This window comes from Mustela nivalis (assembly GCF_964662115.1).
Source record: "Mustela nivalis genome assembly, chromosome: 9".
NCBI classification, from domain to species: domain Eukaryota; kingdom Metazoa; phylum Chordata; class Mammalia; order Carnivora; family Mustelidae; genus Mustela; species Mustela nivalis.
In genome coordinates this window covers 117,516,348-117,653,386 of record NC_139028.1, presented here as the reverse complement: position 1 = coordinate 117,653,386, position 137,039 = coordinate 117,516,348, and the positions used below count along the sequence as shown (strand labels likewise).

At 59.8% G+C, this 137,039-nt stretch overlaps 4 protein-coding genes across 20 annotated transcripts in view; 2 read left to right on the top strand and 2 right to left on the bottom strand.

Annotated features, from left to right (window-relative positions):
- LOC309840885 (uncharacterized protein) overlaps positions 1–8,187 on the bottom strand; it is an 8,188-nt gene extending 1 nt beyond the window's left edge. The window contains exons 1-6 of one of the 5 annotated variants that reach the window (XM_082683405.1): positions 8,122–8,187; positions 7,633–7,742; positions 6,448–6,568; positions 5,393–5,777; positions 4,530–5,066; positions 2,730–4,247 (exon numbers count right to left, since the gene is read on the bottom strand). In XM_082683405.1, the coding sequence (XP_082539531.1) occupies positions 3,736–4,247; positions 4,530–5,066; positions 5,393–5,408 (1,065 nt within the window). In that variant the 5' untranslated portion in view covers positions 5,409–5,777; positions 6,448–6,568; positions 7,633–7,742; positions 8,122–8,187 and the 3' untranslated portion in view covers positions 2,730–3,735. Of the gene's footprint in view, positions 134–2,729; positions 4,248–4,529; positions 5,778–6,447; positions 6,569–7,632; positions 7,981–8,038; positions 8,083–8,121 lie in introns of those variants that run through there. The other 4 variants (XM_082683407.1, XR_014298848.1, XR_014298849.1 and 1 more) reach the window with 4 other exon arrangements.
- Positions 8,188–38,265: 30,078 nt separating this feature from the next.
- On the bottom strand, positions 38,266–71,544 carry NADSYN1 (NAD synthetase 1). Of its 5 annotated transcripts, XM_082749172.1 has the most exons (22): positions 71,366–71,542; positions 69,427–69,487; positions 66,400–66,887; positions 66,218–66,263; positions 64,579–65,903; positions 64,005–64,195; positions 59,541–59,592; positions 56,681–56,769; positions 56,447–56,564; positions 55,664–55,795; positions 52,929–53,003; positions 52,149–52,273; positions 51,590–51,638; positions 51,115–51,217; positions 50,544–50,712; positions 50,050–50,185; positions 49,280–49,386; positions 43,621–43,752; positions 43,060–43,129; positions 40,144–40,272; positions 39,530–39,706; positions 38,266–38,512 (listed from the first exon to the last, which is right to left on the bottom strand). In XM_082749172.1, the coding sequence occupies exons 6-22, from the start codon at positions 64,055–64,057 to the stop codon at positions 38,462–38,464; spliced, it is 1,767 nt and encodes a 588-aa protein (XP_082605298.1). In that variant the 5' UTR covers positions 64,058–64,195; positions 64,579–65,903; positions 66,218–66,263; positions 66,400–66,887; positions 69,427–69,487; positions 71,366–71,542; the 3' UTR covers positions 38,266–38,461. The 5 variants fall into 5 exon arrangements, 4 of the variants coding, with proteins under 4 accessions (XP_082605298.1, XP_082605295.1, XP_082605297.1 ...); XM_082749169.1 differs by lacking the exon at positions 66,218–66,263 and having other exon boundaries at positions 64,106–64,195; positions 64,579–64,632; positions 66,771–66,887; positions 71,366–71,544; XM_082749171.1 differs by lacking the exon at positions 66,218–66,263 and having other exon boundaries at positions 64,579–64,632; positions 66,771–66,887; positions 71,366–71,537.
- Positions 71,545–71,619: 75 nt separating this feature from the next.
- Positions 71,620–89,066, top strand: DHCR7 (7-dehydrocholesterol reductase). Of its 3 annotated transcripts, none has more exons than XM_082749228.1 (9): positions 71,620–71,925; positions 77,556–77,685; positions 80,390–80,493; positions 81,033–81,255; positions 82,578–82,668; positions 83,427–83,640; positions 85,187–85,391; positions 86,012–86,143; positions 87,759–89,066. In XM_082749228.1, the coding sequence occupies exons 3-9, from the start codon at positions 80,396–80,398 to the stop codon at positions 88,221–88,223; spliced, it is 1,428 nt and encodes a 475-aa protein (XP_082605354.1). In that variant the 5' UTR covers positions 71,620–71,925; positions 77,556–77,685; positions 80,390–80,395; the 3' UTR covers positions 88,224–89,066. The 3 variants fall into 3 exon arrangements, with proteins under 3 accessions (XP_082605354.1, XP_082605353.1, XP_082605355.1); XM_082749227.1 differs by lacking the exon at positions 71,620–71,925 and adding an exon at positions 73,488–73,592; XM_082749229.1 differs by lacking the exon at positions 71,620–71,925 and adding an exon at positions 73,488–73,592 and having other exon boundaries at positions 81,033–82,086.
- A 9,694-nt stretch (positions 89,067–98,760) lies between these two features.
- On the top strand, positions 98,761–134,078 carry LOC309841386 (actin, alpha skeletal muscle 2-like). Of its 7 annotated transcripts, none has more exons than XM_082684274.1 (10): positions 98,761–98,782; positions 101,925–102,029; positions 110,176–110,314; positions 113,760–113,888; positions 117,103–117,213; positions 121,054–121,138; positions 124,601–124,762; positions 126,336–126,524; positions 128,606–128,787; positions 133,656–134,071. In XM_082684274.1, the coding sequence occupies exons 3-10, from the start codon at positions 110,201–110,203 to the stop codon at positions 133,797–133,799; spliced, it is 1,116 nt and encodes a 371-aa protein (XP_082540400.1). In that variant the 5' UTR covers positions 98,761–98,782; positions 101,925–102,029; positions 110,176–110,200; the 3' UTR covers positions 133,800–134,071. The 7 variants fall into 7 exon arrangements, with proteins under 7 accessions (XP_082540400.1, XP_082540401.1, XP_082540402.1 ...); XM_082684275.1 differs by lacking the exon at positions 98,761–98,782 and adding an exon at positions 100,680–100,719; XM_082684276.1 differs by lacking the exon at positions 98,761–98,782 and adding an exon at positions 100,879–101,122.
- The last annotated feature ends 2,961 nt before the right edge of the window (positions 134,079–137,039 follow it).

Sequence of the window (137,039 nt, the reverse complement as noted above, 5' to 3'; positions counted from 1 at the left end):
ACAAGCAGGAGGTGCGGCAGAGGGAGGAGGAGAAGCAGGTCCTGCACTGAGCAGGGAACCCTGGGATCAAGACGTGAGCTGAAGGCCGATGCTCAACCCACGTAGCCACCCAGGCACCACGCTCAAAGTCCCTCTGAAAAGCAAATGGAGTTATCTTTTAAAAACACATTCCATGTTAACATGGAATGGGCTGTGGGAGAAGGAGAGACTAAACAGAAACTAAATGAATTTGCAAACACCAAACCAGCCTTACAGGAAATATTGGAAGGGGTCCTCTGAGCAAAGACAGAGCCTAAATCTAACAGACCAGAAAGGAACAGAGACAACATACAGTAACAGTCAACATACAGGAAATCCAATGGCACAAAATTCATCTCTCTCAATAGTTAGCCTGAATGTAAATGGGCTCAGTGCCCCAATCAAAAGACACAGGGTATCAGAACAGATTAAAAAAACAAGACCCATCAAGAGGCGGTCTGCAAGAAACTCCTTTTCGACCCTAAGACACCTCCAGATTTGATGTGAGGGGGTAGGAAGCAATTCACCATGCTAATAGACATCAAAAGAAAGCTGGGGCGGCAGTCTTGATGTCAGATAAGTTAGATTTTCGACCAAAGACTATAACGAGAGATGAGGGAAGGACACTATCCTACTCAAAGGGTCTGTCCAACGAGAAGATCTCACTATTTTCAATATCTGTGCCCCTAACAGGGGGGCAGCCAATTATATACATCAATGAAAACAAAATCAAAGAAACATACCAAGAATAAACAATAATAGTAGGGGACTTTAACACCCCACTCAGGGAAAGGGATAGATCATCTAAGCCAAAGATGAACAAAGAAATAAAGGCGTTCAATGACACCCTGGACCAGATGGACATCACAGATCTATTCAGAACATTCCATCCCAAAGCAGCAGCATACACATCCTTCTCTAGTGCACGTCCTGGGTCACCAATCAGGTCTCATCCAGGACTGAGAGACTGGGGTCATCCCTTGCATATTTTTAGACACCAATGTTGTGAAGCTAGATCTCAACCACAAGAGGAACATTGGAAAGACCTCAAATACTAGAGGCTAAAGACCATCCTTTAGTAAGAATGAATGGGTCAGCCGGGAAAAAGAATTTTAAAAATGTCATGGAAACAAATGAAAATGAAAACACAAGTGTTTAAAATCTCTGGGACACAGCAAAGGCGGTCCTGAGAGGACAGTATAGAGCAATACAAGCCTTTCTCAAGTAACAGGTAAGGTCCCTGATACACAACCTAACCCTTCACCTACAGGAGTGGGAGAAAGAACAGAAAAGATAACCTCAGCCCAGCAGGAGAAGATAAATAATCAAGATCAGAGCAGAAATCAATGAAATAGAGACTAAAACAAACAAACAAACAATAGAACAAATCAAGAAAACTAGGAGCTAGTTCTTTGAAAGAATTAGTAAGATGATAAACCCCTGCTAGACTTACCCAGAAGGAGAGAGAAAGGACCCAAATTAATAAAATCATGAATGAAAGCAGAGAGATCACAACCAACACCAAAGAAATACAAACCATTCCAAGAACATATTGTGAGCAACTCTACGCCACCAAGTAGACAAGCTGGAAGAAATGGATGCGTTCCTAGAGCCGTAGAAACTACCACAACTGAGCCAGGAAGAAACAGAAAACCTGAACAGACCCATAACCAGTAAGGAGATGGAGATCTCCAAACAAACAGGAGCCCAGGGCCAGACGACTCCCCGGGGGAATTCTACCAAACATTTAAAGCAGAACTAATCCCTACTCTCCTGAAAGTGTTCCAAAAAATAGAAATGGAAGGAAAACTTCCAAACTCATTTTATGAAGCCGGCATCACCAAACTGTGCAAAGACCCCATCAAAAAAAAAAAAAAATTACGGCAGGACCAGACCTCACCTACAGCTGTGGCGTCCCCTGCATGGAGATCTTGACCAAGGTGGGCCAGGTGAGCCAGCTGTAAAGCACACTGCGAGCCAGGGACTGTCCCCGCCCCGCCCCACCCCTGCCAGCAAGCAGGGCTCCCTGCCCCCTCTCCTCCCACACAGGGCAGCCACACTGGCTCTGACTCTAGCCACAGAGCCCTCTCTGACACTCCGGGACCCCCGGGACCCAGCGGCCCCTAGCGCTGTAGGTGTCCCCGGACGGCGGAGTGGTCGAGAAGCGCGGGGCTCAGGGTCTGGGCTGACCCAGCTCCAGGGAGAGAGGAATCTCCCTGGACAGACCCGAGCAGCGACCTTGGGGCCCTGGTCCCAAGGTCCCCAGAGAGCCCCATGGGCCCTTGTTGGCCCTGATCCTTTCGTGGGCTTGTGGGGACAAGGTCGGTAGGTCGGACGGGAGTGGGACACGGGTGTTCAAGCCGGGAGCCAGACCCCGGGCCCGCCCTGTGTGTGTATGGGGGGGGGCACCTCCCGAGGAGCGAGCTGCCTGGTGGGCGCAGGCCTGAGGCTGCGGAGGGAGCAGGGCCCGGCGCCCCTTGGGTGGGAGTCTGGGCGGGCAGGGGGAAGAAGGACGAGCTCTGCACAGACTGTGGCGACCTGAGGCCAGCGGCACCCGCCTGTCACTCTGCTGCCAGCCCCATCCTGGCCCTTTGGGCACAGGCTCGGTCTCAGTCCATAATTTCAGGGTCTGGACGCTGGCGTCAGGCCGAGAGGGGAAGGGCCCCGGGTCCCTCCGCGTTGTCTGCCTGGAGGCCCCTCTGCGGGGACTGGGGAGGCGGCCTGGGCCGAGCCACCCTCTTCTGTCTGGGTGTCTGTGTGGCGCGTCTCGCAGAGAGTCTGGGCTCCACGCGTCAGGTCGGCTTTGCGTTCGACCTCGACAACACTTTAATGAATGTCAGCAGTCAACAGGGGCTCAGAACCAAGGGTGCGAGTCTTCCCCTGGGGACGGAGACCTGCTTCTCCTTCAGGGGAAGGCGGAAGTCCCACGGAGGCCTGGGCGCTAGCGTCCCCCACTTGTCGCCTCCACTTGTGCTGACTGCAGGTGTCAGCGCGTTTCCTGAGCTTGGGGTCTTGAGAGGCGGGTGCTAGGATGCTGACCTGAGCAGCACCGGGGTTCCCGGACAGGGTCCCGACATGTCTGCCTGGCCTCGGCCAGTGCCCTATGGCTGCCAGGTGATCGCTGGAGTCCTGGGCTCTGGTGGCCCTGGCCTCCTCCTGTGGGGGAGGGGAGGGCGGAGCCCACTCCTCGTCCCTGCTGTGCCTAGGCTGGGGTGACCTGTGGTCCCCAGTGCTGCCCTAGGTGGGAGTTGTGTCCCCATGGGGCACGCCCAGTCCCCAGGCGGACACAGAGAGTTCTCCGTGGACTTCACCAGCTTTGGGTCAGAACTCAGGACTTCCCGAGGCCATGGGGCCTCAGACCCCTCAGTTCTCCTTCTGGTCATTGTGGGTGTGGGGAGCCTGTGTCCTCTCTGCTCCCCCGGGCCTGAGGTCAGGCCAGCGGAGGTCCCTCTAGGTCAGTGACTTGTACCTCCTGGCGAGGGTGCCATCTTCTAAAAAGTCGAGAGTGAGGAGGCAGGGCACCGTGCTGGCTGCCCAGAGCCTCTCGGCCCCCAAGCTCTTCCCCAGAGGCCTTGGGGAATCGACGTTGTGCGTCGAGGAGACGGTCAGCGGGGCCCAGGCACGTGCAGGGCCCTGGGGCTGCGGGCTCTGCACTGGCCCACGGGTGTCTCGGCTGGGCCGGTCCAAGCGCACACAGGGGCAGGAGCTGCGGAGGCCTCAGGGCAGGAAGGGTGTCCCGGGCCCTACCGCGTCCTCCTTCCTGGGCTGGGGAGACCTCATCCCACGAGACGCAGAGACGTTTTGGGGCCTGGTCTGGGGTGTGGCCACACGGGTGGCCCTGGCAGGGGCTGAAGGGAAAGGGGCCCATGGTTGTGGCCTCGAGGCCATGTCCACAGGCCCCTGCACACCCCCCTGGTGTCCTGGGAGGTTGGGGAGGGAACTGCATCGCTGCGGGGGCAGCTGCGACAGAACCGGGGTCCCAGGTGCTCCCGGCCGCAGGGGTGCAACCAAGGACTGCATCGACCTTCCCTCCCGCAGCGGCTGCTCGGCCTTGATCACGGCCTGGCGTGGAAGGGGTCCCGGCTGCTCAGCGAGTGTGGCTGGGCCTGGGGAGGCCAGACCCTCCGCTCCGGAGAGCGTCTCCAGGGTAGGAGCAGGGAGGAGGGCCGTCGGGGCTGGGGACATCTGCTCCTGGCCCAGGGGCATCTTGGGGAGCTCCTCAGGGCCGGCTGCAAAAAGGCAGACTGGGTCAGCGTCTCCAGCAGGCTGCGCCCCCAGGCCGTGCTCCCGGCTCCCCGGGTGTCCACCCTGCCCTGCCCTCACAGCTCATCCAGGCCGCGCATGCCCCGCCCCCTCGGGGAGCACCCCGATGCCCGGGCTGGGCCTGGGTTCCCTGAGGTTGGAGCAGAAGAGCAGAGGGTCAGAGACACAGAGGAGGGCCCCCGGGGACTGGGTCCACTGTGAGCTGCCCCAGGGGGGCGAGGCGGGAGGGGACGGGGACCGGAGCCCACCTGGCGGGGGCAGGTCGCACTTCCTCCGTCGGAGATGGGCCATGGAGGCCCGAAGGTGTCTGAGGACGGCCTCATCCTCCAGGGCCCAGGGCTGGGCCAGGGTGTCTTGAAGGAAGCCCTGCAGCCCTTCCAGGGGCAGCTTCAGGAGGCGTCTGGGCAATGGGTGTGAGTCAGAGCAGAGGGGCGCCTCCCCACCGTCCCAGGATCCTGCCCGGGACAGCGGTTGGGCGTCCCGCTGTTCCCAGGAGCACCACGGGCAGAGCCGCGCAGGAGAGGCCCCGTGGCCGCTGCTCCTCTGCAGGGGCCCCCCCAAGCCACGGCCAGCCAGTGTCCCTCCACCGAGGCCTGCCTGCTCCTCGCCCCCGGGAGCAGTGGGCCATCTCCCCGGCCCCCCACACCTGCATGGGGCACCCCTGGGCTCCCGCGGGGTCCCGTACTGCGGTGCAGCCTGAGGACGGTGTAGGCCATAGCTGTGCGGACGCGCGCTCCGTCCAGCATGTAGGCGTCCCACAGCATCAGGGTGAGCACGAAGGGGGTCTGCGGGGGAGCGGGTGTGGGGGGAGCCGCCTCAGTTGGGCCCAGGGGTTCTCCGCCTGTGTGAAGGCCTCCCGTCCGCCCTGCCCCTGCTGTCCCCCTGGCTGCGTCCGACGGGGCTCTGCAGCCTGTCCCGTGGGTGTCCGCCTCCTGGGGAAGATGGGCTCCCGACGACCTTGGAGTATGCAGGACGGGTCTGGAGCGCGAGCCTCCGGCTCGGGGCCTTCGGGGTCGGGCCTGGCTGGTCTGGAGCGTGAGGCTGAGCTCGGGCTTCCCCTGGGCCCGGGGCCGGGAGCAGGTCAGGGACCAGGTCTGCCCGAGGGCCTTACCCGGCCGACGAAACATTGCAGAAACCACTTGGGGGTGTACAGCCCCGCGCTCAGCCCTTGCTCATCCTGGCAGAGGGACACAAGGTGCTCGGGGCCCAGCCGGCAGCCGCACGCCACCCGCGCAGCCAGGGGGACACACTCCCCGCGGCCACGCTCAGCCCCGAGGGTGCCCTGGGCCCAGCAGGAGACAGAGCAGGACCCCGGGCTCTGGGCAGCGTGGGCAGGGTTCTGCGGGTCCCCTACCCCTGCCCGGGCCGTGAGGGCAGGGCCTCCGGGGACCGTCTACTCGCCAGCTGTTTCCTCAGGCCTCTGAGCTCCTTCTCCATGATGCTGTCATGATGCCGCTGGAAACGGGCCAGCTTTGGGAATCCCGGAGCGAAGAACCCTGAGAAGGCCCCAGGCACCCCACCATCAGGGCCTTGCCCCCAGCAGGTGGGCGGTGGGTCTGCCGGGGGGCTCCGCTCCCATGCCCCGACCGGAGTGTGTGCCCACAGCCCGCCCAGCGCTGGCTGCGCCCGCTCGTCCGCAACCGCAGCAGAGCCGTCCAGGCCTGGGAGCCGGGCCAGGGGTCCCTCCTCCTCACAGACCCAGCTGAGTGGGTGGCCGGGCTGAGCACCAGGCCCGTCGGGCCCAGCACACTTCCGCGGTGGTCGCAGCAGGGGCAAGGGGGTCCCCAGCCCTGAGGGGCAGAACGAACCTCCCACGGGGAGGGTGATGGGGTGTGCAGGCCCAACGCCTGGGCTTGGGTGCCGGACTGAGGGTCCAGGGAGCGGGACATGCCACCGCCAGGGCTCCATCTGGCCGTGGGATGCCGGGGGGCCCGGCGGGCAAGCCGGCTGCCAGACCGGGGGCAGAAGGCCCCGTGGGAAGGCGAGAACAGTCTGCAAATGCTGGGGCCAGTGGCCATGGCTACAGACGCCCTGAGGGGGCCGCGCCCTTTGCCGGAGGGGAGGCGGGCTGGCTGGGGGTCCCGGACTGCCCCGCCGCTGCGGCCGCCCTGCAGGGACGGAGTCCTGAGTTCCAGGTCCCGCCCAGGCGCCCTGCAGGCCCCCTACCGTGCATGGCGTGGGTCTCCAAGCTCATCAGCTGGGCCAGGGCCCAGAAGGCGTCTTCCTCACGCAGGAACATCAGGAGGAGTCCCACGATGTCGCTCATCCCCTGACAGTAGCCCACCTCCTGCAAGAGCCAGACCCCATGGGACGGGGCCACCGCGCTGGGGAAAGGTCAGGACAAGGGAACCGCCCTCCCCGCCCAGTCCCGATCCTCCCACGGGCTCCTCAGGACCCAGCCCCGAGCGTCAGCACCACAGCGGTGCAGGCCAGAGCCCCCCCAGCACCCAGCCCTCAGGGACTCAGGGGCCGTCCCTCCCCGCACTGAGGTCTGCACCCCAGCCTGGCCTCAGGCCTAGGGTGCAGGGCCCCTCGCTTGCGTCTCTGGGGCCATGGGAACTGGAGTCCCAACTAGGAGTCCCGCCTGCTCAGGCGTCCTGGGGACAAAGGGCCCCCGCGGGGCAGGAGGGCCGGCGGCAGGGACACTCACGGGGTTGTAGACGGGATAGGCCAGGAGGACGTGGAACAGGCCTCGCTGCCGGGGGACGGGAGAGCGGGGTGGGGGCTCTGGTCTGCCCGAGCCGCGTGGGAGCCCCCGAGGAGCAGAGTGCAGCCCCAGGGGACCCGCGGGCTTCTGCGAGGCTCGGGGCGGGACGCGTGCGGCGGGGGATGCGGGGGGTGAGCATGGGACCGGGGCGGGGCCGGGTGGCATTTGGGGGTTCGGGGTCCTGGCCATCTTTACACACAGTGGCCACTGTGGGAAATACAATGCCAGTCCACGCAGAATCACACCCAGCGGGCAGTCCCCTGACCGTGTGCCCCTCGTCCGCCCACGTGTGTCCTCGCCCGGCCGAGTCTGTGCTGCCCGGCCCCAGCTCCCCGTAGTGGGCCCTGCCACGTCCGCCCTCTGGCTCGGCTCCCTCCTACCGGCCCCCGCCAACCTTTGGGTTCCGCGCACATGGCTGCCCGCCAGGCCCTGGCCCGATGCCCTCCCATCGCAGCAGCCCCGGGGGGGGGTAGGGACCCCTGGGTCCTCCTCCCACGTTCACCATGCAGCCGAGACCACGTTTGCTGCCGTTCCTCCCCCTCTCCTCAGAGACCCCGCGTCCCCCACCCAGAAGCCCCCTGGGTCGCGCCGGACCCCCGAGGAGCTCCCGTGCCCCCAGAGCCCTGCTTGTCCCCCAGCCTCACCCGACGCCATAGCGGTCCCGGAACATGATGTGGTTCCTGTAGGTCCGGTTCACGTCCAGGTCGATTTGTCTGATGTCTTTGCAGGACAGTTGGGCCCGCTCCTTCACTGTCTGGGGGCAGAGCCGGGGAGGAGGAGCCAGCATCAGGGCACGGAACCCCAACTGCCACCAACTGTCCCCGAAGCAGAGAGCGTCCCGAGCCGCCCTGGGCCGTGTCCTGCGGACACCTCCTTCCTTCCCTGGTCTCTGAGGCGGGGCCCCCCCCAGGAGCCCACCGTGCCCGGGATGACAGGGATCGTGTTCAGCAGGCCTGGGCGCCGAGGACACTCCCGAGGGTCAGCCCGCGGGTCTCCCCTCCCCCGCACGGAGCCCTGTCCTCCTGGATGGAGCCCCAGCCAGGCCCTGACTAGCCTCTCCCCGCGGGGTGTCCTCGACTCTTGCCCAGGCCTCCTCCAAGGGCCATCCCTCTGCTGAGGGCGCAAGGGCTTACCTCGTACAGCCCCTGGTGGGTGGACTTGACCTTTGAAATATCGAGCAGCAGGGCCCACACCTGACCCCTGACCTGCAGGGGACGAGGCCCTGAGCTGGGGAGGGACCCCTTTATAGAGGCGCCGACGCATCTGCAGGAGAGAGGGCAGTGCCGGGACCCAGAACCAGGCCCGCCCCGTCAGGCCTAGGAGCAAGAGGCATCCAGAAGCTTTTGGCTTTGGCTCCGTGGCGTCCCCGAGAGGCTGATCTCCTCGGAGCTGGGCCCCGTCTCCCACGAGGAAGAGGGCACTGGGTCCTGACCCGTCGCTTCCTCTGCTGCCGGCTTGGAACTGGGGAGGCTTGGGCTCTGCCAGCAGACTCGCCCCAGACAGGGGCACTCCCGTGGGGTTGGGGTCCGGGGGAGGCAGGGGCTTCGCCCCCACCCCCATGGGACAGATGCCGTCTGCGGGCCCCTGGCACCCACCTTCTCGCTGGGCCCGTAGTAGTCCCAGTTTCTCAGCATTTTCACCCACTTGTCGGCCCTGCGGGTCTCCTGGCGATGTTGCTGGAGCAGGAGAAGGGGGGCAGCGGATAAGCCACGCAGAGCAGGAGACCGGCCCATGGGCAGCGTCCAGAAGCCCTGGGGGCCGGGACTGTGCTGGGAACAGACTGAGAGGGGCCTGAGAGGCACAGGGCCGCTCCCGCGGACCGCGTCTCCGGGGCTCAGGCGCGTTCCTGGCCACGTGCGGATTCCTGGGACGGGGCTTTGGTAACTTAGCCCTGGGGACAGCTTTGGGGACAGGGTCTGCCATCACCGGCCCCACGCCCACCCACCGTGTCCTGCCCGTGCCCCAGGACAGGCTCGTACCTTCGCCTCTCGGGGGCTGAGGCCGGGCAGCTCCTTCTCCCTGGAAGGCAAGAGAAGCAGAGCCCTGAGGACCAGACCCCGGCCCGGAGCCCCCAAGACCCGGGAGGGGAGGCTGACCCCAGGGAGGGCCGGGGCTGCCAGCTGCCTGTGGCTCAGGGGGGGACAGCAGCGTCCCGCCTGGGGCGTGAGAAGGCGGTTGCTGCCAGGTGGGCTGGGCTGGGGTCCCTCAGCGGTCCCCCAGGAGGGACCTGCTCCTAAAGTGGGATGGGCCACTCCTAGACCTGTCAGTGCTGCCTGGGTGGCCCCTGTGACCATGAGTCTGAGGACACCACGGGCTCACGGGGCCTGCGTGCCCAGTGTCCGGCCTGCCTCTCCTCTCTGTGTCCATCACCCTGCTGTCCCCTGACTCCACCCCTCTTGCCGGTCACTTCTGCCGCTCTGGCCCCTTGTCTTGTCCGAGCCACGAGCATGGCCCCTTCCTCCCACCAACCTCCACGGCCACTGGTCACTGGGCGGCGAGCAGGGTCTGAGGACCTGGGAGCAGCGCGGCGACCGAACGTGGAGTCTCCGGCCACAGTGAGGTCTCGCGGGGCCCCTCGGCCTAACAGCCTCCATCCCTCGTAGCAAGGCAGTCCCCTTCCCTGGTGCCCCCCTCCAGGACGGCCTCCTGTCCCTCTCCGTGCCCCCCGCCCAGGTGGGTCGGCCCCTCCCTCTGCTGCCCATCACCCCTCCCTGACCTGGCCTGGTTCCTGGCCTCATCCTACCAACCCCAAAATCATTCGGAATCTATGGTGGGCTTGACGGGGCGTGTCCCCGAGGGTACCCCTCGGCCCTCCCCCGGACCTCACCGCCCTCCCACGGAAAGGACGCCACCGTCCCAGAGCCCTCCCCCTCTGTAGTCCCAGCTGGACCGACGGGACGCACAGACAGAATGCAGGAGGCCGGCCCCGGGCCTCCCCGAAGCAGGCATGGCGGCCCCTCGTTGGGGTGCCAGGGGCCTGGTCCAAGGCCCAACTCAATTCCTGCCATGTGCTCGACCTGCCTCCCGGGTCGCTCAGCTCCAGCCAGAGCAGAGTCGGGCCCTCAGAGGGCTGCCGGGGACGAGGCCCTGAGCTGGGGACATGGGTCCTGCCTCCGGAGAGAGAAGTTCCTGCCAATGCATCCCGCCCCTGGGCTGGCCGGAGGCGGCCCCGGGACTCACTGCAGGAAGCCGTGATGGTCCGTGAGCCTGCGCAGCGAGAGGTCGGCACCTTCCCGGGCGTCCCCTGGAGGCCCCGCCGGGCGTGCCTGAAACAGAGGGGGTCCGGGGTGGGGGTCCCGTCCGAGCCAGGGGCAGGGGGATGGGAGGGGGCAGACTGGCTCCTCTCGCCCCTGCATTCTCAGGGGGCCCAGGACCCTCGGCAGAGGGGCAGCATGGGAGGCAGGCCCTGTCGGCTCTGGAGCAGGCTGACTGCCACCCCTGGCTCTACCAGAGATGTCCCCTGCCTGGCTTCCCCCACTCCTAGGGCCAGCCACAGCCCCTTGGTCTCCTCTGCAGGACTGCGGCTCTGGTCCCTGCCTGGGCATTCGTGCTCTCGCTGCTGAAGTCTCCCTTGGGGCCAGACCTGCTCCTACACGCCTAGGACCCCACCTGGATCTCCTGAGCACCCGCTGTCTGGGATCCCAGCTTGGGCCTCCCGAGCTCCTGCCGCCTATGATCCTCATCTGGAACTCATCGACAATGGACACCTAGGATCCCCAATGGACCTTCAGCTGCTTCCCATGCCCAGGACCCTCCCCTGCCTCGCATTTGTTCCCGAGGACCCTGGTCTTTGTCTGGGCTGGACAGGCCCATCCTTGACTCCGGCCACACCCCGAAATGAGGGTTCATCAAGTCGGTGGGTCCCCTGTGGGCCTCACCTGGGTGTAACTGGCTAGGATGTGGGCCCGTTCCAAGGCCATCAGCGTCTGCAGGTCCTGGTTCATGGTGCTGCCAACCAAAAACACCCCGAGGGCACCCTGCATGAGAACCTCCAGGGAACCAAGGCGGGTGCTCCCAGCGGGCAGATCCCCAGTCTGTCTGAGCCCTGAGTGGAGAGAACCCTGGGGCTCCAAGGGCCGTGCTGGGTCGACGGATCCCACGCGGGCACTGCCTCCCCGGGGCACTCCCGCCTCCAGACTCCTTCCCAGCCACCGTCCCCGGCACGTGGTCACACGGAGAGCATGGTCCCCAGGAGCACACGGGGGTCCGGGTTTCTCCGGGAATTGCTGACCTGATGCTTGGGGTGGTGTCCCCGAGCCCGGGGCTGGCAGAGGCTGGACGGAACGGCCGGCCAGCGAGTGTCCCTGCGGGCTTGGGGGGCATCGAAGGGGACTCTGAGATGTGACAAGCTCACGCGACAACAGGGAAAAGCCCGTGAGCGGGACGTCCCCACATGAACACATGCCAGAGTCTGGACGGGCTCGCCAGCCTGGGGTTTGGGAATCGCCGAGGAGGGGCGGAGGGCAGCGCAGGAGGGACTCTGTGCTCCCTGGAGGGGAGGGGCGTGCGGGCTCCCTGCGCAGGAGGCTGGGCCCCGGGCGGCGGCGGGGGCAGCCCGCCCTCCAGGGGGCTGTGGAAAGGCTGCCCGCGCCGGCTCAAGGTCTGCGCTTGGGGTCCGGGAGTCTCGGCCACCGCCCTGGAGTCCCACGCCGCTCCCCCTGAGCCCGCAGGCCCCACAGCGGCCCGAAGGGAGCAGCTCACACTCACCTGTGACCTGTCGCTGTGGGAGCTGCGCCTGTGGTCTACACGGGGTTCGTGGGGGGAGCGTGTTCGTGAACGTGTGGCAGAGCCAGGAGCAGAGAGCGCGAGCGTCTCCAGGTGCCGGCGGACACAGAGCACAGTGTGCGCCAGGCAGCAGCAGAACCCTGGGGCGCCACCGTTCCGTCCACGGTGGGTCCCGTGTCATCCGTGCGGGTCAGCAGGGTTCCGTCCACGGCGGGTCCCATGTCATCCGTGCGGGTCAGCAGGGTTCCGTCCACGGCGGGTCCCGTGTCATCCGTGCGGGTCAGCAGGGTTCTGTCTGCACTGAGCCCTTCCCCCTGCAGCTCTCACTCCCCGGGAGGGTCTTGGTACCATGCGCGGTGGGAAGGGGAGGCTTGGCGCCCTCCCACCATCCTGAGGTCCTATGCGGGGACCCTCGGGGGAGCCCCCTGCTTCGTCGACAGGGTCACGAATGTCCTTCCAACCCATGGGTTGCCAGTGTGCGCTCTGTCCTCGAGCACACTGGAGGGGTGTCTGGGGGGCTTGGTCGGGTGACGGTCCGCCTGAGATGTTGGCTCAGGTCATGATCTGATGGGTGGAGAGATGGACCCCGTGTTGGGTCCTGGACGCCGCTGGGAGTCTGCGTCAGGGTCTCTCTCCCGCTCCCTCTGCCCTCCTTCCGCTTCAGCTCTCTCTCTCTCTCTCTCAAAGAACTAAGGAGTCAGTGGTTTTCAGTACCCATTGCAGACCATGGGGGGGATCGCTCTCATGTCTGCAGAGGTGCCACCTCCTTGGAACGTCTGTATCATGGCCTTTCATGGACTCAAGAGGATTTCTACCGGAAACCCCTGGTCGTTCGTGTCTACTGCGGTGTGGTCAACACGTCATGGAACATGCGTTTCTGGAGTGCCACTCAGTGATTCCACGGTTGTCCCCATTCATCAGCGCTCTGCAAGAGAAGTGTCCTACCCTCTGTCCCCGTACCAAGTTCTGATGGTCCCAGTACGAGGGACTGCATTCCCTACAGTCACTATTCGTGTTTCTGGGACCTCTCTAGCTTCGCACTGGAAGTTTAGAGCTCTCAAGAGTCTTCAGGTCTACTGCCCACCCCGCACCCACCACCCACGTTCCCTCCTGCAAATGCACCAATGCCATGCCCCCCTTTCGCCAGAGAAAGCATCTCAATAGATGCACAGAGAGCCTGGAACCAAGGACAGCCTCCGTTCTTGATTAAAAACTCTGCACAGTGGAGGGAGAGAGGGAGCATACCTCAGTGTCCGGAAAGCTGTCTAGGAGACCCCACAGCGAGGATCATTCTCAATGGGGGGAAGCTGAGAGCTTTTCCCTTCCGGCCAGGAGCACGGCAGGGCTGTCCACCCTCACCACGGCTGTCAGCAGGGCACAACAAGGCCTGCCCTCAGCAGTCAGACAACACAAAGAAATTCAAAGCAGCCGAATTGGAAAAGAAGACGTCAAACTCGTCCTCCTCACAGATGAGAACCTCTTCTTGGATCCTTTCTATGGACAACCTAGAAGTCTCCACCCCAGGATGGCTCGAGCTCATCCGGGAACTGAGAAAGTCGTAGGACAGACGTGGAAGGCACAGACGTCGGTGGCTGGTCTCTGCGCTAACAAGGAGAGGAAAGGGAAATGAAAGAATCCGTCCCACTTACGACGACACCCAAACCCAGAAGGTACGGAGGAGTCCAGCCAAGCAAGGTGGTAAAGGATCGCTCTTCCGGAAGCGACAGAACTTGTGAACGACGTCGAGGAAGACACCGAGAAGGAGAGAAATATTTCGTGCTCATGGGTAGGAAGACATAATATCATTCAAATGTCTGCACTGCCCCGAGCATTCTCCCCACTTCATGGAATCCCTCTCAGTATACCTTGGCCCGTTTTTCAGAGTCGGAACAAGCAAACCAAGTGTTTCTCGGGGATGAGGACAAACCCCGAATACCTAAAGGGAGGTGGAAAAAGAATACTGAAGCTGCCGGCGACCTTCTGGACTTCCAGAACTAGTCCACGGCTGTCATCGCCAAGCCAGTATGGGACCCGGGGTGCCTGGGGGGCTCAGTGGGTTAAAGCCTCTGCCTTTGGCTCAGGTCATGATCTCCGGGTCCTGGGATGGAGCCCCACATCGGGCTCTCTGCTCAGCAGGGAGCCTGCTTCCTCCTCTCTCTCTCTCTCTCTGCCTGTCTCTCTGCCTACTTGTGATCTCTCTCTCTGTGTCAAATAAATTAATATCTTAAAAAAAAAAAAAAGACAGTATGGGACCAGCCCAAAACAGACACAGAGTTCACTGGAACAGAAAAGAGAACCCCAAAGTGGACCCTCAACTCTATGGTCTGGTCATCGTCAACCAACAGGCAAGGATAGTCAATGGAGAAACACAGTCTCTTCAGTAACTGGTGTCGGGAACATTGGAGAGCCACATGCAGAAGAGGGAACCTGGACCGCTTTCTGGCACCACACCCAGAAATGGACTCGGTAGGGCTGAAAGACCTTCCCGTGACGCAGGCATCCAACCTCACCCCAGAGGAGCACGCAGCCGGCGACCGCTCGGACCTCAGCCCCAGCAGCCTGTCTCAGACACGTCTCCAAGGGCAACGGAAACAAAAGCAAACAGGAACTATTGGGAATTCGTCAAGACCAAAAGCTTTTGCCCAGCAAGGGAAACCGTTGATCAAGGCAAGGACAGCCTCCTGAATGAGAGAAGATATTTCTAAATGTTTTATCAGATAAAGGACTAGTGTCCATATTCTATAATGAACTTATCAACCTCACCCCCCCACCCAAAATACATTGATGAAATGGGCAGAGGCATGAACAGAAGTTTCTTTACTGGAGACGTACAAGTGGTCAACAGAGACGTGAAAATATAGTCAACATCACGTAGCATCAGGGAAATAGAAATCAGAATGTCAATGAGACACCAGCTTTCTCTGGTTAGGAGGGCTTCACTGAACAAGTCAGGAAACAAGAAAAGTTGGAGAGGATGCGGAGAAAGGGGCCCCTCCTGCTCCGTTGGTGGGAATGCTGTCGGGGCCGGACTCTGGAGGACGGGATGGCGGCTCCGCGGAAGGAGAAGAACGACCGAGCCGCGCTGGAACCCACCCACGCACTACCCCGTGTTCACCTGAAGGATAAAACCTGGTGCTGGGAGGGACATGCACACCCCAAAGTTACGGCCACTGTGTCCACAATATGCGAACAATGGAAAGAGCCCAGATGTCCGTCAAGAGGGGAATGAATAAAGAAGCCGAGGGGGAGATACATATACACACACCGTGGAATATTACTCAGCCATGAAAACAATGATTTCGTGCACCAGCTGCGGGGCTCAGTTGGGTAAACGTCTGCCTGTCGGGTCGAGTCAGGATCCCAGACTTTGTTTAAAAAATATTTGTTTAAAAAAATAATGAATTCTTGGAATTTGCAACGGAGCGGATGGAAGGGCAGAGTATGAGGCGCAGCGAGGTCAGTCCGTCAGAGCAAGACCACGGGCTCGGGCTCTCACTCACGGCGGAATTTCAGAGACCGGAGAGAGGATCCTAGCAAACCGGAGGGAAACGCAAAATAAGATAAAAACGGAGAGAGAGAGAAACCATAAGAGACTCCTGACTCTGGGAACAAACAGGGGTCCTGGAGGGAGGCGGGTGGGGGTGGAGGTGACCTCGGTGTCGTGGAGACTGACGGACACTGAATCTCCCTCTGAAATGAGGAATACGCTCTCTGGTCACTAATCGCATTGAAATAAAATAATTTTTTTTTTTTACATTTTCCATATTTTTTAAAATTTATTTTTATTTATTTTCAGCATAGCAGTATTCACTGTATTGTATCAGCATAACAGTATTCATTCACCACACCCAGTGCTCCATGCAATCCGTGCCCTCCCCAATACCCACCACCTGGTTCCCCCAACCGCCCGCTCCCCGCCTCTGCAAAACCCTCAGATTGTCTCTCAGAGTCCATAGTCTCTCATGGTTCACCTCCCCTTCCAATTTCCCCCAACTCCCGTCTCCTCTCTAACTCCCATGTCCTCCATGCTATTTGTTATGCTCCACAAATAAGTGAGACCCTATGATAACTGACTCTCTCTGCTTGACTTATTTCACTCAGCATCATCTCCTCCAGTCCCGTCCATGTTGATACAAAAGTCGGGTATTCGTCCTCTCTGATGGAGGCATCATACTCCATAGTGTATATGGTCCACATCTTCCTTATCCATTCCTCCGTTGAAGGGCATCTTGGTTCTTTCCACAGTTTGGCGACCGCGGCCATGGCTGCTATAAACATTGGGGTACAGATGGCCCTTCTTTTCACTACATCGGTGTCTCTGGGGGTAAATACTCATTAGTGCAATTGTGGGTCTTTCAGACCAATATCACTGATGACTATGGATGCTAAGATTCTCAACAAGATCCTAGCAAACAGGATCCAACAGCACATTAAAATAGTTTCTTAAAAAGGACCTTTCCAGACGTACTAAGGTTCCATGAGCTCATAGGGTAGGGTCCCGATTCAATCTGACTGGTGTCCTTATGAGACGACAAAGAGACACCAGGGGCATGTGCACTCAGAGGGACGACCAGGGAGGACACAGGGGGAGCACAGCCGTCCACACTCCAGGACACAACCTCAGGAGGACCCGCCCTGCCCACGCCTGCAACCTGGTTTTCAGCCTCCGGGACAGGGGGACCGTGAGTCTCTGCTGCGTGAGCTCCATGTGTGGGGGCTCATGTTCCTGGAGCAGGTGGCCACACGGGGTCCCCACCCGGGCGGCAGAGGCAGAAGGCCCCCTCCTGACCCCCGCACCCGTGATGTGGGTGCTTGCATCCAGGGTCATTTTGGGGTGCTGGCCCTTCCATAGGTCCCTGACGCGTGCCCGCGCTCCCGTTGGGAGGGCTCCTCCGGGGAGCAGCAGGCCAGGTGCTGGGCGCAGGGCGCGTTGGGGAGAAGGGTCTGGGCGTGGGAGCGCGGGGCCTCCAGCCACCTCCTTCTCTCCGGGATCGCGCGAGTCCTCCTGCTCCCTCCACTCAGGGGCAAACCCCGAGACAACCCTGGCCCTGGGGGGCTCGTGGCTGCAGGCGGAGCACGGGACTCCCTCTGGGGGGAAGGGCGTGGAAGCCTATACTGTCGGCGACCCCACGGTGCTGGTCGCAGGGGACGGGGTCACACACTTGCATCCTGAGCAGAGCCGCTGGCCGGAGGGGCTTCGCGAGCCCTGCGAGGGGGCGGGAGTTCACACCTTGGGCCAATTTGCAGCCGGGCGACAGCCAGCCTGGCTCAGACCCCCGGCCCCAGCCTGGAGCACACGCGCGGCCCCTCCTCAGACCCCGGCAGGGTGGCCGGCCTTCCCACGTGCAGCTCTGGACAGCCACGTCCCGGTGGCCCCTGCAGCCCTCCAGCGAACACCGTCGGCAGGCTGGCTGGAGCCGAGTCTGTGGAGGTGGTTCTGGTGCAGAGGCCCCCGAGCAACCTGCAGGTGACTGACCAGTGGAGGCCCTCAGCAGGCCCCAGACCGGTGAAGGGAGCAGACCTCTGTTTCTCTGGGAGCGCCTGGCCCTGCATGGACCAGTGAGGCACCGCCGCCTCCTGGGACCCCGTTCCCCACCATGAGGCCCAGACCCCTGTCCTCGGGGCCGCAGACGAGACAGGGATACTCCCACGCGCCAGATGACCTGCATCTATGTCTCCCTCCCCTCAGCCTCCCCTCCCCCACCCCCTTCCCTGGAAATCCAGGAAAGGTCCAGGGCAGCATCGGAAGGGAGCCGAGTGGGGCTTGGTGGCCTGAAATCCAGGCCAACGCTGGGGTTCTCCGGCCAATTCCAGCTTGTCCGGGATCCAGACTCAGGCAGCTCTGGCTCCCTCCCCCTCTGCTCCTTGGCTCTCCGTCCACCTCACCCACCGCCCCAGGTCTGTCCCAGGCTTGTCCCTCTCCCTCCGTCCTGAGCACTAGGAACAAGTCACCAGCCCCTCTGCCCTGTGGCCAGAAAGTCAGTGGAGCCCCGTGACCCTCCTTGGGCTCCGTCCCGGCTGCTCCCAACCAATGCTCTGGATCCGGCACAGCCCGACACCCCGGCCTCACCCCTGCCACAGTCCACCTGCCCAGGTTCCAAGGACACCTGCAAGCTTTGGGATGGCGTCATCGCCCTGAGCAGGGCCCCAGCAAACCCCCGCCCTGCTCGACCCTGCAGCCCCCTCCCCTGCGCCGCGGTGACTGCCGCAAACTCCACTGGGTTCACCCTTCCCTCCTTCGAGGCGCCTCCCCGAGCACCCTACCCACGTGCCCACTCCTTTCAGGCTCTGCCTGTCACCTGTTCCCTTAATACAATTGTCATCGTAATTACGTTTTGTGGATGACGTATTGTGTGTTAGGATCTGTTTATTTTAGTTCTTCCCCATGGAGGTGTGAGGCCAGAGCAGGCAGGGACCTCCCCAGTCTATAGAGCCCACCTGGGCATCTCGTCTCCCGCTAGTCAGCTCCGTATGGACTCCATCCCCGAATGCAGGCACCCTGGGGGTCAGGGCATCGACGTAGGAAGGTCCCGAGTCTGCCTTCCCATCCACAAGCTCCGTCTATGCTGGTGCTGGCTCTTGGTGCAGGGGACAGTCAGGTGCCCTCGGCGTGGAGACGTGATGCCCCACGACCTGTTCCATGTGACACAGAAGGTATTTTTACAAAGATATCTCTGTTCGGTTTTCAGAGGGAACTTAAGGGGCACCTAGGTGGGCAATGGGTTGAGCATCTGCCTTCAGCTCAGGTCATGGTCCCAGTGTTCCCCGCTCAGTGCGGAGCCTGCTTCTCCCTCTCCCTCTGCCACTCCTCCTGCTTGTTCTCTCTGTCAAAGAAATACACAACATCTGCACCTGCAGACGGTCTGTCTCTGCCACGGTCATCCGGTTCCCAGAAGCAGAAAACAAGTAGCCTGGAACTCCCTGCGGAGATGCAAACCACCTGTGTCCCTCATCTGCTCTTTTCACGAAACTCGTGTGGTTTGGGACACTCTCCCCCTGGCCTCATCATGCCAGGGCTAGGTACCAGACAACTGGGGACCAGAGATGTGACCCAGAGCTCACTGACATTATTCAGACTATCTAATCCTAAGCCAGTTTGGCTCGCATACCCTGACTCAGCTGTTCCTTCCCACAAAACCTACAGTAGATGCCTGGCCCATGCTCTCCTCTCCCTGAGCCTCCACACTCACCCCACGCTTCCCTGGGGGGCCGTGGGGCCCAGAGTGGCATGGCTCCTTCTTTCCAGAGCCCCGAGCCGTGAACTCTCCTCTCAGACATGACGTGTCTCTGTGTCTGTCACCGTAGTCTACCTGACTCAAACAAATCCTGGGGGCATCTTGAAACAGGGCTGGGGGTACGCAAGGAAAGCACAACAAATCCAGATCTGGTGGAGGAGGGGGACCCTCCCAGGTGGCAGTGGAGCAGGGAAACTGAGCCCAGGGTCTCTCATGAAGCGAGAGGCCGGCTTGGGGAATTGAGCCAGGCCGTGGTGCGTTGGCACAGGAGACAGAGTAGATGGAACCAGGCCCCTGGTATTCTCCATAGATAGCCACAATGTGAAGTTTAGAAGGAACGTTATAGATCATATGAGGAGTGAATTCTAGAATCATCCAGTACTTCAGAACAAACCTACTGGAAGACACGAAGGACCTGGACACCCAATGTACAAACATTGCCGCGGCTCCCACAGAAAGCTCTGCTCGTGGAAGAGCACACCACCTCATCAGGGATGGGAAGTCAGGATCCTCTACAGAGGCTCACGGATTCTCCCTTCCCCACCCCATGTGGTTCTACAGCCAACACAGTGGGGCTCCGGTTGGCTCAATTTGGGGAGGGGGCTGGTCCTGAGAAGCTGTGCTTAAGGGTGTGCTTAGTGTGCTTAAGGGATAATCATGTTGTGGTGGACTTTTGTTCCACTCAGGCCATGATCCCATGGTCCTAGGATTGAGCCCTGAGTAGGGCTCTGCGTTCAGGAGGGAGTGTGCGTGGGATCCTGTCTCCCTCCTTCATTCGGCCCCTCCCTGCTGTGCTCTCTTTCTCTCAAGTAATCAACAATAAATCTTTAAAAAATGAATGCGGCTTTCGTCTCCCCCACACATAAAATTCAGTTTGAAGAAGATTGTATGTCTCCATGTGACTTGCAAAGCCATATGGCTTTGAGAAGGCGGTATGGGACAATACAATGATGACACTGGGGAGAGAGTGGGCCCGGAAGCGAGACGTAGAAAGCCCCGAGAAGAGAAGAAAGTCCGGAGGGATTGGAACACGGTCCGATGACAATACTGTGTCCTTCGTCCCACCCAATGCCCAACAAAAAAACTGAAAAACCAAACAGTGAAGTTCAACAATAATTTTTAAAGTTTTTAAATTTTATTTGACTCATCTCCACACCCAACATAGGGCTTGACCTCATAATCCTGAGATCAAGAGCCACATACTCCACTGACTGAGTCACTGGAGTGCCCCAAGAATATATTATAGTGCAAAGGAGAAACATTTTTTTTTTTTTTACCCAAAGTCTATCAAGAGCACCTTTTAAATGGTCAGAAGAGTTTGCCAATTTCTGAGCGTCAGTGCTACAGAAACTGAAAATGGGTCTTTCAGTTAAATGCTGCTGTGAGCCCTAATTCTCTAAGCAGAAAATGAGGAACGTAGATACGTTATTTCCTACCATACTCGGAAATCAGCACAGGTGGTGTCTACACAGTAAGGTGCAAGGCTCAGAACGTTGGAAGATGATGTGAGAAATGGTTTTCACCTCGTTCCTATAGGAAAACATCTTCCTTAAATACGATGGAAAATCAATAAGCTTCAAGGAAGAGATGACCAGACTTGACTGTGGCGATATCAAGCATATCTGTTGATCAAAAAATACCATGAAGGGTTGGAAGGCCAAGGCACACGGCATGAGAAATACTTGCTGCAGACACAGGGGGTGAGAGATGAGCAGCTTAACATCCAGCAGGACTAGACCTCCCCCGAGGGCACAGGCACAGTGAGCTCACTGTCCCATCCTCGAGGCTGTCCTGAGAGCCCAGCGCCATGGGACAGCAGGCCGGGTGGGTCCCTGTGTGCTGTGTGTACATGTGTTGGCAGCAAGACCGGAGTCCTCAAGATCTGTTTTCTGACTTATTTTCCTTTGAGGCAGCCAAGCTTGCAAATTACTGTTGTTAGGATTTTTACATGATATCGTGGTACTTACTGCCAGAGACTTAATCAATATGGATGGATATAAGTGAGATGCCTGCACTAGAATTTAGAATAATGATTATGAAGATACTAACTGGGCTTGGGGAAAAAAAAAAAACAAAAACAAAAATAGAAGACTCTAGAGAATCCCTTTCTGGAGAAATAAAATAACTAAAATCTGATCCGGTCAAAATCCTGAAGACTATTTCTGAGATGGAACAAAAATGCTGGCTCTAACTGGCAGGATAAATGAAGAAGAAGAGGGAGTCTGTGCTCTAGAAAACAAAACAAAGAAGAACAAACCACTAAGAAAAAGAGAGAGAAACAGCTCCTGGGTCAGGAGGGGAGAGTTTGAGACCTAAGGGATACCACAGAGCCAAACAATATTAGAGAAAGTCGGATCCTAGAGGAAGAAGAAAGTGGGAGGGCAGCAGAAGGGTTATTTAATCAAATTGTAGCTGAAAACTTTCCTGATTTGGGGAAAAAATAGGCATTTGAGTCCAAGAGGCATGGAGAGTCCACCTCAAAATCAATAAAAAGAGGTGAACACCTCAACATAGCTTGTAAATTTCGGAGCAAAGAGAAAATCCTGAAGGCAACCCAGGATAAGAGGTCCTTAACCTACGAGGGTAGAAACGTAAGGCTGGCAGTGGACTTGTTCACGAAAACCTGGCCGGCTGAAAAGACTGGCATGATATATATAGAAGATAAATGAGAAAAATAGGCAGGTGAGAATCCTTTACCCAGCAAGGCCAACATTTAGAATGGAATGAAGGATAAAGAGCTTTGGGGGCCAAGAGAAACCGAAAGAAATTGTGATCAGAAAACCAACCCTGCAAGAAATAGTAAATGGAATCATCCAGTGAAGAGAGACCCGAAAAGAAACAAAGACCCAAAAGGAAATAGAGAATGTACAAAAAACAGTGACGTTACAGGTAATCCCGCGGAACGAAATTCATATGAAAACCCTTGGGGTGCAGCAAGGGCAGTCCACAGAGGAAGCACAGAGCAATTGAAGCCTTTCTGGAGAAACAAGAAAAGTCTCCAGTACACAACCTCACCTTCCACCTAAAGGAGCTGGAGAAAGAACAGCCACTAAAGCTGAAATCCAGCAGGGTAGAGAATTAATAAAGTTTAGAGCAAACATAAATAAGCCAAAACCAAAAGCACAGTACAGCAGATCCACAAAACCAAGAGATGCATCTTTGAAAGAATGCATAAAATGGATAAAACCCTAGCCAGACATATCAAAAAGAAAAGAAAAGGACCCAAAAGGATAAAATCACGAATGAAAGAGTAAAGATTACAACCGACATCAGAAAAATACCAACAATTCTAAGAACATCTTCTGAGCAACAATAGGCCAACCAATTGGGCAATCTGGAAGAAATGGAGGCATCCCTAGAAACATAGAAACGACAAAAAACTGAAACCAAGAAAGAAAGAGAAAACCTGAATAGATCCATAACCCCAAAAATGAAAAATTGAAACTAGTGATCAAAACTCTCCCAGCAAACAAGTGATCAAAACTCTCCCAGCAAACAAGAGTACAGCACTGGATGGCTTCCCAGAAGAATTCTACCCCACCTGAAAGAATTGACCCTGATCCTCCTGAAGCTGTTCCAAAAAATAGAAATGGATGGGAAACAGAAATGAAGTGTATGAGGCCCATTATTTCCAAAGATCATCAATCACGTAAGTATGCATTCTTAAGAGAACAAAGGTCTGTTCTGCATGTAGTGAACCATGGGGAAACGGTGCACTGTTTATATCCGTCCAGAAGTTGCTTCTTATCAGCACATTGATAAACGGCTAGCAAGACAGAAAGAATAAAAAAAAAGGAACACATGACTCACCAATATATGCGATCCATGAACACCTGGAAAGAGGAAGAAGGGTTATGACAAACAAGTCTACAGTCATAAATTGGACAACGCCTATGACATGGAACAATTCTTCAAAACCACACACTTGCTATCACCCTCAAGAGGCAAGATAAAGCTAGAGCAGTCCTTAGTGTGTGCGTGTGTGTGTGAGTGTGAGCGTGTGTGTGTGTGTGTGTGTTTCTGTATCGCCAAGGAATGAGCTCAGTACTCACAGACCCTGACCAGGTATCCCAGCAAATGAACTCCATTCTGACTGTACCTGTGTTAAGAGAGCACCGTAGCTGAAGGACTCAGGCCCGTAAGACAGCCTCCAGTTTAGACCCAATCTGGTTGTCTCCAATGCTTCTGACTGGCCAGCTAAGAGTCAGAGAGCCCCACAATCCCCTCCTCCTGGTCCACTCATTTGCTAGAGCGGCTCACAGAACTTGGGAGACCAGGTGACCGGTAGATTAGGGGTTTCGTACGAAGGATGCTCAAGGAACGGAATGCGTGGCCAGATACAGAGATCCATAGGGTGAGGTTGAAATGGTCTCTGGTCCCTTCAGGAGCTTGGGGCCCAGGTGCCTGGAATAGGGTTCGCCAACTTGGAAGCCCTCTGACCACCCCTCTTTTGGTTTTTATGGAGCCTCCAACCCTCTCATCACACATGGCCTTCCCCAAATTCCCCTCAAGATCATAAACCCAGCTGTGGTGGAGGGTGGCTGGTTATGTGTAACAAGACATTCCCATCACCTCCATGGCTCTGAAGGGATTTCAGGAACGGAGGTCAAGAGACCAATGCTTAAAACAAAAGATACACCTTTGGCTCTAGAAATTGCAAGGGTTTTGGGAGGTGTGAACCAGAAACCTGCACGAAGACCAAATGACATCTTTAAAGCATGGTATCAGAGCCGTAGAACAATGTTTAAAAATTGAACCTGTCGTTACCGTACTGAGACATCCCCAGGCCCAGGTGGTTTCGATGGTAAATTCTCCCAGAGACTTAAAGAAGTAAGAGCACCCATGATTTGCAGCCTCTTCCAGAAACGATAGAATGGGAGGGACTATGTCCCAAGCGTCGAGGACAGCATTATCAAGAGACCCACGACGGAGAGCACAGGGGAGAGAAAACGGGAAGACGAGAGGGTGGGAGAGTGAGTCGGAGAGAGAGAAGGGGAGGATAGAGAGGGTGGGGAGAAGGAGGGATGAAGGGATAGGGGGAGGGGTAGGAGGAAAGGGGGGAGGAAGAAGGGAAGAGAGAGAGGAAGGGAGGAAGAAGGGAAGAGAGAAAGGCATGAGAGCCAACTACAGGCCAATATCCCGATGAACCCCATGAGAACCTCAATCAATATATAGTGAATTCAAATGCTAAAATATATAAAAGAATAAGGCACTACAGCCCGGTGCCAATTCTCCTGAAAAATGCAAGATTGGTTCAGCAGGTGCCCGTGGATCATTGCAACGTGCCGTGTTAATGATCTACAGAAAAAGATCACGTGTCGCATCACTTGATACAGAAAGAACATTGGATAAATCCCGATACTCATTCGTGATGAAGACATCCGGCAAAATCGGAATAGAGGGGGACTTCCTCAACCTGTAAGGGACATCTCCAAAAACATCCAGAAGCTTCCATCAGGTGTAATGGGGAAGCACTAGATGTTCTCTCTGAAAAGCAGGAATAAGAGCAAAATCGACGATCCCGCGTCTCATTCCGCTTCATCCTGGAAGTCAAGCCACTCCAATGAAAAATTTTAAAAAGTACCCACATGCAATCAATATTGCAGTGTGCTTCGTAACAGCGAAAATACAGAAATTAATCTTATATGTCCATTGACAATATATAATGACAATATATAATGACAATATATGTGAATTGAAAAATACATGTATATCTAACAAAACAATAGCAACACGGATCCACCTGGAGGATCTAAGCTAAGTGAAAGCAGCCAGACACGGAAGCAGGTTAGAATACCATCATTCATGTCTCAAGTGCGTGAGAAATGGGAATATGTGCGTCCGTGTTGTGCCCACATATTAGGCACAATACAGCCGTTTTACATAGTTAAGAACATTGTACTGCCCCCTGCCCATCGACTCGACGGGTCCCCACGTCAGGGTGGGGACCAGAGCCAGTAGGCCCAGGGGAGGCCCCAGTGGGGTCCAGAGCCAAGGATGGGCCCGTTCAGCCCAGACAAGGACCAGAGTGCACGAAAACAAGTGTGAAGCGGGGGACGGTCCCAGACATGGGAAGCAGCTGAGGGTCCATCAGGGATCCTAGGGGTCAGTTGTTGGTGGGGTCAAGGCAGGGATCATCGGCCGCAGGAGCTCAGGAGGCCCAAGCTGGGATCCCAGACAGCAGGCGCTCGGGGGATCCAGGTGGGGTCCTAGGTGTGTAGGATCAGGTCTGGCCCCAAGGGAGACTTCAGCAGCGAGAGCACGAATGCCCAGGCAGGGACCAGAGCCACAGTCCTGCAGAGGAGACCAAGGGGCTGTGGCTGGCCCTAGGAGTGGGGGAAGCCAGGCAGGGGACATCTCTGGTAGAGCCAGGGGTGGCAGTCAGCCTGCTCCAGAGCCGACAGGGCCTGCCTCCCATGCTGCCCCTCTGCCGAGGGTCCTGGGCCCCCTGAGGATGCAGGGGCGAGAGGAGCCAGTCTGCTCCCTCCCATCCCCCTGCCCCTGGCTCGGACGGGACCCCCACCCCGGACCCCCTCTGTTTCAGGCACGCCCGGCGGGGCCTCCAGGGGACGCCCGGGAAGGTGCCGACCTCTCGCTGCGCAGGCTCACGGACCATCACGGCTTCCTGCAGTGAGTCCCGGGGCCGCCTCCGGCCAGCCCAGGGGCGGGATGCATTGGCAGGAACTTCTCTCTCTGGACGCAGGACCCATGTCCCCAGCTCAGGGCCTCGTCCCCGCAGCCCTCTGAGGGCCCGACTCTGCTCTGGCTGGAGCTGAGCGACCCGGGAGGCAGGTCGAGCACATGGCAGGAATTGAGTTGGGCCTTGGGCCAGGCCCCTGGCACCCCAACGAGGGGCCGCACGCCTGCTTCGGGGAGGCCCGGGGCCGGCCTCCTGCATTCTGTCTGTGCGTCCCGTCGGTCCAGCTGGGACTACAGAGGGGGAGGGCTCTGGGACGGTGGCGTCCTTTCCGTGGGAGGGCGGTGAGGTCTGGGGGAGGGTCGAGGGGTACCCTCGGGGACACGCCCCGTCAAGCCCACCATAGATTCCGAATGATTTTGGGGTTGGTAGGACGATGCCAGGAACCAGGCCAGGTCAGGGAGGGGTGATGGGCAGCAGAGGGAGGGGCCGACCCACCTGGGCGGGGGGCACGGAGAGGGACAGGAGGCCGTCCTGGAGGGGGGGCACCAGGGAAGGGGACCGCGCAGTGGCCTTGCTACGAGGGAAGGAGGCTGTTAGGCCGAGGGGCCCCGCGAGACCTCACTGTGGCCGGAGACTCCATGAGCGGTCATAGCGCTGCTCCCGTGTCTCCAGGCACTGCTCGCCGCCCAGTGACCAGTGGCCGTGGAGGTCGGTGGGAGGGTGGGGCCGTGCTCGTGGCTCGGACAAGACGAGGGGCCAGAGCGGCAGAAGTGACCGGCAGGAGGGGTGGAGTCAGGGGACAGCAGGGTGATGGACACAGAGAGGAGAGGCAGGCCGGACACTGGGCACGCAGGCCCCGTGAGCCCGTGGTGTCCTCAGACTCATGGTCACAGGGGCCACCCAGGCAGCAATGACAGGACTAGGAGTGGCCCATCCCACTTTAGGAGCAGGTCCCTCCTGGGGGACCGCTGAGGGACCCCAGCCCAGCCCACCTGGCAGCAACCGCCTTCTCACGCCCCAGGCGGGCTGCTGCTGTCCCCCACGAGCCACAGGCAGCTGGCAGCCCCGGCCCTCCCTGGGGTCAGGCCTCCCCTCCCCGGTCTTGGGGCTCCGGGCCGGGGTCTGGTGCTCAGGGCTCTGCTTCTCTTGCCTTCCAGGGAGAAGGAGCTGCCTGGCCTCAGCAGCCACGAGGCCAAGATATGTCCTGGGCACTGGCAGGACATGGAGGGTGAGCATGGGGCCAGGGAAGAGCAGACCTAGTCCCCAAAGCTGTCCCCAAGGCTATGTCACCTAAGCTACTGTCTCAGGAATCCTCACGAGGCCGGAACGCACCTGACCCTCGGAGACGCGGTCCGCGGGAGTGGCCCTGGGCCTCCTAGGCTCCTCTCAGTCTGTTCCCACGACGGCCCCTCCCGCAGGGCACCTGGACGCTATCCATGGGCCGGTCTCCCGCTCTGCGTGGCTTATCCGCTGCCCCCCTTCTCCTGCTCCAGCAACATCGCCAGGAGACCCGCAGGGCCGACAAGTGGGTGAAGATGCTGAGAAACTGGGAGCACTAGGGGCCCAGCGAGAAGGTGGGTGCCAGGGGCCCGCAGACGGCATCTGTCCCATGGGGGTGGGGGCAAAGCCTCTGCCTCCCCTGGACCCCAACCCCACGGGAGTGCCCCTGTCTGGGGCGAGTCTGCTGGCAGAGCCCCAGCCTCTCCAGGCCCAAGCCGGCAGCAGAGGGAGCGACGGGTCAGGGCCCAGTGCCCTCCTCCTCGTGGGAGACGAGGCCCAGCTAGAGGGAGACCCAGCCTCTTGGGGGACGCCCCAAGAGCTAAGACCAGAAGCTTCCAGATGCTTCGCGATCCCCTGGCTCGGTGGGGCGGCCCTGGTTCTGGGTCGCAGCACTGTCTTGTCTCCTGCAAATGCATCCGTGCGTGTATCAAGAGGTCCTTTGCCAGGTGAGGGGGTCAGGTGTGGGCCCGCCTGCTCCATATTGAGAAGGTGAAGTCCACCCAACAGGGACTCTACGAGGTAAGCCCTTGCGCCCTCAGCGGAGACGTGGCCCTTGGAGGAGGCCTGGGCAGGAGCCGAGGGCACCCCGTGGGGACAGGCGAGTTTGGGGCCCAGGAGGACAGGGCTCGGTTGTTGAGGAGGTGAAGACCTGTGGCTGAGCCTCGGGAGGGTCCTGGGCGTCCAGGGTTGCCGAGTGTGATCCCTGACGCAGGTGTCCCAAGCGCCGTGGACAGTGGTGCCGATCTCTGCCTCAGAGACCAGGGAAGAACGGAGGTGCCCGCAGGACACGGCCCAGGGCGGCTCGGGACGCTCCCTGCCTCGGGAGCAGTTGGTGGCAGTTGGGGTTCCGGGTGCTGATGCTGGCTCCTGCTTCCCGGTTCTGCCCCTAGAAAATGAAGGGGTGGGCCCAGCTCTTCTCCAAGGACAACAGGGAAATGGCCTGGACCTGAACTGGACCTTCCAGAACCATGTCATGTTGGGGGACCCCTGTGGTGTCAAGGTGAGGCTGGGGGACAAGCAGGGCTCTGGCGACCCGGGGCTACTCGGGGGGTCCGGCGCGACCCAGGGGGCTTCTGAGCGGGAGACGCGGGGTCTCTGAGGAGAGGGGGAGGAACGGCAGCAAACATGGTCCGGCCGCATGGTGAACGAGGGGGCAGGTCCCAGGGGTCACTACCTTCCCTCCCGGGGCTGCAGCGATTGGGAAGGCACTTGGCCAGGGCCTCTGGGGGCAGCCATGTGAGCAGAACCCATAAGGTTGGCGGGGGCTGGTAGGAGGGCGCCGAGCCAGAGGGCGGGTCGTGGCAGGGGCCACTATGGGGAGCTGGGGCTGGGCATGGACGGACGAGGGGCACACGGTCAGGGGACAGCCCGCTGGGTGTGATTCTGCGTGGACTGGCATTGTATTTTCCACAGTGGCCACTGTGTGTAAAGATGGCCAGGACCCTGAACCCCCAAATGCCACCCGGCCCCGCCCCGGGCCCCGTGCTCACCCCCGCATCCCCGCTGCACGCGTCCCGCCCCGAGCCTCGCAGAAGACCGCGGGTCCCCTGGGGCTGCACTCTGCTCCTCGGGGGCTCCCACGCGGCTCGGGCAGGCCAGAGCCCCCACCCTGCTCTCCCTGTCCCCAGGCAGTGAGGCCTGTTCCCCGTCCTCCTGGCCTATCCGGTCTACAACCCCGTGAGTGTCCCTGCCGCCGGCCCTCCTGCCCCGCGGGGGCCCTTTGTCCCCAGGACGCCTGAGCAGGCGGGACTCCTAGTTGGGACTCCAGTTCCCATGGCCCCAGAGACGCAAGCGAGGGGCCCTGCACCCTAGGCCTGAGGCCGGGCTGGGGTGCAGACCTCAGTGCGGGGAGGGACGGCCCCTGAGTCCCTGAGGGCTGGGTGCGGGGGGGCTCTGGCCTGCACCGCTGTGGTGCTGACGCTCGGGGCTGGGTCCTGAGGAGCCCGTGGGAGGATCGGGACTGGGCGGGGAGGGCGGTTCCCATTGCTCTGACCTCGACCCAGCGCGGTGGCCCCGTCCCATGGGGTCTGGCTCTTGCAGGAGGTGGGCTACTGTCAGGGGATGAGCGACATCGTGGGACTCCTCCTGATGTTCCTGCGTGAGGAAGACGCCTTCTGGGCCCTGGCCCAGCTGATGAGCTTGGAGACCCACGCCATGCACGGTAGGGGGCCTGCAGGGCGCCTGGGCGGGACCTGGAACTCAGGACTCCGTCCCTGCAGGGCGGCCGCAGCGGCGGGGCAGTCCGGGACCCCCAGCCAGCCCGCCTCCCCTCCGGCAAAGGGCGCGGCCTCCTCAGGGCGTCTGTAGCCACGGCCACTGGCCCCAGCGTTTGCAGACCGTTGTCCCATTCCCAAGGGGCCTTGAGCCTCCTGTATGGCTGCCACCTTTCGCGCTGGGTCCTCCGCCATCCCCCGGCATCCCACGGCCAGACGAAGCCCGGGTGCTGGCATCTCCCACTTCTTGCAAAAAGTGTGCTGGGTCCGACGTGCTGGTGCAGAGCCCGGGGACCGCTCAGCTGGCTGCAGGGGCTCAGCTGGCTGCAGGGCCTCAGCTGGCTGCAGGGCCTCAGCTGGCTGCAGGGGCTCAGCTGGCTGCAGGGGCTCAGCTGGCTGCAGGGCTCAGCTGGCTGCAGGGACCGCTCAGCTGGCTGCAGGGGCTCAGCTGGCTGCAGGGGCTCAGCTGGCTGCAGGGCCTCAGCTGGCTGCAGGGGCTCAGCTGGCTGCAGGGCCTCAGCTGGCTGCAGGGGCTCAGCTGGCTGCAGGGCCTCAGCTGGCTGCAGGGGCTCAGCTGGCTGCAGGGGCACATCGACGCAGTCAGGGGGCGCCAGGAGCTGGGCAGAGGGGAGGCCTTCACCCTGTAGAGTCCCCTTGGGCCACCCTGAGGCGGCTCCTCCCACACCCGCCCCCCCGCAGACCCCCTTCGTGCTCACCCTGACGCTGTGGGACGCCTTCATGCTGGACGGAGCGCGCGTCCGCACAGCTATGGCCTACACCGTCCTCAGGCTGCACCGCAGTACGGGACCCCGCAGGAGCCCAGGGGTGCCCCATGCAGGTGTGGGGGATGGGGAGGGGGCCTGCTCCCAGGAGCGAGGAGCAGGCAGGCATCGGTGGAGGGACACAGGCCAGCAGGTGGCTTCGGGCCCCACTGCCGAGGAGCAGCGGGCATGGGGCCTCCCCTGCCTGGCTCTTCCTATGGTGCTCCTGGGAACAGCGGGACACTTAACCGCTGTCTCTGGGCAGGATCCTGGGATGGTGGGGAGGCACCCTCTGCTCTGACTCACAGCATTGCCAGATCACCCCCGGAAGCAGAGACCACACGAGCCCCACCACAACCAAAAGGAAGACTGAGGGATCCGAGGCCCCGTGGCCTTGGGCAGTCCTGAGTTCTGACCCAACGCTAGTCAAGTGCTCGTAGACCCCTGTGTGTCTTCCTGCAGCCTGGGCGTGCCCCCATGGATCCACAACTCCCACCGAGGGCAGCGCTGGGGATCACAGGTCACTCCAGCCTGGGGACAGCAGGGATGGACCGGTGGGCCCTGCCCTCCCCTCCCACACCCCAGGAGGCAGGAGCCACCAGAGCTTCTGTCTCCAGGTCCCCTTGCAGCCCTGGGGCTATGGCCGAGGCCAGGCAGACGTGTGGGGACCCTGTCTGGGAACCCGGATGTGCACCCCGGCTCAGGTCCACTGGCCTCAGCACCTGCCTCTCAGGGCCCCAAACTCACGAAACGTGCCCATACCCACAGTCAGCACAGGCGCCAAGTGGGGGACGCTAGCGCCCAGGCCTCCGTGGGACTTCCGCCTTCCCCTGAAGGAGAAGCTGGTGTCTGTCCCCAAGGGAAGACTCGCACCCTTGGTTCTAAGGCCCCGTTGACTGCTGACATTCATTAAAGTGTTGTCGAGGTCAAACACAAAGCCGGCCTGACGTGTGGAGCCCAGACTCTCTGCGAGACGCGCCACACAGACACCCAGACAGAAGAGGGTGGCTCGGCCCAGGCCGCCTCCCCAGTCCCCGCAGAGGGGCCTCCAGGCAGACAACGCGGAGGGACCCGGGGCCCTTCCCCTCTCGGCCTGACGCCAGCGTCCAGACCCTGAAATAATGGACTGAGACCCAGCCTGTGCCCAAAAGGCCAGGAGAGGAGTAGGAGCAGAGTGACAGGCGGGTGCCGCTGGCCTCAGGTCGCCACAGTCTGTGCAGAGCTCATCCTTCTTCCCCCTGTCCGCCTAGGCTCCCACCCAAGGGGCGCCGGGCCCTGCTCACTCCTCAGCCCCAGGCCTGCCGGCACCAGGCAGCTCGCTCCTCGGGAGGTCCCTCTCCCCCTCCCCTACAGGGCGTACCTGGGGTCTGGCTCCTGGCTTGAACATCCAGTGTCCCACTCCATCTGAGCAAGGACCTTGTCCCCACCAGCCCATGAAAGGGGCAGGGACAACAAGGCCCATAGGAAGCTCTGGGAACCTAGGGACCAGGGCCCCAAGGTCGCCCTTAGGGCCCACCTCAGGGCAGCTCTGTCCAGGGAGCTCCCCCTCTCCCTGGAGCTGGTTCAGACTAGACCCTGAGTGCCGGGATTCTCCACCACCCCAGGGTCCAGGGACACTTAAAGCGCTAGGGGCCGCTGGGCCACAGGGCTTCCGGAGTGTTGGAGAGGGTCCTGGAGCTGGAGTGAGAGCCAGTGTGGCTGCCCTGTGTGGGAGGAGAGGGGACGGGGAACACTGTTGGCTGGCAAGGCCATGACAGGGTAGGGCAGGATGGGTTCCTGGCTCGCTGTGGGGTCAGGAGCCGGCTCACCTGGCCCGGCTTGGCCCAGGCCTCCATGGAGGGGACGCCATCTCTGCGAGCAGGGTCCTGCCCCGCCTGAACTGCACGAAGCTCAGAGCCAGAGGATGGGTTCTCTTGGCTAGGGAAAGAGACTGATGTGGGGTGCGGAGGCACTTCTCTTGGGAGGGTCTTGCTATGTTCCCAAGCGGCAGACGAGGCAATCTGAAGATCTAAGGGGCTTCGGACACCGTTCCTGACTGGGCGGCCTCCCGTCGAGCGGGTGGAGGAGGGCTCCAAAGGGCAAGGGAAGGGGAAGGTGTGTAGTGGCAGGACAAGGTCGTCATACACAGAAAAAGAGAGGATTTGGAGTGAGGTCACCTTCTGGGAAGCTGTCCAGTGCTGTATTCTTGTTTGCTGGGAGAGTTTTGATCACTCGTTTCCATTTTTTCTTTCAGTGGTTGTGGGTCTGTTCAGGTTTTCTCTTTCTTCTTAAGTTTCAATTTTGGTTGTTTCTATGTTTCTAGGGGTGCCTCCATTTCTTCCAGTTTGCCTCCTTGTTGGCCTATTGTTTTTCATCTTATGTTTTTAGGATTGCTTGTATTTCTTTGACATCGTTTGTGAACTCGCGTCTCTCCATCATGGTTTTATCGATTTGGGTCCTCTTCTTTCCTTTTTGGTACATCTGGCTATGGTTCTATTGGTCTTATGAGTCCTTCAAGGAATCATCTCTTGGCTTCGTTGTCTGTTGTTCTGTTCTTTTGGTTTCTGTTTATTGATGTTTGCTCTAACCTTTATGAATTCTCTGTCCTGCTGGAATTCAGCTTGATTTGCGGTTCTTTCTCTAGCTCCTTTAGGTGGAAGGTGAGGTTGTGTATTTGAGACTTTCCTTATTTCTTCTGAAAACCTTGTATCCCTCTGCACTTCCCTGTGAGGACTGTCCTTGCTGCATCCCAATTGTTTGAAGAAATCTGTTGTCCATTTCATTTGTTTCCAAGAATTTTTTAATGCTTCTTTCATTTCCCAGTCAGGACTGAGGTTTGGGGCACGAGCAGTAGCCCACAGACTCTCCCAGGCTAGGCTTCAGGTCTCCCGATCACTACTGTGGGGCCAAAAGAGGCACGACCCACGATGAAGCTTCCCCGAGACCATGGGCTCACTGGGGTGGGTCTCATGGGGGACACAAGGTGTGTGGACTCGAGCACCGGTCTCTCTAGTCCTGACCTTGGGCTTCGGACCTCCTGCCACCTTGGCCTTGGGCCAGATCAGCCTCTGCTGTTTGGTGCCCTCTTTATGGGAAATGGAAAATTCCCTACATATCAGAGTGGAGCAGAGCATCTCCTCTGCTAAGGGGATGCCTGACTTGGTCATCCATCTTACCCCTTCCCGTTCCAAGGCCCGTCGTGTGGTGGGTGGAAGCCTTAGCCTGTCCAGACTGATCATTTTGTTCCTGGGGCAATGTTGGAGCCCTCAGGGTTCGGGCTTGAGCTCTCTTCCCGAACCAGGCTTTTCTCTGGACAACTTCGTGGTGTCTTGCAGACGAATGTCTACGGCATCCTCGTTGAGCTCCACAGGGCAGTGTGAGTGGGGCGGGCGAGGCTCAGCCGGGGTCCCAGTGTTCAGGGTTGTCTCCATGGAGGGCAGGATCAGACCTGGGAAGTAGAGGGGCATGCCTCTCTTGAGCTGCAGGAGACTCAGGTCACATGCATATGGCCTCTGTGACCGCTGTCTACCGAACACATCGGGGGTGCCTGGGGGGCTCAGCATGGGGGGCCTCCGACTCCTGGTTTCAGCTCAGCTCATGATCTCAGGGTCGTGGAGTCCAACACCGCTTCCAGATTCACGCTCACCCTGGCGTCTGCTGACATCCTCTCTCCATCTTCCTCTGCCCCTCTCATTCATGCTCTCTCTCTCAAATAAAAATAGAGTTTGAAAATGTCGGCCGATGGCCCAGGGATAGCTGACCACGAATGACAGGGAAGCAGGAGCCGGGGACAGATGCCTTTAGGAGACCTGAAACCCTGTTGCCTGCATCTGGCCCTGGGTCTGGACTTGCCGTGTCCTGTGATCCATCTCCCTTCAGCAAAGCTTGTCCCTGGACGTTCCGATCTCTGTGCGCTTGGGAAAATGCCTGAGGTGCTCCATGGGCACCACCTGTCATGTGGACTTCTTTTGGCAGTCCACCAAATCCTGCCCTGATTTGTTTCTATAGAACCATGAGCCAAGAATGGCTTTCCCATTTTTAAATGGCTAGACATTTAAAAAAAAAAAAAAAACCCGTGACAGTGAAAATTACATGAAATTCAAATATCAGCTTTTGTGAGTGAGGTGTTCACTCAGCATGTGCATCTGTGGTCGCTTATGGCTGTAGCAGCCGAGCCGTGAGGAGCACATGTTTGGGGGGGATGTCTTCTACTTGGTGTTACCAGGAGGCATTCTGATAAGTAGGTTGGGGGCAAACGGCGTCTCATTTGTGGACAGAGGAACAGACAGGAAGCTCTGGGACCAGATGAGGTCGGAACACAGGGACATGGTTTAAAGAGAAAGAACAGAATGCCAAGGAGAGTGTCCTGGAAGACACTGGCCATGGAGGTGTCTTCCTCCAGGGAGAAGAAAGGAGAGGGGCTGAAGAAGTCCAAGTGACAAACTTAAGAAATGCTGGGAATCGAGGGAGGGAAAGCTAAGAAATATGGTGTCCAAAGGCAGAAGCCCAAGCCTTCCAGCAGCAGGACAGTCACGGCGAGGACCCCACGCCCCGTCGAGAATTCCCACCAGATTTAGCTGCCTCAAACAATTCCCATTTGTTACTTTGTTGTCACCTTGTGGTCCTGGAGGACCCCGATCTGTGCAAAGTCTCACTAGGCTACGTTCCACGGGAGGCCTGTGTTCTTTCTGGAGGCTCTAGGGGAGGACGTGTTCCCTTGCCTTATCATAGCTTCTGGAGGCCGCCAGCATCCCCGGTCTCCTGGAGGCCACCATCTTCAGAGCCAACAATACATGACTCCAACCTCAGCTGCCATGATCCCAAGCCTTCGAGGCCTCCTCCTTACAAGGACCCCGTGGTTCCATGGAGGGCCCACCTGGGTAATCCGGAACCAACTCCCTCTTTCAAGCCCAGCTGATTCGCAACCTTCATTCCCTCTTGCCAACCTAACATAGTCACAGATTCCGGGGATTAGGACACGGGCATCTCTGGCAAGAGCCGGTCTTCTGTCTACTGCAGCTCCTGGGATGCTCAAATTCACAACCCTAAGGGCCCACAAAGCACCTCTGGGGGGCCGGCTGTGTTTGGGGTCATGGTCACATGGGTGGTGCTGAAGCAGAGGCCGTGCAGGAAACCCCTCAGGGGCTGGGGCATGGCCCCCGCAGCGGCACCTTGTGCACGCAGGCTGCACTCAGCTCAGGTGGCTCAGCACAGGACCCAAGGAAGGAGGTAGACCAGATGACCCGGCCCACACTGACAGCCCGCTGTCCTTCCCTGCTGTCCCACACTGCTCTTCCTGGCCACACTCAGAGCTCATCCCTTGGGGGCGACTTGCTCCCCACACCCCAGACCCTTCTCGGGTGCATTCTGTGTTTCATGCCTCCCTTCTCCTAAGAACTTCTGTCTTTACCACATTTTTTAAAGATTTTATTTACTCATTTGACGGAGAGAGATCACAAGTAGGCAGAGAGGCAGGCAGGGTTGGGGGGAAGCAGGCTCCCCGCTGAGCAGAGAGCTCAAAGCCGGGCTCGATCCCAGGACCCCGAGACCATCACCTGAGCCGAAGCAGAAGCTTCACCCACTGAAGCACCCAGGTGCCCCATACCTCCTATGTCTTTAACGCAAGTGGTGGCCCTTTCTTTCCGCTGAGTCCCAGAGCTCGATCCTCTGATCCCATAAGCTGTGGATGCCGAGGTTGCTAGAGGGCAGAGACTGGGTCTCCCCAACTCCCACCACCTGTGCGTTCAGCTCAGAGCCTGACCCGGAGGGGGTATCCAGCAAGTCAGTTGGCAGGAGACAGGCAGGAGTGAGCCATGCGGATGCTCATGCTCACGGGCCGGCCCAGGAGGGTGGGGAGGATGAGGTCAAGTGTCCTCTTCCGTCACCCGCCGAGAACCCAGAACAGCAGGAGGCCGCTCGCTCAGGACATTGGTGGGTGGGGCTGTGGGGGGGCGTGGACTAGACGGAAGGAGCCAGGAGGAGCGAGGCACCTGGTTATCGGCCAGAGACTCTGCGTTTCTGTCTTTGCCTGACCAGGGGTGCCCAGAACCCACCGTGAGGGGAGCACGGCAGTACCCTGCTGAGCTCAGTCCTCCCCAGCACCACCTGTGCTGTAACGATTCCAGCAATGCCATCACAGGGACGGCTCCGAGAGTGGACACTGCTATCCACCTGCTCTTCCCGTCCATCAAGGCGGTCATGGTCCCTTGCGGGTTGGTGGGAAACTGAATCGTCATCTGGCTTGTCTGTTTGTCCGTCAGGAATAACTCCTTCTGTGTCTACAACCTCAGTCTCTCCACGGTGGACCCCGTGCACCCGGGCTTGCAGACTGTGTTCCGCGTGCGACGGATCCGCAGGCCTTCCCGCCAGCGCTGCTCTCGTCCCTCCAGGATCTGTAGGACGCCGAGCTTCTCCTGTTTCACTGGCTGGGTATCGTGACGGCCATCAGCTTCCGGCATTGTCTGTCTGTCCTCTTCCCTAGCTGGTACCAGTGCCCTTGTCCCAAGCACCAGCCATAGCGAGCGTCTTCCTCTGGCTCCTGACCTTTTGGATGCGTATTCTGCGAGGCTACGCCTGCTGTCCACCGTCCCTCCAGACGGCTGGTTTCTGCTCTGCAATTGTCACCATTGCCAGCGTGTGGACGGTCCCCCTCTCGGTCATGGGCATGTCCCTGCTGCTGTTCCTCCGTGTCCAGCCGCTGGACCCCATGCTCATATCTCCTGGATCTCACCTGTCATGAACCCGGCAGGCCCAAAGCTGGGGGGCTGCCAACAGGGTCAGGGCCAGCACCTCTGGCACGTCCAGAAACCATCCTTAGAGAAGGACCGCCCTGGGACCCCAGGGCCACATCAGCTCACAGAGCAGCTGGGACTGTCGGGTCTTCATCTCTGGGCCCACAGGTGGGGAATCGAATTCTCCTCCAAGAGTCAACTGCTTCTTGGCTTTAGGAAAGGGCCCTGGCAGTGTCTCAGAAGCACCGGGAATGAATCGGGGGTCTGTGGCTGGGCAGGGGAAGACCGGGGTGCTGGCGTGTTCAGGTGGGGCCCTCTGAGGCCTCTTTCATAGGCCATGAAGCCGGCTCCTGGGGGCCGCCCCCCTGAGGCCCCACCTCCTCACGCCGTCACCTTGGGGTCAGCATTTCAACCCCTGGTATTGGGGGGGACTCACACATTCAGACCACAGCAACGGGCTTCTGGGGTTCTCTGGGGCTACAGCTTTTTGGGAAAGAGCAGTAAAATGGCTTTGCTTCCTGCGGAAAAGGCCATCTTCAGTGTGGCTTGGGTCGGGAAGTAACAGGCCCCTGGGGCTGGGGGATGAGAAGTGGTTTTGCTCCTGGCCTGGGGGCGGGGGTGTCCTGGACTCCAGGGACGGACACCATCTGTGGGTCAGCCTTTGGGGAAGGAGAGAAGCGTGTCCCTCCCTCTGCTTGGGCCCACATCTCGGGCGCAACCGGATTCGTGTTGCGGGGGCCTTGCTGTCACTGTGGGAAGCTGACGGGAAGGCGGAGCACAGGCTTCGCCAGCCCAGAGCCTGTGGAGAGTCCGCCTGGGACAGGAGGGTGGAGCCCTCTCAGAGGCCAGGCCTGGACCAGGGCGTGCGGGAGGGCTGTGTGTTGCTTAGGGACTCACCATCTGCTCTTCCTGCCTCTCAAACACCTCCTGGTCCTCTCTTGCAGGCCCCTGGTCTGCAGCTCACTGGTTCAGGGATGGGCGTTAGGACCCAGCAAGAAGACACAGGCACTGATTTCTTGCTGGATTCAAACCAGGGACTTGGCAAGGCGGAGGCCATAGGGCCCTGATGTGGATCAGGAAGGGAGCCAGTAGAGGCAGAGGAGCCGAGCAAGGCAGGGGGAGGAGAGGCCCAAGTTCTAAGGACACGTGCATCCCCTGGATCCAGCCAGACCTGAAGCCAGGCAGAGCCCTGTACTTCTTCTATGTTAACCAGTAAGTTCCTCTCCTTGCTTACAAGTTTCTTTTCTTAGGGAAGGCTTCTGGGCAGGGAGAGCAGCAGAGACCCCTGACTGCCCCCTCCCCAGCACTGGGGGGGACAGCGTGTGTGGCCCCCCCCATCTCAGCTTCACTCGGCAGCAGGGAGGCTGTGATCCCCTGGGGCTTAGGGGAGCCCCAGATCCTCTCTTCCCAGAGAGAGGATTCGGGGAACCGAGGGGGACTTGGAGGGGACGGACGAGGGAGGACTCTCCGTCCTCCCCATACGCAGAGTCTGCTCCCAGAAACCACATTCTCTTTATTGGATCCTTTCTTGAAGGCACCAGAACGGACAGATCCCTCTCCCGTGAGAGAGGAAACAAGAGGCTGGTGTGGTCTTCCAGGCCGGGCGGCTGGGCCCCACCCACGGTCCCCAGTGAGGCCCGGGTAGCACACGGCAGGCTCGCGGGAGGGGCCCTCTGGGCAGGAGCCGCGTCAGTCCACCCCGTCCAGGTCCTGCTGGCCTCTGCTCTCAAGCTGGACAACCTAGAAGGAGAGGTCACGTGAGTGTCCACAGGATTATAAACCCAGTGGTTCGCCCCGAATCAGGGTGGCGGTCACGGGACTGGACAGGCAGCCAGGAGCCGTGCCCACGATCCGTGAGGACGCAGGAAGGACACGGAGCACGTGCACGGGACGAGTCTGGGTGACGGTCCCTGCCCCACGAGACCACAGTGGACTGTATCTCTGCCCACGTGTGTCTTTGGAGGGGTCGACACCTGTACGGCCTCTGAACCCCATTCCTGATTTGGGGGAACCCATCGGGGCCATCCTGGGCACTTCTGGAAGCCAGTGGCGTCCCCGCACTCTGCCCACCAGAAGCCAGCGACACAGACAACCCCGCAGCATGACCCCCGGGAACATCTCCAGACACGGCCTGCTGTCCCCTGGCGTGACCCCGCCCCCGAGAACTGCGGGCTGCACATGAGTCTGACTTGGGGTGACTCCTCTGGACCCACGTCACCTACGTGGACGCCTCCCTCGATCCCCAGGTGGACGCTGCGTCCACTGAGTCCGTTGCGATCGCGGGCGCAACACGGCCCTTGCCTCAGCATATCGTGGTCGGGGTATCGGGGCTCCCTGCAGGCCAGCCCCCCTTTCCAGCCCATGGGCTACACTACCTGTACCGGCGGTGCGGCCCACGGGCACTGGACTCCAGCACTGGGCTTGGAAAGGGCAGGCGGGCCTTGCCTCGTAGGCTGGTCTTACTAATCCCCCTTCGCCACATAATCACTAACCAGAAGAGGCGAGGCAGGGCAGCTTACAAGACGTGAGCCCGGCCGGATGCCGGCGCTGTCTGGAAGCGACAGCGAGGCCCCCTGTCCCCATGGCTGCTCCTGTGAGTAGCACGGCAGGCACAGCACACGCCCGACGCGCGTCCCGTGGTGGACCGAGGACAGTCACGACACCGCCGCCCACAGAAAGCTTCCCAGCCCTCAGTGGGAGCCGGCCGGCGTCTCCGGGACGGACGCCAGACGTGGGGAAGCACCTGCTCCAACTCACCGCATCCTCCACGCACCGGAACTGCCAGGGCCAGCTGGCGCGGTACAGGAACGGCCGCAGGTCAAACCTGTTGTCGTCAGGGCTGTAGCTCTCCGCGTGGTACGCGGGCGTCAGCGTGGTCATCTTGTGTCTGTTGGCCGCGTACTTGGAGAAGAAGCGCCTCACCCTGTCAGCCACCTGGTGGGCGAGGACAGACGGGGCCGTGGGTTGCGGGGCGCAGGGACCCAGGCCGGGACCCCCGCTCACCCCACACCGCACACACTAGTGCCCCCTGTGTGCCAGCCACCCCCCGGCAGCCGCAGACAAATGTCCCTGTCCCAGGGTGGCTCGGGGGCTGTCCCAGGTGGCCCCAGGATGCTGTGTCCGTGGAGCTGAGCAGGGCACGCGGGAAGACACGCAGCGAGAGGATTCCAGGCGATTCCGTGGGGAGCACCGCGTGAGCCAGACAGCGGGCAGTGGTCCCACGCGGAGGACCTGACACCTGGGCGCTGGCGTCCCGGGCGACAGAGCGCCACCATTTCAGGCCACGCAGGCCGACTCGCTGCCCCCAGCCAGACCATCCCCGTGGGCACCGAGTCTGTGGCTCCCTCTGCAGATGGACGTGTGCGCCGTACCTGCCGCGGGGAGCACACGTCCTTCCACGTGGTGACGAGTCTGCAGAACATGCTGTAGGGCCCGGCCTTGGCCACCTTCCGGAGGCGGCCGTAGACGGACAGCTCCGCGTACGTCATGCCCATGTCGTCCTGCCGAGGAGGGAGAGGCAGTGGGCTGGTGCTGGAGGCGAGCTTGGGGTCCCTGCGGCCGGTGGGCCTGGGGCCAGCGGGAGGCGAGGGTCCCCATGGGGCCACGAGCAGACGTGCGGTCTCACTCCCCCTCACCGCCCGGTGCCATGGAGCCGGCGTTTGGAGAAAGGGCCGGCCTGGTTCTGAGGGCTGAGGGACTGAGCTCTGTCCACGCTCCAAGCCCCAGAACCTACAAACTGTGGGTTTATCTGGGAAAATAAAGGTTTTTGTAGATGCAACAGAGTAAAGGAGCTTGAGATGAGCTGGCCCTGGGCGCGGGAGCCTTTGTACGAGATGGAGCGGGACGACGGGGAGAAGCCGCGTGAAGACGGAACGGGGGTGTGGCCGCGGCCCAGGAAGCCCCGGGGGCTGGACCAAGGACCCCCTTGGAGTGTCCCGGCAGGGAGCAGGGCCTGCGGATGATCTGATTTCGGCCTCCAGCACAATGAGAGGGTCCGTCGTTTAAGCTGCTGGCCTGGGGGTTTGGCTCCAGCAGCCCCAGGAGGCTGATGCCAGGACCAAGGTCAGGCAGGGCAGCCCAACCAGCCCTGCGCCCTGCCTCGGGGATCCTGCTGTCCCTAAGGATGGACGGCTCAGCACAGACTCCTGGGTCATGCCGGCCACGGGACGCCCCTAGCACGGTTCGAAAGAGCCAGCCTCCACGGGGGCTCACATAAACCCCTCTTGCGTTTCCGAGTATTTGCTCGAATCCCCTCCCAACTCCCACTGTGCCCCAGAATATACAACCAGAGCCGACGACAGACCGACGGTGGCACTGGCCTTTCCGGAGAACAGCAGGACAGGCCTCACCTTCATGCAGGGTCTCCAGGACCCCCAGTGACCAGCCCTCCCTGCTCCCCACCGCTCTTCCTCGGGCCCCAGCTCCAATGTCACCTCCTTCGGGAGGCCTGTCCTGCCCCCATCAGAGGGACACAGTCACCTTCGGGGCACCCAGGTCCATGTGTGGGCAATACCAAAAGACACCCGGGGCCCTCATGGTTACCTCCCACTCATCTGTCCCGGAGACTCCCACAGATGGTGGGACCAGCCAGCTCCATGCCGAGCCCCAGGGCCCAGCGGGTCCCGCCAGGGACCTCCTTCAGCGCCCACTCCTGCGTGAATGTCTTCCAGCGCGACACTTGAATTCTCTAGATTCAACTGTAACACTTGGAAGCTTTACCACCCTTTTCAGTGATGCACAGAACTGAACCAGAAAACCAACAAGGGGACGGAAAACTCAAACCCTATAAACCAACGAGCCCTAAGTGACCTGTCTAGAACATTCTGCCCACGACCGCAGAGCACACGTTCTCCTCGAAGCACACGGGACGTTCTCCAGGACAGACCAGATGCCAGGCCATAAAACCGGCCTCTCTGAACTTCAGCACGCTGGAAAAGCCTGCTTCCCAACCGCAGAGGAAAAGGGCAACAGACGTGGGGACCCGCGGAAAGCGCAGAAACCCCCGAATACGCGGGACTCCAGCGGCACACTCTCGAGTAGCCCACAGGTGGGAAGAAGCCACGAGGGAAATCAGACCTGGCCCGGAGGTGCACGAAAACGACGACGAGGCACGGCACGGCGTCTGGGACGCAGGGGCGTGGCAGTGAGGGGGATTTATTCGGAGAGAAGCCCTCACTTCGCTCCTCGTGCCCCAGAGGGAGAAGTGCGAGCTGACCGTCCAGCACACGGTAGGAGACGAGAAAGAGAAGACGGAAAAGGGCTGCAGGACGTCAGGTGCTTCCTGACTCCGGAGATGAGCCAGCGGCTCAGGAAACCCCGAAAACAATTCCGTTCACGGGAGGACAAAGGAGAAAACGTGCTTAGAAATGAATGAGACAAGTGCACGTTCACGCTCTAAACTGCGAGACACTGAGGCCGTAAGAAGCCCAGAGTGAGGAGGGAGACTGGTCACACCAGGCCTCAGACGCCGTGTTCTCCGGGGGCGACACCCGCCAAGCCCAGCTGTGCTCTCGGCACGCCTGCCGTGGAGAGCCACGCTGGCGCCGCGCGTGCGGCAGAAGACGACACTCAAACGGGCGTCCAGGGGGCCCAGAGCAGCCGGAATACATTGAAACGGGAGAACCCCCAATGCCGACTTCAGAACTTCCTACCAAGCTGCAGTGGCCCAGGGGGTGTGGCCCTGGGGGGGACAGACCCGCGGGTCAGCGGAGTCTGGAATTGGATCCACACACACACCCCTGATTTCCACCCGGATGCCGAGACGCTTGCGGGAGAAAGACCGTCCCGGCAGCAAACGGCGCCGGTGCCAGACGGTCCGGTGTGATCCCTTCCTCACGCCGCACACTAAGACAAACCAACCAGGTCACGGACTTCAAAATGCGAGTCACACGACAAACTCTCGGGCGGAGCACAGGTAAGTCTCGGTGGCCACAGGTGCTGGCAGCAGGATGGTCAGTTGTGACCGACTCTGTAATGGCCCAGGGCCATGGAAGCGGCACCCCGCTCCTGATGGCCCCGACTGCCCCTCCTGGCTCTCAGGCCAGCTTCGACTGGACAAGAACGGTTCTGAGCTCGCACCCCTCCCAGCTGCGGGAGACCTTCCCCACTCTCCCCTCCTCCAGGGCATCAGCCTCAAGAAGGCTGGACCGAAATGTCAAAGCAGCAGCGGGACAGGCACTGAGCTGGGCTCCCTGGTCGCTTGGGGTAGTAAGGAGGCCGTGGGGGAGCCCAGCTTGGACTCGAGGATGCAGGGACACGGGGAACGGGAACAGAGCCGCCAGCACTACCTCGTCCGTCTGGGACACCTGGCCGTCAGTCAAGGGCTCCAGCTCTGCGGTGGCCGGTGCTGCCAGGATGCTGCGGCCAAGACACACAGGTCAGTCATCACGGCTGCCACAGTGCTTGTGGGCACGGGGAGATGACCCCCACACCAACTGCCGCACGCTCAAGGGCCAGCCTCCTGCAACTCCCCTGTCGACCCTGAGTGGGCTGGTTGGGCTGGGCTTTCCTGGGGAGACGGACGTGGATGTCGGGGGGCTTCATGACCTGGGGCAGGAGCCGCTGGCAGAGGCTACCCCACGGGGCTTCTCCGCCCAAGCACCGTCCACATTCAGGGCAGGTCATGCGTCCTTGCAGGGCTGTCCTGGGGGCACCTTCCCACTAGGTGCCAGGGGCACTCGGCCGCCATCACCAACAAGGTCTCCAGACATGGCCCAGTGTCCCCGGGGGCCACCTGGTCATAAGACCCCACATGCCCACTGAAGGGCGGAGCTGTTTCCATCAGGCAGGAGGGAGCTGCGGCATGGGGTGATGGGGGGGCACAGCCACGTCACGCGGGAGGCACTCACCCCTGCAGGGCGGGAAGCTGGAAGCGTTCCATGCAGAACTGGACAAAGGCCTTCAGGTCTGTCTTGCTGATGCCACCGATGGGGTTGATGTCTGCACTGGAGCAGTCGTACTTGGTCAGGTAGCCGAGGAGGCTGCGGGAGTGAGCACAGGGTTTCCACGGGGCTGACCTGAGGGGCCACAGATCCTGCCTGGGCCCCGGCCGCTCGTCCACGCCCAGCGCCAGAGCTCGGCCGCTCAGAGCCATCCGCAAATGGGCAGAGCCAGCAGATGGCCACAGGGCAGTACTCAGCAGCCCCGAGAGGGCGTGGGGGCCGGAGACGGGCCTGCGAACGCCGAGCCCCCCCGCTGGGAGCAGCTTGTCTGAAGGGCGGGCGGCAGAACGGGAGGGTGTGGGGAGGTGCTGAGGGCTGAGTCCTTAGGAGCCCGTGGGGGCCTGGCTGGCTCTCCACGCCCGCCAGCAGCCCCGGCCCCCTCAGATACCTCCTGCGGGGCAGGGTAATCCCGAAACACACCCTCCTCCTCTGCCCAGAACCAGGTCTACACCCTCCTCCTCTGCCCAGAACCAGGTCTGGGGTGGGGCCGAGCCGGGAGCCGAGAGGAAGGTGGAGGTGCTGCCCTGCCAACACCCTGAGTTTAGCCCCGTGAGATCCGCAGTGAACCTGGGCCCCGTGGATCGGCGAGAGGGCACGGTGGGCTTGGCCCAGGGGCTCCTAGTCAGCCGTGCCCTCCAGCGGACGCCTCCCTCTGTAGCCACCTCTGGACGGCAGGTCTCCACCCTCTCCCCAGCGCCCCCACCGCCCCTACCCCCACCCCACAAAGTGTTTCCTAACCCGCCACACGCCCCCGAACCCCCTTGCTGGTGGCCTTCCGGGCCTGGCCTCTGCCTGTATCGCCCGAGCTCCCAGTTCGACTCCAGCACGGACACAGCAGACGGCTCCGCCTGACGGTCCCGCATCCGGGCTGGCTGCAAACACAGCTGTCCCTGAGCACGGGGTCCCTCTACCCACACATCTGACCCTCTCCTGCTGCTCAAGAGAAAGACCCAGCTCTCTCCTCCCGGAGAGCAGGGCCTCGGGCGTAAGAGCCCCAGGGCACCAAGCAGACGGGCGGGTAAAACCTGGTGCCTCCTTGAATGGGGCTCCCCCGGACCCCGAGGTGCTCCCTGTCCTGTTGAAGGGGTGGCTGAGTGGGGACAGGGTCTTCTGGCCGAAGGGACAACGGGCTCTGTTCCACCACATGCCTCTGGCCGCCCGCCCCGAGACGCACTGGGAGATGACCATGTTGGGGACAGACCCTGCGGGGGAGACCGCTCAGGGCCAGGCTCTGGGTCAGCACGAAAGCCTGGAGGTAAGTCCCGTTGGCGCACAGGCTGGACCTCAGGACGGCTTTGCTCAAGGAGGCCCTGTCCTGGACTGAATGGGGTCCCCGCAAAGTCACAGCCCCTCAGTGTGACCATCTGGACGCGGGTCCTCGGGAGGTCACGCGGCTAATGGAGGTCACGAGGGTGAGGCCTTGACCCCCGAGGCCCGGCGTCCTCACCAGGAGGGACGTCAGGCTTCTCCCAGGCTGCCGCGTGAGGGCACCGGGAGGAGGCGCATCTGCGGGCCGGGGAGGGGCCTCGCCAGGGATGGAGCGGGGCGCGCTGACGGCCGGCTGCGGCCCCGGGGGGCCGGGCTCTCACCCCAGCTCGCTGTCCCGCTGTGGCACCCGCGGGTGGGGACAGTCCACTAACAGGCGGGTTCACAGGCTCCAACGACCAACCCCTGCCGGCTCGTGAGCCTAGGTACCGCCCTACGGCCCTGCCTTCCCGCTCTCCCCGGCCCCGGGGCCACGCCTGCTGGGGCCGCACCCGCTCCCTCCGGCTCAGACTCGAGCCTTGGGGCCAGCTCCCTGCCCTGGCCTCCCCACACCCAAGCAACAGGCAGAGCAGCCCCTCCGCCCGCTCTGGACGCCCGACCTCTCGGTTCTGCGGCCCCGCGGGCTGCTCCCCCTCGTACGGGGGATCTGCCCCCCACTCTCTTCTCCATCAACACTCAGCCCCAGGGCCCAGCTGCCCCCGTACCTTAAGCAGCATTTTGCCGTCTACAGGCTTCCACTTTGGGGGTGCGGCTCGCCCCTGCACTCCAGAGTCTCCACCTTACTGCCCACCACACACGTCCACGGGGGCGTCTGGAGGTGTCAAAGCCGACACTCCCTACACAGGACCCTGACGTCCCCACCCACTTCCTGCGCCAAATGCTGGTCCAGCCTCCAGGGGCTCCGATCGGCGAGGGCGTCCCCCCCCTCCACATGTCTGGTCCACCAGCAAATCCTGTTGGGTCCCCTCTGACGCCAAAACACACCAGGAGCCCAGCCCGCCTGGCCGCCAGCCCCACCCCGCCAGGCCGCAGGAACCGGAGACAGGAGGCGCACCTACAGTGCCCGTGCATCCCTGACCCACGGCACCTCCAACAGGGCAGACCACCCTCCCGGTGAGGCCTCGGGGCTCCCCCAGCCGCTCTTGTGCACTCATCCATCACTTCCACTCGGCCGCTGGCCCACCAGGGCCCTGACCTCCCCGCAGCCTCCTGCGTGGGGGACAGAAGTCCCTAGAGACCTCAGTGCCTCCTGTGGGCCATGCTCTGTGCAGAGGAGCGTGCGCACTGCGTCCTGGAGAGGGGGGCCTGCTTGCACCATCGGACCCGGCTGGCACCCAGGTCTGGGGAGTGTCCCCACCTGTCCCCTAACAAGAAACAGGGTCTCCCTGTTTGGAACTTCTTTGCTCAAACACTGGTGTGCGCTGCCCACTGCTCTCCTGGGAGCGGAAGCTCAGTTTGTGCCAGAGAAGGTGCCCGTGGGACCAGCCCTGGGGACAAGCCCCGGGGACTGAGCCTCTGACACACCCCCCTGTCGGGTGTTGCTGGGGAAGGAGGCCCGTCAGGGACGCTGCCCGGGAGACAATCTGGAAACCCGGGCCTGGTTTTCCCCACGCGCCTTCTGCTCTGCGTCCTTGGCTGGACTCGACCACGGCATGAGTTGCACCCGAGGCTCCGTCTGTCCCCCAGCGAGCACAGGGCACGGGGCTGGCAGCTCACGGCACCAGGACCCGGAGTCTGCGGGTCACCTGTCCTCTGCCTCGTGCTCACCCCTCAGCACCTTGTGGCTCCCCGGCTCCCCCGTCCCTCTCTGCCACCGCCGCCTGGCCCCCGGCTCCACACGAGGATGCAGCTGGGCACAGCAGTGTGAGAGCGTGACCCCACCTCTGGTGCGGCCTTGGCACGGGGGCTCCCGGCCTGGCTCCCCGACCTGTCTCGCTCGCTTGTCACCACTCCCCTCCAACACCCGACGCCTGTCCTGCGCCCTCTCTCAGCTGGTGACCGCCTCCTGTCTCTCCAAGGAAGGTCATGGCCCTGACCCTATGCCACCCTGGCTGTGCCGCCTTCTCTGTGGCCTTCTGTTGCTCTGTGGACACACAAGCTGGGCTCCCGGCAAAGCCAGCTCCCACTTGGCCGCCTGCTCTCATCTCCTCGTGACACGGAACAGCTGCCCACCGTGTTCTCCTTCCTCACCAGCCACTCTGTTCCCTCCCTGCTAGACCTCTCGTCGTACATGCTAGACCTTCTCATCGTACTGCTAGACCTCTCGTCGTACATGCTAGACCTTCTCATCGTACTGCTAGACCTTCTCATTGTATCTTGAGAAAACACCCTCCCCGTCTCACTGCTCCTGCTACCACCCCATACCTCCTCTCTCTGGCAGTGTGAAACTTCTAGAAAGAGCTGACCCCCTCTCCCCTCACCTGCCACTCTCCAACCTGCCCCAACTGAGCTCCCGGTACCTCCCTCAGACAAGACGGGCTGTGCAGAGAAGTGACAACTGCTCTCTGTCCTGGTGGGCTCTCACCACAGGACATTTGCACAGGCTGTTCTCCTGACTGCATTTCCCTTCCTCCTTTATAAACCAAATTCTCAGAGAGGCCTTCCCTGGCCACCCTGCTTAGAAGCCCAAATTCCCAAACTCCGCCCGTGCCTACCCTGGTTTTCTCTATAGACTTTCCACTTCCTACACACACGGTTAGTTTTCCTATTACCTGCCTCCTTCCGCTAGAGTAAAACGGGAAATACTTTTCTGTTTTGTTCACGGCACCAAGAAGACCACCTGACACGTGACCCACGTTTTTATCAATTCCTCGAAGAGTGAGCAAATCGGAACGTAATGGAACCGAAGTTGGGATGAAAAGTCACATTTAACGGAGAACCGACACAGCAGAGACTGCAGACCGGAGGTCCCCCCAGGGTGCGAGCTACAGGGGGGTCCTAGATGGGGGCCCAGTGAGGGACAGCTGTCGGGGGATAGAGGAAGGCACTGAAACCCTTCTGCGGCTGGAGACAGACTTCTATGATCCGTAAGAGGCCTGGCAGCAAAAAGTGATGAAAACAGATAAATATGTACATAGGCCCCATGGAGAACCTTTAAGCCCCCAGAAGCCCGCTCCCCGCCAGAAAGAAATCACTATTGTTTGCTTTGATATTAAATCCCAGAAGACCACGGTAAGCGTTGTGATAGGGAACGTGCAATAATATCATTACAGCAGCGGCACCGTATCAGCGGTGACAAGTCGAAGCCACGTGCAAAGGCCAACAGAGCAGAACACGCCACCAGTCCCCACTCCGCGGGGTTCAGGACCTGCACCAGCTGTCCGCCCCTCCTGAAACATCACTTCCTGACAGGAGCACTGATGGTAACAGAAAAGCAATGAAAACTGACAAAATGTGCCTGAGAATGGTGAGAATATTTTTTACCAGCTAGAGGGTGCTAACCTCAATCTGTCGTAATTAGGGAAACAGGATCCAAGAGTCCAAAGTAGTGTTTAACAGAGAACACATCTGCGGACATCCAAGGACGTAGGAAGATTTAAGACCGTCACGCCACAGATCGGAAGATGGGCAGATGAACAGGTGAGTGGACAGACTGATGGACAGATGGGCAGATGGACGGATGGACGGACGGACGGACGGGTGGGCCGAAGGACAGATGGACTGACACACAGAGGAACAGACGAATAAGTGACAGAGGAAGCTCCTGGCATCCTCTGCTGACAAGGAGCAGTGAGAACACCCGAGCAAGGCCCCGCCGAAGAGAAGCGGAGAGACGAGGCTGGAGAGGTGCTGCCGGCCTCCGCCGCGCACACCAAGACTCAGCTGAAATTGGTGTGAAGAACAGCAGGGAGGCTCTGAGTGTTTCTGAGCAGCAAACAATACGAGGAAGTCTGTCCCGTCCCCGTCAGAGACGAGCTATCTGCTCGGGAGTGAGAACTGGACCCAGAGCAAGGACCTAGAACATGCTGGAACTGCCCAGGGAAAGAGACGGGTGAGGCCCAGCGAGGTGGGTGGGGAGACGGGTTCCAGACCCAGAGCGAAGGGCCCCAGGCCGGGGGCAGGGCCGGGCCGGGGGCAGGAGCCAGAGGGAAGCGGTGTGGACCTGTCTCCACCCGAGTCATCGGGAAGCTCTGGAGCAATGACATCCCGTGGGCACCAGACGTGGCCTGTGCCGTGGGGTGACGTGACCCCCACAGCATGCGTCTCACAGACCGTGAGAACAGGCAGGGGCCTGGAAACACCGTCTCGGGGAGCGCGCACCCTCGGAAATCCGGGGCCCTCGGGAGTCGGGCGCACGCACCTCTCGTCCACGTTGGCCGATCCGAGCACCAGCAGTCCTCCGCGAGCGCCCCGGGCCCAGAGGCTCAGCTGAGCAAACAGATATGCCACGACCATCCTCAGCCGAGCCTGGGGGACACGACGGGAAATGTCACCCTGTGCTGGACATGGCGGGGGCACACTGGCTCCCCCTGCCCCCGGACAGCTCCAGGGAAAGGGCTCCAAGTAGTGTAGACGCTTTCTAGCGTGCAGAGGAAGCAGAGTCCTCCAGGCCTGACCGCCGCCACATCACTCATGCACACGCGACGGGCGAGTCGGACGGAGCCGGAGCCCGAGCCGGGGGCCGAGAGCGCTCGGGGCAGACGGGCCCCCTGTCGCACCCCCTTCACAGCCGGCATTTCAGGCGGAGGGAAGGCCACTGTGGCCAGAAGGAAGGGACAGAGATGGGACAGAGCACAGCAGCTGGAGCCCAGGGACCCTCCACCGACCGGCCGGCCGGGCCCCCCCGAAGCAGCCCGGGAGGGACACGGGGAGCCACGCCCTGGAGATGCAGGAAACTCACACACGAGCGCGTCACGTCTCCTGCTTGTGCACTCGCACACGCGCACACGCGCACACTCGCACACGCACACGCACATACATGCGTCCATCCAGGCAGCCCTCACAGACAATGCTGCAGCCTCCTGCTCTCGCACGCACACACACGGGGGCAGGCGCGCCCTCTGCCTGGTGCCCGAGTCCCCGTGCTCCCCGTGGCTCCCGTGTGGGGACGAGCATTGGCTGGAGGCTCACCTGCACGTTCTGCAGGGCCAGGTTCTCCCTGCTGCTCCCCCCGTGAGCCGCGAACAGAGGCCTTCGACCCGTCACCAGGCTAAAGATGCCCACGACGGCCGTCACCGCGGGCTCGATGTTGAGACCGATGTGGTGGCTGCCAGGGAAAGGGCAGGTGTGCGTGGGGGGTGTGTGCGCACACGTAACACACACGCAACCCCGGATTCACTGTCCAACCACGTGAAAGGGCACAGTGGGCGAGCTCTTGGGGCTGCATCCAGTTCCAGAATGCGCCGGCGCCCGCACGCAAGGACGACGGGAAGCAGGGGTGCGATCAGACACAGCGAGGGTCTGGGGGATCTGGAATAATCTCCCTAAGCCCTGGCTCACGGGAGGCCCTAGGAACGTGCTCAAGCCCGGAGGCGCGTCTAGCCAGGAGTGAGGGCTTGGGCGAAGCTTCCAGCGGTACTGGTCCTGCCCTAGAGCCCCCACCCCAAGCCCGCCGCCTCCTGTACCTGCCGATCTGCTGGGCCAGCTCCCTGGCTCTGCCACACGTCTCCTGCGACGAGTTCTCGCTGGCCATGTAGCAGGTGGTCAGCACACGCCCGCAGAGGTCCCGGGGGTCCTGGGGGGTGTAGCTGAGCTCGTCCACGATGGCCCGGACGTCAGCCAGCACTTCCTGGTCTGAAAACCACCAGACGATGGGAAGCGGGTGGCGGCCCCCACTGCGCAGGCTCAGAGCCCAGTCCTTCCCTTCGCCCTGGCAACGTCTCCCCAGGTGGAGCTGCCCCCTCGTGTTTCCGGTATGCATGTTAAGGGGACAGTCGACGCAGGGTGCACGGGGAGGGTCTCGACCCGGGTCTGCCTGAGCCCAAGGCCCAGGCCACACGGCCAGTGCCCAGCAGCAACAGCGGGCTTGATGGCCGTGGCCACACGGGCCCGAGCCCCAGGGCGGGGCCTAATGGCCTGCTGTCCCCACCTGAGCACATCTGCAGAGCCCCCTTCACCCGCGATGGCCGGGACCGAGGTCCCCCTCAGCCCAGTCCCCACCCCGGAGCCTCTCTCGGGCCACAGGACGCTACCTACTTCCCTGCTTCACGGCCTCGCAGACCTGGCGGCACATGGAGTAGACGAGGCAGGCGGTGGCCGCGCTGTCCACCCCACCACTCAGGGGCAAGAAGAACCCGGCCTGGAACGGGCCAACCACAGGCAGGGGTGAGCAGAGCCTTGGCGGAGCAGCGCACCCTGAATTTAGCCTCATTCTACCCACAGATGCGGGGGCAGAAAGGTGCATGTTTCAGACGGATCTTCTAGAGGGAAGGGACCTCTCAGTGCGACAGGCACGTAGGACTCGTCCTCCACAGGCAGACGGCGGACACACGAACCACTGGGAGATGCTGTCCTGCCACACTTGGTGTCACCAGACAGGACCCTGAGATGGAACCAAACCTCCACAAGCCCCCTGGCCTTTGTCTCACACAGACTAAGCCGCTGACGGAGGCAGTGGGGAGCGCAGAAGTCCCAGGCTGCCGGACGCAGACAGGAACACGGGAAAGCTTACCTGTCCGCTGCGTCTCAGAAAGTCCCAGAGCCAGCACGCGGGTCCGAGGCTGCGGAGCAAGGGGGCGCGTGAGGTCGGGAGCCGCTGACCCGGTCGGCGGTTCACCTGGGCCATGTGCCAAGGTAGGAGCAGCGCCGGGAGAACTGCCGGGGGAGGGGCTCCCGGTTCACCAAGTCTCTGTGATAAGCACTTCGGGGGAATTAACACATTTTTTGTCTCCAAACCACCCTGGGAAGTAGGTGATTATCTTTTGGCCCCGTTTTCAAACAGAAAAACTGAGACACAAGAAGGAAAGGCCAGGCAGGGCATCCGTGCCCAAAGCCCCGGCACAAGGAAGCGCCCGGCTGGGCGAGGAAGCCAGGCCGCCTGGCTGTGCCCCCCACCCCTCCACCCCGTTGCCACCTGGCCTCCTCGCGGAGCAGTCCCCCGGGCACGGTCTGGGAACCAGCTGCCCATACGGCTCTGGCCCCCGCTCCCCCGCAGGGGGCAAACCACTGCAGTGGGTGAAGGGGGCGCCCCGGGACCAGCACCCCTGCCTGGGCTCGCACGGGCGGCCCACCTGATCTCCTCCTCGGGACTATGGTACGTCCACTCGATGGGCTCCGACGGCGGCTCCAGCAGGTCCTCGCGGCACGAGAGGGCGAAGTCCACCTTCACACGGGGGTAGGGGCTCACCTTGCTGGCCTGCGGAGGGACAGCCACGACCACGTGACGCCGGCGCCGGCGCCAGGGCTGCGGGAGTGCGTGTCGGATCTCGGCCGAGCCTTCGCTCCCAGCGGGACGGCTGGAGTTGGAAGCGGTCAGGACCGACCAGCGTTGGGACCCTCGTGTGTCGAGGGGCTGTTGCTGTGGACAGTCTGGAAATCCCTCAAAGACGAAGGCACAGAGTGACCGCGCGGCCCAGCAGCCCCGGCGCGCAGGCCCAAGAGAAGCCGCTCGCGCAGAAACCCGTACATGTTCGCGGAGCGTCCGTTCATCAGACAGAAGGCAACACAGGCCACGTGCCCTCCGCAGGGGCTGGCCATCACCGCGGACACATTCTCTGGACGTGCTGCTCCGCCACACAAGCCAGACGCGAGCCCATGCCCGTGCCACGCCCACGACGGGCAGACCCAGAGGCCGAAAGCAGGTGGTGGCTTTGCGGGGCAGAGGGGGCTCAGAGGGAGCCTCTCGGCTCCAGGTTTGCTCGCGCTGCTGTGCCGAGTCGAGGGCCGTGCCTCCCTGTGAACGTGCCAGAAGCCCCCGCAGCACGGTGTGGCGCGGCCACGACAGCTCGGCCACGTGCTCAGGAAGAGTCTCTGGGGCACTGCGGAGCACCCGTGGGCCTCCGTGAACTCACCGCCAGGTTTCGAGATGAAATCTCTGCCCTGTGGCTTCGGACGTCCTCCAAATCCAGCGTGGCGACGACGACCTCCTGGAGAAGGGGTCAGAGAGGAAGCGTGATCCCCGCTCCCCCGCCTCGCGGCAGACGCGGCCGCGCTCACAGCCCGCCACGCGCACACGAGAGTCACACCTTCCAAGGCAGGGATGTTCCCGGGGGCCCAGGGAGAGGGCACAGCCGGTGCTGCGGCTGACGCGACGCCCTTCCCTCTCACTGTGGCCACCAGGGAACTCAGACACGCGGCAGCGGTGCCTCCGTCCCGGCGCAGGGCCACGTCTGCCACGTCTGCCACAGACTGCTGAGATGCTCAGGAGCAAGGGTTCCTTCCCTGCTTCCCACGGGCTGCGCGGAGAGGAGACGGCTGTTGCTGCCGCCGCCCGGCGCCCACGAGAGGCAACCCCAGATCCAAGCCCACACAGAGGACGCCAGGCCAGAGGACGGCAGGTGCTGCCTGTGTGATCGTGGTGACGCGTCCCTGCCCCCAAACCCAGATGAGACAGGAGTGTTAAGAATACAAAAATACACAAAACAGAAAAAAAATAAAATTTCAAAAAACAGCAAAAAAAAAAAAGGTTTTGATTTATTTGTGTCTTTGTGAAAAACACCTCCTTGTCAGAGGGCGTCACTAGAACGTTGTCACTACAGGTGACAGGCAAGTTGGGGCGCGAGAGCCGGTCCTGTGCGCCGCACGACACGGGGGCTGTGGCCCCCACGCTCGAGCGAACGGGCCTGTGGGCAGCTGCTGCCGTCAACAGCGGGCCTGACCCCAGCTGGACACACCCACAGACAGAAATGGAGCACATGTGTCCTTCGGTCTCCCTGTCATTTCCCAAAGTGATGGGCCACCAAAGCCACCGGGCTCTCCACAGGACAAAGCCAAGGGAAGTGTGAGGCCACAGAAAACAGAGAGAGGCCAGATGATGTGAACGTGTTTGTGAGAAGAAGCCTCCACTCCACCTTCCCCAGGACGGGTCAGCGTCCACAGAAACGCCTGAGGGAGGCGTCCAAGGAGCCACCCAGCCCATGAGGTTCGGAAGAGCCCGAGAAGCACGTCCTGGGGAGGGGCAGCAGCTCTGCCGCTCTGTGCGATGGCCCTGGGTGCCACATTTCTTCTGATCATTTTGGTGGTCACGGAGGAAGTGGCAGGACGGCACGGCCTTTGGCCCGAGATGCCCTCTCTCCCTGCACGCTTGGACAGAATCAGAGAATTCCAGCCCGAGAGCCCCCATGGGGAGACAGGAGGCAACGGCCCTCGGGTTCTTGTGCGCTTACGAGTCAGCTGGGCGTGTGCTTAAAACACAGGGTCCCCAGGGTCCACCCGTGAGGGCTGGCTGAGGCCCAGAGCCTGCAGGGACACGCACACCTGGTGTTCCTGGTGCAGGTGACACCCCCCCCCCCCAAGGCCAGTCAGTCCCGGGTCGGGTCCTGCCGTGCGGCTCAGCGTCTCGGCCGCGTCGACCTAGCCAGAAGACAGCCGGGCGCTCCGGCGGGACAGAAGATGGCGCACCGCCTTCTGTAAGAACTTGACCTTTCTGTCAAACCCTCCCGTCTCCACTGTGACCGGTGCAGACACCTGCAGGCCTTGGGGGACAGTGTCACACAGCAAGCGCGGCCCGAGGGTCAGCTGGGGGGCAGGGACCGTCCTGCTGCCGAACTCCCGCCCTGCCCCCGCCAGGAGGCATCGTGGAACTCGCTGGCTCCGCTCTGAAACCCAGAGCGGTTTTATAACCACTGCCCGGCCCACAACCCCAGCAAGGCCGCGGAGGCACCAGACGTCACCTCCCCGATGTGAGCTCCGGCAGGGCTGCGGGAGTTTCTGCGGGAGTGAGCTCGCGCTGCCGCCCCTGCCTCGGAATCAGCGCCTCCCCCGTCCCCACAGGCAGGTGGCTTCCGACTGAAGATGGCAGATGCCGTGGGAGGGCCCGCCGGGAAGCCGGGGCTGACGTTCCGGGCCTGCGGCGGGACCCACACTTGTGTTCGTTTCTGGCAATAATAGCCATTTCCTTTTGTTTGGAATTTAAAAGCAAAAAACCAAAACAAAACCAAGAGGAAACAGTTTTCCACAAGGACTTTCTCTTAGCCGCCTCCACTGCAAAGGACATTCACGTCCAACGTGGCCGGATGGGCTAGCGGGACAGATGGCGCCCAGACCCACGTCCTCTGGAGGAGGGCGAGTGTCCACCAGCTCCGTACAGGCCCCCTTGGCTCGCCCCTCCCTGGTCCCTGACCCAGCCCGGACTGCGGTGACGCCCCTCTGAGTGCACCCAGGGCTCCGTGCAGACGTGCCCGCCCACCGCCCGCCCACCGCCTGCTGCTGAGTCCAGTGAGGCCACACGGCCCCTTGGTGACAGGCCCCCACGGAGGAGCACTGGGGCTCCCAGGACGTGGGGGCACGGAGACGTGGGGGCTGGGCGGCATCGGGCCTACAGCTAGCACAGACACACGCGTGCCTGGCCACGTCGGGAACAGTGAGCGGGTCTCGAGCTCCCTGCCGACTCCCCCGGCTCCAGCGGACGCAGACCCCCCACCAACGACCCCCCTCGCTGCGGGGACCAGGACTGACGCCTGCTTATTCCCGAGGAGGCTCTGGTTCCACACCCTCCCTGGGGCCCGAGGGTCCCCACTCTGCTGTCAGCACAGCCGCCCCCCGCCCCAGTGCGGTCACCCCCAGGGGCAGACACGAGCTTGCTTACCACGTCGTCCAGGGAGAACTGGGACCCCTGTGCGAAAATGCAGCCGTTCATGGCGATCAGGGCGCAGCCGTCGTAGTACAGCCGGTCCCCATCACAGCCCTTCTGGTTGGCCAGCAAGTAGATCCCACCATTCTGGAGAACACACACGGCTGCAGGACCTCACCTCCCTGTGCTCAGCCCTCCCGCCACACCAGCGAGCGCACCCCTGCAGGGAAACCGCACGCACGCTGTGGCCCTTCCAATGCCCGTCGCCACCCCTAGCCCCCAGCCCCCCAGGGCCCTCACGTGACCAGAGGAGGTGGAAGTCCAGGAAGGACAAACTCCTCACAGCAAAGCTGAGACCCCAGGCTGGCTTCGCTGACCCCAAGCCTCTCCCGTGACTGTGCCATGCTGCCCAGTGAGAGAGGCCACCTTGAGGGCACTCCCCGTGCTCTGGCTCAGCGCCAATGAGCCCGCGGCACTCCTGCAGCCAGCACCGCGACCCTCGGGACAGGTCCAGATGCTGGGGAGTGAGCCTGCGGCCGCTGGACACCATGGGCCAGGTGTCCTGCTCCAGGGAGCGGGGACAGCAGCGCCTGCCTCGCCGGTTGCCGGGGTTTAATGAGGGCAGGCGGGTGGGGCCCCAGGAGAGGAGTCCGTGCACAGTTGCTGAGCCCTGGCCATAACCACGGGCACCGGCACCTGCCACACAGGCCTTGTCCACCTGGGCTCCGGGGGCTCAGGCGTGGGGGACGCAGCACCGGCCCACAGTGCGCACACCCGGGCATCGCGGCCTATGCCTACCTTGGCGGTGGCCGTGGTCACCAGATCAACCCTGGTGTGGGCTTTGCGCAGCACGTGGTGGCTGCCCGAGGCATTGGTAAAGATCTCCACGCCGTCCAGGCCCATGTCCACGTGTGGGCTGCGGGCAGAGGCGGTTGACAGGAAGAGACGGGCTGCACACCCACTCCGCCCTCCCCAGCCCCAAGGTCCCCAGGCCACGCCGCCAGGGCTGCCGCACGCGGGGCCGGGCCTGACCTGCGGGGCGTCCAGAGCTCCTCACAGATCTCGCTCCCGATGCAGGTGTCCCGGGTGGCCAGCACCGCGTCTCCAAAGGGCACGGTCTCCTGTAGCCAGAGGACAGGGCCCATGAGACCCCTTGGCCGTGTCCCATCCGGGCTGAGTCCTGACCTCACCACCTTTTCCTCCCCATCCCAGTGTGGAGCACTCCCAGCCCACGCGCCCTGGCACCAGCGGGCATCTCACTGGCTGGGGGCTGTGCTCTGCATGGCCGCGGGGCTCACTGTGTCCCTCTGCACTTGAAGCTTCCGTCAGCACAAACTCCCACAGTCATCCTCGTTATTAAGAATAAAGGGTCTCATTTAGCAAGGGCCACTCTACGCCAGCCGTGGCACCGTGCACCTTTCTGCGTCACCCACGCTTTTGCCGGCCTGACCCGGTGGTCCCACCCCTGTGCCCAGAAGGACCCGAGGCTCATTCAAGAAACCTGAGAAAGATCACCCAGAGCCCAAGGGGCAGGGCCGGATGCCAGCGTGTCTGTCACCAAGAGCCACGTTCACTAACCACACATGGCAGAAGCTCCCCAGGAAGGCGCAGAGTCCCCCCTGGGCTACCGGGTGGGGTGTGGAGGCCCTGAGCCCCCCACATGCTGAGAGGCCATGCCAATGCCACTGCTACATGCTGGCACGGGTCCAGCTTGGCCACCACCCATAATCCCTAAGTTACAGAAGAGGTGTTACTTTGCTCAGCCAAGAAATGATCCCGAGGCCTGGAGCACATCCTAGAACACCTGGCCGAGCTCCCTGATCTGTGCGTGTGTGTGTGTGCGAGACACCCATACTGCCCACGGAAGAGTCACAGTGTAAACCTGGCCCTTCCTTCTCTGATGCCTCCTGCCACGGACGGACAAGGTTACTGTTCACTGTGGCTGTGAGGACAGCCCTCACCCAGGAGCCCCGCTGGCTGCCATGGGACCACCGTGCCCCTGCACGACGGCCACGTGGCAAATGTGAGCACGTGGGCACGGCTGCAATCCACACCCCATCGTGAGAAGGCCAGGGTCAGAGCGACAGGCTGGTGAACCACACAGCTGTAGCCAAAGCCGGGCTCACGGACTATCCCTCCTCCGGGGGCCTGAACGGTCCACGCAGAGCAGGTCCTGGGCAGTCCTCACCCTCTTCCTGGACACATCCCTCGACCTTAACCCACAGTTACTGAAGCCAACTCAGGGAACCACCGTCAAGCAGCTACCCCGCAAAACCCTTCCAGTGGCAGATCCTGGATTTCAGGATACACCAGGATCCCACGAGAATGAAATGGGAGCATCCCACAGTCAGGACTGCAGTAGACACGCCTGTTTCAGACACAGACACCCACGGAGTCTGTTCTGGGTCACAATGACTTTAGAATGTGCTCACTGCCGCAGTTCAGGGTCAGAGGAGTGTCCAGGTCACTTGGGAGGTGACCAGACCTGCCATCACCTCAGCCACGCCCGTCCCCCACTGTCCGTGCAGAAGGTACTGAGCCCAAGTGGGCCCCTGGAAGGGCCTCGCTCCCAAATCAAAGCCCGTGCCAGAGGCGTAGTCTGGCTCCCGGGTGGAGGTAACGTCCATCCGGGGGCCATGGCGGCCGCTGTCCGCTGTCCTCCAGGGACAAGGCAGAGGAAGCCGCTGATGCAAAGAGGCCAACGGGGCGGAGCCTCGTGGGAATTGGGGAGGGGCCCTGCTCTGGCTCAAGCCCGTGCCTGAGACCCCGATGAATCCCGGCCAAGCCGTCCGCTGGAGGGAGTCCGTGCATGGCCGTGAGCCACCTGGAGTGTAGCCATCGGGGGACAGAGAACTCCGTGTCACAAGCTGACCTGTGCCTGTTGGAGCGCTGCCCCCACCACCACTTCAGAACCTGACCCTGTCTGGAGCGGGGCCTTGGAGGACGTGGTTAAGGTAACATGAGGTCACCGGGGTGGCCCTGATCCAGGGTGACCAGGGTCCTCAAGGAAGAAGGAATCAAGACACAGACACGCACGAGGGATGACGCCGTGAGGACCCAGGGAGAGCACGGCCGTCCGCACACAAGGAGAGGCCTCGGGGGACCCGCCCTGCCCGCCCCTGCCTCCTGCGCATCGGCCTCCAGGGCCGAGAGGCAAGCATCTGTCATTCAGCACCGCCCCCTCGGTCTGGGAGCTGTCCTAGGGCAGCCGGAGCCCAGGGATACCCCGGCAAGCGGAACGGGCCGGCAGGCAGAGCCCCGAGAAGGCGGGGCCCCCGCAGGACCCTGTGTCCCAACTTCCGACCACCTGTGCGAAGCGGACAGAGCAGGGTTCCAGCCGTGACCCCAGCGGCTTCCCGTGGGAAGAGGGTGGACGCAGCCCCCGGATCAGACCGGACGATCCCAGCTCGGAAGGCCAGGCCAGCCACGTCCAAAAGACACGACAGATGCCAGATGCCGGGTCGTCACACACTGAGCAGGCAGCCTCGGAAAGTCTTCCTTGAGTTTTGCAATTAGAACCCTCCTTCCCCAACCCCAAAGTTGGCTGCTTGGGTGGTCCCTTGACCCAGGCAGCAGCCCCAGCAAGAAGGAGCCCACTGAGGTGGGGTGGGGACCCCTGCCCCAGCTCCCCTGGCACCCCGGCTCCCCTGGTGCCCTGGCGGGTGAGCTGGAGGAGAGGGGGAGGCCCGAACGGGCAGAGCAGCACTGACGTGGGAGAAAGGAGGCGCCCCGCACCCCCGGGGCTCCAGCCTCCCTGCTCGTACAGGAATCTCTCCCCGTGTTTGGCTTTGTTCCTCCCCCCGTCCGGGCGGGTGAGGGTCCTGCCCCACGCGGCGCGCGTTAGCCCAGAACAGGGCCATCTGGCTGGAGAATGAGATCCAGTCACACTCACCTGCTGCGTCACGTCCTGTATCATCCGGGGCAGAGAATACTCCTCTGTCTGCCTGCGGAGGGAAGCACCACAGACCTGAGGACCAGCATCTCAGAAAGCAAGAGGACAGCATCCCAGCGTGAACAAACACCGGCCGCGAGCTTCGAACCCATGGCTTGGCGGAGGGCGGTCAGCTGCGCACGCGCCTTAACCGTCCCCGTCGGGGGAAGGGAAGCACGTAGGGCGAACACAGGAAAGTCCGGTGCCTTCTCCTCGCGGACACCACGGTGCCCCGGGGGCTCCGACCGACTTGGCTTCCCCACGCCTTGCGGTCCAGCGCTCCTGAGACACATGTCACAGCCGTCTCTGCAGAGCCGTCGCGCTTCCCCCAGGAGAAACGCAGCCGGGCGTCCCGATGGGTCTCTGAGCCCAGAACAGCACACGGCATCAGCCAACACGACCGCGAACCCGCCGTCACCGAGAAGACCGGACGGTCTCCCAGCGGGACGAGACGGACAGTCTAACACAGAACTTGGGTGACAGGCCTCCCCAAGGGCTACGCGGAGAGCTGGAATGTAAAATCTAGTTCACAAATCCAACCCCAAATGGGCTGTTACAAGACGCACCACAAAGACCCGGAGTTACGTAGATTTCTTCTTTCTGAGAATTCACGAGAACCCGGGATGACGGCAGCAGCTTTTACTTAAGTCGATCATAAAGCTGGGAAATGGGAGGGTGCTGCCTTCTGTCCTGCGCTAAGGATGGGGCACGCGACCCTGCTGACCTCCGAGACACCCTGCCGTCCCACAGCGAGCGCTCTACCCACTGCGGGCAAGTCTGCTGATGGCGATGTCACTGCGTCAAAACGCTCATTAAAGGGACGAGTCCCCCCACCCCACAGTTCCCCTCCTTCCCCGCCATCCCCACCAGGACCCACTGAGGACGAGACCAAAGATAACTACCAGGAGACGGTATGTGGTCACCGCTGCGCTCAGTCTCTGCTCCAAGGCCAGCGATCACCTTGTACCTGGCCGGTGAAACTCGCCGGGCTTCACCCAGAGCAGACATCATGAGTACGGGCCCTGCACTGTAGCCCGTCATCCGGACCTTGGCTCAGGCAGGCCCGACCTCCTCCCACCGACCCCACACCTGACCCCTCTGCACAGCCTATGCCCTTCTCTGGCTGGACACCCTTCCCTGCCAGCCAACACCCTCTGGAGAAACCTAGCTGCGGACTCCTGCCAAGAAACCCGTCTTGGCGCCATGAGCCTTCTCTGCCCGGAACAGCTACAGAGCCCCAGTGACGCCTGCCTCACTGCCCTTAAATCTGGGGGCACAACCAAGAACATAACGAAAACGAGTCGATTCTCAAATTCTCTGCAGTCAAGAACTGGATCATTTTTTCTCATTTTCCCAGGCCTGAAGCGGTCACGCGGTCATCACTATGGTAGGGACACAGGGACGTGCCCCACCATCGAGGCCATTTTGGCGCGGCGCCCGTGGGTAAAAACTTTTGTCGTTTCAACGGTGCCGACGGGACAGCGGCGACTCTAGCTCAGCGTCAGCCGCGACCCCGCCACGGGCGTCACCACGCGCGCGCCCGTCTGGAGGAGCCGCCACGAGACCCACACGTCCACATGACGGGGACGTGCGACACCCGACTCCCAGGAAATCCAGAGACAACACGCCCCAGGAACAGATCTCAGAGAAGAGATGGTCCGACGGTGGGAGACAGGAGAGCCTGTGCGCGATGAAAAGGGTCTGAAAAACTGGGACCTGCACAGATCTGAAGAACAGAGTCTCCGGCCGGGCACAGCACAGAGGACGGGGTTAGAGGAATGAGGCCCCAAGAGAAAACACAGGTACGTGGCGGAGAGAGGACTGAAGACCCGGACTCGTGGCGCCCGACAGCGAACACAACAGAACGAAAGCATCCGAGAGCGGAGACAGAAAATATTCCCCAGATCACAGCCCCGACAGCAGGGGCCCCGGGGGCTCAGCGGGTGAAGCGTCTGCTTCGGCTCAAGTCATGGTCTCAGGGCCCTGGGATCGAGTCCCGCATGGGGCTCCCTGCTCAGTGGGGAGCCTGCTTGTCCCCTGCCCGTCCCCAGCTCGTGCTCTGTCGCTCTCTCTCAAATAAACAAATAAATTTAAAAAAAAATTAAAGTCCCGACGGTCATGTCAACCCTGCCGGGTGCACACGGGGCGGGCAGGAGGAGCCCGTCAGCTGGAAGCTCTGCCCGCGCGGCCCGGCCCTGCCGACAGCTGTGCGCCCTGACGGCCGCCGGCCGGTGCACCTGCTCCCGGCCTCGACGTGCCTCACGCGGTCCCCGCTGTCCCCAGCCTGCGGCTCCCTGTAGGCGTCCTGCCTCATCCCCGCGAGGTGCCCACAGGTTCACAGCACGGGGCGGGGGGGGGCAGGTGCTGCCCCCCCCCACAAGGCCATGTGCAACTGTTCTGCAAAGTCGCCCTTGGTCTGGCGCCCTCGCCGGGACCTGGTGCGTCCCAACGGTGCCGCCGGCTCACACCGGCCGCAGCTCTCACACTCTGGCATTGGCTCGCCCGTTCCTCGCTGTCAAATTTCACCATCGTTCTTTGTACCTTTAGTTGCCCGTTTGAGTTTCTCGGATTGAGAACTTTTTCTGTTTTCTATTGATTCAGGAGTCCCTTATACACCCTGAGCAGCAACCTTTGGGCATTCGGCAAACACTGCTGGGTCCCCTTCACCTGCCAGCGCCCTTCTCAGAGCTAAGGAGACCAGGAGGACAGGGACAGGCCACACTGACGCCGGCCGCTCGCTGCACGCAGCGCGTCACACACCGACTCGCGTCAGCCCCACAACCACAGCCCTGCGGGGTCACCGCCATGGTGGGCCCCAAGGTGCACAGAGGTCAGGTCGCTTTCCTGGCCCCAAGGGGCCCGGCCGGGTGGCAGAGACGGGGTACGACCTCCCACCGCCAGAGACGCCTGCTCTGTAAGAGCCGCAAACAAGCCCTCCGTGCGGCTCGTGCTTGACCTAAGCAAGCACGAGAAACGAGAAAGCGCTCTCAGAAGATGGCCACGTGCGGACTCCAGCAGAGATGGAGGGTCGGGGGATGGAATCTTCTGGAGTGTGAAAAAGCAGAGCTAAGACCACCAGAGAAGATGGCCCAGGAAATCGGATCCCCAATCAAGAGACGTTCCAGAAACAGAGCCCAGAACAGAAACTCGCCCAGAAAGGACGACCTTTCCGGAAGCCAAGGGTCACAGGGCCACAGAGGGCCTCACACAAGGGCCCAAAGACCCACACCAAGGCCTGTAGAACAAAATGTTAAAAGAGCAAAGGTAACGAGAAGCTTCTCCCCCAGCCCTGGAGAGAAGAAAACTCGGAGTAGCGGCAGGCTCCTCCCCGGTGAGGGCACAAGCCAAAGGCAATCCTTCAAGGGACACAACTAAAACCATGCAAAAAAGTTCTGTTGAACCTAGGGTTGTTTTTTAAATTCTGCAAAACTACTCATCACACATAAGAGCCCCATAAAGACATGTGCAGGCAGGCAAGGTAGCAGAACCCCCTCAGTGATCCTGCTTAGAAAGTAGCTATTGGAATTTACCATAGGAAGTGGACTTGGTCTTCCCAGCACTGAGCTGGCCCTAAAGGTGTCATGCTAATGGTGTCAGTGGGAAAGGCCCGCTGGTTGCCGGGGCCAACCCAGGAGTTGGAGCTTTCGGACCCACCTCCGGGACTGGGGAGGCACCACTGGCTGGGGGTGGAGTTCAGTGGCCAAAGGCCAATGATTCCATCAGTCACGCTTTCACGAAGCCTCCAGAACACCGTGGAGAACAAGGTTCGGGGAGCTCTCGGGTTGGCAACCGCATGGAGATCTGGGGAGAGCGGAACACCCCAGCTCCGGCCCCGTGCACCTCTCCCACCTGGCTGTCCTGATCACATCCTATTAGAGCAAACTGTGGTCCAGAAGTCAACCTCAGAAGGGGTCGTGGGAACCTCTGAACCTACTAGAAGCCATGTGCCTGCAAAGGAGCAACTCCTCAGAGACAGTGACGCGTGGGTCAGTCCAGGACAGGGAGAAGTCCCCCAGAGCTGTGCAAGGGGTTGCATGCCAAAACCACACCACTTCCTATATAAGACTATGGAGCATTCGAAGATACGTCACTGGAAGCTCGACCTGCAGCAGCAGCAGGGCCCAGCAGGCACACTGGGCGGGTCTCTCAGCCCGCGGGTGACCGTGCCCCTCAGGGCACACCTGGCAAAGTCAGGACACATCCGAGGCTGTCACAAAAGAACTGCCTGTAGGGGATGCCAGGGGTGCTGCCGGGCCGTGCGCTGTGCAGGGGATAGCCCGAAGCCTCTGGCCGAGACCCCTAGACACCAGATGCTCGAGGGGCCACAGTCGATGAGCTTCTGTCCTAAACCAGCCACTCTGTAACCAGCAGCCTCAAGAGTGTTGTGCGGGAAACGGCAGGAACGTGCCCCGGGTTCTCACGCACCTCCCCCAGGATGCGGACTGTGGCTCCGCCCAGGGAAGACAGGACACAAGCATCCAGAGTGGCCACGACCCGCGCGTCCTGCTCGGGGCAGCGGGACTCACCGGCTCCGGGACCACGGGGTGAACCAGCGCAGCTCCCGGTAGTTACCCTCATTGGCCAAGGCCATTTTGGGTCTGATGAGCAGGATCTTCCTGCGGGCAGGAGAACAGGACGGCGCCTGAGATGAACGTCTGGCAGCCAGGGGCGGCCCATGGGTTTGCCCTCCCCTGACAAGGGACGATGACCGAGTCGGCAAGACCCAGCAGGTGTGCTGTGTGGGCAGCTGAAGTCCGGTGTCTGCCGGGGAAACAGGCACACCGCCCTCCCTCAACAACTCCCAGCCAGCGGCCTCACCCACGGTCTCTCCTCATACCCGAAGGGTCTACGGCAGGCAGAGACCAGAAGCAGTGACATTAAGGACCCGGCGTTTCTGGAAGCTGCCGCCCAGAACACGGCTCCCATGGTTCCAGGGACCACCCGGTTCCCGGGGGCATGGCCAGGGCAGCAGAGCCTGGGGGAGGCGGCCGTCACTTACCCATTGAGAAATATCACCCTGCAGTTGTAGCGGACATTTTTGTGCATGACAGGCCTGCGGAGAGAGAGGACACACGCGTGTCTGTGAATAGCAAAACCCCATGTCCATTTCCGTGCGAAGCGTCCTCGGGCCTGGGAGGGAAGCACGAGGCTCCGTGGCAGCTTCCGCAGGGGGCTCCTGCCCTGGCGGGGGCTCCAAAGAGGAGAGACTCTTCTAACGGAGCAGTCATTCCGTCTCCGACTCTCCCTCTCTCCTGGAACATTCTCAGACCTTCCACGGCTGCCCCCCCACCTGCACACAGCCCTGTCACCGTGTCACCTCTCCGTCCCCTACTGGCCTCAGGCACCAGCCCCTATGCCTTCCCGGTTCTCCTTCAGCACACCTCCTGACCTGCGGCCTGTGCCCCTTCTAGGAGGCGGGCCCTCTCGGGGCCGGGGGTGCTGAGACACGTGTCCCCCACTCTGCCTGGACCCGTCCCACAGACAGTGCACTTCCCGTCCCCCCCCACGCCGGACCGTGTCCTCCCCGTCCGCAGGAAGCCATGGGCTCTGCTAGGGCAGAGCTGGGCAGGCATCAAGGGCGTCAGAATATAATCATTGTTTTGTTCAGAAGCTTATAGGCCCAGATACATGCTGGATCTGGAAAAAAATATCTTTATAAATATGATTGTTAGCATTTTAAGAGTAAAAAGTAGAAAAATAAAAAAAGGATTATAGGCGCCTGGGTGGCTGAGTCCGTTGAGTGGCTGGCACTCGATTTCGGCTTGGCTCATGACCTCAGGCCCCCCATTTACTCCCTGCTTCTCCCCACTCCCTCTGCCCCTCCCTCTCTCTCTCTCAAATAAAGAAATAAATCTTTAAAAAAATAGGATTATAGATTCCAAGCCCCCAGAAGAAAGCGGAGTACAGGAGAGCCACCAAACACAAGGGCAAACCAGAGGGAGACAACACGGCCAGAACAGGACCGAGCCCCTGTGCGGCCTGAATCAGGACACGCAGGAACGTCCAGGTCCTAATTTCTGGAGCCTGGGACCTGACCACCTGACGTAGCGAGGGGGCTTTGCAGACGCGATGACTAAGCTACAGACCCTGAGATGGGGAGACGACCCCGGATGCCGGGGGCCGCGCAATCAAGTCACCAGGTCCTTACAGGAAGGAGGAGGGGCTCAGAGCAGGAGCTGTGAGCGAGGAAGCAGAGTCGCAGGGGACCGCTACGTACCCGCGCCGTACACACCTGCGTCCCTGGACCCCGCCCCCTACGTACCCGCGCCTGTACACACCTGCGTCCCTGGACCCCGCCCCCTACGTACCCGCGCCTGTACACACCTGCGTCCCTGGACCCCGCCCCCTACGTACCCGCGCCTGTACACCTGCGTCCCTGGACCCCGCCCCCTACGTACCCGCGCCGTACACACCTGCGTCCCTGGACCCCGCCCCCTACGTACCCGCGCCTGTACACCTGCGTCCCTGGACCCCGCCCCCTACGTACCCGCGCCGTATACACCTGCGTCCCCGGACCCTGCCCCCTACGTACCCGCGCCTGTACACACCTGCGTCCCCGGACCCCGCCCCCTACGTACCCCCGCCATATACACCTGCGTCCCTGGACCCCGCCCCCTACGTACCCGCGCCGTATACACCTGCGTCCCCGGACCCCGCCCCCTACGTACCCGCGCCTGTACACACCTGCGTCCCTGGACCCCGCCCCCTATGTACCCCCGCCGTATACACCTGCGTCCCTGGACCCCGCCCCCTACGTACCCGCGCCTGTACACACCTGCGTCCCTGGACCCCGCCCCCTACGTACCCGCGGCGTATACACCTGCACCTGTGGAACCATGGGGTCCGCGCACTGATGTGGAGTGACGTGGCATCATCTCAGAACTTACCGTCAAGTAAAGAAAGTGCCACGCGTGTCCGCGTGCGGCAGGGAGAACGCTGGGCTCCCACTGCGCTCCCTGTGCTCCCACACGCCCGGGAGCTTCTGGGGGAACCTGCAAAACCGCTTTCTGGAGCTGCCTCCGAGGGGGACTTAGGGGTCTAGAGGCCGGGGAGGGAACAAAACCCACTTTTCAGCAGAAGGCCTTTTGTATCTGGAACGGGCTGGCTCCACACCCCTCCCGCAGGAGAGCTCGCACCTGAACCGTTCTTCTTTTCTGAGTCTGCCTTCCCGACGCTCGCGGTGGCACTTACATTCCCACGTCGCAGATGATATCCCGAGTGACCGGAGATTCCAGAAGGGCAGCCAGGACTTGGAGCGAATGCAAGAGGGTGTCCGACTCGTAATAATGATCCCAACACCCGTAGCCACTGCAGAGGAAGGGAGCAGGCGGGTGAGCCCCGGAGATGCCCCAGGGGAGGCGAGGAGGGGGGCAGGGGAGCCCGGGAGACACTGGGGGGCAACAGGGGCCAACGGGCCATCGGGGTCAGACGTGCGGAAGTGCAGCCCAAGACTGCGCTCTCTAACCCGAGCTAGGATCACTGCTGCAACAGAAGATGTGTTTCCCCGGAAATGAAGAAACCTGTGGCCCCCGGCTCTTCCTTCTAGCTTTAAATTACAGTGAGAAATTCTCGCTTGTGTCAACATGTCCACCGATGGGTTTGTTTTTTTTTTAGCCGTAAACATAGCCAAAATCACATGGATCTACAGAGCCGGACCCACAGGAACACGCTCCTCAGGCAAGGGGCATCGTTAACCTTCCGTGATCACTCACAGAGCGACTCGTAGCTCCGGCTGGGGGTCCCGCTGGTAGCAGGCCAGACGGCGTCCCCCAGAAGCCTGCATCCCCCTCCTACCCTCCAGAGCCCATGAACATGACCGCACTTGGGGAAGGGTCTCTACAGAGGTCACTAAGGATCTAAGGAGAAGAGGACCCTGAAGGACTTGGGCAGGTCTGAATCCGACAGGGGGACAGGACAGGGACAGGGCACGGGAAGACGGAGACGGGAGGCACGCGGCCGCAGGACCAGGGACTGGGAGTGACCGCCACACGAGACAGGACGGGCCCTCCCCTGGAGCTTCTGGAGGAAGCAGGGCCTGTCGACACCCTGATTTGGGGCTTCTGGCCTCCAGAACCAGCTGCCCGAAGTCACCCCGCCTGTGGGACTGTTTCCTGCAGCCCCAGGAAACTCAGAGCTCCAAGATGTCATGAAACGTGAAGACAGGCTTGTGGGTGGGCTCCTGGCACGGGAGTGCCGGGAAGAAAGCAGAGAGCGTCGGGAAACGACTTCCAAATCTTCAGAAACGTGGCCTTCCTCCTGTGCAGCGGCTTGGGAGCCATGACGCAGGCGCCGAGCAAAGCTTGTGCAGGCGGACGCAGACCTCCACAAGCGGGCATTTGCATGTTTAACGTCTAGAAGGCAGGCCTCTCGGCCTTGGGTTCTGAGAAGGAAAGTCCAGGTTCTCAGAGGAAAACGAGATCCCGGAGACGCCCCCGGGAGGGCTCAAGACCTGCGCTGGCCTGTCCTCTCCTGGGCACAGTCCTGTTCCGGGGGTCTCGTGCCCTGGTGGCACCCGCGCCACATGGGGGGACCGGACAGTAACGCATGCCGAACGTGCAGCCGTCAGCGGGCCCCTTGCCCCTGGGGCTGGCCGACAGCTGGAGGGGCATTTTGTAACGGGGGCTGTAAGGGCCCCCCGCCCAGTTTAGGCAGCAATTTTCTGTCCGCAAAGTCTACCAAACTGGCCCAAAGAACACAGCCTTTCTGGCAAAGGACCTCTAGGTCCGCAAGTCAGACTGTCCCAGTGGCACCGGCCCCTCACTGCCCTTCCAAGTGCCCCTTTTGGGGCAGGAGCTGAAGCCCTGACCACCAGGGTCAGGAAGTGGGCGAGCTCTGGGAACGGGCTGGGCTCCCCTCCTGCCCCGGCTTCCTCTCTGCAAACTGATGCAAATGATAAAGGGGGGCCTGAGGGGGCTAAAAATGACAGGATACCACCATACCGTCCTGGGATCCATCTTTTAAAATGACAGGTCCAGGTTTGGGGGCCAGGCGTGGGGAGAGCACAGGACTAAGAAAGGGGCAAGGACCTAACCTGGAAGCGTCTGGGCCACGATAAGTCTGGGGGACGGGGCTATTGAGGGCAGGCCTGCAGTGGGAAGAACAGACAAAATATAAAGACAGAGCCAGGACCCCGGGGGTAGAGGTCACATAGACACACCGGGACCCCAGGGCCCGAGGAGCGTCTTGAAAGCCACGTTAAGTGAGGGTACAAAAGCCCTTGGCTACTATGGGAGACACAGCCCGAGCTGAAGCCGGGTTCCAAGCACAGAAGTCCAGCTCACGACGAGGATAGGAGTGGCCTTAAGGACAGATACAAAGACACTGGCAAAGAAACACTGTTTACACGAAGCCCAGAAACCGAGGTGGGGTCATGGCCCGAGGAGGGACTTCCGATCCCACGAATGGCCAGGACTTGTGCATGTGGGAACCCAGAGGGCTGCGGACATCTGTCACAAAACCACAGTAGTTCGTAAGACACTTAAACGGGACGACCGCTTGCTTATTTCTGAATAAGGGACAAGGAGGACCCAGCTTCCCGATCGCTGCGAGAAGGCAGAGTGGAAATGACCACTCACACTCGCAGTGGAGAGATGCCGAGACCAGGAAGCGACGTGTGCTGACGGCCACACGCGAAAGGGAGGGCCTGGGAAGGGTGGTGGGCTCGGCCATCAGCCCAGCTGCCGCACTCCAGGCGACCAGCAGGCCCACTCACCAGCTTCCGACGCCCCTCGGCAGGCCCGCACAGCCGCACCTCTCTGTGCCACCCCCTCCGCTGCGTTTCTGCCGCAGGGAGCTGATGCCGGTCCCTCCACCTCCCTGCCCTGTGGGGTGCGTGTTCAGGCCTCACCATATTTCCAGTTCCGGTCCCAGCCTGTATCTTGCTCCTTTGCATTTGGCAATTTCTATACCTGAGCAAGAGAGAGAGAAGTTTCAGTGCTTACACCGTGGCCGGAGGCAGACGAGACACTGCTGCTGCTGCATCAGGTGGGATAAAAACCAGACCACGAACCGGGAACTGGAGCACTCAGCGATCTCCCGGACCCCGCCCCACGCGGTCCAGGAGCGGCTGTCCCACAGAACCTGCTTACACCGGCAGGACACAGGGCCCGCAGGACTGACCCTTAGCCTGGGGGAGGAGGAAGCCGCACCCTCGTCGCTCATTAACGGGCAGGTGTGGAAGACGGAGTGCAGTGAGAGGGCGGGATTAGAAGGACCGCGGCCTCCAGCGGCACCACCGGGTACCAGCAACCTCTGGTTTGAGACAGCAGGCCCAGTGCCCACCTGCCGGGAAAAGGCCACCGGAACTGAGACTCGGCTCTGGCCGCTGACCACCTCGCTCCAACGACTGCTCTGTGCTCAGGAGATGAAAGCAGGTTAAGGTTGAAGGTCTAGGGCACGTTGCTGAAAAGATGGCCTCGTGTGCACCTCCTGTTCTTACTGCTCTTAGGAAACCCTCTTGCAAGGAGTGGCTCTGAGCAGACGGGCTGGCGTGAGCACACCTGTGGGGCTGCCCAGGACAGCCCCGCTCCGGCTGTAGGTATGAGTAGTTGGACCTTCTCCACTCACAGATGAGCTGGTGCCAAGGCTCCCATATGGGGACCCTCGCAACAACCACACCCTAGTCTCTAAGCTCCCAGGCTCGTCCCTTACTCTGCTCTGCTCCTGGGGCCGGCTTCTCCCGCAGTCTACCCATTGGGATGGTCTCCAGGCACCTGACACAGGAACAGCACTCCTGCCTGTCTTGAAATCTGACTTGCTTCAAGCTCACGTGCTCCTCGCTTGCTGACCTAAGTCCCTGGATGTGCCGCAGAACCAACCTGCTGTCCTTGAGATCATCAGACCACTGGCCTCCCAGGGTGAGGGACCTGGCTCTCCCACATGATGCACCCCGATCGCATTCAAGAGCAGCTCAGGGGGTGTGGGGATGCCAGTGAGTCCATTCAGGGTCACGGCCGCATCCGACTGCCGCCTGGGCACCTGCTCCTCCCACATACAGCCCCCCTCCCTCTTCCAGAACCTTCCCCTTTGAAACCCTCGGGCTCCCCTGGACAGGGGTTAGATGGCCTTTGACATGTTAGTCCACCATCTTCCTCGGCTGCCTGGTTCCTGAATAAAGCAACTTTCTCCCTAACCCACCCCCCATCACTGTTGCTGAGTGTGGATGGCAAGCTGCCGGGCCTGAGTTGGGAACCAGTTCTCTGGTTACAAAACCATGTTTCCTGGGACACTTCTTCACAACATCCTCCTCGCTGGTGGTTGGCCACGCTCTCCCCTTAAAGCCTCTAAACATGGGCAACTTAGCATCTGTGGGCAGCTGGGCCCTGGCTGAGCCACACCGGACCCCAGAGGTGGGAAGACAGGTAAGCCTCAGCCTCTCATCGCCGTCCCTACCTCTGCAGCCAGACTTTCCCTACCACGAGTGTACAACAGGGGTCCCCCCAGGCCCCGTAAACCACCCCCAATTCAGGAGGGGCCCGCGAGGGGGTTGGTCATTATGCATCATCTCATCTGCCCGCAGGGGGGCTGCGACCTTCCAAAGAGCAGGGACGTGTGTGCATCGCAAGCAAGCAGGGGCCGGCCTGGACCTCGGCCCGCCCCCACCCCGTGACCCCGCCACCCTTCCCGCCCCTGCCCCACCCCGTCCCTCCGCTCCCCCAGCACCTGTGCCGCCGCACCCCGTCCCCCCTCGCACCTGTCCCGCCCCGGATCGCCGCTCCCCTACCCCGGACACACACCCCCACGCTACCCTGTCCTCCCACTCCCCCACCCCGCCGCCCCAGACTTACTCTTTAAAATCCTCTGCAAATTGCCCTCGAAGTCCAGGGCCCATTGGTTGAGCGCGCAGGTGGCCACGGTCACCTTCCGGCCCATCCTGACAGCAGCGGCTCTTCCGGGTCGCCCCGCGGGTCTGGCCGGCGGTGGACAGCCCAGCCGCGGCGACAGACCCCGCCCACGCCCCGCCCCGCGCGCGGAGCTCGCGGCCGCGCCTGCGCAGGAGGGAGGCCCGGCCCCCCGCCCCTCCGCGAGCGCCGTCCCCGGAGCCCGCCGCGCCGCCCTCTGCTGTGCGCCCCGCCTGCGCCCGAGCGGCCCCCGGGGTGCCTGGGCAGCCGGGCTGCTTCCCTCGTCGTGTGAGACACGTTCGCAGCGGCCGCCGCGCGGGGGGACGAGAGCCCCAGCTCGCCGCTCGCGCCCGGGGGCTTCTGCGCGGGGGGCGGCCCGGGCCAGCACCGCGCATGCGCTCAGCGGTCAGCGGTCAGCGGTCCGCGGCGCCCGCTCGGTGCCGCGGCTCTTGCCCGGAGCGCTGGGGACGAGCCGCTGCGCAAGTTTTCCCATGTCCTTAACCCAGGTCGGCCGTCAGCGCGTGTAGGGTGGGGTCCGGTTTCCCGTGTGGGTTCCTCTGCCCGCCGCGGGCCGGACAGTCCGTCCTGTGCTCCCGACCTGCGGTGCTGCCGCTGCCACACGCACTTCCACACCTGAGATGCAGCCCCCGTGTCTAAAGCACCGCTGTCCGTGGCGGACGCTGGGAAGGGAAGGGAGGCGGGCGGGCCCTGCTCCCGACGGAGGCTGCGGGGCCCTGGCCCGGGTGCGGCGCGGCTTCCAGACCGGGCCAGCTTGTAACGAACGGCTGTGCAGGATAGCGGGGGGAGATGCGGGAAACGGACAGCGGACGATAGGTTAGATCGTGGCGTTGCGCTGATGCAGAATGTCCACAGCGGGATGTGTTTTGTTTTGGTAACGTCAGAAGGGGCTGCCGAAGAATTTAGGAAGAAGACCTCACCCGCAGCTCACTAATGGTTCAGGGAACAACAGTGGGGGGTGGACACAGAGCGGGAGAGAAAGAAATTAAAGGTGGCAAACTTGGCAGCTGCTGACTCTAGGTGTGTGTGTGCTCTCTTAGTGCGGATCCAACTGGCTGGGATGTTTGACATTTAAAAAAATAGAAAGCTGCAGGGGGGAATGTCTGTGAGGGACACAGAGCTGTGCCAGCCAGATCCCTGTGCAAACAAGAACTTTGTCCGAACGCGGGGAGTGGGGCCAGCAGACACCTCCAGTGGCCCTCCCCTCCATGGCCTGCTCGGTTGGCACTGCCCAAGGTCAGGCCCCTGCCCGGGTGGCGCTGTCTAGCGGCTGATCTCCGTAGGTAGGAGTATGTATGCGCCTTGGGCATCCCTGGCAAGCGGGACGACTGTCGTGGGTTGTTATCACCGGATCTGGCCCACGCTTGCCTGGCAGTTCAACCTCTCCCTCTTCCAGCGCCGCTGCTCCTTTCCCTCTCATTCCGCACGGCGGGGCCCTCACCCGAAACTCCATCTCCCTCACTTCTGGGGGAAGCAGGCCTCCGTGCGGCGCGGCTTCCTGACCGGGCCCGGCTTGTAACGAACGGCTCCCAGCAGGGCCCTCCCTGACACCCCCAGGTCAAACCGCTACTCACGCGCTCACCCTCTCCCACCCTGCCCGCTTCAGTCTTCTGCGCAGCACCTTCACCATCTGAGCCTGATTGATTATTGCTTATTGATTACTGCTCCCCTCCCCCGCCCCTAACAGACCCGACCCCTGGGAGCAGGGACGTTGTCCGTTCTGGGGTTGCTGTGCACCCGGCGCCGGACACATCAGACGCTCAGCAAGGGGCTGCTGCGCGCCTCGGAAGCCGCACCTGCGGAACGAGGGAAGGGGCGCAGCGGGGGCAGCTCGCCGGCGGCCACGGGGCGGGGGCAGCAGGCGTGCGGGGTCGCTCCCGCAGCGCCCATCCGCGGGGCGGGCCCTCGCGGTCGGTCTCGCGCCCCAGCCCAGCGCAGTGGCGGGGTTGGTGGCCCGGAGTCAGCTCAGGGGGTGGGGCGAGGCGCGCGGCCAATCGCGGGGCGCAGGGGTGCCGGCCGCGCAGGGCCCGCCGCCGATTGGTCGTCTGTCGCCTCACGTCATTCTGGGGCGGGGCCTCGGGGCGGCCCCTCTAGGTGCGGGGTTGGCGGCGGGCCTGGAGTCAGAGACCCGGTGGCTGCGGCGTCGCACGCACAGGTGAGCGGGTGCGGTGCGCGCGGGGGGCGGGGGCGCCCGGGGGAGCGGGCGGGGGTGGTCTCCTCCCAGAAGCCTGGTCTGAGGGCCGCGTGCCCTCCTGGGCCCACCTGAGCCCTCCCGCAGCTCCGGGGACGGGAAGGAGCCGGGCCCCGCGGGCGCCACGCCCGGTGCCCGGACTTGAGACCCGGCCGCGAGGAACCGGGCTGCTCGGCGCCACGGGAAAGACCTTTCGTGTCCTCTGGGAGGAGCAGACGATGCCCCTTGTTGCTGAGCGCGGTTTGGCTCGTTCCTTTTGAACAAAATGTGGAGAATCGTGTGTATTTTCTCCAAAAGCATGTGTGGGTAGCTGGGGAGGGGAGCCGGGCAGGAGGTCCGCAAAGAAGGAAGAAGAGAGAAGAGCGCGGTTCTTGTCATCAGCGGACCGCTCCCGTCCTGGTTGTGATGGTGACAGCTGGGCCCTCTGGGGGCTGCGCCAAGGTCCGGTCGCTGGGAAGCATCTCTGGGAACCTGTGGGGGGCCTGGCTTGGGAATCTGGGAATCCACGGGTCACCGGGACAGAAGCACACAGATGAGCCAAATCGCAGGGGAGATGAGGAAGAGGGACATGAACACCAGAATCCGGTCCGGGTGGGCAGCTGCTCTCCTGGCTGTGAAGACGTCGGAGAAGACCTCCTGTAGGAGTTTATCCCGGGACATAGGCAGGGGCAAGAACGCTATTAAGGACTCGCTGTTTATACTTGCAAACCCCGGAAACAACCAATGACTGTCAGTGAGAAGATCGGATAAATCATGACACACGCTTTACGGCAACCGGTAAAACCAATGAGCTCGGCGTGGAAAAGGGGTCCCTGGCGTGTCCCAGCCCAAGGGGCAGGAGGGAGATAGTCCGTCGTTAAGAAGACGGCTTGAAAAGCCATCCACCCAAACCTTAGGGATGCAAATACAGGTGTTCTTTTCCTATTTTCCAGGAAACAGACTTATGTAATAAAATAATTGAGCAACAACAAGAAGAGTGTTTAAGTAGCTCTTGGAGTCCCAAGAGCCACAATTCTGGGAACGTTTGTGGCTGTAATGGGGGTCTGGGAGGTCACCTGTGCATTCCTCCTCCATTCCCAAGGCGCGGTGGGACTGATCTTCGGGCTGATTCTTGGTTGACCTGCAGGTGCTCTACAACCCAGCCCCACCCGCTGACCCTGGGCCTTCTGCAGTGGCCACTCCCTCAATTCACACATGCAGTTCACAAGCCTCATTTCCAAACGCAGGGGCTCCTTTGGAGATGTGTGGCCCTTCCAAGGTCTTGGTGCTGGGAAGCTCCGGCCTGGCTTGCCTTGAGAGGACTGAGGGCCCAGCGGGGGCCCAGGAGAGCTGCTCCTGGGACGGTTTCCGAGGGCTTCCGAAGTAGGCATGTGCCCTGGGTGGAAAGAAATACCCAGAGACGCTGAGCCCTGATTCTAAGGGTAAGCCACGGCTTCGACCATGGCTCCAGGCTTCTGCTCTCCAAAACCTACAAACATGCTCACTGTAATGCAAGTTTAGAAGTCAAAGGTAGAGGTCCTTTCCTTGTTCCTCCAGTCCACGCCCAGGAGACTTTACCCTCCATCCGCACAGGCCTGAGTGAGCAGAGAACGCCAACCTCCTCGTCTGTAAGATGCACGTCCTGATGCCAGCCCTCTGGGGTCGGTGCAAGAAACCAGTAGGATATTGGACGCTTGGAACTATGGAGATGCTTAGTGAACGTAAAGTGTCTGTAAAGGCTGAATCGTTCAGGGATGGCCCCAACAGTCCCTTGTGTTCTAATATCTTGCAATCCCCACATCAAGGTCTGGAGCCTGATTCCCTTCCCCTTGGAAGGAGGTGGACTCGGGACTCCCTGTAACAGACACAATGTGCTGGAAGTGTTGTCGGGTGTCTTCTCGGACCCTCAGAAGGGACGGTACAACTCTGCCAGAGCCCCTGCTGGTTCCCGGAGCCTCTTCCCATGGCGCCAAGCCCCCAGGCGGTGAGGGCACCCCACTGGCCACACGGGGAGACCATGTGAAGACAGGCGTTCCGGTATACCCCATCTGCCCCCAGTCTCCCCAGATCCCTGACCACAGAAGCCGTGAGAAAGGAGGAAAGAAGCCACCAGGTAGCAGCATGGTCAGGTACGAGGGTAGCCAGAATGCCCTGGGGCTGGCTTTAGGGACACGTGGCTGTTTGAGCTCTGCTGACCTGAAGCTCACGTGCCCTGATCGCCGGCATGAGCCCAGCCGAGCCCTCCTGAGGCCTGAGGGCGCTGAGAATCATTTTGGCCGGAGCTGGCTCTCTTTTAGGTGAATTCTGATGGGGTCAGGGAGGGCTCTGTGCCCTTGGTGCCATGACCTCGTGTCCTTGAGCACCCGGGTGACCTCTGCGTGTGGGTGAGGAAGCTGAGGCCTAGCACGGGGTCCCACTACTTGGGTTCCAAGTGGGCGTCAGGAATTGGCCCCGGTGAGAACTCAGAGCCTTGATGGTGACCTTGGGCCTCCAGGACGTTCCTGGTGCCAGCTCCCTGACGTCTCTGCCATGTTCCTGGACGTCTAGTGCCTCCCCAAACTTCTACACTTTCAAGTTGCCAAAAAGCAGCCATGGGGCATATGCCACCTGTTGTGGTGGTCTCAGCCTGTAGATAGCGATCCTGTGGGCTGGGAATGCCTGACGCACCCTCCTGGGCTCGTATTACGGGGGCAGGCCCCTCCCACTCCCCCAGTTTCCCTCCCAGGGTCATCATGGCTGGCCCGACCCTAGTGGGCCTCAGGATCGCAGGACACACCTCAGCAACAATCCTGGAGCTCCAACGTGCAAGGTTTATTCCTCACAGGTCCTGGGGGGCACACAGAACGCTCAGAGCCACAGTAAGGTCATGGGAGAGAGGGAGGAGGTGCGGGCCTGGGGCTCTGCCTTCGGGGGGTCAGGTGGGGGCCTGGGGTTCATGGATCCACTCTTTATTGGCCAGTTTAAAGCATGGGAGTGGGAATGAGGGCGTGAGAAGGGAGGTCCGGCCGTGGCCAGCTCTCTTGGTTACCTAGGGCTCTCTGAAAGGAGACTCGTGGGTAGGAGTGGCCTGGTTCCTTCTCTGGCTGTTTGGCTGGCGGTAGCTAGGTCCAGCAGCTGGCGGTTTGTTTATCTGGGATGGATGTCTTTGCCATGAACGCCTTGGCAATCGGAAGCTTAGGATCAGGCACTTGTACTATATAATCCTCTAACCCTCGGGGGCCATGTCCCTTTAGCTTTGCCCCATGGAACTCAGACCAGCCGAGGCTGCTGATCAGGCTGCCAGAAAGCCCCATGCCCTTACCTGGCTGGTCTTTATCCCTAGGTGTGGGACACTGACGCTCCTTCACCCAACTTTAGCCACAACTGCATGTCCTCACACATGTAGGCATTCATGACCCAAGAAACCTGGGAAGGTCACTGGGTGCCGTGAGTCTACAAAGAACCAGGCCCCAGAGCCAGACCACTCCTGTGTTCTGGCTCCTAGACTGTGCCAGTGGGATGTGCCAACTCCAGAGGGCTTGATTCGGGCTGGGGACACAAACAAGTTTCTAGAAATGTTTCAGGTGCATGCGTGGGTGCTTGGTGTATGTCTTCGAAGACAGTGCCTTTCTGTTGACTGGGGCTTGTCAGGTCTGTACCTGCCTGTGCTAAGGCTCATGGCCAAAGCGACGCCGCCATCGAGACATCCAGTCCATCCTGCCATTATCATTAAGTTCTTCCAGTTTGCCAGACGCTGTCTGTGCCAGGCAGAGAAGCCGGCTGGCAGTATGCCTTCCCTTTCCCCTCCCACATGGGACGTCTTCCACTTTGGAACCCCCAAGCACTGAGCTCGCGCGTCTCACTTGGTTCCAGCCGTGGGCCTCGAGTCAATGCCATTTAGGTCCTTATCTGCCTCAGTCCTGAAATGTCAGCTCCCTGAGTGTCTTCCTCATCTTTGTGTCCCCGCAGGACTTTGTTCAGTGGGTTGAGACGGATCAAGTGGGCCTTTGGAATCCAAGGAGACTAGAGATTGTAGAGTGGCCCATCCAAGAAGAAACACTTCCATTCGGCTGTGAAACGCTGGGACAGAACACTGGAGGTAAGCGTGTCTTATGTCTTAGCACCGTTGTTCGTGGGCACGGACAGTGACTTTTTAGCTTTGGAAAAGTAAAGACGGCTCGTACATCAATTGCCGTCTGTCAGTCTTGGGAATATATCAAAATACACCCTGAACACCTCCCTCTCCCCTGTTTCTGCCTACCTGGTTCCAAAGACAGAACTTACACATTTATTGCGAGTTTCGGTATAATGACAGAGGACACTCCTGGGTGAATGAACAATGTCCTCTCAAAATATTTATTTGGGCTTCTTTGAATCCGGAGAAGATACACTTTCCTTTTGGTGGCATTTTCTCATTGGCTTTTCCACACTTGGTTCGGAGCCTATCCGTTTCTGGCCCTTTCGCAGTGTTCTGCCGTGGTCAATGAACGTGCCTGCCACACACCAAGCTCTGTGTTCTGTTTCGGGGCTGTAGGGACGGCTGGTCCATAAGGAGCTCGTCATCCTGCCTTGGACATCATAGACAGACATTCTGTAAACTAACCTGTGAAAATTAAATCAAGCGATGTGGCTACAGTTCCCACATTGCAAATGAAAATGCCTTTTGTCCCTGAAAAATTTTTTAGTGAATGTATATTTGTATTAAAGTAAGTCATGTTCACATTTTTAAACAAGTTATTGGTTTTTAAGGCTTATATATAGAGTAAACAGTTCCCTGCTTCACCCCGTGGTCTCAGTTCCCAGAAGCAAATACTTTTCATTCTTTTAGTTACTTTGGTGTTGCTGGGTTTTGTTTTTTTTTTCCCCTTAAGATTTGTGTTGTTGTTTTACCTGCTTATTTTTTAAAAATCTGCTTTTGTCACTCTCAACTTTTACATATCCAGCAGTCAGTGTATACCCCAATATTACATTATTAGGACAAAATTGTTATTATTTACTGTTCAGCTAAGTAATGTACTACAATTACAGTTTGTTTGTTTTTTCCCTTGTATGATTTTTTATTGTTCGTGGAGTTAGTGGTTGCCTCACTTTTTCCATTCACTAAGGTTTCTTTCTTTCTTTTTTTCCCATTTACTAAGGTTTCTGTATATATTTCGCTATTTTTTTTCTGAATGCTCTAATAGAACTGTCAGACTATCAATAATTTTTCACACTCTAACGCAGTAGAATTCATCATTTCTATTCTCTCTCTTACTACAGCCATTCATTTAGTACCAGTGCGGACTGGTTATTGACCGGTGCACTGCCCAGTTCTCGTCCCCTTGTCTCTTCACTGGGCTTTCTTTCAGCAGCTCTCATGGATCCTGTGTTGTCTGGGAATAGAATGATAGTTCATCTGGGAATAGAATTCTAGGTTGCAAAACAGTTTCCCTCAGAGTTTTTAAAATTTTCCATCATTGTCTTCCAGAATCCAACTTGCTGCTAGTATGATTCTTTTTTTTTTTTTTTTAAGATTTTATTTATTTATTTGACAGAGAGATCACAAGTAGACAGAGATGCAGGCAGAGACAGGAGAGGAAGCAGGCTCCCTACAAAGCAGAGAGCCCAATGCGGGGCTCCATCCCAGGACCCTGGGATCATGACCTGAGCTGAAGGCAGAGGCTTTAACCCACTGAGCCCCCAGGCACCCCGCTGCTAGTATGATTCTTAACTCTGGATTTTTCTCTAAAAGTTTTTAAAATTGTGTTTTCTTATCCTTGATATTTTGAAAACCTCACAATTAGAACTTGTTCTGAAAGTGTAGGTGTCATTGCTTCCCCCAGAGACAAGTTCAGCTTTTCCACCCTTTCTGCTAGAGTGATGATTTTTTGATACACTGTGTCTACCACACTGTGTTTTAGGACTTGGTAGAGCAGTGACTAGGACACATGATTCCTGCCCTTGGGGAGCTTATATTCTAATGAAATATGTTCTTATATTCTGAGGACAGACAATAGACATGCACTGAAAGTTTTTAGAAAAGCATTCTACGTGGTGAGAAGAGTTACTAAGAAAATAAGGGTATCAGGGAGAGTGACTTGGCAGGGGCCGGGGGTGCAGGCCATGTAGATTAGCTGATTGGCTTGTTCAGTGGTTCGAGATGAATGGTTATAGAGGAGAAGGAAAATGAGAATGACAAACTTTATTGTGTTAGGATGACTAGAAAAAGTGCTGAAATATACGATGGCTCTGAAAAAAAAAAACAACCAGTGATAGGCATAGAAACCTTAGCACTTGAAAAAAGTTGGGCAATAATTAACTCCAGGAAAAATAAAAAGTCATACCGAGGGGGGGACATTTTGCAAAAGACCTGAATGAGACCTGCATAGCATGTTCTAAGCAGAAGTAACAGGTATCCTGAATGAAATGAACCATATTCAAGGATCATTAACGACCTCCTGCGTCGGGATTAGAAGGTATGAGAGAAAGTGGGGGGAGGGTAGGAGGCCGGAGCAGATCATAAGAGGTTTCTGAGACTCAGAAGGCCTGGTTCGCATGGTAAGGGGGCATTCTGCCTCCACCTGGAGACTGAACCAAGAGAAACAGGAGGGCCTGGTGGGAGCTTATTGCAGATTTCAGGCAGGATAGACTGAAGTACAATCCGTCGTCTCTTCCTCATCTGGAAGCTGCTGTTCGGGAGGAGGTGGTGGGCCGGTGAGTGAGAGCCAGGCCTGCCGCGTCTATGCGCGGTGGCAGATCGGGCGGGAGATGTGGTGGCTTCTCTTCAAGGGCCCATCTGAGCAGGCTACGCCTTCTTCCCTCAGGGCCCGATGGCTACAAAATCCCTCCATGATGGCCCCAAAACCAGGAGTCCGGGCGGCATCGCCCACAGCAGGGCCGCGACTCAAGGGCAGTGGGGCCGTGCCTGGTAAGGATCTTGCCAGTCTTCCCAGCTAGAAAGTAAAGTGAGGTCTTGGTGAGAGGTTGCCAGCCTCTGGGGTTTTGGGGGCCTATTAAACACAATTCTTATCATCAAGACTAATGACAGGTGAACCATTTTCCATTTTATAGAGTAAGGAATTGAAGAAGAAATGAAACACTGACTAGAGCAGGCGGGTCTTAGCTGTGTGGCTCCCCGTTGTCGCTGCTCTCCTTGGGCCAGAGAGAGTGTGGACTGGGCTGTGGGTGCCCAGAACTGGGAAGTTCTGGCCTTGTGGCTGAGAGGAGGCCTCCGGCTCTGGGCTTTCTAGGGGGGGCCCATGGGTCCGTTAGGCTCCCTGCAGCTCGCCGTAGAGCACGCGTGGAGTGGTTCTTCCAGGCGACGCGGGGGCCTCCCCGCTGACAGCGGACAGCTGGCCCTGAGCCCCGGCCGCTTTGAACAACTGGACCCGTACAGACGCACGGAGCCTCGTGTGCGAGGTCCTGGTCCAGGCGGCCCCGGTAAGCATCCGCCATCCACCGTTGCAGGGAGGCGGACTGCTTCTCGCTGGCGGGCGTTGTCTGTCTGCTGCTGTTCGCGCCCTTCCTCGTGTACTACTTCGTCCTGGCGTGTGACCAGTACAGCTGCTCTCTGACGGCCCCCGTGCTGGACGTCGCCACCGGGCACGCTCGGCTCTCGGACATCTGGGCCAGGACGCCATCCGTGACGAAGGAAGCAGCCCAGCTCTACATCCTGTGGGTCACGTTCCAGGTTAGCTCTCCCCGGCCACTGCCAGTGGGAAACGGCGGCTGCCGAGGGTCCCTCTTGCTGGGATGGCCATTCATCCGGGGACTGGAGCCTGACCTATTAGCGCTGTCCTCTCTAGAAGGCACCTGACGGCATCCTGGTGTCTGACCCACGTGCGGGGCGAGCCTCCCCGCTGTTCCACGCACAGCCCTGCAGACGCTGCCGCAGACGCTGCGGGAGGCCCGTGAGGCAGGGCCGGCCCAGGGAAGACCCGTGCACCACCCGGAGCTTTGCTGCCCCCAGAGGGATGCTCTCTGTTACAGGAGACCCCACTTGGCAAAGCCGGGGCCCGTGTTGCCAGCACGTGGCTGCACGCTCCTGGCCAAGGACGTCCTCAGCTCTGTTGTGACCCCGCTGGCGTTTGAAACCAGAACGAGTTCACGAGGACGGGGCCGTTTGCACACAGAACCCGGTGAACAGGCAGGGTCGTTCGTTATCTGAATCCAGGGAGACAGAGCCGGGAGAAGGCTCCCCCCGCACCTCAGGTTTCCTCCCTGGAAGAAGGCTCCCACCCTTAGTAGCTGTTCCTTCTCAGGGTCCCAGCTTCTGGGCTCCAGGGTCCCTCTCATTTCCTGTTCCTCAATTCCCTTGGGTGGAGAATGAGAAGGGACAGCACGAGTCACGATAGCTGAGGAGTAGAAACGTCAGGGGACGGGTGGCTAAAACAAAGCGCGCTCCGTCCCTGCGGCGGAACGTTGGGCAGCTGGGACAAGGGCTGAGGCCTCCCGTGTGCTCTGGCGGGACGGACCTTGGGAATTCGCGGAGTGAAGGAAGCCACGCCCGGAAGGCCACGTGGTACATGACGTTCATAGGAAGTGCCTGGAGTAGAAAACATAGAAAGTGGCTTAATGGTTGTCGGGGGCAGTGGGGGAGGGGAGAGGGAGTGGGGCTAATTGGGGGTGGGGCTCCCTCTGTGTGCGAGGGCTCTGTTGGGGGCTGGATGGTGGTAGCGGTGGCACAATCTTGTGAAAACGCGCAGTGACCCGGGAAGGGTCTAAAAGGGCAAAGTGCACGGCGCGTGAATCTCTCACTTTTTTAAACGGCCCCAGACACGGGAGTGGCAAGGACCCGTGGGCTCTCCCGGGGGAGCCTGCTCCTGGCCCTCAGAGTCCCACCAGGCCTGCGGCCAGGGCTCCCAGAGCCACAAGCTCCCCGGGCGGCCGACACGCGGGATTCCTGCCCCCCACGCGGTGCTGGTGCCTGAGTGATGTCCGTGAACAGAGGCAAGGTCGTGTGCAAGAGCCCGGCCCTCCCGGCGGGTCACACGCCTCCGCTCTCCGCTGCAGGTGCTTTTGTATGTGGCCCTTCCTGACTTCTGCCACAAGTTCCTGCCGGGCTACGTGGGAGGCGTCCAGGAGGGCGCCGTGACCCCCGCAGGTAACCCGAGCCCGCGCGCCTCCCTTCCCCGCTCCCTGCCTGGTCGCTTCACGGGGTCTGCCCTGCCCCGTGCTGCTTCCACCCCCGGGTGTGCGCCTGGACAGAATGAAAGTGAACTTTGCTCGGGCATCACCGCGGCCCCAGGCCCTGCTGGTGTCCGGGCAGCCCAGGGCCGAGCTGGCCTGGAGGCTGGAGATCACGTTCCCCAGTGACCAGGGGACGAGCGGCCCTTGACCCCACAGCGGCTGACATCACCGGGCTGCTGGAGCTTCTCCCCACGGAGAACGCCGCAGCAGCCGCTTGCATCCAGGCGGGAGGCCCGGGGGTGGGGGCGCTGCAGAGCTGCCCACGGTCACTAAGAAGCCAGGACGAGCCCCGCAGGTGGAACGGGCCCTGTCCCTGCCCGCAGGGGGCCCCCGGGTCAGTGGGACGGCTTCCCGACAGGTCGCTGGGGGGCGTCCTCACTCTAGCAGACGGCAGACTGGCGACCCGGCCTGTGCTTGGCCGAGGGGAGTCAGAACCAGAGGACCGGTCCGTACCCTTTGCCTCCTCCCGGGACCCCGAAAGCAGGAGCGGTTAACCTGGGGCAAACCACATCACCGTGCTATGGGCATTTTGACCTGGGGCCCAGGTTGGAGCAGGAGCGCCCAGCTTCCAGACTGCGGCCTGGGTGTCCCCAGAGAGGCCCGGAGCCGGCCGGGCCCAGGCCAGCTGTTTGGGCCAGGGGAACGATTCCTCCCTGTGCCCTCCCTCCGCAGGCGTGGTCAACAAGTATGAGATCAACGGCCTGCAGGCCTGGCTCATCACGCACCTTGTCTGGCTCGCGAACTCGCACTTCCTGTCCTGGTTCTCTCCCACCATCATCTTCGACAACTGGATACCGCTGCTGTGGTGCGCCAACGGCCTCGGCTACGCCGTGTCCACCTTCGCCATGATCAAGGGCTACTTCTTCCCCACCTGTGCCGAAGACTGGTACGCCCTTCGGCAGTGGCCAGGCCCTAAAGCGCAGCGTGGGTGCTTGTGTCCCTCGCCGGCCCTCTGCGGATCCGAGGACTGGGGATCCCGGGCGGGGGTGCCGGACGCGTCTTGTCTCATTCTGGGGAACTTCCTTTCTGGATGTCTGGGGGCTTCTCCGGCCTTAGGAAGAGTGCGGTGGAAGACACCATGTCCATCTTTGGCCGGGTCATGGCCTGTAGGGCCGCTGTGGGAGCAGGGAGGCGGGAAAGGCAGCCCACGGCCTCCATCTCTGGAATATGAGTGAGGCCTGAAATGACCTAGTGAGGGGTCCTGTTACCTCGGTGGCTTTCATGGAGGAGCTTCCCAGGGGCGGCCTGCCTGGTTGGTGCCTTCTCAGGGACGCTTTGCGGTGAATGGTCGTGCGCCCCCAGCCGGCCATGCCCTCGCGTAGCTCTCCATCCGTCGGCCTACCCGTCCTCCTGTCCACCCATCTACGGGGTCACCCCCCACCCTCAAACCCGCTCCCCCGTCCGTCCGTCTTTCCGTTCGACCCATCTCCCCCCCCCTCCCGGTCCGGTCCAGGCACCCCGCACCCCTGCACTGACCTTTCCACCCCATCTCTCCTTCCTGCCTCCCTCAGCCCCCGCAGCTGGTTGGGGTCCTCTAGAGGGGCGTGAGCCGTCCTGAATAAGGTCCTCGTGCTTGCACGCCCACGTTTTAGTGCCGGATGCGTTCAGAAGCCCGGGTCGAGACGACGTGTTTCCGTTAACGCTTGCTCTTGGGAAATATCTTTGGATGATGGTGCTTGGTGGCTTGTGTGGCAGTTGGGTAGTGGGGCGGCCTTCTGTGGCTCATGTGAGTCATTTTCCGTGCTTTATAATTAAGTCCCTGTCGTAGACTTTGTATGTTTTGCCTTTTTCGTACCTACTCTAGTTGAGGGAAGTGGACATGAAAAGGTGTTCCTCCCGAGCGCAGAAATCCGTGCGGCCACGGTTCTCCCTGAGGAAGGGCTCCACGTCCGTCATCTTGGCTGATTCTCGGGTCCCCTCTGGAGAGGGCTGTGGGGTCTGGCCCCGGGGGAAGGAGTGTCCAGCAAGGGTCCGCGGCGGCCCCTGGAGCCGGACCCCTGGCTCTGAGCACACAGCTTTCCTCACGCCTTACCCAGTCACGATTTATAATTTCACTCGTGTGTGGGGGCCGAGCCCCTCGCGAGTCACCTCCCATCTGCCCGGCCAACGACGCTCTTCGTGCTGCCGAGCCAGTCTGTGTCGCTCTCCTGGGCCATGCCTCGAGGCCACCGGGAGGAGGCTGGGAAGAGCTGGATGTTCAGGGAAGACCCCCACCCAGCCCGGGAGGCCGCAGGCAGCTCGGGTGCCTGTTTGTCTGGGTGACTGCCGAGCCGGAGCTGGGTGCCCAGGGAGAGCTGCGGCGGCCGTGGGAATCGGGGGGTCCCTGGCGTGCCGGCCACCGGCCCTCTGCCACTGAGGCCGCGGTGCCGCCCCCGCCCCCCCGGGTGAGGCGCACTCCCTGGCTGAACGGACGCACTGTTTCTGTTTTCAAGCAAATTCACAGGCAATTTCTTTTACAACTACATGATGGGCGTTGAGTTCAACCCCCGAATTGGGAAGTGGTTCGACTTTAAGCTGTTCTTCAACGGACGCCCTGGGATCGTGGCCTGGACCCTCATCAACCTGTCGTTCGCGGCCAAGCAACGGGAGCTGCACGGTCAGGTGACCAACGCCATGGTCCTGGTCAACGTCCTGCAGGTAGCTGGTCTGCGGCCGATGGGGGTGGGGCCAGCGGCGCCGGCGGGGCCGGGGAGACCTGGAGGCCAGACGGCTCCTGAGACAGCTGAGCCCGCTGTGTTTAGAAGGGAGCCGGTCCCCGACCCAGGCCTCCCTGGGGACTCATTTGGCCCAGGGCGTCTTTCCCGGGGCCCGCGCGTTAACCGCTCCTGCCGGCCTGTGCTCCTGACTGTGTTCACAGCTCGTGGTGTCTGAGGTGTTGGCCCCGCATGGTCCCCGCGGCTCTCAGGCAGGGACGAGGAGTGGGGATCCATCTGCTTGTCTCCCCATTGATGTAGAAGGACACCAGTCACTGGCTGTGACGCCGCACTGTGTCCCGGAGCCGCAGGGACAGTGGGCAGGGTCTGTGGAGCGCGGGCTCCTTCCCCATGGGCTGTCCCAGGCCTTCTGCCAGGAGCCCTCACTCTTCTCGGAACCCCACAGCCTGGGCGTCACCTCCTGAGGCTTTGCTGGGTACGGCGGAGCAGGTCACCAAGGAGCTCAGAGACACCCCTGGTGCCGCCTCCTCACGCACGACCGTCTGGTTTTCCTGCGGGCCCCACGGGTTCCCTGTGCCCATACGCGGCCCTCCTGTTCTGCAGGCCATCTACGTGCTGGACTTCTTCTGGAACGAAGCCTGGTACCTGAAGACCATCGACATCTGCCACGACCACTTCGGGTGGTACCTGGGCTGGGGGGACTGCGTGTGGCTGCCTTACCTGTACACCCTGCAGGTGAGGCCAGGGGGCCGCCCTCCGCGTGCAGGATGCGCCCCTACAGAGCACTTGGCCGGTTGGTCCCCAGGCGGGCCGTGGGTGCCCCCGGGAGACACAGCCGAGCACATGCTGAGCTTCGCACGCGGGGTGTGCCGGGGGGCCCTGGGGGCTGGGGATCGTGCTGTTTCCAGGAGGGAGGGGAGGCTCCATGGCTTAGTCAGCTGCGGCTCCGGGACAACAGCCGCTGTCCCCGGCCTGGAAGCTGATGCCTGGGATGCAGGGGCGGGCAGGCCGGGTCCTCCCAAGGCCTCTGTCCTCGTGTGCGGACGGCCGTGCTCTCCCTGGGTCCCCACAGGGTCGTCCCTCTGTGTGTGTCTGTGTCCTGATCCCCTCTTCCTATAAGGACCCCGGTCCCATGGGATCAGGGCTACCCTGGTGACCCCATGTTACCTTGATTGCCCTCTAAAGACCCCATCTCCAGATACAGATCCATTCTGGGGTCATGGGGGCACACGGCTCAGTATGGGACACTTAAAGAAAAAGAGGTCATGGGGTAGACTTTGGGTAAAAAGGAGTGATTTGCCTGAACTGGGTGGGTGGAGGGCGGTGCTTATGCTCATAGCAAATCGTAACGGTTGAAGGAGGGAGGTTTTCTTTCTCCGCTTTATCCCTTCAAGGCTTGGTGAGGGTCTGCAGGGCACCAGGCTCGTGCGGGAGATGAGAACAGAGGAGACATGCGTGGGCTGTGCCTCCGCGGGCTCCCGGCTGTAGGGAGAGCCCGGGAAACAGGCGACCTGGTGTGGGGTAGGAGGGTGCTGCGGGGGAGGGGGGGTAGTGGGAGTCCCGGCTCCCGAGAGGGGGCCCCGGAGGAGCCCCCACCTGCCTGGGTGGCTGGCAAACACCTCCAGATATAACCAAAGCCGGGCTGAGGGCAGAGTGGTGAGGCTGGGGGTGAGAACATTGCAGATAGACAGGTGGACAGACTCCTGCTAAGTCTTCTGGGTGAGAAAACTCCGGATGGGAGGACGACGGGACAGAGGGGGCGGCGCAGGAGGGGCTCAGAGTCCTCAGGAGAGCCCCGGCCCCACGGGGTTCACGTGTCGAGTGCCGACCTGGGGAGCACAGGGACCTGGGTTCACACCAGTTAGGGGAGGCGGCCTTGAGCACAAGCCCGGACATCTCTGGAAAACACGGGCAGCACCCCTCAGTCAGGACTGGGCAGAGCCACGGCAGCACCAGAGCTCGGTCCCCATGCTGCCGGCAGCTACAGGCCTCTCAGGTGCTCCGTTGGATGGGGGCGCCGGTGGGGGTGCAGCGGGGTCGGACTCCGGGCCGTGCTCCTTGTCCCCCTGTGGCACACAGGGTTGGGGGACAGCTGCTGGGGTCATAGCAGGTTCGCACCCCGGCCAAGCTCCTGTCTCCCCACGGCACACAGGGTGGGGGACAGCCGGTTGGGGCAGAGCGGGGTTGCACCCCAGCCGTGCTTCCCATCCCCCGCAGCACACAGAGTGGGGGGCAGCTGGTTGGGGCGGAGCAGGGTCAGACCCCAGGCCATGCCCCCATCTCCCTCAGGCACACGGGGGTGGGGGTGGAGCAGGGCCTCACCCCAGGCCATGCCTCCATCTCCCCGCAGGGCCTGTACCTGGTCTACCACCCAGTGCAGCTGTCCACCCCCTACGCCGCGGGCGTCCTGCTGCTCGGCCTGCTCGGCTACTACATCTTCCGGATGGCCAACCATCAGAAGGACCTGTTCCGCCGCACGGACGGCCGCTGCCTGATCTGGGGCAGGAAGCCCAAGGTCATCGAATGCGTGTACACGTCGGCCGACGGGCAGAAGCACCACAGCAAGCTGCTGGTGTCCGGCTTCTGGGGCGTGGCCCGCCACCTCAACTACACGGGCGACCTGATGGGCAGCCTGGCGTACTGCCTGGCCTGCGGCGGCGGCCACCTGCTGCCCTACTTCTACGTCGTCTACATGGCCATCCTGCTGACGCACCGCTGCCTCCGGGACGAGCACCGCTGCGCCAACAAATACGGCCGCGACTGGGAGCGCTACACTGCCGCCGTGCCCCACCGCCTGCTGCCCGGGGTCTTCTGAGCCCCGGCCCCCGGGAGAAGCCCCAGGGGGTGCGAAGAGCCCGTCAGCCGGCTCTGCTGGGGCCCCCGGGAGCCTCCGGGCCCTCGTCGGAAGTGGCGAGAGCCTCGTGCTCCGCGTGTCCTCCTCCCGCCCCAGGGGCGGCCCGAGGTTGGATGCCGACAGCCTGGGATGACCGCGTCTCTCCTGCGTTCGGGGCGCGAGCGGCCGCACTGCCCAGACGCACTGGTGTCCGTCACGGCACAGACCTCTCCCGCTCGCTGCCACTTATCCTCACAACGCGAGGGGGGACGTGGATGCGAGCGGAGCCGCCGGTAGCCGTTTCTTGACTTCCGGCTGCAGACGCGCTCTTCCTCTTTCTGACCTGCCCTGCCACGGCGGCCGGACCCCGCAGACATCTCTCCTGGGCTGCGAGCCTGCTGTTAAGCTTGAAGGACTCTGCACGGAAGAGGGGGCCCTCTTTCCGGTTTCAGTGACGCTGCATTCCCTGCTGCCCGCGGCGGCGGGGCTGCCGTGAGGAGACAGCCCGACCGTGGCTCCCGGTGTCCGACCCTGTGAGATCCAGCCGCCGGCCGGCCTGGGCCTGCCCACCCTCTGCAAGGGTTTCCTCCTGCTCGCCTGGTGACCACCCACCTTGACTCCGGCGGTCCAGCACACTTGTGCGCCCTCCGGGGGGCCATCTCCAACAAGGTCTAAATCCCAGCCTGGGGGAGGAGACGCCTCTCAACTGAATTTGTTTACACTGGGCATTTGCGCTCCACCCTAGGATTTTCTTGAAAGCTCTCTTTAAACATCACTGCCTTAGTAGATTTGATCATTCTTTATACTAAACCTTCCCTGTTTAAACTTCTGTGTGGTTTCTGTCTCCCGATCCGACCTGACGGTCCGTAAGGGTTCGGTTTCTGGTACACAGAAGGGGGGACCGAGACGCATTTGATGAGCTTCTGGACCCTACTTCAGAGCTGTGGGTGCTCCCCGGGGGGCATGGGGGGTTTGGGGGACTGGTGCCAGCCTTGCCCCGCCATCAGCCCTCTGGGGGAGCTTTTCTCGCACTGGGAGCAGGCGTCTGTTCTGTTCACCCGAGGAAGAAATCCCAGCCTGGCTGCCTGCACACAGCAGTGATCCGAGATGCCGGACCGCAGGTGCCTGCCTTGCCTTCCGCCTGGAGAAACTGGAAAGGAGGGAACGGGGCGGTGCCGGGCAGGGTCTCCCCTGCTTCCAGTAGGCACTGGCTGAACAGGCAGGTGACCTCCTGAACGGCGCAGGGGATGAGAGCACGGACCCCCCAGGCCGGCTTGCAGGGTGGTCTCCCACGCTGCTGCTGCCTCTGCCCATTCATTCCAGCCCCCAGGCTGACGGGGTCCCAGGCACAAGTCACATGACCGATGTGCACACCGGCCTGCCTGGGGAACCACTGTCCTGGTGGGCCCTGCGAGGGGTGGACCCCGCCTTCTCTCAAGCAGGCAGAGAACTCGTTTCAGTGAGGCCGGAAGTGCTGGTTGTGAGACTCCGCCCTCGGACAACAGCGTGACCTGGATCAGGGGACGCGCCCGCTCTGTGCCTTGGCTTTCCCATTTGGATAGTAAGGGCGGTGATGATTTCCCTGCCTTGCTCTGAGAGGGCTTCTCAGGCTGAATCTGTAGGAGAGTTCCAGGTGCAGACCTTGGGCCTGTCTCCGTCCAGGAGCTCAGTGCTGTGTGTGTGTGTCAGCTGGGCTGCGGGTTGATCCCTGTGCAAATGCGAGGCCAGGCTTGCCCCCACTGGATGCAGAAGAGGCCGAGCTCTGAGCAGGCCAGGGTAAGCCCGGGTGCCCCACCGTGCGCAGTGAGATCGGACATGGGGACCTCTGTCAGGTGCTGGTTACAGAGTCCAGGAAATGCTCAGGGAAGGGTGAAGCCATAGACCCTGGGCCTCAGGGAACACAGCCGGCCTTCTGCCTCCTCCTCGGGAGAGGGGCCGTCTGGACCCCCAGAGCCAGGTGGCCTGGACCGGGCCCCAGGGGCCGGGAGAGCAGAGATGGTGAAGGCTCGCGGCCGGCGTCGCGCAGGGAGGTGGTGCCACTCTAGACAAGACTCCTTGTGTCCCTCGGGCCACCCTGGTGTCCAGAGCCCCCAGGACAGGGCCGCGGCAGGAACTCGTGACCATGTTCAGAGGGGCTCTTGTCCAGGGGGAGCTGAGGCGGGGCAGAGCCCCCTCCCCACAGAGCCTTGGAAGACAAGAGCCGCTCTCCCGGAGCCGACCCTACTGGCTCCGCCGTTGTTCTAGGAATCTCCGTTTCTGATCTTCAGCCGGAGACCGCGGACCTGTCAGCACTCGCTCTGTCCCCTGAGGGTTGGTCGGCTGCTGGCCGTTTCCAGAGGCCGATCCTGCCAAGAAACAGGATCAGGGTTTAAGCAACTCATCCCCCGTGACACAACCAGCGAGAGGCAGAGGCCACATTCAAAGCCAGGGGTGCTCTCTTGCAGTCCTGCTGTCCCCAGTGGCCACATGCTGTGGGGTCGACAACAACACCGGTTTGTTTCTCACGGTTCCAGAGTGAAGAATTCGAAATGAGTCTTAGGAGACTCGAGGCGTCAGGCAGCAGGGCCGTGCTCCCCAGGGACGCTGTTGGGGGGCGGGGAGGGGTCCTGGCTCTTCCTCCATCTGGTGCTCCCGGTGTCCCTAGGATCCTGGCCCGATCCCTCCAGCCCCTGCCTGCTCTCCTGCGGCCACATGTGTCCCACCGCACGCGGCCATCCGTGATCTCTGGCCTCGGGGTCACTGATGTAATCATGCTGCCCTTGTGCCTTGTGCTCCGTGAGGAGGCATTGCGGGTTCTGCAGGTCAGGACGGAGACATCTTAGGGGTCCCTGTACTCAGACACCCCACCCTCCGCCATGTCTGCTCACTTTCTCCCTTTTACTCACGCCTAAAGCAATAATCCTGTTGTGAAATTAAACCCCATCCCCCAAAGGAAGGCACAGAGGTCTAAGGAAGAGGTCTCCTGCGTGCTCGTCAGACAGAGGCTCGCGGTCTCTAGCAGGTGAGATGACAAAGACATTCCCAGACGCGAAGCTGAGCGCCCCAGCCCGCATGGCAGCTACTGAGAAATGCGGGGACCCAGGAAGATCCAAGAATCACTGTTTCTAGTGATTCAGGGAGTAAAAGCTGACACCGTGCCGTACTCTTGTCATTTTAGTCCCGTGGGTGGATTTCAGCCAAACCTGGGTCCCGCGGGCCAAGACTGCCTCGGAGGGGCGTCTGCTGAAGCAGGCACGTTGGACGGGACGGGTCTGCAGGGGAACGCCGGGGTAAGACGAGCAGTGCTGTCAAGGGAGACAGACAGGGTCACAGCGGGCACCCGCCGGCACCCGCCGTGGGAAAGGCGGATGAGAAGCTGCTGACGGCCACACTTCCGCTCCTAGAGCAAGTTCCCCCGGATCCCTGTGCCCCCGGCACATGTCCAAAAATGAGTCAGTAAATAGATGTCCTTTCAGTCCCCTGTCTGTGCAGGGTCTTGGACTGACTGACATAGGATCTTGGCACTATGGGGCTGGGGTCTTACATTCCTGGAGCCCCCCAGCTCTCCCAGAGGGAAGTCTCGCTGATTTTCAAAGCCAGGCGTTCTGGGGGCTCATATTCCCGTGCAGATCCCCAGAGGGTGCCCAGAGCGGGGCTTGAACCCTTGGAGGGAGGACCTCGATGCTGAGACATCCCTCTGCCCGCGGCTCCCCGTGCTGCAGGTTTGGTTGCTCAGAGCTCCCATCTGTGCCCCCGCTATGCTCCTGGAAGTGGCTTCTTCTGCATTTCTTTGGATGTGGCCGAGCGGTTCTGCTGGCGGTCAGGCCCCTCCCGGAGAGACCGGCCCCACGTGCGGAGCTGCTGCAGGCTTGGTGCCTCACAGGAGGAGGCGAGCTCCGAGACTTCCTCCTCCGCCGCCCTCCCATTCAGCCTGGAGCTTACAAGTATGATTCATGAGTAGGTTTTCACGGAGACCCGTGCTGGAAAGCCGTCGCTGCAACCGCATGCGAAGCTGCTGAGAGCCGTGTGTCCGGGCCGGCGAGGCCCTGGACGGGTCTCATTGTGGTTCTCTCCGCGTCTGTATCAAGATCGGTTTTCAGGAAGCCCTCGACAGGGTTGCATTACAGATTAGGAATGCTGCATGTGGCAGGGACAGAGAGCAAAGGGAATTCGGGGAGAGGGGCTGGTTTCCACCCCGGAGATGGCAGCTGGCAGCCCACGGGGCTTGGCTTCCGTGCTGCCGTGCCCAGGAAGAAAGTGGCTCCGGGAGGGACAGAGGCCCAGGCGTGGGTTCATCGGCTTCCTGCATCTCCCTTGCTAGTCTGCAGGACGGATCTGTTGGAAGCAGGTCAGGAGAGATAGGGATGGGCAGGGTGTGGCTGGGTGCAGCTCCCAGAAACTCCGTGTCCCCCATCTGGCCCGTCCCCAGTGGCCCACAGGGAGCCCTGCATGCCTCAGACAGCTCCCCATCATCCCAGAATGCGGGTGAGGTTGGAGGTTTGCCCCGGGATTGGTCTGAATCCCTGGATAAACAGGGCTTCTTCCAAAGGGCTCTCGGTGACAAGCAGGTAACCAAGTGGCCTCACCCATCTCCAGGTTTTTTAATTCTCTCCCAAACCTTAGCAACTCCACTGACACCACTTGGGCCTGAGTCCTGTCCCCATGTCCAGATGCGTCCTCTGTTCTCATCGGGGAGTCTGGAAGGCGTCTCCAACCCCACGTGTCAGCAGCTCCTATTGTCTGCCTGTCATTTGCCCCCCGGGGATGGCAAGTCTGGACTCGAGCTCCCTGGACCCAGACACAGAATCATCCCTGACTCCCTTCTCCCATCCACGCCCGGTCGGAGGGAAGGCCTACGGGCTATGCCTGCAGACTGCATCCGTCCGGGGGCCCGAGCACCCTGCCCCACGCCCCACGGCCGCAGCGCCAGCCCCCCGAGGCCCGCCCGGCTCTGGTCTCCCCAGCCGCACCCGGTGGGTTCTTAGCACAACAGTCAGAGTCCTCCCGTGACAGCAGGGTCCCATCAGGTCACCGCCTCAGAATAAAAGCCAAGGTCGCTGGCATGGACATCTGCGGTGCCCCGGCGGCCTCGCGGGTCGTCCGCCGCCCCGGACCTGGGCGCCCTCCGCCGGCAGCCCCGCCCAGACACCCAGGGCCCTCCAGGGAAGGCCTCCCTGGCACGTTCATCTCAGGGCTCCCTGCCTTCCATTTCTTCGTGGAACGGACGTGCCAGGCACAGCCTACCTCGCACTGTTCACCTGCCGCCCACGCAGCCCCCGAGCACAAGCGGGGGGAGGGTGAAACTCGGAGGCCGCAGCCCCCGGTCCATCCCCAGCCCCAGGACCTGGGCTGCGCCCGTCAGTCGCCAACTCCTGCGCTCCCGGCGTGACTGGGGCACGGTCGCAGGGACGTCACCTGTGTCGCAGATCCTCACCGCAATCCCAGCCGTCGGGCCTGCCTTTACCAGCTCCGCTCTGGGCGGGGACACGGAGGCACGGATCAGCCGTGGGACACACCAAGGTTCCGGCTCGTCAGCTGTGGCACCGGGAGCCAAGATCTGTGCGCTTAAACCCCGCTCTCCGGAGCCCAGTCTGGTGGGCACTCGGGGGACCCTGAAACCACCGGGACGGGAAGGCCGCGTGGTGACACGGGAGATGGGCCAGACGGAACAGAGGGCAGCCCACCTGTGGGTCCGAAAGTCACCCCAGAAGGGCGGGGGTTTGGATCGGCTTCCACTGGGGCACAGGTTCCCCCCAAACCGCTTGGCTTACGCCCCTGAGAAATATGACCTCGCACCATCGCTGAACGTCAGCAGGGCGGAGGCCGCCGGCTGGGGCTTCCGTCAGCGCGTCCGCAGGGACTGCACTCCCCAGGGCCGCAGCCTTTGCCCCCCGGGCTCTCCCCACATCTGGAGAGCCGGCGTGGGCGTCCACAAGAGGCCTCTCTGCCCCCGACACGGGCAGCGGGGGGTGCTGCGGGAGCGCCTCACCACACGGCAGCGGCCTCCCCGTGGAAGGCGGAGTCGGGAGGTCCCCGCGACCTCTGGCTGGTTACACGTCAGCATGCGAGGCAGCGATCCGTGATGCAAGCCCAGGACACATGCGAAGTGGGGGACCCGGCCGGCGGGAGAGCTCTGCAGTTCTGCCACGGGCAGGCACGCGAGTCTCGTCAGCCTCCCCGGGCCGAGTCCTTTGCTTTGGGGTCCAGATCTGTTACCACTGGGAGCTCGGCCTGGCCTCTGCCCTCTGGCCTGCAGGCTAGGTAGCTCCGGACCCGTGTTGCTCCATGAGCCCGAGAGAAGGAAGCAGCCTGGGGACAAGCAGCTGGTGGGCACAGTGTAAACATGAGAGGTCACCGTGACTCACGGGCACACTGGGGCCGCCCCCCGCCTACCCGATGAGGAAGACACAGCGAGGTGCCCGCATGAGCAGGAACTCGGCAAACCCTCCAACCTGAGTCAGGGCAAGAAATGCTCAGGATAACGTGTGCGGCAGAGTCTGTGGGGGAGGCAGGCTGGGCACAGAGGAAGGGAGGCAGGGCTGCAGCCCCTACCCCACCCTGCCCGAGCCCCTCCTCCAGGCAGGACACGTGAGGGCATCCTGTTTTCTTTTCCATGATTAATGCTTTAAAATCGACAGTATGGGGCAACTGGGTGGCTCAGTGGGTTAAGCCTCTACCTTCCGCTCAGGTCATGATCTCAGGGTCCTGGGATCGAGCCCCGCATCTGGCTCTCTGCTCAGCGGGAAGCCTGCGTCCCCGCCTCTCTCTCTGCCTGCCTCTCTGCCTACGTGTGATCTCTGTCTGTCAAATGAATAAATAAAATCTATAAAATAAAATAAAATCGACAGTATGCTCGGCACTGTGCACTCTTGGACATTTATCCCAGAGAAATAAAAGTTTACATTCGCACAGAAGCTTGTACACAAGTGTCGACGTCAGCTTTATTCATAATGGTCAAACATCAGCAGTAACTCCGAGGTCTTTCCACAGCGAACGGGTAGACCAACGGGTCCTTCCACTCTAGTGCCAAGGGCCGAACACCTGTGTCTGCCCCAAACCCCTGTGTTGGAACCCTCGCCCTCTCTGGGGTGGCGCGTGCATGTGGGGGCTCCGGAAGGGGCGTGGATTGGAGGAGCGCACGAGGGTTCTGTAGCTGGACTGCAGGGTAGACGCGTGAGCGTGCCCTGAGACACAATCACAGAGTCACACACACACATGCACACACAGGAGGAATCTGGGCAGGACTGGTGGGCTGTGTCCATGTCGAATCCTGGCTTGCAAGGTGTTTCCATGGGAGAAATGGGTTCGAGGGCACGGGGTCCTTCTGTATAATTTCTTACAACTGTACGTGGATGTGCAAATATCCCAAAAGAAAAAGCGAATTTAAAAACTGGAAACATGCGCATGGCCCCCCCAGCTCCAGCCACCTCGCACCCCTCTGCTGCGTGGTCTCCGGGGCTGCTCTGGGTTTGTCCGGGCATAGCGGTCGGGTCTGTTTTTTGGAAACACACGTGGTGGCTCACCAGACACTCTGTCCTGCGTCGTCCTTGCTCCCTTGCACAGGCGCCTCTAGCGTCCCTCACCGGTTAACTGCTCTGTTCTTTCTCGGGAGCCTCCCGCGATCTCTGGGAGCGCTGTCCTGTGCTGTCCTCAGGCTCCTCCTCCTGCCGCACAACCTGGAACGCGCAGCCGCGTGTGGCGGTGGGGCGCCGTCCTGTCAGCCTTCCTGGGCTCCCCCGCGCACAGCATCCTTGTGTGCCCTGAGGTGCAGAGGGTCGTGGCCCCGACGCAGCATCTCAGTGCATCCCCTCCCCCACACCCCCCCGGGAAACAATAGCACGGGGCTCCTGAAATCGCCCTGCTGCCCTCCCTCCAAGACTCGGGGAAAACAGTTGATTTCATCCCAACTCCCGCTCTGCAGCAGCGCTGCCGAACCCACAGTTGTGTCTGTGACGCAGGGTAGGGAAGAGACGGGGACCCCCAGCTGTGATGTCTCTCCCCTTCCCTCCCACGCCCAGGTCTGAAGGGGAGGGAGGCCCACGGTGGCCAGAGTCAGAGCTGCCCAGCAGCCGTTCCGTGACTGCGTCCTCTCTGGCAAAGCCCGGTGTCCGAGGCCCTGGTGGCTCTGGCTGTGGAGATGTCCCATGTCATCAGCGCTAACTGGGCTTCCATGCTTTGGGGCTGCTCAGGGCATGTGAGGCCAGCGGCACTGTGGTATGTTTGCGGGTCTCACAGGATGGGCCCCAGAGAGTGACCGGAGGCACAGGAGGACCCCAGAGCAGGCGCACAGGTCTCACCGAGCACAGAGATGCTGGCCTCCCCAGACCAGCGGGCTGAGCGGAAACATGGGGTCAGAGTCACTGCAGGGACAAGCCCCTGACTGCTCAGGGCTCGACCCTCCTGTCAGAAGTCTGTGACTCCAGGACCACCTGGCCCTCATGCTCCGAGGCTGCCAGGCCTTTCCCTACGAGAGGGATACAGGCTCCAGCAGAGCTTAGTTCTGGGCTAGGAAAGACTTGTTTTCCAAACGAGGGACAGCTTTGGATGTACTTGCCCAGGGCTCTCCCAGCCCTGACCTCAGACCTCGAGAGAGTCTGCTCGCGCTCTCCGTCCCCCAGGAGAGGAGTGAACGCCTGACCCCAGGAGCTGACGGCAGTCAAACGCCAGCGCTGTCCTTGGCACTGAATCACGGGCTGGGGAAAGTTCCGGGATCGTTGGCCAGAATCCACACGGCAAGGAATCAGGACAGAGAGCCAGAAACACCCCATTCTTCGCCGCCCCCCCCCACCAAATCAAGCCAAGTGACTCCTGGCAGCCGGCGGCAGCTCGGGGGAGGAAGCTCCCCGCGCTTGTAGGGCACAAAGGAGCACGCGGACGGAGGGCCCCAGGGGTGGTGGTTTACAGCTAGAGCTGCACACACTTGGTCCCGGCATCCTTTGAGGAGGGCAGGTGTGGAGGACACAGAACTCCTGGCACGGGGAGCCCCAGAGCCTCCCCTCGCTTCCAGAAGGATGTTCTGCTTCTCCGCTCGTTCTTACTCGCTCAGGAAAGGAAAAGCAAAAGTTAAGTTCTGGTTGACTTGAAATTATGGAAAAAAAAAAAAAAGAAAAACCTGGACAATATATAAGTCGGTGGTTTTTGGACACAAGGAGGAGCAGAGAGAACAGAAGTCCCCAAAAGAAAGGGCGCACAGGTGCCCCGGATCATGGCCAAGTGCTGGTGACTCACAGGAAAAACTGTATGTTCTTTGAGAAACGTAATTTACCAAAGGGGGCCCAAGAAGACACCAAAAATTGGACTAGCTTCTCTATCTGTTAAAGAAATTGGATTCTTAACTTGAAAATATTCTGGCAAAGAAAACACCAGATCCAGGCGGGCTGATTGGCAAATTCTGTCCAACTTTTTAAAGGGATAATACCTCTACTTCACAAACTCTCTCGCCCCGCAGGGGCGGAGAGAAGGCTCTACAACTCACTTCCGGAGCTGTAACCCTCAGGAAAAAAACTTGACAAGGGCAAGGCAGAGGCAACAAAGAAAATTACAGTCCAGAATCTGATACAATGTGTCCTCTGCATCTGATATAATGTGTCCTCTGCATCTGATACAATGTGTCCTCTGCTCGAGGTTTGGGAACCAAACCCAGAAATGCTCCCAGATGCTGAGGCATTGTGACCAAGCCGGGGTCATTCCAGGTCTGCAAAATGGGTTGAACAGTCAAAAACCAATCAGGGTAATTCATCACATTAACAGAATGAAGAAGGAAAAGCATTCGATCGTATCGACACGCAGAGGGGAAACAATAAGACAAAATGGGACCCCGGTTCATGAGAAAAACTCCCAGCAAGCGGGGGAATAGATGAGACACACCTGGGAGAACCTACAGCCCGCGTCAGGGCTCCAGAATTCTTTCCCCGTGAGGTCAGGGACAAGGACAGAATGGCGTCAGAGCCTTCTTCTATTGACCATCATACTAGAGATCCCAGAGATTAGAATACGGCAGGAAAAAATAAGTGCAGGGACCTACAGATCGGAAAAAGTGAAGCGAAGGAGCCGGAGTCACAAGATCCTCGTGGATCCTCGTGTTGGGAGAGTTGCCATGACAACCCGGGGGCTCCCTCCGGAAAGCCTCCTGCAGGGATGGCGGGAGAGGACCGGCCCCTGGGACTCCGCTTCCCGCAGGGCTCCCGGCGCTCTGACCCCTAAACTTTGGTACGGGTTTTGCTGAACCCGTTCCCTTGCAGAAGTCTGGGACTCTGGCACGTACAGGTCAAGCAAAAACGCAGGACACAGTGTCCCCCGTGAGCTTCCCTGGGTGGCAGCCCCCCCACGGGTGTGGCCGTGACCCGGTGCTCGCAGGGTCAGGGTGCTCCTCCAGGAGGAAGCTCAGATCTGGTCTCCCCTGGTCTCCCCTACACTCCGTGTGTTTCTTCTTTTGCTGATTTTGATTCGCACGTGTTGACTGTAAGAGTCCAATTGCCCTGAGTCCTCCCGGGGAGTCCTGGAATCTGAGGGTGATCTTGGGGCGCCCGCGACACCGGCGCCTCGGCTAAGAGGGCAGGCAGGTCTGTGACTTCCCCGAGGGGCACTTGTGTGTTTGTTAACGGTGTGACCCAGGGGGTGCCTGGGGAGCCCGAGGGGGCGGAATACGTGTTCCCCAGTGAAGGGGGCAGGGAGGCGGCAGGCGGCAGAAAATCCAATGGAATCTGCAAAAACAGCTATGAGAACTTGAGCAAAATCGCAGTTTACCAGGTCCATAGATAAAAACCTATTGTATTCCGATACTAGCCAAAAAACAGAGGAAATAAAGATCTTTGATACACAATTACTAAAGCATCTAAAATCACAAAACACTTAGGATAAAATCTGATTTGAGAACATAAAAGACCTTCTATATACTGAAAAATAGAAACTATTTCTGAGAGAAAGAAATCTAAACAAAAAGGGGTTTATTGTGTCCAGGCCGACTGTAAGGTGTTGAGGTGATTTTGAAAGGGGAAGGGGTTTTTTCAATAAAAAAATTTTAAGTAGATAAAGTAATACATCTAAGCTTTTGGGTCCTATGAGAACCCAAACGGGGAAAAATGAATCCTGACTCACACTCCCACCATACGAAAACTTGAGATGTAAGATGAAAACCAAAACTTTTAAAAAATGTAACAGAATAATCCTGGTCAGGCAAAGATTTCTTAAACAGGACGAAGGAAGCTCCCAGCACAGAGGGAAGAAACCGCACTTCAGCTACACTAGGAATTTCTTCCTACACCGGGAACCGTAAGAGCAAAGCCAGTCCCGTGGAGGGAGGGGACATCTGTGATGAGAGCCCGGGGACTCTCAGACCATCGAGAAAATAGCTGACCAGGGGGACTTGAACAGTGCGACCAGCGGACCTACAAGAATGTGCCCAATATCATTAGTCGCCAGGAAAACATAAATAGAGCCCCTGGGAGCCAGGTCACCTCCCCCAGGAGCAAGGATTCCAGTGCCGAGGGACAGAACGTGCTGAGGGACAGAGCCACTGGAGCAGTAGCATGTCGTCCCTGGGGGATGGGGTGCTGGTGATTTGGTCCCTGGGGAAAGTGTCCATCAGCATTTCTCAGAGCCAAGCCTACATGTGCCCTGGGAGCCCTCTGTGTGCTCCTGCTCCAGATGGCTCTCCCGGGGACAAAACGTTCACGATCCCCAAAAATGCAGCAGGAGCATTCACAGCGGCACCGTTCATGAGCAGGAAAAATAAAATTGGACACAGCCCGGGGGTCTGTCACCATGGAAGGGATGAGCCGAAGCACCGCTGGCCCCGGAGAGAGCACAGCAGCGGAGGGAAGCCGCACCCCCACTCGCCACCTAGAGGTGACGACGGGCACCGCGCAGGAAGCCAGCACCGGGTCGCCGCAGTAAGATGGCACCGGCATGGACGCCAAGGACGGGCTGGACTTGCTGCACTGGCGACGGAGGAGCAGTGACCTCCCGGGCTGGGCATCAGGGCTCTCGATGTGGAAGGGGACGGCGCAGCCCCTTCCAGGCACTGGGAGCGCTCTGCGTCTCGATCCGACTGCGCGGGCGTGGGCACGCCTGGAACTTGCTCTCGTCACCCTTAAAGCAAATGCGCTTTACTGTCTGCATGTGACATCTTTTCACGAAGAAAAGGGGGAAAGCCATGGTCACCTCCTCACGGGCCAGCAGCGGAGGGGCCAGCTGTGCCCTGAGATCCCCTGAAAAGGGCTGGGCAGGGGGCAGAGGCCACAGGCGCTCTGTGGGCAGAGGGAGCCGGCCGCGGGACGGGGCCCCCGTGCAGACGGACAGGAGGGCGCCAACAGTGAGCACCACTTACTGTGAACTGGCCACACGCCGGGCAGGCCCTCCCGCAAGTCCTTTCTGTGCGGTGACTCACGTGGTCCTCACCCCAAGCACAAAAGGAACGCCTGATGCTCCGAGTTCCTGCCCCTCCTGTGGGAGGACTCGCCGCTCTGAGTCTGAGTTCTGCTCCGGGCCCTGGCGAGAGGTGAGAGCGGGGTTGGGAGCCACGCCTCCCCCGCGCCAGAACCCCCTGCGTCACTGCCAGCCGTGAGCTCTCACTCCCCACAGGCTCGCCCCCAGGCCCCACCCAGGTCCTCCCAGGCTCGCCCCAGGCTCCCGTGTATCACCTCTTATCTCTTCCTGTGCATGGAATTCTGTTTCCAAGCCCCCAGCACTTGGAGCCACAAATCAGAAGGGAAGGGGGATTTTTCCCATTGGGTTCTGGGCCCCGGAGATGGGAGTCGGCTTCCAGGGGGCCAATCTGGGGTGTTTATGGACACGGCAGTGGGTCCTTAACACACAGAAGCAAGGCTGTTAAGCTGCCCACCCCCACTGCGGCCTCTGTGTCTGAGTGCTGACTGGCAGAAGCAAGGTCATCACGCCTCTAGGTACGTACAGAGCCCAGGAGTCCCGGCCGCCTCATTCGCTCAGCCCCGCCGCCGTGATCTCCATGCTGGGCCATGCCAGCGCCCGTCTGCACGTGGGCTGCACAGTCCTTTCCATCAGGGTGCCGTAAAGCTGGCCTACAGCCTCTTCTGTCCCTGGCTTGTCCAGGCCAGGGCACGGGGCCCTCCTCCAGAGTGTCACCTTCCCCTGCCCGGGGCCAAGGGCAGCTCTGCCCAGCAGTCAGGGTCTCCTTCCAGCTCCCCGGGTTCTCCATCCCAGGCGAAGGCCACTAGGGGCCAGGCTGGGTCCTGGGGTCCCTGCCGTTCTGCGGCAGGAGGGCTTCCTGGAGGGCAGCAGCTGCAGAGCTACAGGAGAGGCCGCAGGGCAAGTAGGAAGGTGAACATAACAGCCGGAGATGGCGCGCGGGGCCGCGACAGGCCGGGGGGCGGCTGTCCGGGGGCAGGGCCCAGGGGCAGTGTATTACAGCACAGTGGCATTGTGGTGCATTGTGACGGCCGGGACGCAAGGGGCAAGCTTCCCTGACACCGGGCGCCTCGGCTAAGAGGGCAGGCAGGTCTGTCTCTTCCCCGAGGGGCACTTGTGTGTTTGTTAACGGTGTGACCCAGGGGGTGCCCGGGGAGCCCGATGGGGCGGAATCCGTGTTCCCCAGTGAAGGGGGCAGGGAGGCGGCAGGGGGCGGGGCACTGGCTTTCACGCAGCTCTTCGTTTGACCAGCTCTGCTGCGGCCGCGGTGCCTTCACGGCTTAATTGTGGTCTCTGGGACCCACCTTTGTTTTTAAATAGGGAGAGGAAAATGTCACTGAGTGCCACCCACGGTTGCTGAAGAAGCACGAAACCCCACGAGACTCGGGCCCACAGATGCCACACCTCTTCCCAGGGAACGCAAAGGTAAGAGGAAGGACAGCTGCTCCCAGGGGTTAGAGAATCCTGAGCTACGTGCGCGTCGGGCGTTTTGTTTCTCTCATTTGAAAAGTAACGGCTTCGTGTCTCCTCCTGATGCCTCTTGCCGCCTTCCTCCTCCAGCTTTTAAGAAAGCTTCTTGGGGCTCCTGGGTGGCTCCGTCGGTAAAGCATCCAACTCGTGATCTCAGCTCGGGTCTTGAGCTCTGGGTTGTGAGTTCAAGCCCCCACACTGGGCTCCACGTTGGGTGTGGAGTCTGCTTAAAAAAACGCAAAAAGTCCAAAAAAAACTTCTGGGGATTGAACCACATGACTTGTGTGCTTCTGCAGCCCCGTTCACTCTAAAGTCATCCGGGACTGGAGAGTTCTGTGGGTCTGTGCACACGCACATGCCATGGGGGCACTGGAGTCTGGGGCTCTTGGCAGGACACATGGGAAAGTGACCTGGGCTTCCGTCACCAAGACTAGCAGGACCAACAACCCCTAGCAGACCCGAAGTTTCAGGCACAGACGCGGCTCCACTCGCACTGCAGGGGCCCCTGGAAAATGAAACTGTGTTGCAATCTGCTCCCAAGGACACATTTGAAATTCACAAGCATTTGCATTTGCTCCAGGGACTCAGGGCCTCGGCCTGGGTGGCCCTCTGAAGGCGAGTGATCCCTTGGGGTTTAAGCCCTGGATGGGACAGATTTGGCCAATCCGGGCTTCCGTCTCCCGTCCTATGGGCACTGGCCAGGCCGGAATTAACACCTCCCTGTTGACACGCTGGGGAGAAGACGAGTCCCACCTCCTACACCCTCGGACACACCTGTGGCGATGGACGCAGGACCCGCAGAGAGGGGGCGTCTGTGCTGGGAGGAACTTCGGTCTGGACGGGGGTCGATGCCCTGAAACAGGGAGCAAGGAGCTGCTTTCGGTGGAAAATGCTGGTAACCGGCATGGCTCTCATTCAAACTGAAAGCACAAAATCTCTCCCAATTTGAAAACCCTGGGAATTTCCTCTGGGCAGAAGTCATGTCCAGCACGCAGTAGGTCTGCAGCAGCTTTTAGAAGGCATGGCTTGGTGGGCAATGACACCAACCTAGGGAGCTCCCTTCTAGGCTGGCCACAGATCACCCTCACAAGTGTCACTGTCGACGTCCCGGCCAGGGGCAGGCGAACTTTTGCTGCAAAGAACAGCTGGAGATCCACAGTGTCTGTCTCTGTCAACCACCCAACTCTGCAGTCCTAGTGAGAAAGCGACCACAGCCAGTATGGCAACAAGCAGGCATGGCCGTGTCCCAATAAGACCTTATTTACTGGAACAGAGTGGAGCCAGATCTGGCCCCGTGGTGGACCCCTGCACCACACGGCCTCACGGTGTCTGCAGGATGGAAACCACGTCCTTGGACTCCCTCAGGACCAGGAACTGTAGCACAGCCGGATTAAAACTGCCTCTCCCTTTACCACAGTACTTAAAACAAATTTTAAAATACTCGTATGTGATGCAATGAGCACTGGGTGTTACACGCAACTAATGAACCATTGAATATTACATCAAAAACTAATCATGTGGGCGCCTGAGTGGCTCAATGGGTTAAAGCCTCTGCCTTCGACTCAGGTCATGATCCCAGGGTCCTGGGATCGAGTCCCGCATCGGGCTCTCTGCTCTGCGGGGAGCCTGCTTCCTCTTCTCTCCCTGCCTGCCTCTCTGCCTACTTGTGATCTCTGTCAAATAAGTAGATAAAATATTAAAAAAAAAGCTAATGATGTACTAATGTTGGCTAACTAAATTTTAAAAAAGGAAAGAAAATGTTTCTATCTTCCTAAAGCAGATGTTCGTTGGAAGACCGTGTCTATAAAGTGTTCTTTCTTACCGTTAGGTGTACCGAACGTTCCTTAGGTGTCCACACATGTATTTGAACAAGCTTCTATCTTAATAAAACGAGGTGTTGTTTGGGGAAAAAATAAAAATAAATAAAAACAAGAATATTTGTCAAGTGACTACGTGTTGTTTTGGGGCTAAATCGAAAGGGTGAAGATATGAACTTGGCTTCAGAACGGACAGAAGGTGAAACTTAGCCTTCTGGATCTTGGATGTGAGAGCCGATCCGTGAGAACTGTGGTCTGGCGAGCGGCCACCAGGGGACACCCAGGGCACACAGGAAATCGGGCGGCGGGGCACGAAGAAACCAAGGGTAACATCTAGGGTGCCGAAGGCGTGCCCCACCCCAGGTTGGGTTGTTGGGCTCGGGGGTGCAGGACCTGGGATCCTGGGTGGGTGAGAGTGACCCAGAAGCGTTCCCTGATGCCGCCCTCCCCGGGAGGCTGTGGGCTGACATGTACAGCTCCTGCAGATAAACATGTCATTTCAAAATTCTTCCAAATTTTTATTCATTTATTTGAGAGAGCAGAGGAGCATGAGCGGCGGGGAGGGGCAGAAGCAGCGGGAGAAGCAGACGCCCCTCGGAGCAGGGAGCCCGACGCGGGGCTCCATCCCCCGACCCTGGGATCACGACCTGAGCCGAAGACAGTCGTTAACGGACTGAGCCGCCCGGGCGCCCCAAACACATCATTTTAATTGTGAGTGTGAGGTTCTCTGGGCTATCCCGGACCTCAAGCATCCCAGGGGGAAAAGCCGATGACACTTCGGGCCACGTTAATAATTGACCAACTTCTGCTTCGGGGAGAGGATGTGTGCTGGGAGGGGCGCGTGGTGGGGCCGAGCCTCGCCTGCGTCTCCCTTAAGCTCGGCTTCGGTCCCAGCGTGCACAGCACATGAAGTCTTCCAGATAAACGGGGCATCCTTCTCATGGGGCAGCGTGTCAACCGTCTGCTGTTACTCAAACGTACCCCTTGGCTCAAGTGAACATTCAGCCTACGGAGGAATATGAAATACTATGTAACGGCTAAAAACTCACCGCAGGGACGCTGGGTGGCTCTGTCGGCTGAGTGTCCGAGCCCTGGTTTCGGTTCAGGGCTGATCTCCAGGCTGTGGGATCGAGCCCCGCATGGGAGTCAGGCTTCATGATTCGGATGGGAGACCTGACGTCTGACAGCTGTGTTGGTGGAGACGGGGTCCAGGAACGCAGTGACGTAGAGCTGAAGGGACTCCCCAAGGTGTCCTTGACCTGGTGCGACCCCACGCACTGGCGGCCTCAGAAGCGCCAACACCCCAGGCTGGGGGGAAACCCACCTGCTCCCCACACTGGCTGGTAACTGCCTTTGTGCCTGTGGGACCCCCGACTTCGGCCCCAGAGCCCCGGAGCCCCCGAGCCCGCCCTCCGCTCATCGCCCCCAGCCCCCGCTCGGTGTCAGCACGTGCTCACCCCCAGGGCAGTCCACGGGACGACCCACACGTGCACGGCTTTCTCGGAGAGGGACCAACTGTCCCCGTTTGCCCAGGACCCAGGGGTTTCTGTTTTCTCGATGTGAAAACTGGGATAAATCTAGAGAAACCAAGACAAGCTGGTCATTTCATGGAGACTTTGCTCCCGAAATATGCAGGCTTGGTTTTGTTCTGACTGATTTTGTACCACAGAAGGGCACTGGGCATCTTGTGATGCCTTTTGTACATGGTCTGTTCGTTCTGGAGGGGTCCGGGCACGGCTCGACTTCCTTTTCCGCAGCCACCGAGTCGCTCCCGTGATGCCTCTGTTGTCAGGCTCCTGGGGGCTGCAGGGCTTTGCTGGGTGACTCTGAGCTAGTCCCAAATATTGCTGAGGGCAGATGGAATTAGGGCAGTAGGGCTGCAAGAAAATTACGGCTTCCCGAGAGGCTGGGGGAGAGAATAAGAGGAAATGCGCTGCAAGCCGGGGACTCAGCGGTCACACCCCACTTCTGGAATCCAAAGTGTTTGTGCTGCGGAGTCTTGCCTGGAAGCAGTGGACGTCAGAATCACCCAGACGGTTTATTAAAATGAGATTGCCAGCCCCGACGCCCAGCATTTCTGATTCCGTAGATGGGGGGTGAGGACAGAGGTGCTGCGTTTCTAATGAGCAAAGTAAATCCTGCTAGTCTGGGAGCCATGCTTTGAGAACCAACCAGGGGTTGTCAAGTGTTTTCTGTACGTGGCCACACTGTAAATATTTCAGGCTTTGTGACAACCTGGTCTCAACTGCTTAGCTCTGCTGCGATGCTCCCAAAGGAGTCACAGGCGGTATGTAAGTGAACGAGCATGGCCGTCTACCAATAAAACTTTATTTACAAAACAGTCAGTGGGCCAGATTCAGCTCACGGACTGCAGCTTGCCAAGCCCTGGTTTAGACCATCACTCTGACTTCTGATAATGTCCTTTGCTTCTCTGTGTTGTCCGTGTGCTGTGTATCGGTGAGCCCGTGGCTGTGAGCCTGTCGACAGCACTGAGCCCGTCACAGAGGGTGTGAGAAGGACCATTGGTTTAGAAAACACAGACAGTGAGACAGAGTGTATCAGTCAGCTCTTGCTACATGACGAGTATGCCCAGACTGGCTTACGGCAACAACTGTCTCATTATTATCCATTAGTCTGCGTGTCGACTGGGTAAGTGTTCTGATCTGGCCTCTCTGGTATGCTGGAGGCCACCCAGGAGGTCACCTGTGCTGAGTGATTGGAGAGGGCAGCCCGCACCTGTCCGGCGGGTGGTGGGCCGTTGGCTGGCTGCCTCAGTCTCTTGTGCACGGTCGTCAGGACAGCGAGACGGGGGCTACAGTGCTTCCTGATGGACGCTACCTGCCTCCATCACACCCTGCCGGTCACTGGGGTCACAAATCCAGCCCAGATTTAAGAGCGGGGAAACGGGCTTGCCTTTGTAACAAGGGAAGCTGCAAAGAACGGACGGCTGTTCACAAATCAGGGCGCAGGTGGAGAGGTGGGGTAGGGATGCGAGTTGCGTGGGATTAAGTTTCTCTGCAGCATTCAGGAGATGGAGATCTTCCCTACTCCCCTGTGCCTGAGTCCTCACTGGAAAGTCGAGAGTGGGGACCCCCAGCCCCACGGCGGTGCTGGGAGGGTTACAGGTGCTCACTTAGACCTGTGTCCTGCATGAGCAAGTCCTCTCCGTTTGTTGAGATGTGTTAACATCTCAACGAATGCGACAGATATGATAGCAGCGGGGGCGGAAGGCATCGAAGGCCCTCGAGGCCATCGGAATGTGCCTCTCACGTACTTCTCCAAGGACTGCCCTGCCCACCCCCGACTCTGTGCTTTGGCTCGTCTGCTCCCCTGTCTGGGATCTGGCCAGGTCCTCGGAAGCCAACTCAACAATGTTGCCTCTTATTTATAGCCTTTATCATGATGAGCCAAAGTATCTTCAAAAAAAACAAACAAACAAACACGGATGTGTTTCCGCTCTCGACTGGAAACGCCTTGAGAGAGGAGCCCGGGTCTGGCCCCACGCCAGAAGTCGCGTCTGCAAGAACAGCCATTCAAACCCCGTGCAGTCGTCGGGCGCGTTTCTCCCCGCTTCTGCTTAGACACCTTGGAAGCCGGCCAGGGGGATTTCCACGAAAGGAAGGACTGTTAACAGGAGGTGTGTAAGCACGGCACGTTGGGTTCCCTTCCAGCGCTGCGTGGCCTCGCGGCTGGGACATCACCGCAGGGAGCCTGGTGTCGTTTTCTTAAGAAAAACAGATAGGAGGGGCGCCTGGGTGGCTCAGTGGGTTAAGCCGCTGCCTTCGGCTCAGGTCATGATCCCAGGGTCCTGGGATCGAGTCCCGCATCAAGCTCTGCTCGGCAGGGAGCCTGCTTCCTCCTCTCTTTCCCTCTCTGCCTACTTGTGATCTCTGTCTGTCAAATAAATAAATAAAATCTTAAAAATTTTTAAAAAATAAGTAAATGTGCAATAGTTTTCCGTGACATTTAGTTTCCAGATCACGACCGATCACGAGACGATGATCATTACTGTAGGCGGAACAAACCTTGTGGACCAGCTACGGCTCCGGGTTCCCGACACCCACGGGGCTTGCGTCACGTCCGTGTGCGCCAGACGGAAAGCCGTAAGTGCCCGCGGGCTTGGCCTGACCCGAGCACCTGAAGCCTTGTGACCGGCCCCGCCCTCAGCTCAGTGAGCCTCTCCTGGTCAAGCGAGCTCTGCCGGGACAGGCACAGACTCTGGCCCTCACCGGAACAGGAGCTACAACCTTCAGGCAAAGTTACAAGAAAATGTACAATTGAATGAAAATGGACCGTGTTCTTTCCAACAGCATGGAACAGCTAGTGACGGGAAGAGAACCCGGCAGAACGAATGGAGTAATAGTGACCACGTTGGAAAGCTCTCTCTGGGCTGTGGGCCGCATCTCAGCCGAGGCTTGAGAAGGGCCCAGGAGGGTGGGGATGGACCCCCTTTCTCACAGCAGCAGGGTCCAGCGGCCTTGGCCCTGTCCTGTGGCCGCAGGAAGAAATTGCCACACACTGGGGGGGCTCCCAACGGCAAGAAAGCACTCTGTCCCCGTCCCGGGGGCTGGCCGTCTGAGGTGACAGTGAGGACAGGGCTGGTCGCTTCTGGGGGCAGAAGGCAAATCTGCTCTGGGCACCCTTCCCAGCCCCCAGCCGCCGTCAGCGCTGTCGGGCGGCCCTGGACTCGCGGACGGATCGCTCCGGCCTCTGCCCGTCTCCACGTGACCTTCTCCTGTGTGTGTCCACTTTGCTCCTCTTCAACATGACCCCAGGCACTGACACAGGCCCTGCCCTCACGCATGGCCTCCTTCAGCCCGATGACGCCTGTCAAGACCAGATTTCCCAAGGTGCTGGGAGTCAGGACACCCACATGCCTCCTGGGGGGACACTAACCCACAACATCACTCACGGGCCCTTCCCCTCCGCGACGGCCTCACGTGGGAATGCCGTGGCTGCTGTGGGTTTGGGGAAGGTCAAGAACACCATCCCGGGCCATCAGGGGCGTTTGACCGAGGAACGCCCGGAGGCCGTGGCCGGGCGTGGGCCGGGCCAGCTGCTTCCACCCACCTTGGTGCAACCACGGCGTCCCACGGGAGGGGGAGACCAGTCTGCCAGGGTCTGAGCGTTCGCCAGTCGGGCATCATGGTTAAGTCGTGGTGGCCTGGCGTGGGGCTCTGCGCTCAGAGACCACGTGTACCAGGTGGTGCCCGGTGACTCGGGAATGCTGATCACGTCGAGGAAAACGTCCACCACAAAACCACAGTTAAAACCTCTGCTCTGGGATAGATGGAAGGTGTGCGCGTCGTGAGGACGCAGCTCTGAGCATCCCCTGCCCCGGGTCCTGCCCCCACGGCTGTTCTCAGGCCCTGGAAAGAAAGGGGCTCCCGTGTGGTTTGCAAGGACAGCAGGAGCAAGCACCCCGCGTCCGCGACGGCCGTGAGCGATCCGCAGGTTCTGGGAAGTGCTTTCTCCTCCCCCACACTGAGCTCTCATTTCCACGATGACTGAATACACAGACGTTCTCTACCCGCAAAGTGATGAAAATTGCCTTAAAGGGACAAAACCATTTGTGATGATAAAGGTTTCGTTAAAATGCTGTATTCAAAAGAGAAAATGGGTTCGTTTATTCTGAGGGTGATCAATTTTTAAAAAACCAATAGATAATAGATCTGCACTAATTATCAAAACATACCAGGGCAGCTGCAGGTGCGGGGCTGGGGGGGGGGCGTGACTTCTCGGTGCCTTCTCCTGCCTTCCGGACCCGCAGAGACGGAAGGGAGATGTCTGGAAGCAGAGGGAGGGGAGGGATCGGCTTCACCCTGGGGCCAGGAGCCCAGCAGGGTCCCTGGGAGAGGTGGGATCTGGGGTGGGGGCACAGGGAGAGCCTGCAGTGACCACCAGGGCCACCGGCTCCTCCCGGGGTCTCCCTGCCTAAAGCCTCTGGCTCAGTGAATGGGAAAGAAGGCGCCCGTGAAGCAGGTCATGGACTGCGCCAGAAACCAGCAGAGGCCGGGACCTAGCAGGAGCTCTGTAGCCCGGGAGCTCTGTAGCCCAGGAGCTGGCCCCAGCCCTGCCACCCCCAGGCAGCCGCCCGCACAGGATCGTGGATACCTGCCCTCAGCACCCACACAGTGGCTTGGCCCCGGCAGGGCCCTGCTCTAGGTTTGGAGAGACACCCGCCGTGCCATGAGGTCGGAACCCGTGTCCACCCTGGCCCAGCCCCTGCCCCTTGGTCAAGCACCTCGCAAATGGCACGAATGACCATGTTGTGTCTCCCGCAGCCCCGCCCGGGTCGCGCACAACGCCATGAACGTGCCCCTCGTCTGTGACTACGGCTCAGGCTTCAGCAAGGTGGGCTTCTCGGGCATGGAGGCCCCCCGGGCCGTGTTCCCCACCATCCTCGGGAAACTTCGACACGACGTGAGTGGCTTCGACCTCGGGGGGTGCCCAGTGCTGCCGGGGGGCTGTGTCTGTCCCCATGTCTGTCTGAGGCCCTACGCTCTCCTCCCGGTGGGTCCCCAGGAGCGGGATTGCTGGCTTGTGTGGCAATTCGGTATCTAAGAAATTCAGATTGTTGTGTCCAGATGTTCAGGATAAGTCACTCTTCCAGAAAGCTCATGCAGATTAACCCATCACATCGGCAGACCAGATGCCGTGCTCGTCCTCCGAGCCTTCCCCGGGGCAGCACATGGGACTAGCTCCCACCCGCGTGGCCTTTGCAGGGTGATCTCCCGCCTCCCTTCTGGGGGCCCTGCCCCGTCCCCACACGTCCCCCAGCCAGACCAGCTGTGAGCCCCCAGCTCACGCGAGGACCGTAACTCCTCGGGTTGACATGAGCCTGGCGGTCCTATGAGGAAGGTCCCACGGTGTCCCTGCTCCCTGAAGAGGAGCTGGGAGCTCGAGAGGTGACCGGCCTGTGACCCTGTGTGAGCACGTGACAGAGACAGGACCCGCCGAGTGTGAGGCCGCAGTGCGGAGTCGCGTCCTTGGGGAGATTGCCCATCCTGAGAGGGAGCGGTGGGGTCACGCGAGAGCCCCAAACATCACGGGGCCCAGGAGGCCCGCGCCCAGGCCCTGCATCGCTCGGAGCAGTTCCTGGCAACGTTTCTAATCAGGCAGCTTGGGTTAAGACGGACATTCCGACGTGCGACCGGCTGGGGGCCGGGAGCAGCATCCCTGCCCCTCTCCGAGTGCGTAACGGCAGGCGCCTGCCTCCTGGCTAGTGGGCGGACGGGGCTGTTTCTTCAAAACGACAAGCTCAGCGCTGAAGAGTGGGGGCCGCTGGGCCGGGAGACCCCCATGCGCTTGCCGCTCCCCGGCCTCAGCCCTCGGGTGACTTGGGGCAAATGGCCTCCAGAGCTCAGGTTCCTCTTGCACAAAATGCAAGCGTGCACGCCACATCGGGCCGCCGCTGAAGTGAGGGGGGGCCTGTGGGTGAGCTTAGCACGGCGTCCAGCCCATGGGCCGTGGGGAGCCGTGGTGGAGACCACACCGAGGGCGGGGACCATGACGAGTGTGCGTGTCCTGGGACAGCTGTACCAGAGCTCCAGGGACCGCTGGCTTCAAACCCCAGAAGCTGGCTCTGTCCCAGTTCTAGAGGCCACAAGTCCTCAACCAGGTGTGGGCAGAGCCACACTCCCTCCAGCGTGCTGGGGAGGGGCCTCCTAGCTCCTGCAGCTGCTGGGGCTCCCGGCGCCCACGGGCTCGCAGCGGTGTCCCCTCTAGCCTCTGCCTGGTCTGTCCTCTTCCCATCTCTGTCGCGGACCCGCCCTCCCCACACTCTTACCTGGACACTCATCACCGGCTTTAGCTCCCATCCGCCCCCCCAGTCATCCAGAATGTTCTCCTCTCAATATCCTTAAATCAACCACATCCGCAAGGACCCTGCTCCCAAACACAGTCCCCTCCACGTAGGCTCTAGAGTGTGGAGGCAGACACAACTTCTGGGAGCACCTTCCAACCCATTAGAGTTGGGTTCTGCCACTGTCCATAGGGCCCACCCCTGGCCCGCGCTGCGACTCTCAGGCTGGGACCCACCCCCCATCAACCACCCCCAACAGATGCTGCCGACCCGGGCACTAGGGGCAGACTGGGAGGTGGGAGGAGGGGGCAGGTCTTTTTTGCTGGTTTCCTGCCTCTCCCCCAGCTCCGCCCGGCCTCCTCTAAGCTCTCCCTGCTACTCCACGTTCTCCGCCTCACGATCCTGGGGTCCTAGTCTCCGGGCACCTCAGTGTCTCCCCCGTTGGCTCGTTCAGGCTCCCTGCATTGTGTCACCAAAGCCGCACAGTCAGTACCTCTGTTTGCAATCCTTGGCGTGGCACCTCTTGCCCCGGCAGGTGTGGTCATTTGCTCTGCGGGACGAAAGCTGGCTGTGGCACCACAGCCCCGGGGGAGGAAAAGTTCCTGTTCACTGTGCGAGGAGTGGGAGGCAGGGTTAGACATGAGAGAGGTTACGCACATGATAAAGCATAAGGTCTCAGGGAGAAAGACCAGATTCCTCGCCAGGGTAGACACAGGTGACCACAGTGGATTTCCAGTGCAGAGAGGGACCCACCTGGACCTCGGGGCCCCGGGTTGTCTGGCTTTGGGTCCTACAAACCCCTCGGCTGCCGCCCTCCCAGGCCTTAGGGCCGGCCCCTGGGCAGCAGGAGGTGAGTTTCTGTCTCCAAGGGGAGTCCACGGGTGACAGGACGCTCCGGGGCACTCATGGCTCCACGGCCCCTCCCGTGCCCTTCGGTCCTGTGGCAGGCCGGACGTGAGACCCCTCCAGGGAGCCCCGCGGCCACGTAGAGGCAGGCCCTCAGGCTGCCGCGAGCCCAGAAAATGTCCGAGGCAGGCCGGCAGGGATGGCCCTTCACGCCAGCCTGTCCTTTCTTGTTACAAAACGCATTCCCATCGGCGGCCTCCCTGAGTCGCACCCCGACAGGCAGGAGACGGAGCTCGGAGCAGGCCTGAGCCTCCTGGCTAGTGCTTCTCCCCCAGCCCTAACCCTTCTGCCTAAAAGACGAAACCGCACCCTGAGAGGTCGGTGCACCTGAGCTGTGGCGACCTCCAAAATGCGCCCTGGAACCCATGCCACCCGAGAGCAGCGCAGGACCGCAGCCCGACGCCGAGGCCACGCTCCCTGCGGGACGCTCTTCGCCCACAGCTGAGCACGGCAGGGACGCCCTGACAGACGCCTTTCTGGGCAATGTGGGGGTCCTTGCAGGAGTGGCCGGTTAGCGTCCCCGGCGGCTAACCCTCACAGCCTTCTAGAACACACACCCCACACCCTCTCCTGAGCCCAGGCTCGGACCTGCCCCCGGCCCGGCAGGCACCCTCCGCCTTTCCCCTCACACAGGCGTGTTCCCGGCGAGGATCCGTCCTTTCCATCCTGGGCTGGTGACTGCTTCTTGGTCAACACAGACTTACACACGGCCCGACGGTCACACCCCTGCTGAGGACGGAATAAGTGGTTTCCTCGGCCGTGAAAGCCGCTCGGTCCGTCTTCCTCAAGAATCACGAAGTCAGTGAACCCGTAGACCCTCCCCCTGCCAATTTTCCAGAGCACGTGTAGAAGCTGGTGTCCCTCCCGACCCCTCCCTTACTCCGTAGCCTCCCCCGCCCCCAGGTGACGCACCCGCAAGCAGACAAGGTGAGTGTCCTCAGGAGCTCTCCTACCTTGCAGATCATTTGCTAAAACCTCTTAGCCGCATCTTGAAATTGTGTTCAGGCTTGAGGCCACGGCAGCCAGCGCTGTGACCTGGAACGGTCCCCCAGTGGGACATCAGGGCTCCGAGGCCACATGCACATGCACCAGCGCAGGGGAGCCGAGTGGAGGGGAGCTGCCCTTGACAGCCCATCGGTCCTGGCCTGTGTCTTTCAGAATCTGTTGGTGGGGATGGAAGAGGAAGACTGGTTCATCGGCGACGAGGCTCAGAAAAGGCGACGGGAGCTTAACCTGCAGTGTCCTGTCTCGCGGGCGACCGTCACTAACTGGGACAACATGGAGAAGGTGGGCTCAGCTTCCGTGGCGGGGGATGAGCTCCAGGATGTTCGGTGGCGTTCCCGCTGCCCTGGAACCTGGGGAAGCAGGTGTCCCGGCCTCCGGGGCTCTCCGTCCCCGCAGACACTACATCACGCTCCTGATGACACGGGTTGTGGAGTCAGACCCCTGAGCCTGAATCCTGTCTCTGTGACTTACTCTCTGTGTCATTTCGGACCCTCCTCCCTGGCCCTGTGTTTCCTTATCTGTAAGAAAGGGTCTAATTCTTCCTTGTGCGTCACACTCGCGAGGATTGAAGGAATGATGGACAAGGAATCCCTACTCCACGCCACACCCGGGACGGCCGTTTAAAAACAGCAACAATAGAAAATGACAAGTGGCAGCCTCAGGACCTTGTGCGTGGATGGTGGGAATGTAAAATGGTGCAGCCTCTGTGGGGCACCATATGGTGGTTCTTCCAAAAGTTAAAGGACTGAAAACAAGGATGGGAAGAGACATCTTCACACCCATGGTCAGTGCGGCGGCACTCACCACAGCCAAGACACGTCTGCCCATTGGCAGACGGACGGGTGAGCAAAATGTGCTGGATACGTACGGCGGACTATCACTCAGCCTTGAAAAGGAAGGACGTTTGGACACTGGCCACAGCATGGCTGGGCCTCGACACGACGCTCCGTGAAATAAGCCCGACAAAAAAAGGACAAGCGCTGCACGATCCCACCCTTAGTCGGCAGATTCACAGAAACAGAAAGCGGGCGGTGGGTGCCAGGGGCTGGGGGAGCGGGGATGGGGGGTTAGGGCTTAAGGAGGACAGAGTTCTAGTTGAGGACAATAAAAAATTTCTGGAGACGGGAGGTGGCAACGGCTGCATGGCCATGTGAAGTGCTTCATGCCGCTGAAGTGTACACTTTCTTAAATGGTTAGATCAACCAGTTTTATGGTGTGTGTATTTTACTGTAAAAATAAAATGCCTTGGGGCGCCTGGGTGGCTCAGTGGGTTAAGCCTCTTCCTTCGGCTCAGGTCATGATCTCAGGGCCCTGGGATCGAGTCCCGCATCGGGATCTCTGCTCAGCAGGGAGCCTGCTTCCTTCTCTCTCTCTCTGCCTGCCTCTCCGTCTACTTGTGATTTCTCTCTGTCAAATAAATAAATAAAATCTTAAAAAAAAAAAAGAATAAAATGCCTTAGTCCAGCACAGTACACATGTAATGAGTGTGGCTATTTGGACGACTCTGTCTCAGGATCGGAAGGTTCTGATTTGGGTCTCTGTATATGGTTGACGCTCGCATGCTCCCTGGGAAGAGAGATTAACTTTCTGTGCCTCATAACAAGCCATCCTGAAACTCAGAGGCTTAAAACACTGATGGCCGCCTAGTACCTCTCATGGTTGCTGTGGGTCAGGAATCTGGCAGTAGCTCCATTGGGTGGTTCTGGCTTGGGGGTCCCTCGTGAGGCAGCAGTCAGGGGTCGCATGGGACCGCACCATCCGAAGGCTCGACTGGGGTTGGAGGAGACGTGACCAAGGCGGCGTCCCGTGCAGCCAGCAACGTAGTACTTCCTGGGGACCCTCAGCAGGGCCGCTTGAATGTCCTCACAGCTTGGTGGTTGGCCTCCCACAGAGGGAACAATTAAGTCGGTGTGGCTGTGGGCCGCAGCCCTGAAGGCCACATGCCCTCGCTTCTGCCGTACTCTCTAGGTGACACAAGCCAGCCCTGGTTCGGCATGGGCAAGGTCTGCCCCAGGCTGGATGCCAGGAGGCGTGTGGCCCTGGGGGCCATCTTGAAGGGTGGTTGTGGGAAGGTCCCTCCCAGATGCTCTTCCTATCTGCTCAGCTGAGGTGGTGGCTGTGGTGTGGCCGCAGCCCTCCAGGAGTGTGTGGCAGGGGATGCAGAAACTGAAGCGGTGTAGACAGGTCTGGAGTGTGTAGCCCACCAGCTCGTGGGACCCCGGCCACCTGGGCTGCGGCTTCCATCCTTCCTTCCCCATCCTGTCCCATCACCGAGCCCTATAGAACGGACTTCCTGCGCTTCTTCAGCTGGTTCCGGCCCTTGGTTCGGGTCTTGCCTGAATACCAGGATCACTGCAACAGTCCACCCCGTGAGGCCGCTCCTCCTGCCTCACCCCTCAGTTCAGCCCCACACAGCCTGCTGAGTGCCCCTCCTCCATCTGATCCTGCCACTTCCCTGCTCCTGTCCGTCCGCAGCTGGACGTCCAGCCACGACCTCACCCCTCTGGCTTTTGCTGTTTGCCAGGCGCCATCTTGTTTGTGCTTTGTGGCCCGGCCCCAGGCCCCTCTTTCCTGAGATGCTCCCCCCCCCGCGGAACTTCCCCCAGGGAGGGTGTCCCTGACTTCTGTTTTCGATTCTTCATGGAGCCTCCCTCCCCAGAGGCAGGCAGGACCTTTTTCCAGAATAACTAATCATTGCTTCTTGAACACCTACCGTGCGTCAAGCACTCTGCTGGGTGCTACGGCCTGAACCGTGTCCCCCAGTTTCCTCTGTTGGAGCCCTGACCCCCAGCACCTCAGAAGGTGACCGCATTTGGAGATGGAGTCTTAAAAGATGCAATTAAAGTAAAATGAGGTCACTAGGACGGGACCTTATATGATCTGACCAGGGTCCTTCTAAGAAAAGGACACTAGGACACAGATGCCCACAGAAGGACAACCCCGTGAGGACACAGGGAGAGGACAGCTGTCCACACACAAGGACAGAGGCCTCAGAGGACTGGCCTGGCTGACTTCCCATCTCCGGGCCTGGGAGGCAATAATTCCTATAGTTTAAGCTGCTCGGGCTGTGGTACTGTCATGGCAACCACAGGAAACGAATGTCCTAGGCTTTCTACAGATGTCCTGTTTGGCGATCAGTGATGTCCTCATGATCCTCTAGGAGGAAGGGAACATTTTCCATTTTAAAGATGAGGCAACGGCTCGTAAAGTCAAGTCGCTCGTCTGGCGCACGCCTGGTGCCACGGTCCACGCTGCCTGTCTTGGGGCTCGTGTCCGCACACCAATGTTTGCTCCCCTCCCTGCTCAAGGACAGTACACAGCGGAGGGTCTGTGTCCCGTCTGCAGCTGCGCTGTCTTTCCTGCCGTGAACCCCACAGCGAACCCCACAGTTATATCTGCTACTGCAGAAGCCGCTTGCAGTGTAGACAGGATCTGCCCCCTTGCAGGAGCTGGGCCGGGGCTCACTGAGACACCGTGTCGCCTTCTCTCGCCGCAGATTTGGCATCACTCCTTCTACCAGGTGCTCTGCATCGCCCCCGAGCAGCATCCTCTGATGGTGACCGAGCCACCCTCAAACCCGATGTCCAGCAAGGAGAAGATGTCACAGGCAAGGGGCTGGGAGCTGGGCGGCAGGGCGGGGGAGGGCAGCAGCTCCGGCCCCCTCCTGAGCCTCGGGATGCCCTCGGGGCGTCACCTCTCTGCTGAGCAAGAGGCAGACAAGGGACAGATCTTCCCCCTTTGACTTTAGCAGTGAGCTTGATGGCCACCATGGGAGAGTGCACCAAGGGGCAGCCGTGGGCGACGAGTTTAATGTGACTTGTTGGGTCAGACCCAACGGCTGGGCTGTGGCGGGGCAGTTCAAGTCCCGCTGCACAGATGGAGACACGGGCGTGTCTAGGAGCAAAAGTGTTAGGGCCGAGGCTGCAGGGCAGTGGGCTGGGGGACCCACTGCCTCTGACCTCAAGGCCTGACCTCACAGCCTCACCCTGGGTCCTGCCCTGTGGGGGGGCCTGCTCGGAGGTCCAACCCTGACTCGAGAGCTCCCAGCTTCCCCCCGGGCCCACTCTCCAGGAAGGGGGTTAGTGGTAAGCGTGGAGAGATTGACCAGGTTGAACTGGACTGAACTGGTTCTCAGAGGTCGTTAAGGACAGACTGGTGGAAAAAGGAAGGTGTCCCCCCGAAGGCTGCAGAGTCTTCCTTAGGGCTGGAGGGGGGTCCAGGTCGGGGGCGCGGGCTGCAGGGGCTGCTGCTGGCTGTCCAGGTTCCAGTTCCAACTAATGAGGACATTCGTGAACTAATTAAGCAAACAGCAAGTTTCCACCACCTGGCCCAGAGCCCCTGGAGCCCAGTGGCATCTCCTGCAGTGAGCAGCGACCCCAAGGGCAGGCCAGGGCCCACGCTCCCACCTGCACGTGGAGGAGGCGTGCTCCGCGGCCCAGAAACAGAGCACCAGCAATCAGAGCACAGATGTGAGCTGTGCCTCATTTAAAACCAAGCCCGGAGGGGGCCGAGGAATCTTCCTCTGCACGCGGACGGGGAGATCACAGAAGTGGGCCACCGTTGGGCTCCACACGGACAGGGGCACCAAGCCCATGGCCTTGAAACGGCAGGAATCCTATCTGAGAACCCCATGTGCCCATCAAGGACCCAGTGAGCTGTGGGAACAAGAGAGAAGCAGGGTTGTCCCCAGCGGGAGGGGGATGTGTGGATCCCAAACTGTCTTAGGTTTCTCCAGAGAATCAGAATGGTGGGACACACACACCCACACCCACACACATACACACACACACACGCATGCACGCACACACGCACACACACAGACATAGAAAGAGACGTGGTCTACGGGATTGGTTCGTGTGCTTATGGAGACTGACAAGCCCCAGGATGTGCACGGTGAGTCAGCCGGCTGGAGCCTTCTGGTCTACTCTGATCTTCAACTGATTGGATGAGGCCCACCCACTCTGGGGAGAGTAACTGGCGTTATGCAATCTGTCCATCTAAATGCTAATATTACTCATAGACACCCTCAGAATGACGACCGGCCGCATGTCTGGGATCCCCAGGCCTCCGTCAAACTGACACCTAAAATTCACCTCGCACGAAATACCGCACGGGCCCCCAGCCTGTCTCTGGCCCTTCCTCACCTCCCCTGGGCCCACTGCCTGCCTGCCTTTCTGCCCTCACTCTCTCTGAATTCACCCCCTAATTACATCAAGATCCCAGTAGGAAAGCAGAGGGACCCTCACATGGGGCCGTTCTGGGGAGACTTTATCGAAGAGATTACATACAAAGGCGAGCGTAAGTTTTAACACAGCGACGGGAGCTTGTGCAGAGTTCTGGGCCAGTAGTGAGGAGCCGTTGTCCCCTAAACTTGGCAGAGCCACGAATGGTTCAGAGCCCCGAGAGGGCCTCTGCCAGGAGCTGTGGCCTTGGAGGGAGCAGCAGGGAGGGAGCAGGGACATCGCCCAGGGCAGGGGAGCCTCTGACTACGGCCCAGGGCAGAGAATGATCTGGAAAGGTGGGACTTGTGCAGGACGATGGACGGCAGCCTCCCGCAGACTGAGAAGGGCAGGGCAGGCTTCTCCGGGAGTAAATCTGCATTAGTGGGATGTCTGGGGCGAGTCCCAGCCGAGAAGCCGGGGATGGAGCAGCCCGGGGTACAGGGAGGAGCCGGATTCTAGCCTCCGCTCTCCCAGCCTGTGTGACCTCGGGCGGATTCCTCCCTGTGGTGTTTTAATTTCCTTATCAGAAGGATGATAGATGAGTCGATGCCCTGGAGTGTGTGTCACCGTGCTCTGTGTCCCTCGAGCATTCAGTAGATGCTGCCTCCGTGCCCTCATCTGTAAGACGGAAGTCTGACCGCGGGATCCCCGAAGACCCTTCCAAGCTCTGCGACCTCTGGCCTCAGGCCGGTGTGAATAGGCGGGAATCAGTCTCTGCATGAACACGTGTTTTTGCTTCTCGTGGGTAAACCCCCAAGCCTGCACAGACAGCTACCCCCAGACACGAGCTCAGTGACCCCAGCAGCGAGTGGCACACCCAGGGGTCGACCAGCTCCGTGCGATATTGTCTGAGATGCTGTCTTTCCTGGGCTTCGGGGTCTTTGCTAGAGGGCAGCCGGTTCACTTCTTCAGCATCCCACACCCCGACCCCTTCCCTGCTGGTCCTGTCCCCCTCCAGGGCCATGGTAGACCTGCCCTACTTGCCCCAGAACTAGGTACCGAACAATGAGGGACAGTCCCCATGCCCAAGAGCCAATCTACAGGGATCCCTCCAAACCCAGCTAAGCACCCCGCTGGCTGTCCATCAGATCGCCCTGACAGCTCCAGCTGGCTGACACCCTGTCCCGACGTGCGACCCTTTGGTGGCCCCGCCTGACAGGCTTGGGGCTGTGCCTGACACCGTTTGCTGTTCAGTTGTCCGAGGGGCTGTGTGTTGGTCCCCATCAAAAGAACCTTGAGGGGCGCCTGGGTGGCTCAGTGGGTTAAGCCTCTGCCTTCGGCTCAGGTCATGATACCAGGGTCCTGGGATCAAGCCCTGCATCGGGCTCTCTGCTCAGCAGGGAGCCTGCTTCCTTCCTCTCTCTCTGCCTGCCTCTCCGTCTACTTGTGATCTCTCTTTCTCTCTCTCTCCCATCAAATAAATAAATCAAATCAAAAAAAAAGGAGAAGAAGAAGAACTTTGAAGTCTTCTAGACCCCAGCGTCCCCACCTTGCTGAGAATCATTCCCTCACCAGCCAACTTCACGGAGGCAGTGCCCTGCCTCCCACCCCTGCCACCTCCTCCCTAACATTCTTGTCCGCTGGTCTCCCGTGTGTACGGACAACATCCATACATAAGGGGGACACCTTGGGCAGCCGAAGCCAAGGATGTGTCCCCCCGCCCGCGCCCCCGGTCCTGTGCGCAGTCAGTACCTAGGACAGCGTTCTGGACCAAGCTGTGTGTGGACTAAGCGTCTGGTGCGCAGGTAACACACAGTAACGGAGGGTTTGCGGTCTGTATCATAAAACACGTAAATCATCGCATGTCTAAGTGTTGGGATTCGTGTAACGTCTGCCTATCGTCTAAGAGCAGAAAGAACAGCAGCGAGGAGGGGCCAATGTGGACTCCATAGAGGCACTGGGAGTTCAGCACCATCCGCATCCTGATGACATGGTGGCCCAGAAGACGCTGGAAGCCCCTCAGTCCCGTGACAGTCTATTAGGTCTGCCCCGTAGGGTCACTGGAAAGGGTGCAAGCCCACATTATAGACTGGGAAACAGCGCCCCAGAGCTCCTGCGCCAGAGCTGGGATGAAGGCCGGTCTGTGCCCTGACTCCGTGTCTGGCTCTCTGGGGGAGCCGGGTGCCCCTGCAGAGGGGCTCCGAGTGTCCTAGAACCAGGGGAAGACTCACCAGCTCTTCCGTACACTGGCCTGACCGCCACTGCTTCCCGTTCCTTCTCCACAGATCCTGTTTGAGACCTTCAACGTGCCCGCCCTGCACTTAGCCAACCAAGGAGTCCTGTCCCTCTATGCCTCCGGCCAGACCTCCGGTGAGTGGCCCTCTTGAAGCCCACGCCTGTCCCCTTCCTCCCTGCCAAATAATAAATAAAGAGAAGGGTCCACAAGACACACCGTGCGCGGCCCTCCTCCCAACGGCCCTCCCTTCCTCCTGGAGAAGCCTTTTGTTTCCAGTCATCTCACGTTGTTCCGGAGCAGCTTCATCGAGGTGTCATCGGTGTGCAACTAAGTCCGAGTGACGAAGGCACGCAATGTGAGAACTTTCGACGTGTGGACACACTCGTGCTGCCGTCAGATCAGTCAAGATAACAAAAGTATTTGACGCTCCTAGACGTTCCCCCACTCCCCACGCTGCCCCGCTCCAATCTGTCCTCACACGAGTCTGCAAATTCTGGAATTTTGTACAAATGCTGTGGGGTATGTTCTCTTTCGTCTATGACTTCCCCCTCCCTGAGTAATTCTTTGGAGATTCATTTGTGCTGCCGTTTATATCAATGGTGCATTTTTTTTTTTTTTTGTATCGCCAAGCAATATACCATTGTGTGAATGCCCCGTACTTTGCAGATTCATTTACCTACGGATGGACATTTGGGTTCTTTCCAGTTGGGAGTTACTATAAATAGCGCTGCTGTGGATATTTGCCTACAAGTCTTAGCATGGACATACGCTTTCATTTCACTTAGGTAAAAATACCTAGAAGCCAAATGATTGGGTCAGAATGGAGGAGTATTTGAACTTTTTAAAAAATCCACCAAGCTAGCTCCCAGCATGACTGCACACTCGGCTTGCGTTCCGCTAGCCTCGTGAGCGTGGCGTGGCCAGTCTTCTTCGTGGCAGCCCTTCTAGCAGGTACAAGGCGTCTCGCTGGGGTCTGGACCTGGAGGTCTCCGACAAGCAGGGGCAGGGAACGTGCCTTTGGGTGCTAATTGGCCACCCCCTTGTCTCCCTTGGTGCCATGTCTGTTCAAATGTTTTGCCAGATTTTCACAAGTTCTTCATCTTTTTTGTTTGTTTGTTTTTAGGATTTTATTTCCTTATTTATTTGAGAGCAAGAGAACGAGCGCCCGTGGGCGGGGGAGGGGACAACAGACTCCGTGCTGAGTGCAGGGCTCGATGCTCAGTCCCAGGACCCCCCACATCCTGACCTGAGCTGAAATCAAGAGTCGGATGCTCAGCCCGCTGAACGACCCAGAGGCCCCTGAGCTGTTCTATTCACCCTTGAGTTTTGAGAATTCTTTGTGTATTCCCAGTACAAGTCCCTCACCAGGTATATGTTTTACAAAGACTTGCCCCTGGCCTCTGGCTTGGCTTTTCATTTTCTTCAGCATGTGCTTTGAAGAGTAGAAGTTTTTAAAGTCACTAAAGTCCGATTTACCCCTTTGTGTGTGTGTGTGTGTGTGTGTGTGTGTGTGTATTATGCTTTTGGTATAATATCTAAGAAACACACGCTGAACCCAAAGCTTTTCTGCTTTGATTTCTCTCAGTGTGGAATACAGATGTGTATATGGAATATGGTACAAATCGAGTGTTTTTCTGGTGCACATAGATGTCCGGTTGTTCCCACACTATTTGTTGAAAAGACCCTGCATTCTTCGCTGAATTATCTCCATGTATTTTTGGGGAAATCAGTTGTCCATATACATGTGGGTCTAGTTCTATACTCTGTTCTGTCCCATTGATCGATTTGTCTACCCATAGGTTGATACCACATTGTCTTGATTACTGGAGCTTAATAAGTCTTAAAATAAGATAATAGTGCTATACCTTTTGTCTCTCTTTTTTTAAAATAACATTTTGACCATTCCAGGTTCCTGAATATAAATTTCAGAATCATTTTGTCAATTTCTACCAAAAACTGTCTTTGGGTTTTGATCAGAATTTCGTTGAATTTATAAATCAGCCTGGGGAAAACTGACGTCTTAACAACATTGTGTCTCCTGAGTAATAAATATGATATAACTCCTAAGTTTTCTTAATTTCTCTTGGCAGTAGTTTGCACTCACAGTGTAAAAGTTGTAGAAATCATTCATTGGATTTGTTCTAAGTATTTCATAAATTTGATTCTATTATAAATGGTAACTTTATTTCAATTTCTAATTGTTCAGCCCAAGTATATAGAAGTACAATCGGCTTTTGTATACTGATACTGTATCCTGGCACCCTGACTAAACTCATTTACTAGTGCTGGTAGGATTTTCTGCTTAGGCAACCATGCCGTCTGTAATTTTACTTCTTTACTTCCAAACTGGGTGCCTTTTAGTGTGTGTGTGTGTGTGTGTTTCTTACCCCATTGCTCTGGCGAGAATCTCCACTGCAACACTGAATCAAAGCGGTGGGAGCAGACATCCTTGTCTTGTTCCTGACCTCAGAGGGAAGTCATTCATTCTCACTGAAAGACTGAGAATATTGATAGCTGTAGGTTTTTCACTGATGTCCTCTGTCAGTTGGAGGAAGTTACCCTGTGTTCCTAGTTTGATGAGAGTGTTTTTTTTTTTAAATCATGAATGGAGGTTGGATTTTATCAAATGATTTTTTTCTGCCTCTGCTGATCAGATCATGTGGAACATTCTCTTTTATTTCTTTACATGGTGACTTACATTAATTGATTTTTGAATATTAGAACAACCTTGAGGTCCTGAGATAAAACCAATTTGGTCATGACATGTTATCCTTTGCATATATTTGCTAAAATTTTTTAAGAGTTTTGTCTCTGTGTTTATGAGGGATCTTGGTCTGCCATGTTCTCTCCTTGTGATGTCCTGTCTCTCGGGACCGCTGAGACCATCCTTTGTTGTTTGGTGCCCCGGATCTTGAAAACTATTGATTCCTGTATTTCTGTTTTAGGTGTGTATGGGGGGGACCCACTCTTTGTTCCCTCCCTTAGCTAGATGAGGACGTCTCCTTGACTCATTTTTGCTTCATTTTAAATGTGAAATCCTTGGTTACCAGATCCAGCACGTGAAAGAGGTCAACCAGCCAGACCCCTGATCCGCTCTGGGTGGCGCCGTGAATCACCATTTCACACAAAGTGAAGCCTGGGCTTCCATGACCGCATCACTTTTGGACTAGCACAGAGAGGTGTAGTTCGCTTTGCTGACCGAAACATGTGCCCCTCCCACTGCATCCAGACTCTTCTGTGATCCAAATGCCACCCAGAGAGTCCCAGCTCCTGCATCGATACCCAGATTTTTAGAGAAAAGGCCGTTAAGAGCGGAACATTCTTCTTCCTCTTTTACCCTTTGGCAACTGCTGCTGCTGTCTATATGTCTGGTTTAACAAGAATATTTGCAAATTTTCTGTCCAAAACAGCTGGTCCCTGGTCTGGTCTGGATAAGCTTTATCCTTGCACACTGCCCTACAGAAGAGAGTTTTCTCCCTAGGCCCTTTGCTTTCCCTCCAATGATTCCCCCTTTATCCTCTCTTCCTGCAGGCTTGACAATCGACAAGAGATGTCATGAACCCTGCATTATAATGCTGGTGTGTTCTCTTGTCTAGGAACAACTATTGAATCTGGAGAAGGAATGACGTACTTTGTGCCCATCATTGATGGCTGTCCCCTGCATCAGTCGACCATCCAGATGGACATAGCGGGCCAAGACCTTACATTGTACCTCCTGCAACTGTTGACAGACAGTGGGCACTCGCTGGTGAGCAGAGGTAGGACGTTGCTCTTCTTGGCCAGGTCAACCGGTCCCTGGGGTGTAATCTTGCCCGCTTGGCTTACTTAACCTGTAGCCCTCAACTTGCAAAGCTAAAGCTACTTAACCATGGTTCAAGTTTTACAAACAACTCCATTTAGTGATTGTGATGGTGACGGTGGTGATGGTGATGGTGGTGGTGGTGGTGATGGTGGTGATACTGGTGGTCATGAGGGTGAGGATGTGGTGATAATGGTGGTGGTGGTGGTGGTGATGGTGATGAGGGTGACGATGTTGACACCAGGAGGGGGATTAGTTATCTCCCTGAAAGAGGAGGCTTAGAAGAAGTAGGTGACTTCAACATCACATGACTAGCAGGTGTATCCCCTGGGAGATGAACCCAAGGACTCCAGATGAAGATGCGTCTGTTCCACTTTTTACCCACTTCCTGCGCTAGGTTCCCAGACGTATAACTTGCGTGACACCCGCTCCCCACAAGCCTGCAGTGGTCTTCCCAGGCCAGAGGTCTGTGTCCAAAGCCACACAAAGTATGGAACGCTTCAGAACAGCAGCGATTAGAAGAAAGCAAGGGGAAGTGAGAAGGATCAGCCAGGACAAAGGCTAGCACGTTGTGGACAGCTCACACTTACCAAGATCCTATGTGCATTGTCTCATCCCGTCTGCACGGCCGTCCTGGGAGAGGAGACTCATCCCAATCTTAGAGATGAGGAAAGGGAAGGCTAACAAGAGAGCGCACTTGCATAAAACCAAGCTTGGTAACTGGCAGAGGCAGGATTTCAACCTAGGTTCATCTCACCAAAGCCCAGAGTAGGTGAGGAGGAGGGACCTGCCAGGAGAGTGCAAGGTCCCAGAAGCCAGGGAGCGAGAAGGGAGCGGCAGGCTCTGGAAGAAGGAAGGCAGGACAGGCGCAGACGGAGCGGCTGAGGGGGAAGGGTGGGGGCCGACGCCGGGTGTCAGTGGCTGAAGGCTCGGGGGGGATTTCTAGGCAGGCAGGTGCTGGGAGCTCTGATCCAAATTCAAAAGTAGCGGTAGGCAAAATAGAAAACCGTAACACCGAAAGACATCGCAGGCTCTAAAACCCATGGTCAGCCAGCCAGAAGGTGGGAGGGTGTGACCTTCCAGATGTTTCCGAGTCAGGGGGCCTGGCCGGCTTGGGCGGTTGTCCACAGGAGGGGGCGGCTGAGCGCTGTTTGCAGCCGACCTTCCCAGCAGGTCGGCATGGGCGCGCCCACAGCGGCCGGTACTTCAACAGATGCCAAGACTGGGTTTGATTTTCCAACCCCCTAAAAACACACACCGTACACGGTAGAAATCAACGTAGGAGGCTGATGTTCCCCAAATGCTGGTGTCACACTTGAGGACCCTCTGAGCCACCATTCTCGTCCACAGGCCTGGGCCCCAGCACACGGTACAGACCAAGAGCGGCTGGTGTCTGAGACAGACACGGGAATAGGCTCCGACGCTGGCGCCGCGTCCCCACCCGGAGGAGCCGAGTCTCCAGGAAGATGCTCCCTGGGGGACAGAATGTTCCTGCGAATCATCCCGGTCACGCCCTTTCCTGTCCCCCATAGGTGACTGGGAGTACCTCCGGGACATAAAAGAAAAGTGCTGCTACGTGGCTTCGGACTTCAAGAAGGAAAAAATGAAAGCCAGCTCTCCTTCCTACGCGCGGAAGTTTCAGCTGCCCGACGGCCAGGAGATCACCCTGGGGCCGGAGAAGTTCCTCTGCCCCGAAGGGCTTTTCCAGGCAGACCTCATGGGTGAGTGGAAGGAAGGGACCCGGGTGAGCCCAGACGCGGACCGCGGGGCCACCGGAAGGGGGACGCAGCCCAGCATCCAGGAGCGACCGCTGCTCCGAGTACAAGGTGGAGCCCCTCTCAGAAGTGCTGGGACCTCCGCGGTCACTTACTAAGCGTGTGCGCGTGCCTGTGACTTCGGCGGCCCCTGTTCGTGGGCTGGAGGCCTCCGTCCCCTCCCATCTGACACCGTTCTGTTAGAGACGAGGAAACCCAGTGCAGAACACCGAACCGTTGTCAGGTGTCCCTGGGTCCTACGCGGGACTGCACGTGTCTTCCGTTACGTGTTAGTCCTACTCCCCCCTACTCACAAAATAATTTGAAATATATAAATGGAGACAGATCAGGAGAGCTGAGACCATAGATCTGGAAGGACCTTCAAACGTTTGGCTGATGGAGGGATTTTTTTTTTTAATTCTGGTATAGTGACCATGCAGGGTTGTTGTGTTAGTTTCAGGCGTACAATACGCTGACCCGGTGATGCTAGACATCCGCTGGTGCTCCTGACGACAGGCGCACCCCTTCGTCCCCACCTCCCGCGTCCCCATCCCCCGCTCACCTCCCCCCTGCGGACCATCCGCGAGTTCTCCGCAGCTAAGGGTCTGTTTCTTGGTTTGTCTCTCTGGTTTTTTTTCTTCCCTCCCTTTGTTCATCTGTTTTGTTTCTTAAATTGCTCATTCATGTGAAATCACAGGATATGTGTCTTTCTCTGATTTATTTCACTTCGTCTTACACCTTCTAGCTGCATCCGTGTTGCTGCCAATAGCAAGATTTCTCTCCTTTTTATGTCTGAGTCGTAGTCCTTTGTGGATGCGCGCTTCCCCTTCTCTGCAGCCTTGTTTACCAACGGCCAGCCTGGAGAAGCCGCCGCACTGACCTGGACGTATTAAATGAGAACTCAGTTGGCTAAGTTCCCCGGCAGGCAGGCCAGGACGGGGGAAAAGTGATGGATTAGAAAATCCCCGTTGACTGGGAAGATTTCCAGGTTGTCACGGAAAACCAAATATTTCTTGGAATCAATTTTTTTCAATAATTGCTGACATTTTATAAGAGATGGGGGGAATAAAAGCACTAAACCACTTCCTTGGGATGCGTGCCTTGTAAGGACATGACTTTTGCACCTAGTGTAGGTGAGCAGGTGAAAAGCGCCCCTGCTTTTCCCGTTGGACTATGCAGGGGACAGAGGCTTCAAACATGGCACGTGCCCCCAAAACATTAAGTGGACCCATGCAACCGACACTGAAGGGAGTCCCTCCCCCATGGTGTGAATTCACATGCCCCGCCCCCGCCCGAGTCTGGGTCGACCTCAGGGAGCAGAGACACAGCTGACACCTTGACAAGAGTGGAGTGTTTGCAGCCTGAGTTCGTGCTCGCTGGACCTGCCACGTCCCGGATGATTCCAGAAGACCCACCATTGCAGACTTCACCCCGAAGCTGCACAGTAGGTAGGAGCTATCCCACACGAGGAAATCGAGACACCCTGCCCCTGTCTCTCAGGGCTGCTGCCGTCAGAGCTGTGTTTGCATATATGGACTAATGATGAGTCTGGAAACTGTGTTAAGTCGACACGTTGTGGCCATCATTCCGCAATGGACACAAACATCAGGTCCTTCTGCTGTAAGCCTGAAACTAATACAATGTTGGTGCCAATTATACCTCACTAAAAAGTTAATAAGTTTTTTTTAAGAAAAGGAGGAATCAGTATAATTCTTCAGGCCACCTGAGCAAGGACATCCGTTCCTAAAGTAAGCGCTAGCACGGCATTAAAAGTAATAACCGCCAGTCGCATTCGGATACACACCATGTCCGAGGACAGCAGAGAACGGATACTTACCCAGCTGCTGGCTGTTGAGACCCAGGGTTGTGCCATGTTGTTGAAATCCGTTAGGGCCCTGGGGTCACGGTGCTGGTGTCCGCCCCACCCCCCACCCCCCAGCTCAGTCTGCCCCTTCCTGGAGCCACAGGGGAATGAGCCCGAGGGTGCTGCGGGCTGGGCGCCCGGTCCCCACGCCTCTGCTTCCCCCCTACCCCCACCGTCTCTACAGGGAGAAACAGCCTGGGCATCCACATGAAGGCCTTCCGGAGTGTCAGCTCCTGCAGCCCTGCCCTCTGGAAGATTCTCTTCGGCCACATGGTTCTGTCCGGCGGCACCGGCTGCTGTCCGGGCCTGCGCTTCCGGCTGCAGAGGGAAATAGCCGCCCTGGTCTCCCCCACCATCAACGTGAAGGTACGGTGCCCCCCCCCCCACGACCCTCCCTTTGGAAACTTCCTGCGTTCAGGCCACAGATATTTCTAGAATCCCAGGGTTCCTGGTGTGCCTGGCACGTGGGCGGGGGCTTGGGGAGGGATCCTGAACCGAAGTCAGGAGAATCCGTGGCTTCCATTCCAGTCGGGGGAGGGAGCCGTAAGCAGGACCAGTCAACACGCTGGGAAATGAGTGTGTTAGGAGAGGGGGTCAGCCACGGGCTGGGGGCCGCGAGGGGAGGAAGGGCGAGGGGCCAGAGTGGGTCTCCCCGAGAAGATGCTTGAAGGCGCAGGGGAGACGCGGGGATAGCTGAGCCAGCTCTGTCGGGCCGAGGGAGCGGCCCCGGGGGCGGCCCAGGGCTCTGCTTCCAGAAAGAGGGGTCCGCAGGGGGTGGGGGGCTGAGAGCTGAGATGCTGCGTGAGGGTGTCTGGGCGGCCTCCGGGCTGACCGTGGGGGCGGGGCGCGGGCCAGCAGGTGCAGCTGCAAGGTGGGCCCGTGTTCCCGCGAGGGGCTCTAAGGCCAGGGAGACCCCAGGGAGGGACGTAGACCCGGAGGACCAGCTCAGGTGGCCGAGGCGGAGGGGAGGGAGGTGATGGTGCAGACACAGACCAGCTCTCAGGGCCGGCGCAAAAGGCCCAGAGTCTTGCCTTAAAGCTGGTCACCTGCGGGAGGAAAGCAGGGACCCCGCCCGGCTCTGCCCCTGCACGGGCTTCCCGCCCCGCTCTCCCGTGTGAATTGTTATCTGTGTGTTTCCTTTTAAATTAACGGCCTGTATTTTTTAGGGAAGTGTTAGGTTTGCAGGTAAATGGAGTAGAAGGTGTTCCCATGGAGCCTCCCACCCCCGCCCGCGGCACGCACCATCTCCGCGGCTACACGCCTCTCGCCCGAGTTAGTTTGTCACAGCCGGCGAGCCGACAGCCACGCGTCACGGCCAGCTGGGGTCCGCAGCCGGCGGAAGGCTCCTCTCGGACTGTACGCCCCGCAGGTGTGAGGGACGTGTGACGGCAGGTGTCCATGGTGACACGATGACCCCGAGTCCCTCCGTGCCCTGAGACCAGGACCATGTCTGCGCGGTCACCCCAGCCGGGCGCTGGGGTCCACCGGTCCCTCGCTGTCCCCTCGCCGCGCTTTCTCCGGAATGTCGTGGGTGTGAATCCCACAGCGTGCAGGATTTTCAGACTGAGTTCTTCCCAACCCCATTTTCCAAAACTGCTTTTCTTTTTTCTTTTTCTCTCTTTAGGAAAGTAGCTCAGGGTCGTGGCAGAGAACATGTAAGCAAAGTCTGGGTCCCAGGTTTAGGATTTCCGGCCCCGTTCGCACAGTGAAGAGCGGACCTTCCCCTCGGTCCCCATAACTGGACGGAATCCGCTCCGGCACGAGCCCTGCCTGGCTGGCCGGGGCTGGAGGGACCGAGTCGCCCAGGCACTGTGGGCTCGATAATGGCCTCTCCCCGTCAGCGACCCCGGCCCAGGGCCGCCTGCCCCCAGCTGTCCTCCAGCCTTGCTCTTTGCTCACTTCTGGCCTCACAGCCTCTGCCGCACACAGCGGCTCATCTCAGAGCTGGGCCTCGGGCTCCTGGACCGGCCGCAGGGGTGCCCTTCATGGGTGCGTCTGCGGCGGGCTCGTGGGAGCCCCTGGCAGGGAGACGCCAGCTCCCTCGTGCCCTGTGGCCGGTGCTCACGGCCCCGCTTTGCAGACGGGCGGCAGGGGCTGAGCCGCTGTGCCGGAACTTCTGTCCCTCCAGACCCGTCGACACCATTTCCCCGGACTCCACGGGACACTCTGCAACACCCCCCCCCCGGGGTCCAGAGGCAGGACGCGTGGACGGACTGGATCCCCTTCCCTGAGCTTCCCATCCCTGCCAGCCGGGATTTCAGATCTGCTCGCAGGCACGGCCCTCTCCAGGAGAACTTTCTGGCTCAGCCCTGCCCGAGCCCCGCCTGCTCTCTGGCATCCTCTCCCTTCCTCCCTCCGCCCCAGCCTGACTCGGTGGACCGGGGCGCACGGTGAGAGCAAGCCCAGAGCAGCCATCCTCGTTCCGGGTGGCGTCTGTCCCTCCGTCCCCCCGGGGCAGGCGGTCACTGGAATGTCGGACAAGAATCGGGAACCCCGAGGAAAGCGGACTCCCCAGCTGGAACGAGTGGACAGGAGCAAGCTCTCTTTCTTGCCCGGCCTCGGGCCCCTTGTGCGGAGAGCGTAGGACGCAGCCGCGCAGGGGAAACCACGGCCCGCGCTCCTTCCTCCACACCGGCAGCCCCCGCCCGAATGCCCGCGGCCGCCCGCGCTGCTGTGAGAGCAGTGTGCCCCACCAGGAGTTCCTGAGTGTGCGGTGTGCCTCACCTGAGCGTAGGCTGCAAAGACGTCCGTGATCTCGGCAACCTACCGCAGGCCTGCCTCGTCACCCCCGAAGCCCGCAGCCCCCTCACTCCTTTGCAGGCGACATCTCAACCGTTCACCCCTCGGCCTCCCTGTGCGGGTCCTGCGCCCTTCGTGTGCTGGTCACTGCCCTTCTCTTGGCTCTTGAGAGCACTCGGGGCTGTTGCCCACAGCGAGCCTTTACTGAATGCAAATGTCAAGTATGGCTCAGCCCAGAACAGAAGGAAAGGGAGTGTCACAGCCTGCCTTTGTGCAAAGCGACCTGACCCCCTCTGCTGTGGGAATTTGACCGCTCCCCTTCCCCTACAGCTGGGCTGAGCTGTGGACCAAGCTCTTCCATCCACCCCTCTTCTGAGTCCTCAGGAACCCCTCCCAGTACCCCCCAAACTTCTCGGCATGGGGCTGGAAGGTGCAACTGGCCCCCTTAACTGGGTTGAGACTCAGCTCCGCCACAGCCCCGTTCCCCCCCATCTGCACTCTCCGTGGAAGGGACGGGAGGTAGAGCTCGTGAAACCCTCCCTCTGAAGGAGAGGAAAACTCCGTCCCTAAAAGGAGCTCATCCTCCTTCAGAGAAGAGCTGGTTCCCACGAGGCCAACTTGGAAAGTCATCAGACCTCCCAGCAACCAGGATCCTGCTCGAACGACGTGCTTGGGATAAAACCTCAGTCGTGATTTCCCCTTATTTCTTTTGAATGGCTTTTCCCTTAGAGCCACTTCTAGATGTGGATTTCCCGAGCCAGAAATGTGTGCACAGCAAAAGCCTGTTGGAACCTACGGAGTAGCCGGGCTCTGGGCTGGTCGGCACAAGACAGACAGCGGCACACCCGTGTCTGCTCATCCTGGCATGGGGACAGAGGGCTGCTCTTTATTTATTTATTTACTTTGCTTTTTTGGAAATGAAAGGATAGTTGATCCACACGCCATGTTGACCCAGTGATGCTGAAAGTCTGTCTCTTGTGTTTGCTGTTACATTGTGTCAATGTTATGATCCCTATAGGCATGGCTGCCCCTGCTACCATGCAGCCCTACCCCAGGGGTACTGACTCTGCACCCGGCCATCCTCACCTCGTGACTTATTCCTTGCCTAACTGGACACCTGGTCCTCCCTGTCTCCGCCCCCTGTTTTGCATGACGCCACGGTTTTTAAGAGACTCATCCCAACGGAACGGATGGAAAGCAAATCACTGTTCTTACTTATTTCTGTAATGACTACTGAAGGTGACTCGTTCTGCAAATGTTTCCCAGCTCTTTGTGGTTTTTCCTCTTTTTCTTCTCTCTCTCTCTCCTCTATTTTTAAGCATATTATTGCTTATCTCAACCCTTTGGGCATTTTCCTATTGGTTGTGTTGCGTTCTTCCAAACGCATAAACCACCCCCAGTTTGGGGCAGGCTTTGTTTGCTTTTGTGTATGTGTGTGTCCAGAGAAGACACAGACGGAGTAGGTGACTCTTACAGGTGACAGCCTATTGGTAGCAGCAAAGACGGATGGGGACTCCGGGTGCCGGGGACTGGCTCTCTCCTCTACCCAATGCCTGATACTGAACGTGCTCTTTCCCCCCCTTCTGACACTTCCTTGTTTTTTTTTTTTTTTCCTTTAAAATTTCTGCAATATTTCTTTTCCTAACCACTAGCAACAAATGCCTCCCAGCCAGGCAGGGTCCTGTGGTGCGACAGCGAGAGTAACCGAACCTGATACCTTGTCCTCCATCAAGCCATCCTCTAGCCAGACCCTGGGCTTTCCAAGTCCTCGCTCCAAATCCCTTTTCCCCACGGACTCTGCAGTCAGGTGTTTGCCTTGCTGTTTTAGAATAAGGCTGTTCCGGTGTGGGGTGTCTACATGCCTTTGGGAAAGTCTGTGAGCGCAGGAGGACGGCGCCTGTCTGTCCTGGAGCAGGTGGATTTAGCCTGGAGCCTCAGGGGTCCCACCTGGGGATGGGCGTGGTGATGTGTGGCTCCTCCCAGCACAGAGGGCTCTGGGCTTGGGTCGGAAGCCCCGCTCTCCCAGAATCAAAGGCGTCAGTCCTCGCCGAGCCCGAGTATGAAGCGACAGGGATCTCTCCAGGTTCTTTGCTTCCCTGTGGGTTCTGTTGTGCCCCTCTGTATTTTCTGATTTTCCTGCAAAACACGTACGCCTTCCACATCGACTCTGAATACGTTGAAGATGTGTCATGTGATTTGGAGTGAGTCTGAGAGCCAAGGCTGAGTCCTTTCTGCTCTTGCCTCGTTTATCCTGTAGTTTAGACCACAGGCGGACATGTGGGGACCGGCCAGCATCCTCGAGAATTGGCATAACCGGTATTTGCAGGGAGGGAAGAAATGACCACCCACTAGGTTTGCTCAGGGGCTGCAGTTTTTTGTCCCAGATGTGGAGTAGTATTTTGATTCTGGCTTCCTCCCCTCTCTCCCCCTCCCCCACCCTTCCATTCCCCCCTCCCCTCGCTCTCCCCCAACCCCTCGTCCTCTGCCCTGTCCAGGTGTCCAGCTGCCCCTCTTCCATACACAGCGCCTGGCTGGGCGGCTCCATCCTGTGCTCGCTGTCCACCTTCAAGGACATGTGGGTCACCAGCAAGGAGTACAAGGACATTGGTGCCTCTATCGTCAGGAGGAGAACCTTCTAATTTGTGGCTTTGTGTATCCCATCACCTGCCTCATCGATGCCAAGCCCAGGCTGAGCCCCAGCTTGGTTGCACTGATCAGAGCTCAGAACCAACTTGAACGTGGGGGGGGCCCTTCCTCACCAGACTTCCGTAGAAGTGGTCAATAAAGGACAGACGCTCTCTGTCTGGGCAAGGCTTGCAACATCTTGGGGCACGGACTCCGCTAACACAGGGTGGTGAAGGGGAGGGCATTTCTGGGGACCCCCTGGAGACCGGTCAGCACAGCTACGTGTGTGACAGTAATGACTATCCCCCAGGCTCAGTGCCATAACCTAAGCCTGTCCCCCTCACGCTGCATGTCCATTGATGGCCAGCAGGGCTCTCTCCGGCATCATCCTCACTCCAGAATCCAGCCGGCAGAGCAGACACTGTCTGCAACATTGTCATTTACTGTGGGTGAGCATAAGAGTGCCCTGGGGGGCCTTCCATGGGCCACGAAATGCTCCAGCCGGACAGGGACACAGGGCACATCTGCTCAGTTAATTGGGCAGAACGAGTCACATAGCTCCAAACCACCTCAGGGACCAGGAGGCGCCATCCCACACAGGAAGGACAGGGCAGATGCTCTCGTTGGGGAGGGCGGCAGTTGGGGCGTGCGGGATGCAAGGGGCTTGGCGTCCTTTGGTGGCTTCAATCCTCACGCGCCTGGCTGTGAGATTAGTTTATGAAAGTCAATTTCATGATTCAGGAACTGGAGCTAAAAGAAGCTAATTAACTTGGTGAAGGTCATTTAGACAATGACGGGGAGTTCAAATCTGTGCACACACCTCATGGGGTGCAGAGGGTGTGCACCAGAGGAGAGGAAGGACTACAAACAGTAGAGGAGCAGCTCCCCCACTGAGGACAAGGTTTCTGCAGACAGAGCCCTGGGAGAGCCCCCCATGCAGAGGCCATCTAATGACATTTCTTTTTTTTTTTTTTAAAGATTTTATTTATTTATTTTTCAGAAAGAGAGAGAGCGAGAGCAAGCATAGGCAGACAGAGTGGAAGGCAGAGTCAGAGGGAGAAGCAGGCTCCCTGCGGAGCAAGGATCCCGATGTGAGACTCGATCCTAGGACACTGGGATCATGACCTGAGCCAAAGGCAGCTGCTTAACCAACTGAGCCACCCAGGCGTCCCTCTAATGACATTTCTGAACATCAAAGGTGATGAATAAATTCTAGACATGGTGAGAGACAACCACAGCAAATAGGAAAACTCTAAAGTAGGCTACCAGCAAAAATCCAGCATGCCAGTTAAATTTGAATTTCAGAAATACAGCAAATCACTTAGAATAAGCATATTCCAAACATTGCATGTGTTTTATTTGCTAAACCTGGTAACTGTCCTCTAAGAGAGAGAGGTCTAACTGCATCAGAACTCCTACCTGCAAAGCTGGCACCAGAAGACAAGAAGCTGCGGGAAATTTCCTACCTCGTCCAGCTGCTTGAACCAGCTGAGCCTGAACTCCACATGAGGACTCATTAGCTGAGAAGCCAGTAACCCTCACTTTTATTTAGTCTAGTTTGTAAATGAAGATGATTCTTCAAAGCAGACAAAGTCTGGGACACCATCTCATGACTTGTGGGGTATTTAACCTTTTCCTTGTCTGTATTTGAACTCTAATTTTGCACTTGGACTTAGTCTCAGATGTTCTTCTCCAAATACCCAACTTTCAAGTACGGATGCTCCTGAGGTCTGGATTCACTCATTCCTTCTCTCATTCTTCCAAAAAGCTGCCTTCCACTCTGGTTCGTGGGGTGGAGAGGGTCAACTAAGGAGAACATACATTGGAGTCTTCACTCAGGCACAATCTAGTTGTGAAGCCTAGAACAACTCATGTCCCCTCTTCAAGTCTCTGTTCTGCCCTCTGTGAGAGGGAATGTCACACAGCTAGAGGGTTGTGCAAGGTTTTGCTAAGGAAGGGCTCATTGTGGGGCCTCTGGGAGCACCCGGGTCTCGACATCTTCACCGTCAGCACCGCAAACCATGGCTGGCTCCCCAGAGTCGGAACCGGTCTGGCTGAGAGTCCCTCCAGCAGGCTGTTCGCAGCTGTGGCACGAGCGTCTCTACCCCACATCTCAGCCTCCGGAACAAGCAGCGGCTTGGATGGAAGGAACGTTCTGTGCTCCCCGCGTCCCTTTCCTACATCTGCTCTTCCGAACTCCTGGCAAAGGTTTTCGAGCACTGATTCTTAGCAGGTGTCGCACTCGATGCTCAGTGTGAAGAGATGAAAAGGCGTGGTCCCTGCCTCCCCAGACGTCAGCAAATGTCTGAGAGAGGCTCCGGGGTGCAGGGGATGCTGGTGTCAGGCTCGGAGAGGTGAGTGGATTCCGACCCCGGGCTCCAAGCAGCGAGAGGGAAACAAATCCACTACACGAGCACGTGTCACCTGAGTGCTGGAAATTTGTCTTGGGGAAGTGCGAGCCGAGGGGGCTTTAAACAAGAAATAGAGCCCTACCAGAATCCAAGGAGGGGCAGTCTCACTGGGGCCAGCCTTTTCCTGGGCAGCCAGATGGCTAGGCCTGCAGGGGGCAGAAAGGACCAATGCCCGGGGACTGGGGACAGGGACCTCCAGGGAGGGCTAGTACCTGTGCGCTTGTCTGTCTCTGATTCTGGTCTTCTCCACGTGGGGATCTCCCCCTTGGTCAAGCTTCCTGAGCTGTTCTCGGCTTAGAGTCTCTAAGGACGTCCCCACAGCCTGCTTGGAGTTTGCTTCCTCAGGACAGAATGCACAAATGGGAATCAGAGGAGGTACAGACAGTGTTCACTCGCTGGGGGGGGGGGGGTCCCAGAGGACCCCCGAGAAGGTTGGGTGGGTGGATGGATGGGTGGTCCCCAGGAGAGACTGTCCATTCCCTTTCCTCCTGGCATGGCTCAATAGGGCACTACCAGACCCTTCCAGAGGTTCAGCTGGGAGGTGGAGGACTTTGTCCCCGAAGCAGTGTCCAGACAATGGCTCCTACACATTCCACAGAATGGCGTTAGGGGCTTCCAGCTGAACAGGGGCAGCTAAGAAGGAAAGAAGCCAAGCTCTCTGGGCTTGGAAGACCCCAGGCTGCTGGGCCACCACCTGGGGGTGGGACTTGGAGAGAATCCAAGACCACCTGCTCACCCACCCCCCTGTCCCTGTCCCTGTGGGCAGGGGGCACTTCCTCTCCCCGAGGCCCGGAGCCCTGGTACCCAGAATTCGCACGTGATCTGGACGCGTGTGGGAGGCAG

What these genes read in the sequence shown, in the direction of transcription:
- NADSYN1 (XM_082749169.1), bottom strand. Translation starts at nt 71,450, where the DNA reads ATGGGCCGGAAGGTGACCGTGGCCACCTGCGCGCTCAACCAATGGGCC. An exon ending in GGACCGGAACTGGAAATATG is followed by an intron (nt 66,888 to 69,426) that starts GTGAGGCCTGAA and finishes CTTCCTCTGCAG; the next exon opens with TGGCTACGGGTGTTGGGATC. An exon ending in ACCCCGTGGTCCCGGAGCCG is followed by an intron (nt 59,593 to 64,105) that starts GTGAGTCCCGCT and finishes TTCCCTCCGCAG; the next exon opens with GCAGACAGAGGAGTATTCTC.
- LOC309841386 (XM_082684274.1), top strand. Translation starts at nt 110,201, where the DNA reads ATGAACGTGCCCCTCGTCTGTGACTACGGCTCAGGCTTCAGCAAGGTG. An exon ending in TCGGGAAACTTCGACACGAC is followed by an intron (nt 110,315 to 113,759) that starts GTGAGTGGCTTC and finishes TGTGTCTTTCAG; the next exon opens with AATCTGTTGGTGGGGATGGA. An exon ending in GCAAGGAGAAGATGTCACAG is followed by an intron (nt 117,214 to 121,053) that starts GCAAGGGGCTGG and finishes CCTTCTCCACAG; the next exon opens with ATCCTGTTTGAGACCTTCAA.
- DHCR7 (XM_082749228.1), top strand. Translation starts at nt 80,396, where the DNA reads ATGGCTACAAAATCCCTCCATGATGGCCCCAAAACCAGGAGTCCGGGC. An exon ending in TCCTGTGGGTCACGTTCCAG is followed by an intron (nt 81,256 to 82,577) that starts GTTAGCTCTCCC and finishes TCTCCGCTGCAG; the next exon opens with GTGCTTTTGTATGTGGCCCT. An exon ending in CTTACCTGTACACCCTGCAG is followed by an intron (nt 86,144 to 87,758) that starts GTGAGGCCAGGG and finishes ATCTCCCCGCAG; the next exon opens with GGCCTGTACCTGGTCTACCA.